Raw genomic sequence first — 144,179 nt, forward strand, 5'->3', positions numbered from 1 at the left:
AAAACCAAGCTGTGCCCTGACCACCTTGGGCACATGTCATGAGGGCCTCCTGAGGCTGTGTCATGGGCATGTCCTTAACCTTAGCAAAATAAGCTTTCTAAATTGATTAAGACTTGTCTCAGATGCTCTTGGTTTACAACTGCTTCATTCTTTCTTATTTATTTACTTATTTTGTCTGACTGTATTATTTCTAAAGACTTGGCTTCAAGTTCAGAAATTCTTTCTTCTGCTTAACTTAGTCTATTGTTGAAGCCATGATAGTATTTTTCATTTTATTTCTGAAATTATTTAGCCCAACTTTTTGGGTTTTGGGGGGATTTTGTGTTTGTCTTTTTGAGATGGAGTCTCACTGTATTGCCCAGGCTGAAGTGTGGTGGTATGATCTTGGCTCACTGCAACCTCTGCCTCCTAGGTTCAAGCAATTCTCCTACCTCAGCCTCCTGAGTTGCTAGGATTACAGGCACACACCACCACACCTGGCTATTTTTTGTGTTTTCAGTACAGACGGGGTTTCTCCATGTTGGCCAGGCCGGTCTCGAACTCCAGACCTCAAGTGATCTGCCCACCTCAGCTTCCCAAAGTGTTGGGATAAAATTAACTTTTTAGCTACAGTACTGGTTTGCTTGTGGGTTTGTTTATAATTTGTCCCAATAAACATTGTATATTAGAATATATTAATGTAAAATGTAAAGAAAACTAAATATTTAAATTCCCAACATTCACGTGTAATTGTAATATAACTTAGTTACAGTCATTCTTGTTTCCATTAAAAAGAAAGCCTTGGGCAATATTTTCAAAATAAAATAAACTATTAATAGCTGTCTCTAAAACCTTGATAAGTTTTTTAGGGACTCTATACAAGATGCACATTAGAAACAGATATAGAAATGTTACTTTCTTACTTCACCATTAAGAGGGTGAAATCAGCTGGTGCAGTAGCTCACGCTTGTAAACCCAGCACTTTGAGAGGCCAAGGGGGGTGGATCACCTGAAGTCAGAAGTTTGAGACCAGCCTGACCAATATGATGAAACCCCTTCTCTACTAAAACTACAAACATTAGCGGGATGTAGTGGCATGTGCCTGTAATCCCAGCTACTCGGAGGCTGAAACAGGAGAATCGCTTGAACCCGGGAGGCGGAGGTTGCAGTGAGCCGAGATTGCGCCATTGCACTCCAGCCTGGGCAACAAGAGCGAAACTCTGTCAGAAACTAAAAAAGGTGAAATCAAGGTGCTAAAAAGGCAGCACCCCCTCTAGAGTCTCTGGGAGAGAGCCTGATTATCTAAAACAGATGGCAATTCAAAGAAGCTGAATAGTTGGAAACAAACCTAAAAACACATGTGAATTATTTGACAGATTGTTTTCTTTAACTGATAATCATGTTATTGTAGAGTTTAAAGTATTCTGGTTTATATATTTAAAAGATTAAAATAATCAGGCTTTCTGGGTTAGCCTGAATAGTCATAAATTTTTGCCATTCCCTCCAAGTGGTTTGTTCCTTGGCTTCTATCTCATATTGCATTTATAGGTTCTCTTTAGGAATCTTTGCACCCCACCCCCCAACAATCCTGTTCCCAGAATTCTGGAAGGTAGGCAAATATTGTCTCTTCTGTGGGAAATTCCAAACATAAAGGACCTAAATATTCTGACATTGTGGATTCTCCACGTAAACCTCCCAGATGCCCTAAAATGTATCTAGCAGTGGATAAACACCATTTATGTGCTCAGAATGTCTAAAGCAGTCTTAGATGACCACCTGTATTAGTCAGCTCTCACACTACTAATAAAGACATACCTGAGACTGGGTAACTTATCACAGTTCAGAAAAAGAGGTTTCACAGTTCAGAAAAAGAGGTTTAATGGACTCACAGTTCCACCTGTCTGGGAGGCCTCACAATCATGGCGGAAGGCAAGTAGGAGAAAGGCACGTCTCACAAGGCAGCAGGCAAGAGAGAAATGAAAGCCAAGTGAAAGGGGAAACCCCTTATAAAACCATCAGATCTCAAGAGACTTATTCACTACCAGGAGAACAGTATGGGGGAAACTGCTCCCATGATTCAGTTATCTCCTACTAGGTCCCTTCCACAACATATGAAAATTATGAAAGCTAAAATTCAAGATGAGATGATAGGGACACAGCCAAACCCTATCACCATCTAACAATATGAAATGTGTTAGATAACAATCTAACACATTTCAAATATAATATGAAAATTTTATATATGTGAATACAGTTTATATATAAACATATAGTCTTTGTATATGTTACCTATAGACTATACACATATATATGCATTCAGAGAAGCAAGAAGATGTATTTTCATGAAACAAAACAGCAGGTTATTTCATGTAAAATGCAGACAACAAAGATAAGCTATTCACTATGATAAGAATTATAGCATAAATTAAAAACTCAACAGAAATGTTGGAAGAAAAATTCAGGAAATTTCCCAGAAAGTAGAGCAAAATGCAAGAGACGTAAAAAAGAGAAGGGGAAAAGCAAGAAAATTAAAAGTAGCAAATCAAGACATTCAATATCTAAGTAGTAGAAGTTCCAAAATCAATGAATAAATAAAGTAGGGTGGGAGGGGAAGGGAGGGAAGATCATTAATATGACAACTTAAGTAAATTTTTTAGAACTGAAAAAAGACAGTTTTCTTAAATCATGGAATGCCAATGAAATGGACAAAAATAGACACACTTAAAGCAGATCATTATAAAATTTCATATTACTAACGATATATATGTTGCAAGTTTCCAAAGGCAATAGGAGGACAAAGAGGAAAAGGGATAAAGGAAGAAGATAGGGCTGGAGAAATGTGGCCACAAGCCAAGGAATGCCAGCAGCCATAGGATCTGAAAGAGGCAAGGGACAGGCACTCTCCCAGAGCCTCTAGAAGGAGTGCTGCCCTGCCAACATCTTGATGTCAGCCCTTGATACTGATTTCAGACTTCTGGCCTCCAGAACTGTGAGAGAATAAACTTCCATTGTTTTAAGCCACATAGTTTGTAACAATTTGTTAGAGCAGTAACAGGAAACCAACAGAGCAGGTGTGCCCCAGATGTATAGCACACAGGATATATTGGCATAAGTCAATATTGAAATACAAGAAGGTTATAGAACGTCAAACAGATTTAACACAAGACTACCTCAAGGCATTTAATAATCAAACTCCCAAAGGTCAAGGATAAAGAAAGAATCCAAAAGCAGTGAGAAAAAAGAAACAAATAGCGTACAATATTGCTCAAATACGTTTGGCAGCAGACTTTTCAGTGCAAACAGGAGAGAGTGGTATGACACATTTAAAGTGCTGAAGAAAAAAACTTTTACCCTAGAATAATATATCCAACAAAAATATTCCTTAAGCAGGAACGAGAAATAAAGACCTTCCCAGACAACAAAAGCTGAGGGATTTCATCATGTAGGCCAGACCTGTCCTACAAGAAATACTAAAGGAAGTTTTTAAATCTGAAAGAAAAGGGTGTTAACAAGCAAGAAGAAATCATCTGAAAGTACAGAACTCACTGATAATAGTAAGCACACAGAAAAACACAGAATAACATAACACTGTAATTGTGGCATATAAACTCTTGACATAAGTAGAAAGACTAAATGATAAGCCTATCAAAAATAATAACTTCAACACATTTTCAAGACATAGTACAAGAAAGACATAAAGAGAAACATGAAAAATTGAAAAGTTTGGGACAAAATTAAAGTGTAGAGTTTCTATTAGTATTTTTGCATGTTTATTTGTTTATGCATCAGTGTTACGTTGTCATTAGTTTAAAATAAAGGGTTATAAGGCCGGGTGCAGTGGCTCATGCCTGTAATCCAGCACTTTGGGAGGCCAAGAAAGGTGGATCGTGAGGTCAGGAGTTCAAGACCAGCCTGGCCAAGATGCTGAAACCCCGTCTCTACTAAAAATACAAAAATTAGCCAGACGTGGTGGCATGCACCTGTAATCCCAGCTATTTGGGAGGCTGAGGCAGGAGAATCACTTGAACCCAAGTGGCAGAATTTGCAGTGAGCCGAGATCACACCGCTGCACTCCCACCTGGGCAACAGAACAAGACTCTGTCCTCAAAAAGAAAAAAGCATTATAAGATAGTATTTGCAAGTCTCATGGTGACTTTGAATTAAAAAAACACACAATGGTACATCAAAAATAAAAAGTAAAAAATTAAAGCATACCACCAGGAAAAAACACCTTAACTAAAAGGAAGACAGAAAGAAAGACCAGAAAACAAATAACAAAATGGTGAAGGAAGCCCTTACTTATCAATAATAACATTGAATGTGAGTAGAACAAACTCTCCAATGAAAAGACATAGAGTGGCTGAATGGATGAAAGAAACAAGACTCAATGACCTATTGCCTACAAAAAACACACTTTCCCTAGAAATATCCACAAAGACAGAAAATAATGAGATGGAAAAAGATATCCTATGCAAGTGGAAACCGAAGAAGAGCATCAGTAGCTATACTTATGAGACAAAATAGATTTCAAGACAAAAACTGTAAGAAGAGACAGAAAAGGTCATCATATATTGACAAAGGGGTCAATTCAGCAAGAGGGTATAACAATTGTAAATATATATGCACCCAACACTGGAGCAACCAGATATATAAAGCAAATATATGGAACCAAAGAGATAGACCCCAATACATTAGTAGCTGGAGACTCTAACACCCCACTTTCAGCATTGGACAAAACTCACAGACAGAAAACCAACAAAGGAACATCAGACTTATTCTGCACAATAGAACAAATGAACCTAATAGATAGTTACATAACATTTTATTCAATGGCTGCACAATATACATTTTTCTCTTTAGCACATGGATCATTCTCAAGGGTAGACCATATGTTAGGTCACAAAACAAATAAAAACTTTCAAAAAATTAAAATAATATTAAGCATCTTCTCTGCAACAATGAAATAAAACTGGAAATCAATAGCAAGAGAAATTTTAAAAACTATACAAATATATGGAAATTAAATAATATGCTCCTGAATGACCAGTATGTCAATAAAGAAATTAAGAAGGAAATTGAAAAATTTCTTGAAACAAATGATAATAGAAACACAACATACCAAAATCTATGGAATACAGTGAAAGAAGTAGAAGAAAAACTTCAAATAAATAACCTAATGATGCATCTTAAAGAACTATACAAGCAAGAGCAAGACAAACCCAAAATTAGTAGAAGAAAATAAATAATAAAGATCAAAGCATAAGAGTTTTAAATGAAGAAAACAATACATAAGATCAATGAAGCAAAAAGTTGATTTTTTGAAAAGGTAAACGAAATTGACAAATCTTTAGCCAGACTAAGAAAAAGCGAAAGAATACCCACATAAATAAAATCAGAGATGAAAAAAAGGACATTACTGCCAAGACCAGCTTGGTTGTGGAGACCTTAACACAGCAGTGCTAGAGGAATTAAAGACACACACACAAATATAGCATGTGGAGTGGGAAATCAGGGGACTCACAGCCTTCAGACCTGAAAGCCCCAAACAGAGTTTGATCCACATATTTATTAACAGCAAGCCAGTGATAAGCATTATTTCTATAGATTATAGATTAACTAAAAGTATTCCTTATGGGAAACAAAGGGAGGGCTCTGGCTAGTTATCTGCAGCAGGAGCATATCCTTAAGTCACAGATCGCTCATGCTGTTGTTTGTGGTTTAGGAACACCTTTAAGCAGTTTTCTGCCCTGCGTGGGCCAGGTGTTCCTTGCTTTTATTTTGGTAAACCCACAACCTTCAGCATGGGCATCATGGCCATCATGAACATGTCACAGTGCTGCAGAGATTTTGTTTATGGCCAGTTTAGGGACCAGTTTATGGCCAGATTTGGGGGCCTGTTCCCAACACATTACAACTGATACAACAGAAATTCAAAGGATCATTATTAGGTACCATATGTTGATAAACTGGAAAATATAGAAGGAATGGATAAATTCTTAGCAACAGACAACATGCCAAAATTGAACCATGAAGAAATCCAAAACCTGAACAGGTCAATAAAAAGTAATGAGATTGAAACCATAATAAAAGATCTCCCAGCAAAGAAGAGTCTGGGACCCAATGGCTTCACTGCTAAACTCTACCAAACATTTAAAGAACTAATACTAATCCTACTCAAATTGTTCCAAAACACAGAGGAGGAGGAAATACTTCCAAACTGATTCTATGAGGCTAGTATTACTCTAATACCAAAACCAGACAAAGGCATATTAAAATAAATAATTAAAAATTATAAGCTAACATCTCTGATGAATATTGATGCAAAAATCGTCAAGAAAATACTAGCAAGCGAAATTCAAAAATATATTACAAAGATCATTCATCATGACCAAGTGGGATTTATTCCAGGAATGCAAGAATGGTTCAGCATATGCAAATCAGTCGATGTGATACATCATATCAACAGAATGAGGGAAAAAAAACATATGATCATTTAAATGGATGCTGAAAACCCTTTTGATAAAGATCAACATCTTTCATGATTAAAAAAAAAAAACTCAGAAAACAGGGCATAAAAAGAGTGTATCTCAACATAATAAAAACCATATATGACAGACCCACAGCTGGTTTTATACCTTATGGGGAAAAACTGAAAACTTTTCCTCTTAAATCTGAAACATGACAAGGATGCTCACTTTCACCACTGTTATCCAACATAATACTGGAATTCTTAGCTAGAGCAATCAGGCAAGAGAAAGAAAGAGAAAGAAATAATGGGAATCCAAACTAAAAAAGAAGTCAATTATCCTGTTGGCAGATGATATAATCTTATATTTGAGAAAACCGAAAGACTCCACCAAAAAACTACTCAAACTGATAAACAAATTCGGTAGTTTTAGGATACAGAATCAATGTACAAAAATCAGTAACATTTCTATATATCAACAGTGAACAATCTGAAAAGGAAATCAAAAAAGTAATTCCATTTACAGCCACAACAAATAAAATTAAATACTTAGGTATTCATCAGAGAAGTCAAAAATCTTCACAATGAAAACTATAAAATGTCAATGTAAAAAAATGGAAGAGGACACAAAGAAATGGAAAGATATTCCATGTTCACGGATTGGAAGAATCAACATTATTAAAATGTCCATGCTACACAAAGCAATCTACAGAATCAATGCAATCCCTATCAATATACCAATGATATCCTTCACAGAAATAGAAAAAACAATCCTAAAATTAAATAGAATCACAAAAGATTCAGAATGGCCAAAACTGTCCTGAGAAAAAAGAATAAAGCTGTAAGAATCACATGATCTGATTTCAAAATATACTACAAAGCTATAGTAACCAAAACAGCATGACACTACCATAAAAACAGACACATAGACCAATAAAACAGCATAGAGAACCCAGAAACAAATCTTCATACCTACAGTAAACTCATTTTCAACAAAACCACCAAGAACATACACTGAAGAAAAAAAAGTCTTTTCAATAAATGGTGCTGGGAGAATTGAATATTCATAAGCAGAAGAATGAAACTTGACCCCTATCTCTCACTGTATACAAAAATCAAATCAAAATGAATTAAAGGCTTAAAATCTAAGCTTCAAATTATGAAACTACTACAAGAAAACATTGGGGAAGCCCTCCAAGACGTTGGTCTGGGCAAAAATTTCTTGAATAATACCTCACAAGCACAGGCAAACAAATCAAAAATGGACAAATGGGATCACATCATGTTAAAAAAAACTTCAGCATAGCAAAGGAAACAATGAACAAAGTGAAGAGACAACTCACAGAATGGAAGAAAATATTTGAAAAAAACCCATTTGATAAAGAATTAATAACCAGAATATATAAGGAGCTCAAACAACTCTATAGGGAAAAAAATCTAATAATTCAACTTTAAAATGGGCAAAATATTTGAATAGACATTTCTCATAAAAAGACAAACAAATGGCAAGCATGCATATGATGATGATCATTGATCATCAGAGAAATCCAAATCAAAACTACAATGAGATATCATCCTAGCCCCATTAAATTGGCTTGTTTTTTCCTGAGATGGAGTCTTGCTCTGTTGCCAGGCCAGAATGCAGTGGCATGGTCTCAGCTCACTGAAACCTCCACCTCTTGGGTTCAAGTGATTCCCCAACCTCAGCCTCCCAAGTAGGTGGGACTACAGGCATGCACCACCATGCCCAGCTAATTTTTTGTATGTTAGTAGAGATGGGGTTTCACCATGTTGGCCAGGATGGTCTCAATCTCCTGACCTCATGGTCTGCCTGCCTTGGCTTCCCAAAGTGCTGGGATTACAGGTGTGAGCACTGCACCCAGCCTAAAATGTCTTTTATCCAAAAGTCAGGCAATAACAAATGCTGGTGAGGATGTAGAGAAAAGGGAAACCTCATACACTGTTGGTAGGAATGGAAACCAGTACAACCACTATGGAGAACATTTTGGAGGTTCCTCAAAAAGCTAAAAATGGAGGTATTGTGTTATCCTGCAATATCACTTCTGGGTATATGCCCCAAAGAAGAAAATCAGGGTACTAAAGAGATATCTGCATTCCCATGTTTATTGCAGCACTGTTCACAACAGCGAAAATTTGGAAGGAACCCAAGTATCTATCAACAGATGAATGGATAAAGAAAATGTGCTACTTATACACAATGGAGTACTATTCTTCCATGAAAAAGAATGAGATCCTGTCACTTGCAGCAACATGGATGGAACTGGAGGTCATTATGTTAAATGAAATAAGCCAGGCAGAGAAAGACAAACATCACATGTTCTCACTTATTTGTGGGATCTGAAAATCAAAACAATTGAACTTGTGGAGAGAGAGAATAGAGGGATGGTTACCAGAAGCCAGCAAGGGTAGTGAGAGGGATGGAGGAAGGTGCGGATGGTTAATGAGTAAAAAAAAAAAGTTAGAATAAATAAGACCTGGTATTTGACAGCACAGCAGGGGGACTATAATCAATAATAATTATGCACTTTAAAATAACTAAAAGAGTATAATTAGATTGTACACAGAGGATAAATAGTTACGGAGATGGATACTCACTTTTCCACAATGTGATTTTTATGCATTGCATACCTATACCAAAATATCTCATGTACCCCATAAGTATATACACCTACTGGGTAGCCACAAAAATTAAAATTAAGACTATATTAGTGCAAAAAAAAAGAGTTGCTTACATTCCAAAATTCACAAAATACAAAATGAATAGAAATCATAGAACAAATTTCATAGCATTGTACAAATAAGTATATATGGCTGGGGATAACATTTTCAGTGACTATACTTTATAAGAATTCTAAAGGTACTACGTTTCAAACACCTTGGAAGTGCTCTGGAAAACTTCTACTTGAAAGCCAATGCAGGGTGTGTAGAAAATTGCAGAGCAGAGCTATGTCAAGTCTATAACAGAAGAGAGCAACTGGGGCCCATTAGTTAGCTCCACTGGCTTCCCCTTGGTTGACTATTCTGGATCTTTTCCTTTCTTTCCACATCCCTTAAACTAACTCACTCCAGTGCTTTCTATATTCGCAAATTATAATCATTACAAAGACATCAACTCAGATATGGAAAAAAAAAACAAAACACAGAAAAAGAAAGAATAAGAAAAAAGATAGAAACTAAATCTGTGTAAACACATGTTTACTTGAGGGTCTGCTTCTGGAACCACTGCTGGGCCAAGAACTATATCAACGTGTCCAGTTAGGAAAGAGAAAATTCTTTCAAACAAAGGCGATTTAATACAGAAAGTTGGTTATTGATGTGTTGGAAGGTGAAAAAATTACAAAGGGCAAATTGAGGTCACCCAAAACATTAAGAACATTAAGCTCCTGAGGGAGGACTAAAAAGAGGTGGTACAGTTACCAGAACTAAAACCTCAGAGGAAAGGGTATAGCCCAGTGGCTGCTCAGAAGGCAAAGCTCATACTTACACTTCCAAGAGAGTGTGGCCCAGCTGTGGCTGGTCCCTGTGAGAGTAAGGCAATGCTGGTGCCAAGAGGGCCTAAAACAGCTGATCCAACCGTGTGACATGGAGTGACACTAGTGGGAATTGGAAAGAAAGTCCCTTCTTCCCTCCACTGTTTTCAAATCCCTCCAGCACCTCTCATTGGCAGAACCATTAGAAAAGCCAGATGTCAAGGGAGACGGGAAATCAAATTTGGAGAGTCACAGCACTGGCAGCATAGAACAAATTATAAAAGGGTAAACTGTGTGAGACAATAGGTAAATAAACAACATTGCATGTTTGTTTACTTCAATTCCAACCTACACTCATCCTTGCTTACCTCCAAGGGCCACATATACGACATCTCCCTTTTAGAAAATGAAACTCCTCCTTGTGGTCCTTCCCAGCACTGTTTCAAGAGGTTCTTCTTTCTCCAGCATCTTCAGACACCCCTGATCTTTCCTGACTGAGAAACAATTCTAAGAGGTTTTCCCCAGAGTTCAAGTTCCTAACTAAGGAATAATAATGATGGTAATAAAAATAGCTAACAATTAAGTGGCACTTAATATATGCCAGGCACTGTTCCAAGTGCTTTATATTTACTAACTCATTTAATCCTCAGATCAATCCTATGATGTAGGTACTACTCTGATTCCTTTTCACAGGTAAGGAAACCATAGCTCAGAACCAGGGCCCCCAGATCTTTCCAGACTGCCATGATCTTGTGAAACAATAGGTAAATAAATAAACTGTGGGAGACAATAGGGTAAATAATCTTTCCAGACTGCCATGGTTCTTGCACAGACAACTAACTGCTGTGAAAGAAACTCCCACTTAATCTAATTTTCCCTCCAGTTGCTCTACTGTTTCCTTCCCTTGGATGACAAACTTCCTAAAGAATAACGTGCTCCCCTTTCTGACCCTTTCTGATTCCTCAGCCTTTGGCTGCAGGCCCACCCTCCCTCCACAGTCATGAAGGACCTCTGGGAACCAATTCCAAGGCTTCCTTTAGCTTCCTTCCTCTTGACTTCCTGCGGCAGAGTTATCTTCTTTTCATGACTCTGCCGTATGTAATTTTCACATTATTGTCCATCTCTTCACTTTTTTCTATCAACTTTCTCAAAGACCGTTCTTCCATCTAAATATCTCTCAAAACATTAATTCATATTGAGAGTTAGAAATTATCACCTCTCACATTATTGGTCTCAAATCCATGTATTGGGTCATTTTATATTGCATACAACATCCCCTTGCTACCCAGTACCCAGCTGGAATTTTCACTCAGCATATTTCAAAGTTACCTAAAATTTAACATGTTCAAATTAACTTTCTTTGTTAGTCAATAAAGCTACTTTCATCCTACTCCTTCAGGCAGGAATTTTTGGAGTTGTTTTGGAGTTATCACAAGTTCTTTGATTTTTTTCTTTAAAATGTATTTCTTCATTCCTCCCTTGCTATTTCTGCTAAGTCCTGGAACTAGAGCAGTGAGCAGATGAAAGTACAGACTTTGGAGGCAGACAGTCTGAGTTCTTACTCTGATTCAGCCACACCCCGGCTGGGGTCCCTGGTTCTGGGCTATGGTTTTCTTACCCACGCAAAGGAATCATATTACTACCTACATCATAGGATTGATCTGAGGATTAAATGAGTTAATAAACATAAAGCACTTAGAACACTGCCTGGCATATATTAAATGCCACTTAATTGTTAGCTATTGTTATTATCATCATTATTATTCCTTAGTTAGGAACTTGAACTCTGGGGAAAACCTCTTAGAATTGTCTCTCAGGAATTTGCTTAACCTCTTTTATCCTCAGTTTCTTTACAAAGTGTGACTTATGATACTATTTTCCTAAAGAGAATTAAGTTAAAAGATATAAGTAAAGCACTCAATAAAGTAATCACTCAATACATTTTGGCCATTGTTAGTAATATAATGTGATTATCAATGAAAATAATATGATTCTATGTGAAATCACTGTAGATTCTTCATCCTTAAAAAACTATTTTCAATTTATAGACAGTGTATTCATCTCTTCTGACACTATGAAGAAATACCCGAGACTGTGTAATTTATAAAGGAAAGAGGTTTAATTGACTCGCAGTTCTGCATTGCTGGTGAGGCCTCAGAAACTTACAGTCATGGGGGAAAGCAAAGGAGAAGCAGACACCTTCTAAAAGGGTGGCAGGACAGAGTGAGTGCAGCAGTGGAAATGCCAGATGCTTATAAAACCATCAGATCTCATAAGACTCATTCATCATGAGAACAGCATGGGGGGAAACCACCCCCATGATCCAATTACCTCCACCTGGTCCCACCCTTGACTCATGGGGATCATCGGGATTACAATTCAAGGTGAGATTTGGGTGGAGTCACAGAGTCAAAACAAATCAGATGGTGCCCTTCATTTGTATATATTCTTTTATTGTTGAAATTGTGGAATTCATGCCATTTTTTATTATTTTAAATTATTATATGATATTTTTGTTTCTCCATCACATTAAAATGATTATTGACGTAGCACTTTCTTATACCAATCTACAATATTTCACTAAACCATTTGCTGAACATTAAGATTTTTTGAGTTTGGTACTCAGAGGAAGCTGCCAGGAATATGTGTACAACTTTGTCTTTTGGCTTCTCTGAGATTATTTCCCAAAATCTTTCATAGGGAGAGATATGAACAAGCATTTCCAACATTCTATATATATGTGTTTTATGAGAGAATTAGGACCAAGTTGGAAAAATATTTTCTAATCCGAGGGTAGAGGAGATAACTTTAACTCTCTCACCAACTTTGGTTTCAATCTCAAAGTGAAATGAAGTGAATACTTGATTTGTGGTGTTGAATTTGGGTAGATTAAACATACAGCCTTAGAAGCTTAGACATTTTGCTCCTTAGTCTGCTTCAACCCCACAATATCTGAAATATGTTAGACTATGCATCTGTGAGAACAGTCCTATATTTTCCCTATCCAAATATGTTTAAATAAATATTAACCACATTGTTTTGCCAAGTCATTTGGCCAATAAAATGTGGAATTTGAACAGTATAACTTCTGAGCTCCTTGCCAGTTACAGTGTTTTTCCTCAAGCCTTGTGCAATGTGGAGCTATTATTCGGGGGGGATAGCTGACTGTCTTACTCTAACTCTGTTCTGCCCCACGCCTTTTTTTTAGTGGAAAGAATATGGGCATCAGACAGATGTGACTTGGGATTCTGCCTCTGCCATTTACTAGCTTTGTGACACCTTTGAAGATGATGTGGCTTTCTACACCTGCATAACCTCAACCCTCTGGTTTTCACTGATTGCTTCACAGCCAGACATCAGACCCAGGTTGGACCCCTGACTCAACTGTGTGATTGAGAGACTCTAGTTAAAACATAGAAGAATCAGGGCCAGAGTGTATTCAGAAAGAAAAAGAGAAAAAGAGAGAAGCAATGAGGAGAGACAGCCCCTGATGTCCAGTTGCTCAAGATGTACCACTCACTTCCTGTCCTTTGATGTTTCTGTGACTGTCTGTTACATTATACTATAAAACTCATTAACACCAGCCTGACTGCAGTTCTGTTTTTGAAGCCAACATCTCTGACTTAAAAAGCACATTCAGAGATCTATAACTTCTGAGTTTCTTTTACCTCATCTATAAAATGAGACTAAATAATAATAACACTTTCCTTGTAAGATTGCACTGAGGATTCTATGTAATAATGGATGGAAAACTGTGAGTTCTGAAAACATAGTAGGTGCTCAATAAATTATGGCCATTAACTTCCTGCAAATTTATGCCTCATAAATAAACCACCAATATATTAGGAATTCAAATTATTTCTGATTCCCTACCCATGTCTGTATATCACTCTGTAAACACACCAATCCAATGAGTCTTTTAAATTGGTTGCAACAAGTGAACTCCTTGATGCTATTCAGACGAAGTAGCTACACTCACTTCCTTTACACTGCTCTCCACAAAGTGGGTGAGCAGAGTAATGGCCATTTTCTACAAGTGATGCCTACTCAATCACCATAAGACCACAATGAGGCAATGAAAAACCTTTCTCACCTCTCTGCTAGGTGGAGTAGTGCAGCCCTAGTAGGACTCTCTACACCTGCATAATTGGTGTAACTAGAAACAGACAATAATGTTATTATCTTGACAATTCTAGAAAAATATAGTTTATGTATATATGTTGACAGACTACATCCAATTGAATAGTCAAATGCATTGTAGTCCTCAAGTCTTGGTAGAAGACTTGAGATTTATTTTTTTAAAAAATCAAACTCATATTCACTTATATTCATGGCATTGAACAAAGAACAATGGAGTGCCCAAGTGAGTTTTTTGGTCTGTTTGCCAAAGTGATCACTTTTGAGTTTCTAAATGTCTTCTCTCTACAAAGTCTTCTTCTTCTAAGTTCTTTGATCAGAATGCCCTGTCCCTGACACAGTACAACCCAGGTAGTCAGGCACGCCTACCTGTGTGCCTTTTTCCTCCCTAGATTGAGAGCTTCCATTTATGGATAATAATTGCAGCTAATATTTGTTGAAGATTCTCCTATCTGCCATAGATGCTTTACATGGATTATCTCATTTACTCACTAAACAATCTTTTAAAGAGGTGCTACTGTATCCAGAATGGGTTCCTTCTGGTGGGTTCTTGGTCTTGCTGATTTCAAGAAGGAAGCAGAGAACCCTCGCAGTGAGTGTTACAGTTCTTAAAGATGGTGTGTCCAGAGTTTGCTCCTTCAGATGTTCAGATGTGTCCAGAGTTCCTTCCTTATGGTGGGTTTGTGGTCTCGCTGACTTCAGGAGTGAAGCCGCAGACTTTCACAGTGAGTATTACGGCTCTTAAAGGTGGTGCATCTGGAGTTTTTTGTTCCTCCTGGTGGGTTCATGGTCTTGCTGGCTTCAGGAGTGAAGCTGCAGACCTTCGTGGTGAGTGTTACAGCTCATAAAGGTAGTGCGGACCCAAAGAGTGAGCAGCAGAAAGATTTATTGCAAAGAGCAAAACAATAACACTTCCACAGCAAGGAAGGGGACCCCAGCGGGTTGGTGCTGCTGGCTCGGGTGGCCAGCTTTTATTCCCTTATTTGGCCCCACCCACATCCTGCTGATTGGTCCATTTTATAGAGTGCTGATTGGTGTGTTTTTACAGAGTGCTGATTGGTGCATTTACAAACCTTTAGCTAGACACAGGGCGCTGATTGTTGCTTTTTTACAGAGCGCTGATTGGTGCGTTTACAAAGCTTTAGCTAGACACAGAGTGCTGATTGGTGTGTTCACAATCCTTTAGCTAGATAGAAAAGTTCTCCAAGTCCCCAACTGACCCAGAAGCCCAGCTGGCTTCACCTCTCAATCCCCCACTAAAGATGATACCCCAACTGCTGCTGGGAATTGGGTGATGACTGCTCTAGCTACTTCCTGCTGGATAGGGGCTAAGAAGGGGCCCTGCAGTTGTAGTGTCCTCCAGAGTGGAACTCTTTAGGCCAGTGAAAGGGCCAGTGGGTTGGTCCAGGAGTCCTCAGTAGAAGTTGTTAGTTGAGCTCATTTGGGGTTCCATTTGTAAGACCATCTGTAGCTTGGTGGCCTCGATTCTAGAGGAAACAAATTTGACAAGGAGGTTAAAAATACAGGGCCTGAAGGCGAGTAATAGCAAGATGGCTGCCATGGGAACTAGAAAGGGGAGAAGTCATGTTGCCCAACTCCAGAGGTTGGTATAAGAGTTTGAAAGGCAATATCTGATTTCAGAAACCTTTTCCTGTAAATGCTGGGAGACATCTCGTACTATCCCTGATTGGTTAGTATAAAAACGACACTCTTCACCGAAGAAGGTGGAGTCCTCCTTTCTCAGCAGTGAGGAGGTCTAAGCCTTGGTGGTTTTTGAGAGTCACTGCTGCCACAGAGTCTATTTGGGATTGTAGAGTAAGGATAGATTTTGTTCTTTCTTGTAAACAGTCTGAGAAATCCTTTGGGAGTGTGTGGTAGTAGGATAATACATGTTACACTGTTGACTTTTAGCAAACTTTACTTTTGTTGAAAAATTTGTAAGCTTGGGATTTCAATTATTCTTTGCTATTAATAAGACCTCATGCAGTCCATATTAACTTAGAATTGGTATAGAAGCCTCCTTCCTGATACTGTAAGTACTTTAAGGTTTGGCTGAGCACAAACAACTCGCAAGTTTGATACCCATTGTGTCTTTTTCCCTTAATCGCCTGCGAGGAACCATCTATCATCCTGTCCTGAAGGGAGTTCCTCCTAGATCTGGTCAGACCTTTGTATGGTAATTAATTAAGATTTAGATCCCCTGTTAGGAAACCTGTTGGGTTAAAGATTTTTGATAGGAAGGCAACGGGTTGTCAGTGGCCTCAGTGCTTTCAGGGTACACCCTTGTTTCCACTGACAACAAGGTGGTATTGGAGTGTTATAGGGTTACAGAGAAGACCTTCATTTATCAATTATAGGTTTTAAATTTACCCTGGCTTTTAAAGGAATAGGGTACACTGATTTTTCTTTACTACTTCTATCTCTCTTTCTCTTTGACTTCTTCTTTATCTCTCTCTTTCTGACTCCCTTTTTGTCTGTCTCTTCCTCCCTCTCTTTGACTTTGTCTCTTTCTTTCTTTCTCTCTGACTCCCTCTTTGTCTCTCCCTTCCTCTCTCTGTCTCTCTCTTTCTCTCTTTCTGACTCCCTTTTTGTCTCTGTCTCTTTCTCTCTCTCCTTGACTTTCTGTCTATTGAGAGGTGAAGCCAGCTGGGCTTCTGGGTCAGGTGGTGACTTGGAGAACTTTTCTGTTTAGTTAAAGGATTGTAAACACACCAATCAGTGTTCTGTGTCTAGCTAAAGTTTTATAAATGCACCAATCAGCACTCTGTAAAATGGACCAATCAGCAGGACGTGGGTGGGGCCAAATAAGGGAATAAAAGTGGGCCACCGGAGCCAGCAACAGCAACCCGCTGGCCTCCCCTTCCTTGCTGTGGAGGCTTTGTTCGTTTGTTCTTTGCAATAAATCTTGCTGCTGCTCACTCTTTGGGTCCGCACTACCTTTATGAGCTGTAACACTCACTGCAAAGGTCTGCGGCTTCACTCCTGAAGCCAGTGAGACCATGAACCCACCAGGAGGACAAACAACTCTGGATGCACCACCTTAAAGAGCTATAACACTCACTGCGAAGGTCCGTGGCTTCTCTCCTGAAGTTAGCAAGACCACGAACCCACCAGAAGGAATAAACTCTGGACACATCTGAACATCTGAAGGAACAAACTCCGGACACACCATCTTTAAGAACTGTAACACTCTGGGAGGGTCTGCACCTTCCTTCTTGAAATCAGCAAGACCAAGAACCCACCAGAAGGAACCCATTCTGGACACACTACTATTCATTCTCACCTTAAAGACAAGGAAACTAAGGCAAAGAACAGTCAACTAATAAGTCCAAGTATACAGAGCTAGTAAGGAATAGTCTGCCTGATCCCAAAGGCTATGTCATAACCACTTCCCTATACTGCCTGTCAGCAGAGGTAAAAGTCGCGTCTTATTCATCACGGCCACCCCACCAAACCCAGCTTAATGCCTGACACGGGGAGATGCTCAATCAATGCTGATTGTTATTGAGTGGAGTAGAAATGCAAGGCCCAGTGAGCCCCTTTGCTGTGACTGATGGGGTGTCTTGATTTTCTGCTGTAAAGAGAAGGAGAGTGTTGTATGAAACACACACCTCTGGCTCCTAGCTCTCTATGTTCCCCTTCGTTTATCCTGTTTCCCTACTCCTCCTCCTTCCTAACTGCACCATGTGGATTCAAAATTGCAGCTTAGTGCAGACAAAGGGAAAACAGAACTCTGAATGAGCCCAAAGGAAAAACAGTTCTCTGAATGACCCCTGTGAGTTTGAGAGAAGAGAAGCAGGAATTTGAGCAGGAAGAGAGTAAGGAAGAGAGAAAGTAATTAAAATTTATCATTTTAACTTAATATTTAACTGAGTGAAAGCCAAATCTCATCTGAAATTGGAAAGGTCAGGGTTTTGAGTGCTGGTTCAGTGCCCATTTCTTTATGATTTGATAGTCTGAGAAGAATATGATGGGTGCGGCTTAAAAACCTAGATCACATGTGGTGTTGGAATTGGGTGTTATACGAGCAAACAAAATAAATACTTGCGCAATATACCTGCTTTGTGCACTCAAGCAGAGAAGAGATCCACAAGTACTCACCAGTCTCCTGTTCTGCAAAGAAGACAGAATCAACATGAGCACTGCAGGAAAAGTAAGCAAAAAATATATTACTGTTGCTAATATATTCTCTTTAATATAACAAATAAAGGAATACAGTATCTGATGAATAATTTAAAATTCATATCTAAATTAGAAATGATACACTGAAATATGATATGCAATATATGCTATAATATATAATGTATACTGAACTACAGTGGAAATAAGCTATTCCTAAACACCTTCAAAAAGAATATATAGAATCTGTATCTATTAAGTCTTTATTTCCTACATTAAATAAATTTGCAGTAAAGTGATAGTTTATTCCAAGCTAACCATGACTGATTTGTAAATCTAAAGTTAGAAAAGTCTTTAATCAGAAGTTATCTTTATATTAAGAAACCATAATTTAAATGTGTTATTATTTGTATTCATATTTTTTGTGAACACAAGAAAGTTAAGTCTGACATAACTTTTATGAGAGGAATTTGATTCAGAAAATTTTGAAATATCCTTTTAACCTTACTATAAAATATCTTACAAAATACTCATTGATCTCACAGCATTAGAATCATCAAGGTTAAGCAAGACATCACATGCAAATTCCATTTAAAGGGGGCCCATTATGACACAATTCAGGCAATTTCCACAGAAATCTTATAGAACAGTGTCTCCCCTATATAAAAGTCAATATGATCTTACAGAAAAATAATAATACAATTTGAATCACTTATTAGCACTCAGAACACAAATATTTGGTTTTTTCTTCTATAAATTTATATTTATTTTTTCAATGTGTTTACAGGTGCACAGAAATGCATGTCATCATTCAATATAATCAACTGGTATTTTTAATTGCCTAATTAAAAAAAAAAAACCTGTGTAACTATTTTCAGCCGTTTGTTGTGTTAGGAGTGCATCACACAGTAAAATATCTCACTATGATAATTCAGTTTAAAGATTCTGAGGCTTATCTCTATGCTGTGCGACAAAACAGGCTCATATCAATAAGACTGGTTGGAAATCACATGAGTGGCCCATTGGTGCTGTTCTTACACCACTTCACTTTGCTTTATTTTCATTCATTATTGATTAATATTTACATTCCTCATAGAAAATAATTAGAGAAAAGAAAATTTAAATTTACCCTTTACCAAACTCGACTTAAAAGAAATAATGAGTTCATAGAGCAAAAGTATAAACCAATCATATTAATGAAAATTATAACTGATGAAATAGATAATCCTCCCCTCTTGAGTGCAACATCAATAACTTAGCTTTTTGACAGCATTGCATTTATGTTTATGTGTCCCGCATTTTATTTTCTTCAGATCCTAAATTGTGACAGTACTAATGTCTATTTCATAAGGTACTTCTGAGAATTCAATAAATTAATAGTGAAAAACACTTAGAATAGTACCTGGTAAATAAAAATAAGTCAATAAATATTAGCCACTATTATTATTGTTGCTATTTAACTTTTCGATGTTTACTATCATGGAGTACTGAAAATGTGAGGCTAGATTAATTTTTTTGTTTGTTTGTTTGGAGATGGAGTATCTTTCTATTGCCCAGGCTGGAGTGCAGTGGGGTGATCTCAGCTCATTGCAACCTCTGCCTCCCGGGTTCAAGTGATTTCTCCTGCCTCAGCCTCCCAAGTAGCTGGGACTACAGGCGCACGCCACCATGCTTGGCTAATTTTAGCATTTTTAGTAGAGACGGGGTTTCACCATGTTGGTCAGTCTGGTCTCCAACTCCTGACTTCAGGTGATCCACCCACCTCGGCCTGCCAAAGTGCTGGGATTAAAGGCGTGAGCAACCGCGCCCAGCCTGATCTTTATTCTCTGGACAACCAGCTTTGAGACTTTAGGAAAATTATTCAATCATTGAGTCAGTTGATCCTCAATTATTTCAGATGTAGTAAGACCAATAATTCAATAGTACTGTCCTGGTAACATCCTTTTTAGGTTTAAAAGTAATACACGTTGTTTATAACAGCACAATTTGCAATTGCAAAAATATAGAACCATCCTAAATGCCCATCAACTAACGAGTGTATAAAGAGAATGTGATATGTGTACACCAGGAGATACTACTCAGCCATAAAATGGAAAAAAATAATGGCCTTTGCAGCCACTTGGATGAAGCTGGAGACCATTATTTTAAGTGAAGTAACTCAGGAATGGAAAACCAAGTACCATATGGTCTCACTTATAAGTGGGAGCTAAGCTATGAGGAAGCAAAGGCATAAGAATGATATAGTGGACTTTGGTTAGGGATAAAAGACTACACATTGGGTACAGTGTACACTGCTTGGGTGACAGGTGCAGCAAATCTCAGAAATCACCACTAAAGAACTTATCCATGTAATCAAAAACCACCTGCACACCAAAAACTATTGAAATTAAAAATAAATAAATTTTAAAAATAAAAATAATGCATGTAACTCACTCAGCACAAGCCACAATGCACCTGTCACATCACAGGCACCTGACAATCAGGAACTCCTACTATTAGAACTTTATTTCCAAGTATTCTGATATTTATTTTGGCATGTACCACATTGAAAATCCTGCAAAGTTGAAGGATTTGACAAATGAATAACAAAAATGAATTGGCAGAAGATGAAATTTCAATTTTTATTATATTTGCAATTATGTTGATTCTATATAGAAAGAGATTTGTGAATTGTACATGCTTTACCACAACAAAGATGGGTTTTACAGTACACTGCTAAGCACTGGAAATATGTGATCAGCTTTTATTTTTAAGGACATCTGTGGATAAGCTTGCTAGCTAGAAACTCAAATACACAAGTTTCTCCAGTTTTTAAATATATATGTGTGGTCTGAATGCACACACACACACACACACACCACCAACTCTAACCTCTGTAATTTTGGGCTCAAATCTAAGCTGGAAGGAGTCTCTGCACATAAATTAGATGACAAAACAGGCTGCTAAAGCTAAGTTTCAAATGGGTGTTTGAGACAAGTTACATACAGAAGTGGAGAGAGAAAATTAAAAGAGGGCAATAGGCAAATAGAAAGAGAAAGACACATCATCCTAAGCAGGAAGTAAATGTATAACTGTTCTTATGGAGTCAGATCCTTTTGGCCTAAGCAGAAAATTGAGGAAGAAAGCAGTGTATTTTAGACAGACACTGACTCTGTCAGCAAAGTAAAGGTGACTTAGAACATGTACCAGCCAATAGTTGTGGGTAAACAGGTGTTTTCAGGACAGTATTAGAAAATAATCAGGATTAAACATCTTTGGAGAAAAAAAAAAAAAAGAATAGCCTAAATGAAGATATTCCATTTTATCTAAGTGCCTTGTTGTACTTAACTGTTTTTCTTTCCTTATGTTATTGCTTTTTAAAAAGATACTCTTACTCTCTTTATAAACCAGAGAACTTCATTTCTATGCAACACTTATTAGGTGCCAGACATGGGACTCAATGTTGCATGTACAAAGATGAAAAGACACAATTTCTGACTTCAAGAGTGGGAAAACACTGGTACCATCTCTCTGTTTGATTTTCTAGGTAATCAAATGCAAAGCAGCTGTGCTATGGGAGGTAAAGAAACCCTTTTCCATTGAGGAGGTGGAGGTTGCACCTCCTAAGGCTCATGAAGTTCGCATTAAGGTGAAATATTTTTTCCATTTGTATTTAATTTTAAGTTTAAAAAATTCAGAAAATATTAAAAATAGAAACATCCAAAATCCACTAAGAGATTTTTTTAAATAATTATCCAGAAAATAAAATTACATTTGTTGTCAAGGAAAGTAGAAATATAAATTGTTAAATTTTTTAAAGTGAGCAAACAGTATATGAAGTATAATTCCAGTAAAATACAAAAAAATTTATAGGTTTGTAAAGAAAAAAATGCAAAGGGATATATATCAAGACTTCACAATCAATTTGTGTTAGATATTTTCTTGGTGTTAATTTGCAATTTCTACTTCTTTTTCTTTTAACTATGCATTCTTCTATATTATACAAGACAAATATTTTAGGATCAATTATTTCACAGATTATTCTAAATTGTTAAATTCAAGGGAGAAAGATAGGGGAAGGTTTTAGGCTGGATAACCTTGGAGATAAACTGAATCTTTCATATTTGGGAATAGTAGGGATTATCAGTAAAACCCTTGAAAATATTTTAGAATAATAATTTTAGAAAATTGGGTTTGTTAAGTCCATCTGACAGTCATAATCTTTTCCGAATCTAAACATCTTCTCTTTATTCTGTAGATGGTGGCCGTAGGAATCTGTCGTTCAGATGACCATGTGGTTAGTGGTACCCTAGTGACCCCTCTTCCTGCGATTTTAGGCCACGAGGCAGCTGGCATCGTGGAGAGTGTTGGAGAAGGGGTGACTACAGTCAAACCAGGTACAGGATTCACACTCAGGAAACATGCCTTGGTTCACCATCACAAGATTAGTCAGCCTGGATGAGGAAACCGAGGCAATGAAAGACAAAAGGGCTTGCACAAGGTCACAGGGCAGCCGGGACTTCAGGAGTTTCCTCCTTCCCTCTCTGCTTGCCTGACTCAAGCAGGTATGACTTCAGGCATGCATGTATTCTAACCTTCAACCATTGTGTACTGACTATCTACTAGATGCCAGTCACTAGGTTAGAGCCTGGAGATATATGAGGATCAAAAGAGACAGTGCCTACCAATGTGGAATTCATAATCTAGTAACTTCTGTGTTAGTGTTGCTGAACACTGTCTTCTGTAAGGGCCCAAAAAACTAGAAATGGGAGGAGGGAAAAAAACATAAGTATGGACATTGCTCTGTGCTGAGTTCACCAAATGGAGGCTACATGGCTGCGGCTGAATAAATATGACCTTTTCTTAGGTGACCTATGTAGCCCCTTCACCAATTTCCTCTTCCAACGTGGTCTCTCTTCCTGAGCATGGAATCAATGAAACTGACTAGCTGAAAGGAAATCAAAGAAACATAGCAGGAGCCATCCATCATCAACAATGTCTGCCTTATTACCTTCAGCCATGCTTAAATGTGACAGGTTATAGATTACTAATTATTTTATCTTCAATACTTATTTTACAGTAATCTTATGTATTAATATAAATATTTCAGAGGTAAAGGATGAATAAGTAGGACATTTCCATACCATCATTTTCATATAAACTTTACCCATAAAATATTATGCACGAATCATTTTTCTTGGTCTTGTGAAATAGATAGCATAGGTGATTAAAAATAAAAATTATCTTTAAAGAATCACTTTAGCCAGTAGATGAGACCTGTCCCCTTACCAAATACTAATATAGACTGTGAACAGAAAATAATAAAATAAACTGTCCAATTTGAGTTTTAGCTCTTACTATTTCCTTTACTCAGAAATAGATTAATAACAAAATGACTCCTACTTCTTACCCCTCCTCCCCACACCATAACAGTAAAAAAGGATAATTCACAAATTATCAGCTAAAAACATTTGGAAGTCAATTCTTATCCTAAAAGAAAGTGCCTAACTTATTGTGGAGGGTTGAAATTTTCAGACGAATTTCTGTAATTCTTCTTTGTCCTATTTTTGTTTGTTTTCTTCCAAAAAAAAAAAACTAAGATATTTTTAAAAACATTCATTTTATAAGAAACATAAACCTAGTCAGTTTGAAAAGCCAAGACCTACTTTAAAAATCTCATTTTTGTTTTAAATCAAACTCTTACAAAATACCAGATCTTCCCAACATGTACTGGGACTAAAATAGATGACTTTCAATTAAAATTTATATACATAATTATAATAAGAATATTTAATTAAGATTTAATTAGACAAGGATTACATAAATTATATTTGCAAAGCCTCCAGGAGAAATTAGTGCACTGCATAAAAGTTTATTAATACGTTGGATGGAATTTTGTTAATCCATCTTGTTTCCGACACTTGCATTTTCTCTTTAGGATTCTTCAGGCACTTATAAACCCAACTAAAAAACAAGGCCTTGGCAGGCAATGACAAATGACATAGTTGTGGGAATGAGACCCTATTTCTTAGAAACTATTCAGACATATGATTCTGATCTATACATGTGAGCTTTAAGGTTTTGCTGTATTATTTCCTCTATAGAAATTTAAGAAGAATTTGTTTTATTCCTCTCCAGGTGATAAAGTCATCCCACTCTTTACTCCTCAGTGTGGAAAATGCAGAGTTTGTAAAAACCCAGAAAGCAACTACTGCTTCAAAAATGAGTGAGTTTCTGATGCTTTCTTTGCACAGACTTTGAGTTTGCAAATTAGTTATGCTCCTGTCTCATGCCTTTGTGTGTCTGTGTATTGCACTACCCAGTCTGAGCAATCCTCGGGGGACCCTGCAGGATGGCACCAGGAGGTTCACCTGCAGGGGGAAGCCCATCCACCACTTCCTCGGCATCAGCACCTTCTCCCAGTACACAGTGGTGGATGAGAATGCAGTGGCCAAAATTGATGCATCTTCACCCCTGGAGAAAGTCTGCCTCATTGGCTGTGGATTTTCGACTGGCTATGGGTCTGCAGTCAAAGTTGCCAAGGTAGGAATGACAATGGATGAGAAAACCGATTACACAAAGACTGTCAGGAACCAAAAGGGAAGCAATTTCTTGCAAGAATCAGAAATTAGTTTTATAGATTTGAAGTGTCGATGAAGAGTAGAAAAACAACCCAGAAAGAATTGAGAGCACAGTCTAGAAATTTCACCAATTTATTGCAGATAAAAAGTTGTTGAGTTAAGAAAATGTAAATATGTCATTTTCAATAATTTTTCTTCTGAATTTGCTATTTATGGGATCACAAAATTTTAGGTCTGAGAACTAACTCATGTAGTAATGCATTCAACAATTAGAGAGAACCTATACATGCCTCAGGCACCATAGGTTCTGCTAGGCTCTGACAGCAAAAGTAAATGAAATGAAGCGTTTGTCCTTGAGGAACATCTAAGAATTAGGAGCAACAGTAGAGTCCAAAACCTCACCTGATGCACTTCCACACCAAGGCTCACCCACTCTGTGGATTCTTAGAAGGAAAGTAATGAAGCTTCAGTGATGGGTAATTCACTCATTATGACATTTATCTTCCCTGACATGAACATACACATATATTTTAGAAGTGGTAAATTTCAAGCAGAAGTTCTTTAAAGTCTCCTCCTCTGAGTAGTATGAAAATCTAATAGCATACTTTATTTTATGAAACCTAAATTGAGAGATAAAAAGATATTTGCCCAAAAATTCACTTCTGCTTAATATGAGAGCTAATACTAAAATATCATTCTCAAATCTCCTGCTGAATCTTAAATCACAATCCATAATTATTTATTTATTTATTTATTTATTTATTTATATTATTATTATACTTTAAGTTCTAGGGTACATGTGCATAATGTGCAGGTTTATTACATATGTATACTTGTGCCATGTTGGTGTGCTGCACCCATCAACTCAGCACCCATCAACTTGTCACTTACATCAGGTATAACTCCCAATGCAATCCCTCCCCTCTCCTCTCTCCCCATGATAGGCCCCAGTGTGTGATGTTCCCCTTCCCGAGTCCAGGTGATCTCATTGTTCAGTTCCCACCTATGAGTGAGAACATGCGGTGTTTGGTTTTCTGTTCTTGCAATAGTTTGCTGAGAATGACGGTTCTCAGCTGCATCCATGTCCCTACAAAGGACACAAACTCATCCTTTTTGATGGCTGCATAGTATTCCATGGTGTATATGTGCCACATTTTCTTAATCCAATCTGTCACTGATGGACATTTGGGTTGATTCCCAGTCTTTGCTATTGTGAATAGTGCCGCAATAAACATACGTGTGCATGTGTCTTTATAGCAGCATGATTTATAATCCTTTGGGTATATCCCCAGTAATGGGATGGCTGGGTCATATGGTACTTCTAGTTCTAGATCCTTGAGGAATCGCCACTCTGTCTTCCACAATGGTTGAACTAGTTTACAATCCCACCAACAGTGTAAAAGTGTTCCTATTTCTCCACATCCTCTCCAGCACCTGTTGTTTCCTGACTTTTTAATGATTGCCATTCTAACTGGTGTGAGATGGTATCTCATTGTGGTTTTGATTTCCATTTCTCTGATGGCCAGTGATGATGAGCATTTTTTCATGTGTCTGTTGGCTATATGCATGTCTTCTTTTGAGAAATGTCTGTTCATATCCTTTGCCCACTTTTTGATGGGGTTGTTTGTTTTTTTCTTGTAAATTTGTTTGAGTTCTTTGTAGGTTCCGGATATTAGCCCTTTGTCTGATGAGTAGATTGCAAAACTTTTCTCCCATTCTGTAGGTTGCCTGTTCACTCTGATGGTAGTTTCTTTTGCTGTGCAGAAGCTTTTTAGTTTACTTAGATCCCATTTGTCAATTTTGGCTTTTGTTGCCATTGCTTTTGGTGTTTTAGATATGAAGTCCTTGCCCATGCCTATGTCCTGGATGGTATTACCTAGGTTTTCTTCTAGGATTTTTATGGTATTAGGTCTAACATTTAAGGCTCTAATCCATCTTGAATTAATTTTCGTATAAGGAGTAAGGAAAGGATCCAGTTTCAGCTTTCTACTTATGGCTAGCCAATTTTCCCAGCACCATTTATTAAATAGGGAATCCTTTCCCCATTTCTTGTTTCTGTCAGGTTTGTCAAAGATCAGATGGCTGTTGATGTGTGGTATTATTTCTGAGGACTCTGTTCTCTTCCATTGGTCTATATCTCTGTTTTGGTACCAGTATCATGCTGTTTTGGTTACTGTAGCCTTGTAGTATAGTTTGAAATCAGGTAGCGTGATGCCTCCAGCCTTGTTCTTTTGACTTAGGATGGTCTTGGCAATGCAGGATCTTTTTTGGTTCCATATGAACTTTAAAGCAGTTTTTTCCAATCCTGTGAAGAAAGCCATTGATAGCTTGATGGGAATCGCATTGAATCTACAAATTTCACGATATTGATTCTTCCTATCCATGAACATGGTATGTTCTTCCATTTGTTTGTGTCCTCTTTTATTTCACTGAGCAGTGGTTTGTAGTTCTCCTTGAAGAGGTCCTTCACATCCCTTGTAAGTTAGATTCCTAGGTATTTTATTCTCTTTGAAGCAATTGTGAATGGAAGTTCATTCATGATTTGGCTCTCTGTTTGTCTGTTACTGGTGTGTAAGAATGCTTGTGATTTTGTACATTAATTTTGTATCCTGAGACTTTGCTGAAGTTTCTTATCAACTTAAGGAGATTTTGGGCTGAGACAATAGGGTTTTCTAAATATACAATCATGTCATCTGCAAACAGGGAAAATTTGACTTCTTCTTTTCCTCACTGACTACCCTTGATTTCTTTCTCTTGCCTGATTGCCCTAGCCAGAACTTCCAACACTATGTTGAATAGGAGTGGTGAGAGAGGGCATCCCTGTCTTGTGCCAGTTTTCAAAGGGAATTTTTCCAGTTTTTGCCCATTCAGTATGATATTGGCTGTGGGTTTGTCATAAGGAGCTCTTATTATTTTGAGATACGTTCCATCAATACCGAATTTATTGAGAGTTTTTAGCATGAAGGGCTGTTGAATTTTGTCAAAGGTCTTTTCTGCATCTATTGAGATAATCATGTGGTTCTTGTCTTTGGTTCTGTTTATATGCTGGATTACATTTATTGATTTGCGTATGTTGAACCAGCCTTGCATCCCAGGGATGAAGCCCACTTGATCATGGTGGATAAGCTTTTTGATGTGTTGCTGGATCTGGTTTGCCAGTATTTTATTGAGGATTTTTGCATTGATGTTCATCATGGATATTGGTCTAAAATTCTCTTTTTTGTTGTGTCTCTGCCAGGCTTTGGTATCAGGATGATGTTGGGCTCATAAAATGAGTTAGGGAGGATTCCCTCTTTTCCTATTGATTAGAATAGTTTCAGAAGGAATGGTACCAACTCCTCCTTGTACCTCTGGTAGAATTCAGCTGTGAATCCATCTGGTCCTGGACTTTTTTTGGTTGGTAGGCTATTAATTATTACCTCAATTTCAGAGCCTGCTATTGGTCTATTCAGGGATTCAGCTTCTTATTGGTTTAGTCTTGGGAGAGTGTAAGTGTCCAGGAAATTATCCATTTCTTCTAGATTTTCTAGTTTATTTGTGTAGAGGTGTTTATAGTATTCTCTGATGGTAGTTTATATTTCTGTGGGGTTGGTGTCGATATCCCCTTTATCATTTTTTATTGCATCCTTTTGATTCTTCTCTATTTTCTTCTTTATTAGCCTTGCTAGCGGTCTATCAATTTTGTTGATCTTTTCAAAAAACCAACTCCTGGATTCATTGATTTTTTGGAGGGTTTTTTGTGTCTCTATCTCCTTCAGTTCTGCTCTGATCTTAGTTATTTCTTGCCTTCTGATAGCTTTTGAATGTGCTTGCTCTTGTTTCTCTAGTTCTTTTAATTGTGATGTTAGAGTGTCAATTTTAGATCTTTCCAGCTTTCTCTTGTGGGCATTTAGTGCTATAAATTTCCCTCTACACACTGCTTTAAATGTGTCCCAGAGATTCTGGTATGTTGTATCTTTGTTCTCATTGGTTTCAAAGAACATCTTTATTTCTGCCTTTATTTCATTATGTACCCAGTAGTCATTCAGGAGCAGGTTGTTCAGCTTCCATGTAGTAGAGCAGTTTTGATTGAGTTTCTTAGTCCTGAGTTCTAGTTTGATTGCACTGTGGTCTGAGAGACATTTTGTTGTGATTTCTGTTCTTGTTCATTTGCTGAGGAGTGCTTTATTTCCAATTATGTGGTCAGTTTTGGAATAAGTGTGATGTGGTGCTGAAAAGAATGTATATTCTGTTGATTTGGGGTGGAGAGTTCTGTAGATGTCTATTAGGTCTGCTTGCTGCAGAGATCAGTTCAATTCCTGGATATCCTTCTTAACTTTCTGTCTCGTTGATCTGTCTAATTTTGACAGTGGGGTGTTGAAGTCTCCCATTATTATTGTATGAGAGTCTAAGTCTCTTTGTAAGTCTCTAAGGACTTGCTTTATGAATCTGGGTGCTCCTGTATTGAGTGCATATATATTTAGGATAGTTAGCTCTTCCTGATGAATTGATCCCTTTACCATTATGTAATGGCCTTTTTTGTCTCTTTTGATCTTTGATGGTTTAAAGTCTGTTTTATCAGAGACTAGTATTGCAACCCCTGCTTTTTTTTGTTCTCCATTTGCTTGGTAGATCTTCCTCCATCCCTTTATTTTGAGCCTATGTATGTCTTTGCATATAAGACAGGTCTCCAAACACAGCAAACTGATGGGTGTTGACTCTTTATCCAGTTTGCCAGTCTATGTCTTTTAATGGGAATATTTAGTCCATTTACATTTAAGGTTAATATTGTTATGTGTGAACTTGTTCTTGCCATTATGTTATTAACTGGTTATTTTGCTCGTTAGTTGATGCAGTTTCTTCGTAGCATCGATGATCTTTACATTTTGGCATGTTTTTGCAATGACTGGTACCTGTTGTTCCTTTCCATGTTTAGTGCTTCCTTCAGGGTCTCTTGTAAGGCAGGCCTGGTGGTGACAAAATCTCTAAGCATTTGCTTATCTGTAAAGGATTTTGTTTCTCCTTCACTTATGAAACTTAGTTTGGCTGGATATGAAATTCTGGGTTTAAAATTCTTTTCTTTCAGAATGTTGAATATTGGCCCCCACTCTCTTCTGACTGTAGAGTTTCTGCCGAGAGATCTGCTGTTAGTCTGATGGGCTTCCCTTTGTGGGTAACCCGACCTTTCTCTCTTGCTGCCCTTAAGATTTTTTCCTTCATTTCAACTTTGGTGAATCTGGCAATTATGTGTCTTGGAGTTGCTCTTCTCGAGGAGTATCTTTGTGGCATTCTCTGTATTTCCTGAATATGAAATTTGGCCTGCCCTACTAGGTTGGGGAAGTTCTCCTGGATGATATCCTGAAGAGTCTTTTCCAACTTGGTTCCATTTTCCCCCTCACTTTCAGGCACCCCAATCAGACGTAGATTTGGTCTTTTTACATAATCCCATACTTCTTGCAGGCTTTGTTCATTTCTTTTTACTCTTTTTTCTTTAGATTTCTCTTCTCACTTCATTTCATTCATTTGATCCTCAATCGCTGACACTCTTTCTTCCAGTTGATCGAGTCGGTTACTGAAGCTTGTGCATTTGTCACGTATTTCTCGTGTCATGGTTTTCATCTCTGTCAGTTCGTTTATGGCCTTCTCTGCATTAATTATTCTAGTTATCTATTCTTCCACTCTTTTTTCAAGATTTTTAGTTTCTTTGCGATGGGCATGTAATTCCTCCTTTAGCTCTGAGAAGTTTGATGGACTGAAGCCTTCTTCTCTCATCTCGTCAAAGTCATTCTCTGTCCAGCTTTGATCCGTTGCTGGTGATGGGCTGCGTTCCTCAGTTTAAAATGCAGAAATCACCTGTCTTCTGTGTTGCTCGCACGGGGAGCTGGAGACTGGAGCTGTTCCTATTCAGTCATCTTGCTCCATCTGAATCCTCACAATCCATAATTGTTAGCACTTTTAAACCACAGTCACAATAAGCCTTGTATTTGTCTAAGTAAGGTAGAAAGTGGTGTTGTCCCTCATAGTATTGCATAACACCTGGTGAATGAATGAGTGAAATCGCCTTAAGGGAATATAAGAATGAGATTATTTGGAAAAGGAATAGCATGTTACCAAAACAAAGGCTGACTATGGGAGACTAGTTTTAATAAATAACTGCTAGCCAATTTAAACAATTTAGAGGACATCTTTTCCAAATTTCAGTGACTTTAGCACTTACTCCCTTGTTCAATTACCTCATCTATTTTAATGGGTAGTGTAAGTGAGCCTACCCAAGAAAAGAACCTGAGGATACTCATAACAATAGATTTTATTTGGGGGGGCATGCCCAAGATGGCCAAATAGGAACAGCTCCAGCCTCCAGCTCCCAGCATGAGTGACACAGAAGACAGGTGATTTCTGAATTTTCAACTGAGGTACTAGGTTCATCTCACTGGTGAGTGCTGGACAATCGGTGCTGGTCAGCTGGTGCAGCCCGACCAGTGAGAGCTGAAGCAGGGTGAGGCATTGCCTCACCTGGGAAGCACAAGGGGGAAGGGAATCCCTTTTCCTAGCCAAGGGAAACTGAGACACACAACACCTGGAAAATTGGTTAACTCCCACCCTAATACTGAGCTTTACCAAGGGTCTTAGCAAATGGCACACCAGGAGATTATATCCCACACCTGGCCCAGAGGGTCCCAGGCCCACAGAGCCTCCCTCATTGCTAGCACAGCAGTCTGAGATCTAACTGCAAGGCAGCAGCATGGCTGGGGGAGGGGCACCCGCCATTGCTGAGGCTTTAGTGGGTAAACAAAGCTGCCAGAAAGCTCGAATTGGGTGGAGCCCACTGCAGTTCAAGGAGGCCTGCCTGTCTCTGTAGACTCCTCCTCTGGGGACAGGGCATAGCTAAACAAAAAGCATAAGAAACCTTGACAGAGGTAAATGCCCCTGTCTGACAGCTTTGAAGAGAGCAGTGGATCTCCCAGCATGGAGGTTGAGATCTGAGAATGGATAGACTGCCTGCTCAAGTGGGTCCCTGACCCCTGAGTAGCCTAACTGGGAGACATCCCCCACTAGGTGCAGACTGGCACCTCACACCTCACACAGTGGGGTACACCCCTGAGACGAAGCTTCCAGAGCAAAAATCAGACAGCAGCACTCGCTGTTCAGCAATATTCTATCTTCTGCAGCCTCTGCTGCTGATACCCAGGCAAACAGCGTCTGTGGTGGACCTCAAGCAAACTCCAGCAGACCTACAGCTGAGGGTCCTGACTGTTAGAAGGAAAACTAACAAACAGAAAGGACACCCACACCAAAACCCCATCAGTATGTCACCATCATCAAAGACCAAAGGCAGATAAAACCACAAAGATGGGGAAAAAGCAGGGCAGAAAAGCTGGAAATTCAAAAAATAAGAGTGCATCTCCCCCTCCAAAGGAACGCAGCTCATCACCAGCAACGGAACAAAGCTGGACGGAGAATGACTTTGACAAGCTGAGAGAAGAAGGCTTCAGTCCATCAAACTTCTCAGAGCTAAAGGAGGAACTATGTAACCAGTGCAAAGTAACTAAAAACCTTGAAAAAAAAATGGATGAATGGATAACTAGAATAATCAATGCAGAGAAGACCTTAAAAGAACTGATAGAGATGAAAACTATAAGACAGAAATACATGACAAATGCACAAGCTTCAGTAACTGACTCCATCAACTGGAAGAAAGGGTATCAGTGATTGAAGATCAAGTGAATGAAATGAAGCGAGAAGAGAAGTGTGGAGAAAAAAGAGTAAAAAGAAAGGAACAAAGCCTCCAAGAAGTATGGGATTATGTGAAAAGACCAAAACTACGTCTGATTGGTGTGTCTGAAAGTGACAGGGAAAATGGAGCCAAGGAGGATATCATCCAGGAGAACTTCCCCAAGCTAGTAAGGCAGGCCAACATCCAAATTCAAGAAATATAGAGAACTCCACAAAGATACTCCTCAAGAAAAGCAACTCCAAGACACATAATTGTCAGATTCCCCAAAGCTGAAATGAAGGAAAAAATATTAAGGGCAGCAGAGAGAAAGGTTGGGTTATACACAAAGGGAAGTCCATTAGACTAACAGCAGATCTCTCAGCAGAAACTCTACAAGCCAGAAGAGAGTGGGGGCCAATATTCAACATTCTGAAAGAAAAGAATTTTAAACCCAGAATTTCATATCCAGCCAAACTAAGTTTCATAAGTGAAGGAGAAATAAAATCCTTTGCAGACAAGCAAATGCTTAGAGATTTTGTCACCACCAGGCCTGACCTACAAGAGATCCTGAAGGAAGCACTAAACATGGAAAGAAACAACAGGTACCAGTCATTGCAAAAACATGTCAAAATGTTAAGTCCATCAATGCTAGGAAGAAACTGCATCAACTAATGAGCAAAATAACCAGCTAACATCTTAATGACAGGATCAAGTTCACACATAACAATATTAACCTTAAATGTAAATGGACTAAATGTTCCAATTAAAAGACATAGACTGGCAAACTGGATAAAGAGTCAAGACCCATCAGTTTGCTGTATTCAGGAGACCCATCTCACATGCAGAGACATACATAGGTTCAAAATAAAGGGATGGAGGAAGATCTACCAAGCAAATGGAAAACAAAAAAAAGCAGGAGTTGCAATCCTAGTCTCTGATAAAACAAACTTTAAACCATCAAAGGTCAAAAGAGACAAAAAAGGCCATTACATAATGGTAAAGGGATCAATTCATCAGGAAGAGCTAACTATCCTAATTATACATGCACCCAATACAGGAGCACCCAGATTCATAAAGCAAGTCCTTAGAGACTTACAAAGAGACTCAGACTCCCATACAATAATAACGGGAGACTTTAACACCCCACTATCAGCATTAGACAGATCAACGAGACAGAAAGTTAACAAGGATATCTAGGAATTGAACTCATCTCTGCACCAAGCAGACCTAATAGACATCTACAGAACTCTCTACTCAAAATCAACAGAATATACATTCCTCTCAGCACCACATCACACTTATTCCAAAATTGACCACATAGTTGGAAGTAAAGCACTCCTCCGCAAATGTGCAAGAACAGAAATTACAACAATCTGTCTCTCAGACCACAGTGTAATTAAACTAGAATTCACGACTAAGAAACTCAATCAAAACCACACAACTACATGGAATCTGAACAACCTGCTCTTGAATGACTACTGGGTACATAACAAAATGAAGGCAGAAATAAAGATGTTCTTTGACACCAATGAGAACAAAGATACAACATACCAGAATCTCTGGGACACATTTAAAGCAGTGTGTAGAGGGAAATTTACAGCACTAAATGCCCACAAGAAGAAAGATCTAAAATTGACACTCTAACATCACAATTAAAAGAACTAGAGAAACAAGAGCAAACACATTCAAAAGCTATCAGAAGGCAAGAAATAACTAAGATCAGAGCAGAACTGAAGGAGATAGAGACACAAAAAACCCTCCAAAAAATCAATGAATCCAGGAGTTGGTTTTTTGAAAAGATTAACAAAATTGATAGGCCACTAGAAGACTAATAAAGAAGAAAAGGGAGAAGAATCAAATAGACACAATAAAAAATGATAAAGGGGATATCGACACCGACCCCACAGAAATATAAACAACCATCAGAGAATACTATAAACACCTCTACGCAAATAAACTAGAAAATCTAGAAGAAATGGGTAATTTCCTAGACACTTACAGTCTCCCAAGACTAAACCAGGAAGAAGTTGAATCCCTGAATAGACCAATAACAGGCTCTGAAATTGAGGTAATAATTAATAGCCTACCAACCAAAAAAGTCCAGGACCAGATGGATTCACGCCGAAAACTACCAGAGGTACAAGGAGGAGTTGGTACCATTCCTTCTGAAACTATTTCAATCAATAGAAAAAGAGGGAATCTTCCCTAACTCATTTTATGAGGCCAACATCATCCTGATACCAAAGCCTGGCAGAGACACAACAAAAAAGGAGAATTTTAGACCAATATCCATGATGAACATCAATGCAAAAATCCTCAATAAAATACCGGCAAACCAGATCCAGCAGCACATCAAAAAGCTTATCCACCATGATCAAGTGGGCTTCATCCCTGGGATGCAAGGCTGGTTCAACATATGCAAATCAATAAATGTAATCCAGCATATAAACAGAACCAAAGACAAAAACCACATGATTATCTCAATAGATGCAGAAAAGACCTTTGACAAAATTCAACAGCCCTTCATGCTAAAAACTCTCAATAAATTCGGTATTGATGGAACGTACCTCAAAATAATAAGAGCTCTTTATGACAAACCCACAGCCAATATCATACTGAATGGGCAAAAACTGGAAAAATTCCCTTTGAAAACTGGCACAAGACAGGGATGCCCTCTCTCACCACTCCTATTCAACATAGTGTTGGAAGTTCTGGCTAGGGCAATCAGGCAAGAGAAAGAAATCAAGGGTAGTCAGTGAGGAAAAGAAGAAGTCAAATTTTCCCTGTTTGCAGATGACATGATTGTATATTTAGAAAACCCTATTGTCTCAGCCCAAAATCTCCTTAAGCTGATAAGAAACTTCAGCAAAGTCTCAGGATACAAAATTAATGTACAAAAATCACAAGCATTCTTACACACCAGTAACAGACAAACAGAGAGCCAAATCATCAATTAACTCCCATTCACAATAACTTCAAAGAGAATAAAATACCTAGGAATCTAACTTACAAGGGATGTAAAGGACCTCTTCAAGGAGAACTACAAACCACTGCTCAGTGAAATAAAAGAGGACACAAACAAATGGAAGAACATACCATGTTCATGGATAGGAAGAATCAATATTGTGAAAATGGCCATACTGCCCAAGGTAATTTGTAGATTCAATCCCAACCCATTAAGCTACCAATGACTTTCGTCACAGAATTGGAAAAAACTGCTTTAAAGTTCATATGGAACCAAAAAAGACCCCACATTACCAAGACCATCCTAAATCAAAAGAACAAAGCTGGAGGCATCATGCTACCTGATTTCAAACTATACTGCAAGGCTACAGTAACCAAAGCAGCATGGTACTGGTATGAAAACAGAGATATAGACCACTGGAACAGAACAGAGCTCTCAGAAATAATACACATCTACAGCCATCTTATCTTTGACAAACCTGACAAAAACAAGAAATGGGGAAAGGATTCCCTATTTAATAAATGGTGCTGGGAAAATTGGCTAGCCATAAGTAGAAAGCTGAAACTGGATCCTTTCCTTACTCCTTATACGAAAATTAATTCAAGATGGGTTAGAGACTTAAATGAGAGGCTTAAAACCATAAAAATCCTAGAAGAAATCCTAGGTAATACCATCCAGGACATAGGCATGGGCAAGGACTTCATGTCTAAAATACCAAAAGCAACAGAAACAAAAGCCAAAATTGAGAAATGGGATCTAATTAAACTAAAGAGCTTCTGCACAGCAGAAGAAACTACCATAAGAGTGAACAGGCAATCTACAGAATGGGAGAAAAGTTTTGCAATCTACTCATCTGACAAAGGGCTAATATCAAAAACCTATAAAGAACTCAATCAAATTTATAAGAAAAATCAAACAACCCCATCAAAAAGGGGGCAAAGGATATGAACAGACACTTCACAAAAGAAGACATTCATACAGCCAACAGACACATGAAAAAATGCTCATCATCACTCGCCATCAGAGAAATGGAAATCAAAACCACAATGAGATACCATCTCACACCAGTTAGAATGGCAATCATTAAAAAATCAGGAAACAGCAGGTGCTGGAGAGGATGTGGAGAAATAGGAACACTTCTACACTGTTGGTTGGACTGTAAACTAGTTCAACCATTGTGGAAAACAGTATGGTGATTCCTCAAGGATCTAGAACTAGAAGTACCATATGACCCAGCCATCCCATTACTGGGGATATACCCAAAGGATTATAAATCATGCTGCTATAAAGACACATGCACACGTATGTTTATTGCACCACTATTTACAATAACAAAGACTTGGAATCAACCCAAATGTCCATCAGTGACAGACTGGATTAAGAAAATGTGGCACATATACACCATGGAATACTATGCAGCCATAAAAAAGGATGAGTTTGTGTCCTTTGTAGCGACATGGATGCAGCTGGAAGCCATCATTCTCAGCAAACTATCGCAAGAACAGAAAACCAAGTACCGCATGTTCTCACTCATAGGTGAGAATTGAACAATGAGATCACTTGGACACAGGAAGGGGAGCATCACACACCGGGTTCTATTGTGGGGAGGGGGAAGGGAGGAGGTACAGCATTAGGAGATATACCTAATGTAAATGACGAGTTAATGGGTGCAGCATACCAACATGGCACATGTATACATATGTAACAAACCTGCACGTTGTGCACATGTACCCTAGAACTTAATGTAAAATTAAAAAATAGATTTTATTTATTATTAAATATAGACTAATGTTTCATTGCTGTGTTGTTCACAAGTATATTTTTTAAAGCAGGGATATACTGGTCACGACTACTGAACAATAATGTACAAAAGAGTTAACTATTGAGAGTTTAAGTGGAATATTTTTCGGTCTCCTGGTGTAGCCTTTTCCACTTATTTTATTTTCCAAATATTGCCTTGGTGTATGTATGAGATACTGAAGCTGATTATTAAGGGATTTCAGCAATCGACAGTCCCTACAAGATTGTAATCACTGCCATCTGGATCTCAAAGATCATCCAGTCCTCCTGTTCCCAGCCTGACTCATTGGAGTCCCCTGGAGACTGAGTTCCACCTGCAGAGATTCTCATTTAATTGGCATGGTCTATGATCTGGACTGCGGGATATTTTTAAAGCTCCCCAGATGAATTTAATACGCAGCAGTTTCAGAAGCACTCAACTAGTTCATCCCCTTGAATTTAAACATGAAGCATCTCAAGCCAAAACAGATTTCGATAACATATTGGACAGAAGAGTCTGAGTAGCTCTTGTTAACACACAAGACATGGCACTTTATAAAGCTTAAGCAATTTCTAACAAACATAATTCATTTTTGCATTTTCTGAAAACATAGGTCACCCCAGGCTCTACCTGTGCTGTGTTTGGCCTGGGAGGGGTCGGCCTATCTGCTGTTATGGGCTGTAAAGCAGCTGGAGCAGCCAGAATCATTGCGGTGGATATCAACAAGGACAAATTTGCAAAGGCCAAAGAGTTGGGTGCCACTGAATGCATCAACCCTCAAGACTACAAGAAACCCATTCAGGAGGTGCTAAAGGAAATGACTGATGGAGGTGTGGATTTTTCATTTGAAGTCATCGGTCGGCTTGACACCATGGTATGTACCATGACATGCCCTGAGATTTCTGCCTCTGCAACCTGGAGGATGCATTTAGGCAGTAGAATATACGTATTATGTATAAAGGATATTGTTAATTATGAATGGAAATTTCCCATCATCTTTTTGTTACCCGGCTTATTTAATTTATTGTTATGAGAAATCTTCCATTCGATCAGCTAAGCAAACTTGTCTCAAGTCATATTTCATCTTGAGAAAAGATAAAGGGCTTTTCTTAACATAGTCACTACAGATATACTTTATTAATTTTTAGTTTAAAATGCAAACTTATATATAAATAATACAAATCCTCTTCTCAAATTAAAAGTTAAAAAGTTTTTTTTAATACTCTTAACAAAAATATTTTAACAATTTTGTATATGCTGTTAATGAATTACAAACTTTTTTACATAGTATTCTTCGGTCAAAAGAAATGAGCAATTTTAGACCAACTATTATCTTATTAACAGAAAATATGCCCTAAGGAAAGTCAATGCTTTAATGCATTGCTATATTTTATCACAGAAACTGGACAGTGCCTGGCACAAAACTAGTACCCAATACTACTTGGACTGAATACTTTAAAAAGTCAACAGATTTTACCACCTGCAAAAGTTAAGTGCTACGTATCTCATGGCATCTTTTATGAAACACATGAGACAATGCATGTAAAATACTTTGCACAGTACAACCCATCATGTGGTAAGCTCCCAATAAGTGTCAGCTGCCCCCCAACCCCCGCTTTTTTTTTTTTTTTTTTTTTTTTTTTGAGGCAGGGTGTCACTCTGTCACCCAGGCTGGAGTGCAGTGATATTTTCATAGCTCGCTGCAGCCCTAACCTCCTGGGCTTAAGCGAGTCACCTACCTCAGCCTCCAAAAATGCTGAGTATAGACATGAGCAACCATGCTGAGCCTCAGTTGGCATTATTGATATGAAATACTATTTCCAATCTTGCAGTGCTTACATCATCTTTGAATTATTATATTACTTTCAAACAGTTACAAATACCAACGGCAATGGGAAACACATTTCTAGCTATATTTTACCTACCCAGAATTATCTAGAATCCTACTCAAAAAGTCTCCAGAAACCAACAAGTTTCCATTGCTGAGGTTTTCTAGAAGGTTCAGCAGTGTGGGTAACAGGGAGCAGCACCCTGAGATCAAAGTTCCCACCAGCCTTGACCTGGAACAAATGCCACAGAGGAATAAAGTGTCAAGAGAATCCAGTGTTTTCCAGGTCTATAGCTTTTCTCCTTGTGCTCTTTTTCTATATCCCTCTCCATTTTCTCATGTGGAACTGGAGTGTACCTTATCTCAGGACACCAAATGTCTGACAGCCACATGTTCTGAGGATGTGTGGTCTCCCAAAGGTCAGAATCCAAAATCAAAGAACTAATCATTATATACCTAGAGGGATCCTAAACCATTTTCTAACTACAGAACATGTTCCAAAAGCTGACTGGAAAAGATATTCTGAACTATCTTTTGAGGTTCCCAAATAATCGATGTAATTTAATGTAAAACCAATATACATTTGGGGAGGTAAAAACATTGTTTAAAACATGTCCACTTGAGAAATGGACAGTAAAATAGGAATCTGTTAAAAAGGAAGTCTATCAAGTGGACAGGAGACTAATTTTGGTGATATACTCATTTATCTTGTTCGCCACCAAAATATCTGATTGAAAGTATTGGGTTCAAAATACCTATGAAATAAATCAATGAAAAATGAACCAACTCACAGATTGCCTAAGAATGATGTACACTTGTACAAGGAACAGGACTTAAAATGTTTGTAATGATGTTTACCTCTTTATTCCTTTATTAGGAAGAACTAAGTGCACACCAGTTTATTCATCCATGCTTTCATTCAAAAACCATTTTCTGGGTATTTCCTACATCCACAGCACTATCCTATACAAAGAAAGGGGGAATGAAGGAGCAAAGACATGATCTCTTCCCTCTACACAGTCACAATCCAGCTAAGCCTATTACATGATATTGTGCATTATGAGTAGGAACTATGTGACTCCACGTTAAGGATGCTAAATGTTCACTTTATTCCAGATGGCTTCCCTGTTATGTTGTCATGAGGCATGTGGCACAAGTGTCATCGTAGGGGTACCTCCTGATTCCCAGAACCTCTCAATAAACCCTGTGCTGCTACTGACCGGACGCACCTGGAAAGGAGCTATTTTTGGAGGTACGTAGTTAGGCTTCAGAGCCAAATTCTCATTAACCTAAGAATTTCTCTCCTTTTATGAGTGACAAGGCAAGGTTTTGAAAAGCAATGAAATTAAAAATAAATTAAAGTTTATTTTCTATCTATAGTCTCCAATAATGCAGAACTTTTCTTTTCTTTTTTTTTTTTTTTTTTTTTGAAGAGATGAGGTTTCACTATGCTGGCCACATTGGTCTCGAACTCTTGACCTCAAATGAGTTGCCCACCTTGGCCTCCCAATGTGCTCGTGCTGGGATTACAGGCATGAGCCACCATGCCCAGCCCCAAGATAGACTTTTCTGATGTCACTATCAACCAGGACTTTCATCTCCCCGCTTTTTGTACTTGTGACTGCATAAGGCAAGGACATTTCTAGTAGGCGGTGGAAATCTATAACGATAAATCATCTCTACACAGAAATCTAGACAACTAATAAATTTGCTCCTTAACCTTGGGCATAACATCTGTCCTATAATTTCTCTGTGAGAGAGAGAATAACTAAGGACCCTTGTTTATCTGTGATTTTTTTTTAAGTCAAAGCACTGTAAAAGCATATTGAAGTACTCTATCTCTTATTAACCTCAGTTATAGCAGTACCTTTTCTAAACTTGTATTTATTTGGAAAATCTTCTCTTCAGTTCTCCTACTTACCTTGGTTGACTCTAACAATGATATTTTCTTCTTTTCAGGCTTTAAGAGTAAAGAATCTGTCCCCAAGCTTGTGTCTGACTTTATGGCTAAGAAGTTTTCACTGGATGCATTAATAACAAATGTCTTACCTTTTGAAAAAATAAATGAAGGATTTGACCTGCTTCGCTCTGGAAAGAGGTAGATTTTAAGTTGTTTTTTGTTGCTGTTTTGCTTTGTATTCTACAGTAGTGGGGTGTCTAGCAGAGAATGTAAACGTGGAAGGATGAGAAAAAATTAGTGCCTTGGTTTTCCATTGCCAGTTCAATCTTTGCCTGGAGCACATGTAAGGTAATATGGTGAGAAGCTAAAAACAGTTACTTTACATTTCCTATTCTGCTGAAGTGAAATTATGTTGATTACCCCATATCTGAATGATCAGAGTCACTCAGCCTTCTTTAAAAAATAACACTCACCTTGGCCCCCACCCCCCAAAAAAATAAGTTTTAACAACCATAATTATAACATGGATTCACTGACACCTCTGCCTGTCATCTAAATAAGTGTGACATCTAATGGTTGTATATTAAAATTATTTTCAGGACATCCTCAGGATATTCATTATGGGAGTAGGTGGAACTACATTAGGATTGATTTCTAAGTAGATATTACTAGGTTTTCCTTTTTCTTTTCTTTTTTCTTTTTTTTTTTTTTTTTTGCAGTTTAGAAAAAAAATTTTACAAAGAAAAGTTGTTGTAAAAGGTACTAAACCCTATTTTAAATGTTTGTCTTACATTTTCTCCAAGTCTTAGAAAAATAAGCCAATTCTATTTCCTATCTCTAACATTTACACTTACAATCACCTAATATAATGAACTTTGTCACATGCATTTATATGAAGCATAACTGGAAACAGGCAGTTATATCTAACCTCTGTCTTCTAGCTCCAGAGTCTGAGATTTTTCTGCTATCCAACATTTATTTTCATGAGGTTTTCAACTTTAAATAGTGTTTCTTTGGCACTCACAAAACTATCATACTAGATACTTTATCCGACAAATATTCTTGAGTAAGGAAGGAAACTAGCACCCACAGAGCACCAGCTGTTCTACTAAGTGTCTTACCTGCATTTTCTCATGTGATTCGCAAACAATGCTCAGTGTCAGTCTCAATCTCACTATCTTAGAGAAGAGAAAACTAAGAAGCAGAGAAGGCATGACTTGGTCAAAAGCATCAGGTGGTAAGAAGAGGAGCCAGAATTCGAAGGAAGAGCTTGTTAGCAAATCTATTCACTTTCTATTTAACCACACTGCCCCTCAAGAGTGCATATATATATATATGGAAAACAGTATTCATCAAAGGTTAATTATCACTGTCATCATTATTATCATTGACATCACCATCGTCATCATAGAATTGATAAGATGATGGGAAATATAGATAACCAAAACCAGAGGACAGTGGTGAGCAACAAAAGAAGTCATGAAGCATGCCTAAATTCACTTTACAAGAATGTCATATAGTAATATGCATATGTAAATAAAATAAATCTTATCAGTTAGCAAAGATTGAAAACTGTGATAATCAATATTGGTAAGAGTAAGGTGACTTGGGCACTTTCATATACTTTCAATAGTAATTGATACATCCTTTTGGGAAAGCAATTTGGTAATTTGTATCAGAAACCTCCAAAAAAACCTAGATCCTTTGTCCCAGCAATACCATTTCTAGAGATCTATTCTATAGAAATAATAAACTCAAACATACATATATGTTCAAGCATGTTTACTTGTTAGCTGTAATATCAATATTTAGAAACATTCAAAAAGTACAACATTAAGAATATGATTTAATAAATTCCAACCAACTGTTAGACATGAATAAAAGACTTCATTGGAAAATTCTCATAATGTAATTTTAAACTCATAAAGTAAATCATATAAATTGTATTTATAAGATGATCCTGAATTTTCAAAAAAGACAGTAAAAAATGTATCTGTGTCTAGAAAATGTTGATAGAATTCCAGAAAACATTGACCATGATTACTCTGAGGTTGTAAGATTACAGATATTTTTACCAGCTTCTTCAGTCCTGTATTCTCTAAATTATGTGTATATATTTTTCTTATTATGTGTATATACGTACGCACACCACATACACACACACACTATATATATATATATAAATTCTCAGTCTCAAAGATCATCTTTTCTTAAATGTATTCAACAAAAGTTGGTTTATAGAAAGGGCATTAATTCTAATGTAAAGTGTACATTTCTAATATTCACAAGAATGAAGCATCTTAGAATTAATACAAATCAACTTTATTCTCTACTTGTAAGAATCCTTAAACATCTCTGATTCAAAGATCTATTAAATCTCCAACATAGTCCTAACTTTATTAAATTATCAGTTCTTTCAGGCAAGATATCTATCATCTTATAATTTGTGCAAATTTGTATTTGGGTTTGAATCCCAACACCCTATACTAGATGTGTGACCAGAGCAAGTGACAAATCTTTCTAAGTCTCAGTTTTTATAATCTCTAAGTGGAAATAATATGGAAACCAACTTCCTAGTGTCATTGTTTAGGTTGAGATTTAAGTGAAAAAAATGCATGAAGCATGTGACAAATAGCAAAAACTTATTGCATGTTATTATCTATTATTGCTTTATATTCCTTATTTTACCAGGAATGTAGGCAAGCAAAAATGAATTTTTGAAGATGCTAATGTAGAACTCAAATATAAATGACAGGCATATTCAGGAGGTTGTGAGTGAGCTTAAGATTGAGGAAAACACAAGAGAAAACCAAAAAACATGAACTTCCCTTTACTTGACTTGACCCAGATGCATAGGGATGGGAGTGGAGTGGCTGAGAACACAGAGAGATTTTCACTAAGACACCTCAAATGCTCCTTGGACTCTCACATGGAAGCATGTGGGTTGTGTAAATGTTAACACAATGTCTCTTCTTTCCTATTGCAGTATCCGTACCATCCTGATGTTTTGAAACAATACAGATGCCTTTCCTTGTAGCAGTTTTCAACCTCCTCTACCCTACATGATCTGGAGCAACAGCTGGGAAATCATTAATTCCTAGCAGAAATCATTAATTCTGCTCTTCAGAGATGTTAAAAATAAATTACACGTGGGAGCTTTCCAAAGAAATGGAAATTGATGTAAAATTATTTGTCAGGGAAATGTTTAAAATCCAAATGAGAACTAAATAAAGTGTTGAACATCAGCTGGGGAATTGAAGCCAATAAACCATCCTTCTTAACCATTCTACTGTGTCATCTTTGCCATTGAGGAAAAATATTTCCTGTGACTTCTTGCATTTTTGGTATCTTCATAATTTTCAGTCATTGAATCCGGTGGAGGGGAACCTTCACGTGCCCTGAACATACACCTACTGGTCCACTGTGCTTGAAGTCTTCTAACTCTGTCTCAGTTTTCACTGTCTGCATTTTCCTTTTTTTAATAAAATGTACCAAATCCCTAGGCTAAAAACTAAAGTATGGACACTTTTATTTTTTTTTAATTTTTTTATTATTATTATTATATGTTAAGTTCTAGGGTACATGTGCATAACGTGCAGATTTGTTACATATGTATACTTGTGCCATGTTGCTGTGCTGCACCCATCAACTCGTCAGCACCCATCAACTCGTCATTTACATCAGGTATAACTCCCAATGCAATCCCTCCCCCCTCCCCCCTCCCCATGATAGGCCCCGGTGTGTGATATTCCCCTTCCCAAGTCCAAGTGATCTCATTGTTCAGTTCCCAAGTGTCCAGAAAAAAAAAAAAAAAAGACTTTACTGATGATAAGAGAATAAAAAAAAAATTGTTCACTTTATAGTTATAAAGACTTGCTGTCTGCAAAAGAGTTAATTATCTCTTGAAATGGTGACTTATTGTCCTTGAGAAGACTGGGGCATAGTACTTCATAAGTGTGAGTGATAGAGTGGAACAGAGGCCGACCATAGTGGAGAATGCCATTCAAGTCTCGTGTTCTTTGTATACTACTTATGCTTAAGTTTCACTTGCAACAAATATAGTATCTGGAAATTTTTTTTTGTTAGTTCATCTGTAGAAGACTTCAAGTAGGTTTCCTAAGTTGATAAATGTTTTAGATCAGAACCAGAAATTTGCTTATACATTTTAGATACATTTACTGATTTTTAAAGTATTATGAATCTTCACCATCCTAGAAAGGGTAATACACACAGCACCATTTTGGCCACAACCTAAATGACTTCTATCTAAAAAAAGGATATAAACTGATCAAATGCTGCTTCTGTGGGGTGTGGTCTTCTTCCTGACCTTTTATCATTCTGAATATAAAGTTTTACCATTTAAAAAAAAAACAACACTAAAGTATGGTAAAGAATAGTCTCAAATTTACAAGTGAAGAAGATCCAGAAGTTCTAAATCCAGGATTTTCCTTAGTAACTCAAAGAAAATGCCACACATTTTCATACAATGAAGGGAAGTGTTTTTATTGCTTTTATGCTATTTGTTTACAGTGAAGATACAACTGACTTTTAAAAATACAAGCAGATTTTGTGCTTCATGTGATGAACTTAGGTTTGGACACTAAATGTGAAAACTGAACTATTCCTAGAATAATGCTCAAAAAATCTGCAATTTTTCCTCATGAAAGTGCTTCATTAGCTAAACAGTCTTAGTTTATTATTCCAATGGGCTGAAAATGAAGTATAGAGTAATTTAAAGTATTATGGTGGCTTTATGTGTAGATATTGGGTGGCAAATGCTGTGAACACAGAGTGTAAAATTGGTAACTAAGAAATGGCAAAAACACTTAAAGCAATATGCTTTCCAAGTAGACATATACACACACACACAAATGTATGTTTGCGCAAAATTGTTTTTAATCTAGAACGCTCCTATTAACTACCATGTCTTACATCAAGTCTACGATCCTAGAATTAGTTTAATATTTTGAATATGTAAAGGCCTGTAGTGCTCATTTGTTCATGCTTTTCCACTCTCAGGGAAAGATTTGCATTTTGAGCTTTATCTCTAAATGTGATGTGTAAATATTATTCCTGGTAAAGGAGTTACAGCTGTCTTCAAAAATGCTACTTGTTGCAGTACATACAATCTATTTTATATTGTGGAAGACCCTAGACATAAAGTAAAATAGTCTATCATTTGCTGTGTGACCTTCAGTAAGTCACTCAGTCTCTCTGAGCTTGTTCATCCTTTGTTTTGAAAAAAGTACTCAACCAGCCCATTACATCTTTACTGAGGCTAAATGTGATGATATTAATGAAAGAGTTTTGCTAACTGGGAAGGGTCTCCTAAATGTAGAGAACATGTGACTGTTTTTTCAAAAATGTTGAAGGAGATACTCAGGGTCAAGACACTTTTCAGAATCTCCCTAAGATAATATCATGGGACACTACCTGGTGCTGGATGCTCTGTGGCTTTTACACTGTTGCTGATGGTGTGAGATTCAGAAAAAGAAGAAGCAATTCTACATGCCCACCCCACAACAGGGTCATCAAATCTTGCCAGTGACACAGAGGCTGACATCTACCTCCCACCCTCCTTCCTCCCAGGCTAGGGGAGCAGGTAGAGTGGGGGGCATTAGGTGGGCACTGCCAGTGTTGTCATAGAGTGGCACAGTCCTCCATGGGGTGGGAGTGGCACGTGGGAGGCTTCTGCACCATGCACTGGCTCCTAGTTACATTGACATTGGTGGGTCTAAAGAGACAAGTCAAAATCAAAATATGAAAGTGGAACCCCAGAGTGGCTTGTGTCCTGGTGAACCTAAAGTGATGCACATGATCTGGGTGACTTGCAGCAAATTTTGACTCTAGAATCAAGGACTTCTATACATGCTGATCACCCCCTCCATAATATAACTCTGTGAATGTACATAGTTTGCACTCATTTTAGCTAGCAGCAAAAGGTTTTGTCAAAATAAAGAAACTTTTCAAACTTTTAAAGGAGAAAAGATTATGTTGACGGTTTAATTAATAACTATGTGAGGTGCACTGACTTAGCACCACCAGAAAGAGCATACAAACAAAACTCTGAATTAACTTTTTGCTACTTTAGAAATCATACATGCTGCTCTGGGATTAGAAAGAAAGTCATCTTGACAGAATTATTAGAAAATTGCTCAGATGTTGAAGTATAGTGAGAGCAAGTCTATATCTGATAAATACATGCTTAGACACCTGACTATTCATTTCTGTAACCAAATGATTATTACAAATAACCTCTAGTTAGGTGTTCCCTGAAAATGTTAAAGTAACTATTTTATTAAAGTACCTTAATAAAGATTAGCAGCTACTAACCCATTAAAATGGATAAAAACACTTGGAAGCTCTGTGATTTCAATGATGATTGTGTTTTCAATCTGTGTTGTTTGTATAGTCTGCAGAAGCAGATCCTAACTCCTGCAAGAAACAGCTCACCGTGACAAAGCTGCCTTTCCTTTTATCACTTTGCAAATCAAAGAAGGGGGACATGTTGGGAACAGGACCCCCAAAATCTGGCCATAAACGGGCCCCAAAACTGGCCATAAACAAAATCTCTGCAGCACTCTGACATGTTCATGATGGCCATGACACCCACGCTGGAAGGCTGTGGGTTCACTGGAATGAAGGCAAGGAACACGACCCACCCAAGGCAGAAAACCACTTAAAGGTGTTCTTAAACCACAAACAATAGCATGAGCAATCTGTGCCTTAAGGACGTGCTCCTGCTGCAGATAATTAGCCAAATCTATCCCTTTATTTTAGCCCATCCCTTTGTTTTCCATAAGGAATACTTTCAGTTATTCTGTAATCTATAGAAACAATGCTTATCACTGGCTTACTGTTAATAAATATGTGGGTAAATCTCTGTTTGAGGCTCTCAGCTCCAGAGGCTGTGAGACCCCTGATTTCCCACTCCACACCTCTATATGTTTGTGTGTATGTGTGTTTAATTCCTCTGGCACCACTCGGTTAGGGTCTCCCTGACCAAGCTGGTCTTGGCACCTGTCTCTACAAAAAAAAAAACACAAAAATTAGCCAGGCAGAGTGGCATGCAACTGTAGTCCCAGCTATTTGGGAGGCCAAGGTGGGACAAAGACTGGAGCCCAGAAGGCAGAGGTTGCATTGAGCCATGATCACACTGCTGCACTCCAGCTTGGGCAACAGAGCAAGTCCTAGTCTCAAAAAAATATTATATCTTAAAATCAAGAGGGATTAATATAATGCATCACTAAGTATAAAAAGCAAGGTACACAGTAATGTATATAAAATCCAATCTTTGTGAAAGACAGAACAAATTAAAATTTGTAAATACTATATATAGGTTTGTATGAGCATGGAGAAAGATACAGAAATGGACAGAACAGGCTGTTCATCTCAGAAACCAGGATCTGAAAAGAGTTGAAAAACTGAAGTTAACTTTTTAACCATAACTGTTTGGTGTTACTAGTTAGGATGAGATTTATAATTTTATTACTTTTTTAAGTTATAAAGAAACTGTAAAGAAAGACTCCAGCTGCCAACATGTACATGTAATTGTAAAATAAAGGTATTGTAATTGCAATTTTATTATTAAAAGGAAGTCTGACCAAATAATTGTCAAAATAATATAAACTCTCAGCCACTTCTAAAGCCTTAGGAAGATGTTACTCATCATGGACTAATAGAGTCAGAGAAATGTTTTCTTACTGGATCATTCAGGAAACTAAGATTATCAATGGCAGACATTTAAGTCTGGATATAAGAAAATTCTCACAGGCCTAAACAGAAAACTTCTAGAGCTATTAAAGATGAGATTATTATAAGGTCCAATAGATTTTTGGCTATAGTCTTGCAAGACTAATGCAAACAAGCTTTTGGAGTTACCTGGGTAGTCCTGGATTTTGCCTTTTTTCTCCGAAGTGGCTTATATTTGAATTTTCAATTGCCCTCTTGGGCCCCAGAGTGCTGGCAGCTGGTCATGTTTCTTCTACATGGAAACTTTGAAAATCATCCTTTGAAAAATCTGACCAGCCCAAGAGAAAATACCTACTCTTACTGACATTATATTCCCCAGCAGTTAAGCCCACCAGATAGTTCTGTAGTAAATCTCACATGACACAGATGCCACCCGTGTGTTCAGAGCTTCCCAATAGCTCATTAGGGCCCCATGCTGCAACAGAAGACAACCAAGATCATCAGACATGTGGAGTGATTCTAGCTTTGTAATAGGAAAGATAGAAACAAAGCAAAGAAAAAAGAAGTTGGAAGAAATAATCCATGAAATAAAAAAATACAAAATCTTTCTAAAAGCTGTTAATAATATTTGTAAAAAGATATTATACACAGGAAAGAAGAATATGATGCCATAAAAAATTCTTGAGAATTAAAACTCATCACAGCAGAGTAGAAATCCAATAGAAACAAAAGATTTCAATAAATTTACCCCTTGGTGTACCTTTTCCTCCAGAAGATAACTAATGAAGTGCCCCCAAACTGATAAATTAATTCAAAGAATGATGTGGTATCTGAGAAGCTGACGCTGTCACCCTGAGAAGAGGGAAGGGATTCCCCAGGATGAGGGTGGGGAGGCTCCAGGATGGCAGGCATGGCCAGATGCAAACCACCTCCTCCCAACATGGGAGTAAGTCAAAGACTCCAGGGAGATACATAGCTGGGAATAAAATTTCCAGGGACTATGGCATCATGCCATATCTCAAGCAATTTAAATGGAAATAAAATTGACATGTTCTGGGAAAATATGCTAAAAAACTCAAAAGTGTCTTTAAGGCTGATGAAGACATACAAAATACGTATTTTTAATGTGTTATATCATTTTGTATAAAATGGTAATAGTAGAATCTGCCTCATAGTGTTGTTGTGAGGTTTACATGATCTGTTAATTGTAAAGCATTTAGAACAGAAAGTGGCACATACTGAGAGTGACAAGGATATTAGCTATTTTATTGATTTTTAGGTTATTAAACTCTGGAGTTAGGCTTCCTGGGATCCTGGCTCCACCACTAGCTGTGTTACGTTAGGAAATCTATGCAATCTCTCTAAACCTCAATGTCTTCATCTGTAAAATGTGCATGACAATGGTATCTACCTGATAAGTTAATGCTAAACATTACTATAAGTGAGGCAATGTGTGCACAGAAATGAGCAAGGTCAGCACTCCATGAATGTTAGATATTGATAGTAATCTGTTGTATTTTTTACAAAAAAAAAAATACTTTTAAGTTTCAAAAGGAAAAAAATCTCCACTATTAAAGAACTCTTTAGCTTTTAGATATTTTTATATTGTGACAACCATATCATTTGTATTACTTTGTATTGTTTTAATAAACACTTGATATTCCCACATCATCTCAGTAAATATACTTTTAAGCATCTTCCAAGCACATCATCAGAATAACTTAAAATGCATCAATAACTCATTTAAAATACATTAGTAAATCATTCGTGGAACATTCAGATGATTTATAGTTTGGCTCTCACAGAGAAGACTGGATGGAACATCTTTGCTTTTGGATTGGGCTTCTTAGATTATTTCCCAACTCCTTCACGTAAGGAAAGTACACAAACATTTTGCTCTCTCACACATGCTCTTCATGGCAGAATTCCAGGCTCCACAGCCACAGCAAGTCCAGGAAGCATTTCAGCTCCCTCAACATCTTTGGCTTCAGTACCAAAATCAAAATGAAATGCTAATTGAGTAAGAATTCATGGCTTTGAATGTGGGTATTTTCAAAAATTCCTCTAGGAACTTAAAATTTATTCTATTTATTGTAATATTCTATAGATTATTTCTATAGCTATTTCATTCTCAAGTTCTATTTATTGCTACTAAAGTCCCTCTCCCACTCTTAATTTTGCACCCCATCCCCAAAAATGCTTTAAAGACTGTTATATATGCACATACATGAAATGTTACAATTTTTCTAGCAATCTTTACAATAATATTAGTCTTCCCATTTTGCCAAATGATTTAACCCCCAAAATGAACAATTTGTACTGAAGACACTTTCTGCCAGTTATAATATTATTTCTTAGATTGAGGTAAATTATTGGCCCATGGAGAAAAGGAGACAGTTGGATCTCTTACAGAGATGCTAGTCGGTCCTTCTCGAGGCTTTGGAGTGATATCTTCGCACTACTCATCATTACCTGTATAATTATATTAGAGATGCCAGTCCTTGCCTTCCACTAAGCTTCCAAGAGCACTTGTGGCAATTTGTTACATCAGTAACAGAAAATTAACACACTTCTGTAGCAAACATGGCCATCTACAATCTGTGGGTAGACACATCTCCCTCTTTGACCACAACCTGGAAACGCTCTCCAGTTTTAAGAAGTCATAAGATTAGATTAGGTTCACCTGGATAATCCAAGTTAATCTTCCCATCTCAAGACCTTTAACTGAATCACATCGACAAAATCCATTTTTTTCCATGTAAAGCAACATAATCCTAGATTCCAGGGTTAGGAGTGGACATCTTTGAGGGCCATTATTCTGCCTAGCACACAGGGGATTGCTGACCCAAACAGAACCAAGCATATCATCTCTCTGGATAAGCTGAATTTAGGATATAGTACTTGGTGGAAATGTAATATAGAATTGGGCTGGCTTACAGAGACACACACAGAGAAAGAAGCAGAGGAATGTGATGCCCTGTGACCCCTAGAGATTGACAGGGTTATCTTTGGACATTCCAGATGTTGCTCCAGGCCTGCCATGGCCCTCTGATACTAGACACTGACACTCAATCATGTGACAACTGCTCCTCCCCCCACAGCCATTTAAACTTTTAGAAGGTGGGGCAAAGAGTAAGCACAGAGTAGCTGCCAGATGGTATTAAGAAAGATCTCCTGGCTCTATGGAGTTTGTCCCAAAGTGCTTTTGGCAGTTCATGGAGCCATGTGTTCATGAAGCGATGGAAGCTCATAAGTGGATATCACATTTCCTAATCCATTAGGGCCTTGAAAACAAGGTGGTAGTGGCTATAATTCCTTGAAATGCTCTGTCTATAGGTGTGAGAGAGGATTAAATAGAAAAATGTATGAAAGGGGGTACTAGGGGAGAAAAATGTTTTCAAGATTATTTGTCCATATGTTGATTGGATCTATACCTCTCAATTGCAACTCATCTTTCTTAGTAAATCTTAATAAAATATCTTTCTTTCAAGGCTTCCTCACTCTCAAATTAGATGTCATTCATTTAATTTAGTCAACAAATATCTGAACGATCACCCTGTGCCATGCATTAAGTTAAGAGCTGAGAGTGCACAATGCAAAGACGAAGTAGGGTCTTCCTCTTTTGATTCCACATTTAACTTTCTCCTGGCACTGACCACTTCCTGCTTCACAGGAGGATTCTCTATCTTCTCTACCTGAACACAGCCAATCCCACTGCTAATATGTAATCCCTTAAAAAGGAGACACTGAATCTTCTCTATTATTGGACTGCTTATAGAACAGTGCCTGTCCTAACATAAAGGAGCACGAGAATTCAACAATCTTTCATTAAGCACCTATTCTACACATGAAACTAGGTACAGCTGATGATTTAAATGAAATTTAAAAACATCCCTAACTAGAAATTTCCAGTAGAATTTAGGAGACTTGTCTCTACACTAAATATAAATGGCAACAAAAGGGAATAGACCCTAAAACCACAGGAGGGATGCTAGTATGACAGGGATGGAGAGAAGTGAAGCACGACTGTGAGATGGAGTTAATATACCTCCACAAGGGCGACCTTGTTGGCTCTCAAGGTCGGCTCTCAAGAGACCTTGTGGCTCTGAAAGTTTGGGTAGGATTTGAATGGGCCAAAGAGACAGAGAGACAGAGAGAAGAGAAAGAGCATGATGAGTAAGAGCTTGAGTGAGGAATGGATTCCTCTTTGGAGGACCACAGAGATACAAGTTTCTAAAGAGCATGGGCCTTGTATTGGAGAATGGGGAGAAATAGTTGGATGAGAAGGCTAAAGCCAGGTTATCTGGGGCTATCTCCTTTCCCTTATACCTTTCCAAATGAGAAGCAACTGAAATCGTAGGACCTCCTTTGCTTTTCCATTGGGTGAATGTTTCTCGGTCTTGGTGTGAGTCTCAGTGCCTACATAATTAAAGCTTACTGAAGTGTTCCCTTGGCAATTTTAGAGAAATATGTCCTTTGTGCTAATATGTTCATATTGACAGACTAGATCTAATTAAATAGTTGCCTGTATAGTTTTATGATGCCTCCAAGTGTGGGTAAACTCCTATTCTTGGAAAGTCATGAGGATACTTGTTACACTGATCAAAGGGCAATGGAAATGATCCAGTGAGGATTTTGCTCCATTTCTCACAATTATTTAAAATCTACCTCAAATGTCTGTTCCTCTACAATGTCTCCCAAGTCCTTCATTCTGAATAGCAATTCTGTCTCTGTTCCCAAAGCACTAACTGACCCCTGTGATAGGGCACTTCCCAGTCAGGCTGATATGTAGACTTAGTTGCCTGTGTGTCTTTTCCCCATAAACCGTGAACTTCCTTTTATGAATAATAATTGCAGCTAACATTTTGGAGGGTACTCCTATCTGCCAAACTCCATGATTAGTGTTTTACATGGATTTTTCCTTTATTCACTAAACAGTCCTTTAAAATGATGCCATTATTCATCTTCATCTTACAGATAAGGAAACTAAGGCAAAAAAAATTCAGTGAAATAATAAGTCCAAGTACATAGAACAAGTAAGGAATAGGGTTGGCCTGGTCCCAAAAGCCATGCCATCACCGTTGCCCCATACTGTCTCTTGGCACAGGCAGAGGTCATGTCTTATTCATTACTGCTACTCCACTGGACCCAACTTAGTGCCTGACACAGGGAGGGGTTCAGTCCATACTTACTAGTTTTGAGTGGAGCAGAATTGCCAGGCACAGTGATCCCCTTTGCTGTGACTAATTGGGAGTCTGATTCTCTGCTGTAAAGACAACCAGGGTGCTCTCTCTGCCCTACTTCGTTTTTCCTGTTTCCTTACTCCTCTTCCTTGCTAGCCGCCCCATGTGGATTCAAAGTTGCAGCTTAGTGCAGACAAAGAGCATACAAGGCAAAACGACCAATGTGGGATTGAGAGAAGAGAAACAAGGAATTCCAGAGGCTGGGGGGAGAGTGAGGGAAAGAGAAAGTGATTACAATTTATCACTTTAACTTAATATTTAACCTAATGAAAACAAAATCTTATCTGGAATTTGGAAGTCAATATTTTGATGGCTGGTTCAGTACCCTTTTCTTTGTTTTGACAGTCTGAGAATAATCCAATGGGTGTGGCTTAAAGACATCGGTCACATGTGGAATTGGAATTGGATGTTACACAAGCAACAAAATAAATATCTGTGCAATATATCTGCTTCATGCACTCAAGCAGAGAAGAAATCCACAAAGACTCACCAGTCTCCTGGTCCGCAGAGAAGACAGAAACAACATGAGCACAGCAGGAAAAGTAAGCAAAAAATATATTACTGTTGGTAATATATTCTCATCAGTATAACAAAGAAAGGAATACAGTATTTGATGAATAATTTAAAATTATTATCTAAATTAGAAATAATACACTGAAATATGATATGCAATATACACCTCAATATGTAATGTGTACTGAACTGCAGTGGAAATAAGCTATTCTTAAATATTTCAACAGGAATGTATAAAACCTGTATCTATTAAGTCTTTATTTCCTACATTAAATAAATTTGCAAATATGATAGTTTATTCCAAACTAATGACTGATTTGTAAATCTAAAGTTAGAAAAGTCTTTAATCGCAAGTTATCTTTATAATAAGACACTATAATTCAAATGTGTTATTATTTGTATTCATATTTTTATGAACACAAGAAAGTTGTCTGACAGAAGTTTGATGAGAAGAATTTGATTCAGAAGACTGAAATATCCTTCAACCTTACTATAAAATATCTTACAAAATGCTCTTTGATCTCACAGCATTAGAATCATTAAGGTTAAGCAAGACATCAACATACAAATTCTGATTAAAAGGGGTCCATTATGATACAATTCCGGAAATTTCCACAAAAATCCTATGGAACAGCATCTTCCGCATATAAAAGTTAATATGGTTTCACAGAAAATTAATAATACAATTTGAATAATAATACAATTTGAATCACTTAGCACTAGGAATACAGATATTTGTTTTTTTCTTCTATAAATGTGCGCTTATTTGTTCAATAAGTTTACAGGTGCATGTGGTCATTCAATATAATCAATTGATATTTTTTAATTGTTTAATTACATAAACCTGTGCAACTATTTCCAGCCATTTGTTGTGTTAGGAGTGTACCACACAGTAAAATATCTCACCATGATAATTCAATTTAAAGGTTCTGAGGCTTCTCTCTACGTTGTGTGACAAACAGGCTCATATCAATAAGACCAGCTGGAAATCACAAATAGCCCATTGTTAGTGTTCTTAGTCCACCTCACTTTACTTCCATTTACTACTAATTAATATTTACATTCCTAATAAAAAATTACTAAAATAAAGAAAATTCAAATTTACCAAACTCAACTTAAAATAATGAGTTCATAGAGCAAAAGTATAAACCAACTATATTAATGAAAATAATAACTGATGAAATAGACAATCCTCCCCTCTTGGGTGCAACATCAGTAACTTAGCTTTTTGACAGCATTTCATTTGTGTTTACCCATCCTGCATTTTGTTTCCCTCAAATGCTAAATGGTGACAATACTAACATCTCTTTCATGAAGTAGTTTTGAGAATTAAATGAATACTGTAAAGCACTTAGAATCGTATCTGGTACATGATTAAATATTAGCCACTATTAAATATTAAAATTTAAATAAATATTAGCCACTATCATTATTATTGCTATTTAACTTTTTGCTAACTTTTTAACATCACAGAGTACTGAAAATGTGAGGCTAGATTAATTGTTATTCTCTATACAGCCAGCTTTGAGACTTCGGGAAAATTATTCAATCGCTGAGTCATTTGATTCTCAATTATTTCAGCTGTAAAATAAGCCAATAATTCAATAGTACTGTCCCGGTAGCAGCCTTGTCAGGTTTAAAAATAATGCTCATTGTTTATGGCAGCACAATTTGCAAATGCAAAAATATGGAATCAACCTAAATGCCCATCAACTAACAAGTGGATAAACAAAATGTGGTACATGTACACCACGGAATACTACTCAGCTGTAAAACAGACGAAATAACGGCCTTTGCAGCAACTTGGATGGAGCTGGAGGCCGTTATTCTAAGTGAAGTAACTCAGGAATGGAACACCAGATATCCAATGTTCTCACTTAAAAGTGGTAGCTAAACTGTGAGGACATAAAGGATAAGAATGATATAAGGAACTTTGGGGACTGAGGGAAAATGGCAGTAGGGGGAATGAGCGATAAAAGACTACATATTGGGTTCAGTCTACACTGCTCGGGTGAGGGGTGCACCAAAATCTCAGAAATCATCGCAAAAGAAATTATCCATGTAACCAAAAACCACCTGTACCCCAAAACCTATTGAAATTAAAAATCAATCAATGAATAAATTTTAAAATAAAAATAATGCATATAATTTACCCAGCACAAGCCACAATGCGCCTGTCACATCATAAGCACCTAATAATAAGAAACTTCCTACTATTAGTACCTTCTGTCTAAGTATTCTGATATTTATTTTGGCATTGACCATGTTGAACATCCGACAAAGTTGAAAAATTTGACAAATAAATAATGAAAATGAATTGGCAGAAAAATAAATCTCAATTGAATTTTTAATTATATTTGCAATTATGTTGATTCTTTCTAGAAAGGGCTCTGCAAACTAGACATGCTTTACCACAGTGAAGATGGTTTTTACAGTATACTGCCAAGCACTAGAAATATATGCTGAACTTTCTTTTTAAGAACATCTATGGATAACCTCTGCTAGACAGAAATTCAAACACACTGTTTCTCCAGTTTTAAAATATACATGTGTGGGTCTGAGTCTATACACACATACGTGCGCGCACACACACACATACCACCAACTCTAATCTTTATAATATTTGGCTCAAATCTAAGCTGGAAAGAGTCTCTACACATAAATTAGATTACAAAACAGGCTGCCAAAGATAAGTTTCAAATGAGTAGGAAACAAGTAGCACACAGAAGTGGTGGAGAGAGAAAATTAAAAGAGGACAATAAGCAAATAGGGAGAGAAAGAAACATCATCGTACTCAGGAAGGTAAACCCATATAACTGTTCTTATAGAGTCAGATCCTTTTGGCCTAAGCAGAAAATTGAGCAAGAAAGCAGTTTATGTTATGGAGACAGATACTGACTCTGTCAGCAAAATAAAGGTGACTTCTAACTTCATGTATCAGCCAACAGTTGTGGGTAAACAAGCATTTTCAGGACAGCATTAGGAAATATCAGGAATAAACACCTTCAGAGAAAAATACAACAGCATAAAAATGGCCTAAATAAATATATTCCGTTTTTCTCAATGTCTTATGATACTTTGTTTAGCTTTCCTTATGTTATTGCTTTTTAAAAAGATACTTTTATTCTCTTTATAAACCAGAGTACTTCATTTCCATAGAGCTCTTGTTAGGTACCAGACATGGGACCCAATACTACATGTACAAAGATGAAAAGACACAATTTCTAACTTCAAGAGTGGGAAAACACTGGCACCATCTCTCTGTTTGATTTTCTAGGTAATCAAATGCAAAGCAGCTGTGCTATGGGAGGTAAAGAAACCCTTTTCCATTGAGGATGTGGAGGTTGCACCTCCTAAGGCTTATGAAGTTCGCATTAAGGTGAAGTATTTTTCCATTTGTATTTCATTTTACATTTAAAAAACTCAGAGAATATTCAAATGGAAACATCAAAAAATCCGCTAAGAGGCATATCTTATATGATCATCCAGAAAATAAAATTACATTTGTTGTCAAGGAAAGGTATAAATATAAATTTTAAATGTTTAAAAAGTGATCAAAGAGTACATACAGTATAATTCCAGTAAAATACAAAAGAATTTATATGTTTGTACAGAAAAAAATTCCAAAGGATATTTATCAAGACTTCAAAATCAATTAACATTATTTTCCAAGTGTTACCTTGCTATTTCTACTTCTGTTTTTTAAAGCGTGCATTCTTGTATAAGACTTAAATATTTCAGATTCTTCTAAATTGTTTAATTCAAGAAGGGAAGGTAGAGACGGGTTTTAGACTGAATAACCTTGAGGATAAACCGAATCTTTCATATTTAGGATTAGTAGGGAGTATTAGCAAAACCCTTGAATATATTTTAGAAGCACAATTTCAGGAATTTGGGTATGTTAAATTTATCTAGTTACAATCTTTTCTGAATCTGAACATCTTCTCTTTATTCTGTAGATGGTGGCTGTAGGAATCTGTCGCACAGATGACCACGTGGTTAGTGGCAACCTGGTGAGCCCCCTTCCTGCGATTTTAGGCCATGAGGCAGCCGGCATCGTGGAAAGTGTTGGAGAAGGGGTGACTACAGTCAAACCAGGTACAGGATTCACACTCAGGGAACACGCTTGGTTGACCATCCCAGGATTTCCCAGCCTGGATGAGGAAACCGAGGCAACGAGAGACAGAAGGGCTTGCAGAAGGTCACGGCGCAGCCAGGACTTCAGGGGTTTCCTCTTTCCCTCTCTGCCTGCCTGACTCAAGCATGTATGTCTTCAGGCAGGCATGTATTCTACCCTTCAACCATTGTGTACTGAGCATCTACTAGACGCCAGGCATCAGGTTAGAGCCTGGATATACGTGAGGATCAAAAGGGACACAGTGCCTACCAGTGTGGCATTCATAATCTAGTAACTTCCGTGTTAGTGTTGCTGGACACTGTCTTCTGTCAGGGCCTAGACAGAAGTAGAAACGGGAGGAGGGAAAAAACTTAAATATAGAAACTGTTCAGTGCTGAGTTCACAAAATGGAGGCTGCGTGGTTATGGCTGAATAAACATGACCTTTTCTTAGGTGACCTATGCTGCTCCTTCACCAGTTTCCTTTTCCAACATGGTCTCTCTTCCTGAGCATGGAATCAATGAAACAGGCTAGGTGAAAGGAAATGAAAGAAACATAGAAGGAAACGTCCCGCCATCAACAATATCTGCCTTATTACCTTTAGCCATGCTTAAATGCAACTGGTTACAGATTACTAATTATTTTATCTTCAATATTTATTTTACCCTAATCTTACGTATTAATATAAATACTTTTAGAAGCAAAGGGTTAATAACTAGGACATTGCCATACTATCATTTTCACATAAACTTTACCTATAAAATGTTAATGCACCAACCATTTTTCTTGATCATGTGGAATGTATAGCATAGGTGATTGAAAATAAAAATTATATTTAATTTTTAAAAATCACTTTAGCCTGTAGATTCACCCTGCCCCCTTACCAAATACCAATTTAAACTGTGAACAGAAAATAATAAAATAAACTGTCCAAATTAGGTTTTAGCTCTATTTCTTTTAGCTAGAAATAAATTAACAACAAAATGACAGCCTTACTTTTTACCCCTACTCCCTCCACCACAACAGGAAAAGTAGATAATTCACAAATTATCAGCTAAAAATATTTGTAAGTCAATTCTTATCCTAAAAGAAAGTGCCTCACTTCTTGTGAAGGGCTGAAGCTTTCAGAGAAATTTCTGGAATTCTTCTTTGTCTCATTTTTGTTAGCTTTTCTGGAGGAAAAAAAAAAAAACCTAGAATTTTTTTAAAGCATTCATTTCATTAAAAAGATAAGCACAATCACTTTGAAAAGCCAAGAATTGGTTCAAAATTTTCGTATGTATTTTAAATCAATATTTTACAAAATACCAGATCTTCCCAATATCTACGGGCCCTATAATAGATGACTTTCAACTAAAATTTGTATTTATAGTAAGAATATTTAAGATTTAATTAGTTAAAGTTTAAATAAAATGATATTTGCAAAGCCTACAGGAGAAATCAGTACACTGCATAAAAGTTAACTATTAATACAGAGGAAGCAATTTTTTTAATCTGTGGGATCCCCCACATTTGTGTTTTCTCTTTAGGAATCCTCAGGCACTTATAACCCAAACTGAAAACAATGCTGTGGCAGGCATTGAAAAATGACATAATTATGATTGAACTCTAATCCTTAAAGACTGTTAAAGAAACATGCTTCTAATGAATACACCTGAGCTTTAAGTTTTTGCTGTATTAATTCCTGCATAGAAATTTAAGAAGAACTTGTTTTATTCCTCTCCAGGTGATAAAGTCATCCCGCTCTTTACTCCTCAGTGTGGAAAATGCAGAGTTTGTAAAAGCCCAGAAGGCAACTACTGTGTGAAAAATGAGTAGGTTTCTGATGCTCTCTTTACACAGACTTTGAGTTTGCACATTAGTTATAATCCTGTCTCAAGCCTTTGTGTGTCTGTATATTGCACTGCCCAGTCTGAGCAATCCTCGGGGGACCCTGCAGGATGGCACCAGGAGATTCACCTGCAGGGGGAAGCCCATTCACCACTTCGTTGGCACCAGCACCTTCTCCCAGTACACAGTGGTGGATGAGAGTGCAGTGGCCAAAATTGATGCAGCCTCGCCCCTGGAGAAAGTCTGCCTCATTGGCTGTGGATTTTCGACTGGTTATGGGTCTGCAGTTAATGTTGCCAAGGTGGGAATGACAATGGATAAGAAAACTGCTTACTTGCAGACTGTCAGGAAAAAAACTGAAGCAATTTCTTGCAAGAATCATAGATTATTTTTGTAGACTTGAAGTGTCGATTATGAGTACAAAAATGACCCAGAAAGAATTGAGAGCGCATGCTAGAAATTTCACCAATTTATTGCAGATAAAAAGTTGTTAAGAGTAAAGATATCGTTTACAATAATTTTTCCTCTGAATTTGCTGTTTATGGGAGCGTGAAATTTTAGGCCTGAGAACTCATGTAGTAATTCATTCAACAATTAGAGAGCACCTATACAAGCCTCAGGCACCAGGGTTTCTGCTAGGTTCTGAGATAGCAAAAGTAAATGAAATAAGCGTTTGCCCTTGAGGAGCATCTAGTCTGTGGATCCTCTACTCCCAGAATTAGGAGCAACAGTAGAGTCCAAAACCTTACCTGATGCACTTCCAAACCAAGGCTCACCCACTCTGGATTCTTAGACGGAAAGTAATGAAGCTTCAGTGATGCGTAATTCACTCATTATGGGATTTCACTGCTAAAACGAACTCCCCTGCCATGAACACACACATATATTTCAGAAGTGGTAAATTTCAAGCAGAAATTCTTTAAAGGCTCCTCATCTGAGTAGGCTGAAAATCTAGTAGTATGCTTTATTTTATGAAAGCAAGGTCCAGAGTTATAAAGATATATGCCCAAAGTCTCAGTGCTGAGACTAAAATATCTTTTTAATATGAGAGCTGAGATTAAGATATCTTTTTCAAATATCCTGCTGAATCTTAGCTCGCAATACGTAATTATTAGTGTTTTAAAATCACAGTCATAAGTCTTGTATTTTTCTAAGTAAAGTAGAAAATGGTGTTGTCCCCATAGTATGAATAACACTTGGGTGAATGAATGAGTGAATAGACACCCTTAAGGGAATATAAGGATGAGATTACTTGGGACAGGAAAGCATGTTACCCACAATGAAGACTGACTGTGGGAGACTAGGTTTAATATATAACCACTAGCCAACCAAAAAAAAAAAATTCAGAAGGCATCTTTTCTAAATTTCTGACTTTAGCACTTAGTATCTTGTTCAGTTGCCTCATCCGTGTTAGCAGGTGGTCAAAGAGAGCCTACCCAAGACAGAAGATGAGGCTACTCATAACAGTAGATTGTATTTATTATTGACATATAGACAAGTGTTTCATTGCTGTGTTGTTCGCTAGTGTATTTTTAAAGCAGGGATATACTGGTCACAACTACTGAACATAAATGAACCAAGGCGTTAATTACAGAGGGTTTAAGTGGAATATTTTTCAGTCTCCTGGAGTAGCCTTTTCCACTAATTTTATTTTCCAAATATTGCCTTGGTGTATGTATGAGATATTGAAGCTGACTATCATGGGATTTCAGCATCGAGAGTCCCTTCAAGATTGTAATCACTGCCATCTGGATCTCAAAGATCATCCAGTCCCCTGGTTCCCAGCCTGACCTTCCCATTGGAGTCACCTGGGAACTGAGTTCCACCTGCAGAGATTCTCATTTAATTGACATGGGCTGTGACCTGGACAGTGGGATAATTTGTAAAGCTCCCCAGAAGAATCTAATATGCATCAGTTTGACAACCACTCAACTAGTTCATCCCCTTGAATTTAAAAATAAAGCAACCGAAGTCAGAAGAGATTTTGATAAAAGGTTGGACAGAAGAGTCTGAGTAGCTCTTGATAAACACGTAGGCATGGCACTTTATAAAGCTTAAGCAATTTCTAACAAACATAATTCATTTTTGCATTTTCTGAAAACATAGGTCACCCCAGGCTCTGTCTGTGCTGTGTTTGGCCTGGGAGGGGTCGGCCTATCTGCTGTTATGGGCTGTAAAGCAGCTGGAGCAGCCAGAATCATTGCGGTGGACATCAACAAGGACAAATTTGCAAAGGCCAAAGAGTTGGGTGCCACTGAATGCATCAACCCTCAAGACTACAAGAAACCCATCCAGGAGGTGCTAAAGGAAATGACTGATGGAGGTGTGGATTTTTCGTTTGAAGTCATCGGTCGGCTTGATACCATGGTATGTACCATGATATGCCCTGAGATTTCTGTCTCTGCAACCTGGAAGATGCATTTAGGCAGCAAAATATATGTTCTATGTATAAAGGATATTTTTAATGATGAATGGAAATTTCCCATCATCTGTTACCTGACTTGTTTAATTTTTGTTATGGGAAATCTTTTCTTCCATCAACTATGCAAACCTGTCTCAAGTCATATTTCCTCTAGAGGAAAAGAAAAGGGCTTGTTTTTCTTAACTGAGCAATTACAGATTTACTTTATTAATTTTTAGTTTAAAACTGTAAGTTCAAGTAAACATAAATAATACAAATTCTGTTCTCAAATTGAAATGTTCTATTTTTCTCCCACATTCTTAAAAAAATGGCTCAATAATTTTGCATATGTTCTTAATAAATTCCAAATTTTTAACATGTTAGTATTTGGCCAAAAGAAATGAGCAATTTTAGGCCAACTGCTGTTTTATTAACAACAATATGCCCTAAGGAAATTGACTGCTTTGAGACATCACTGTATTTTATCACAGAAACGGGACAGTGCCTGGCACATAGCTAGTACCCAATACTAGTTGGACTGAATACTTTGAAAAGTCAACAGTCTCTACTAAAAATACAAAAATTAGCCAGGTATGGTGGTGTAGCACATACCTGCAATCCCAGCTACTCCGGAGGCTGAGGCAAGACAATCACTTGAACCCAGGAGGCGGAGGTTGCAGTGAGCCAAGATCGCACCATTGTTCTCCAGCCTGGATGACATAGTGAAACTCCGTCTCAAAAAAAAAAAAAAAAGGAAAGAAAATAGAAAAAAAGAAAAGTCAGTAGACTTTACCACCCCCCAAAGTTTAAAAGCTATGCATCTCATAGCATTGCTTATAGATTACATGAGACAACGCATGTGATATACTTAGCGCAGTGCTGCCTGTCATATGGTAAACTCCCGATAAATATCAGCTGTCTTTTTTTTTTTTTTTTTTTTTTTTGAGACAGGGTCTCACTCTGTCAGCTAGGCTGAAGTGCAGTGGCATAATTATAACTCGCTGCAGCCTCAACCCCCGGGACTCAAGCGATTCTCCTACCTCAGCCTCCAAAAGTGCTGAGAGTATAGGCACGAGCCACCACACCCAGCCTCAGTTGGCATTATTGATATGAAATACTATTTCCAATCTTGCAGTGCTTACATCATCTTTGGCTTATTACATGGTATTTCTTCCAAACAGTTACAAATATCAATTGCAATGGGAAACACATCTCTAGCTATATTTCACCTACCCAGAATTCTCTAGAATCCTACTCAAAAAGTCTCCAGAAACCAACAAATTTCCATTGCTGAGGTTTTCTAGAAGGTCCAGCAGTGTGGGTAACAGGGAGTGGCACCCTAAGATCAAAGCTCGCGGCAGCCATGACCTGGGACAGATGCCACAGAGGAATAAAATGTCAAAAGAATTCAATTTTTTCCAGGGCTACAGCTTTTCTCTTTATACTCTATTTCCATATTTTCATCCATTTTCTCATGTGGAACTCGAACGTACCTTATCTTTATCTCAAGATACCAAATGTCTGACAGCCACATGTTCTGAGGATGTGTGGTCTTCCAAAGGTCAGAATCCAAAATCAAAGAACTAATCATTATATACCTATGGGGATCCTAAACCATTTTCTAACTACAGAACGTGTTCCAAAAGCTGACTGGAAAACATTTTCTGAACTGTCTCTTGAGGTTTCCAAATAATCAGTGTATTTTAATGTAAAACCAGTATGTATTTGGGGAAGTAATAAAACAATATTTAAAACATGTCCATTTGAGAAATGGACAGTAGAATAGGAATCCACTTAAGAAGGAGACCATCAAATGGACAAGAGACAAATTTCAGTGATGTAATCATTTATCTTGTTCACCGTCAAAATATCTGGTTGAAAGTACTGGGTTCAAAATACCTATGTAATAAATCAATGAAAAATGATTTAACCAATTCACAGATCACCTGAGAACTATGTGATGATGAAATTTTATGCTTTATGTATGTTTATAATGATGTCTGCCTCCTTATTCCTTTATTAGGAAGAATTAAATGCACTCCAATTTATTCATCCATTCTTTCATTAAAAAAAAACCACTTTCTGGGCATTTCCTAAATCCAAAGCACTATCCTATTCAGAGAAGGGGAATTAAGGAGCAAAAGACATAATCTCTTTCCTCTACACACTCACAATCCAGTTAAGCCTATTACATGATATTGTGCATTATGAGTAAAAACTATGCAACTCCATGTTAAAGATGCCAAATATTCACTTTATTCCAGATGGCTTCCCTGTTATGTTGTCATGAGGCATGTGGCACAAGCGTCATCGTAGGGGTACCTCCTGATTCCCAGAACCTCTCAATAAACCCTATGCTGCTACTGACTGGACGCACCTGGAAGGGGGCTGTTTATGGTGGTATGTAGTTGGGCTCAAGTGCCAAATTCTCATTAACATCAATATATCTCCACCTCTACAACTGACAAGTCAAGGTTTTGAAAACAAATCAAAAATAAATTAAAATTCCTTTTCTATCTACAGTCTCCAAATCAACTAGATATGGAACTAATGCAGACAGAAGGTCCCAAATTAAACTTTTCTGTTGTCACCATAACCCAAAATCTTTCATCTCCATCTGTTTTTGTACTTGTGACTGTGTAAGGCATGGACATTTTTAGTAGAACATGGAAATCTACAACAATATTTCATATCTACACCCAAATTTAGACAACCGATAAATTTGTTCCTCAATTTTGGGCATAAACATCTGTACTATTATTTCTATGTGAGAGACAAAAGAACTAAGAAACTTTGTTTATCTGTGATTTGTTTTACGTCAAGGCACTGTAAAAGCATATTGAAGTACTCTATCTCTTCTTATCCTCAGTTATAGCAGTCTGGAATGCAGCACCTTTTCTAAACTTGCATTTATATGGAAAATTTCTTCAATTCTTCTACTGACCCTGGTCGAATTAACAATGATACTGTCTTCTTTTCAGGCTTTAAGAGTAGAGAAGGTATCCCAAAACTTGTGGCTGATTTTATGGCTAAGAAGTTTTCACTGGACGCATTAATAACCCATGTCTTACCTTTTGAAAAAATAAATGAAGGCTTTGACCTGCTTCGCTCTGGGAAAAGGTAGAGTTTAAGTTAGTTTTCTGTTTTGCTTTTTTTTCTACCACAGGGGATTGTCTAGCAGAGAATGAAAAAGGTGGAAGGATGAGAAAAAATAGTCTCTTGGTTCTCCATTACCTGTTCAGTCTTTGCATGGAGCACTTGTAGGATCATACTGTGAGAAGCTAAAACCAGTTGCTTTGCATTTCCTATTCTGCTGAAGTCAAATTATGTTGATTACTGCAAATCTGAATGATCTGAGCCACTCAGCCTTCCTTAAAAGAGAACACTCACATTTGCCAAAAAACAAAAACAAAAAAAAACCCACAAAAAATAAGTCTATTTAAACAGCCATAATTATAACATGGTGACTTTGAATCCTCATCCTTCTACCTATGTAAAGCTGACACTAAGTGTCTGCATATTTAAATAATTTTCAGGACGTCTTCGACAATTTCATTGCAGGAGTAGGTGGAAGTACATTGGGATTGTTTTCTAGGTAGATAATACTAGTTTTTCTCTTTTTCTTTTGTAGTTTAAGAAAACTTTTTTACCAATATAAGTTATCATAAAAGAGAAGAGTACTAAGCACTATTTTAAATGTTTGTCGTACATTTTCTCTGAAGCTTAGAAAAATAAGCCAATTCTATTTCCTATCTCGAACATTTAACAGTTACAACCAGCTAATAAAATGCATTTTGTCACCTGCATTTACATGAGGCACAACTGGAAACAGGCAGTTATATCTAACCTTTGTCTTCTAGTCCAGAGTCTGAGATTTTTCTGCTATCCCACACTTATTTTCATGAGATTTTCAACTCTAAATAGTATTTCTTTGGCATTCACACAATCATTATACTAGATACTTTAACTGACAACATTCTTGAGGAAGGAAGGAAACTAGCACTCACAGAGCACCAGCTGTTCTACTAAGTATCTTACCTGCATTATCTCATGTGATTTCCAAACAGTGCTCAGTGTCAGTCTCTATCTCACTATCTTAGGGAAGAGAAACTGAGACACGGAAAAGACATGACTTTGCCAAAATCATCAAGTGGTAGTAAGGAGAGCCAGGATTCAAAAGTAGATCTTGTTATCAGCAAATCTATTCACTTTCTATTGAACCACACTGTCCCTCAAAAGCGCGTGTACATATGGAAAACAGTAGTCATCTAAGGTTAGTTATCATTGTCAATATCATCATTGGGATCATCATCATAAGATTGAAAAGATGATGGCAAATATAGAGATGAACAAAACCAGAGGACAGTGTTGAGCAACATAAGAAGTCATGAAGCGGCCGGGTGCGGTGGCTCAAGCCTGTAATCCCAGCACTTTGGGAGGCTGAGGCGGGCGGATCACAAGGTCAGGAGATCGAGACCACAGTGAAACCCCGTCTCTACTAAAAATACAAAAAATTAGCCGGGCGCGGTGACGGGCGCCTGTAGTCCCAGCTACTCAGGAGGCTGAGGCAGGAGAATGGCGGGAACCCAGGAGGCGGAGCTTGCAGTGAGCCGAGATCGCGCCACTGCACTCCAGCCTGGGCAACAGCGTGAGACTCCGTCTCAAAAAAAAAAAAAAAAAAAAAAAAAAAAAAAAAAAAAAAAAGAAGTCATGAAGCATGCGTAAATTCATTTTATGAGAATGTCATATAGTAATATGCATATGTAAATATAATTAATCCTATCAATAAGCAAAGATTTAAAATTGTAATATTGAATATTGGAAAGAATAAGGTGAGTTGGGCACTTTCATGTACTTTCAGTAATAATTGATACATACTTCTGGAAAAGCAATTTGGTAATATGTATCAGAAACCCTTAAAAAAATAACTGAATCATTTGCCCCAGCAATTCCATTTCTAGAAATCTATTCTACAGAAATAATCAACTATTCAAATATACATATATGTTTACTCGTTACAACTTTAGAAACATTCTAAAGTTCAACACAAGGAAAATAAATTCATAAATTCCAGTCATCTATTAGAAATGAATGAAACCACCAAAAAGAAGTGACTTCATTGGGAAATTCTCATGATGTAATTTTAGTCTCATTTAATGAAGAATATAAATTGTATATATTGTATATGCAATGTCTCAAATTTTCATCAAAAACAGTAAAACATGCATATATTTCTAGAAAAAGTTCATAGAAATTCAGGAAAACATTGAGAATTATTATTTCTAGGTTGGGAAATTATGGATTAGTTTTACTTTCTTCTTTCTGCTGTCTTGCATTCTCTGAATTATGTGCATATATTTTTCTCATATATGCATATGCATATACATATATATGTTAAAAATTAAAGTTATTAAAGAGTCACAAAAACTACCATTTTCTAAAAATATTTATTCATGAGAAGTTGGTTTATAGAAAGGGCATTAGTTCTAGTGTAAATGTTCCATTTGTAATCTTCACAAGAATGAAGAATCTTAGAATTAATACAAATCGACTTTATTCTCTACTTCTAAGAATCCTTAAACATCTCTGTATCAAAGGTCTTTTAAATTTCCAGCATGGTCTTAACTTTGTTAAATTATCAGTTCTTTCAGGCAAGTTATCCATCATCTTATGATTTTTGCAAATTTGTATTTGGGTTTGAATCCCAACACTCCATACTAGATGTGCTACCAGAGCAAGTTATAAATCTTTCTAAGTCTCAGTTTTTATAATCTCTAAAACAGAAATAATATGGAAACCTACCTCCTAGTGTTGATGTTTAGGTTGAAGTTTAAGAAAATGCAGAAAGAAAGTGACAAATAGTAAGAACTTACTGCAAGTTATTATCTAGTGTTGTTTTATATTCCTTATTACACTAGGGACGTGGGCATGCAAAAATGATTTTTTGAAGATGCTAATGTAGAATTGAAGTCTAAATGACAGGCATATTCAGAATGTTGTGAGTGAGATTAAGATTAGAGAATAAATAAAAATAAAAAAATAAAAAACAAGAGAAAACCAAAAAGGATGAACTTCCTTTGACTGGAACCAAATGTATAAATAGTGTAGCTGGGATCACAGACAGATTTTCACTAAGACAACTCAGATGCTCCATGGACTCTCACGTGGAAGCATGTGGGTTGTCTAAATGTTAACAAGTCTCTTCTTTCCTATTGCAGTATCCGTACCGTCCTGACGTTTTGAGGCAATAGAGATGCCTTCCCTTGTAGCAGTCTTCATCCTCCTCTACCCTGCATGATCTGGAGCAACAGCTGGGAAATATCATAATTCTGCTCTTCAGAGATGTATTCAATAAATTACACATAGGGGCTTTCTAAAGAAATGGAAATTGATGGGAAATTATTTTTCAAGCAAAAATTTAAAATTCAAGTGAGAATTAAATAAAGTGTTGAACATCAGCTGGGAAATTGAAGCCAATAAACCGTCCTTCTTAACCATTCTACTGTGTCATCTTTGCCATTGAGGAAAAATATTTCCTGTGACTTCTTGCATTTTTGGTATCTTCATAATCTTTAGTCATTGAACCTAGTGGAAGGGAACCTTCACTTGCCCTGAACACACACCTGCTGGGCCACTGTGCTTGAAATCTCCTACTTCTATCTCAATTTTCACTGTCGGCATTTTCCTTTTTTAAATAAAATGTACCAAATCCCTAGGGTAAAAGCTATGGTAAGGTAAAGGATAGACTCATATTTACAAGTAGTGAAGGTCCACGAGTTCTAAATACAAGAAATTTCTTGGGAACTCATATAAAATGTCCCACATTTTACTGCAATAAAGGGTAGTGTTTTTATGGCTTTTATACTATTTCTTTATGGTTGATGTACAATTGATTTTTTAAAATAATGTCAGATTTCTTGCTTCATATGACAAAGGCTCAATTACTAATTGTAAAAACTGAACTATTCCTGGAATCATGTTCAAGAAATCTGTAATTTTTGCTCACGAAAGTACTTCCTTGACTAAATAGTATTAGTTTATGGCTATAAATGATTATTTAGATGATGACCAAAAATGCGTATAAAGTAATTAAAAGCTATATGGTGGCTTTAAGTGTAGAGATGGGGTGGCAAATGCTGTGAACTCAGAATGTAAAATTGGTAACTGAGAAATGGCACAAACACCTACATAAAATATGTATATATATTCCAGTGTAGAAATTATTGGCTAGGTCTGTAACCAAGTATGCACAGAAGTGCCTTCATAGGTGCTGAAACAGGATTATCAGAGTGACAGACACAGGAATGAAGAAGACAGGGAGAAAATGTGCATGGTTGTGAGAATATATTGCTTTGATTCTTTGACTTCTCATGATATATGAAAACAAATAAAGTTGGGGGTTGACTTCAATAATATCATGAACATATTTGAAATGAAATTCTGAGCATGGAGAAAAATTTAAATTCTGGTATTAAAAAATAATTTAAAAATATAGACAAGGAAAAAATGTTTTCTTATATATGACCAAAAAAAAGATATTTCCAAAATCCTGGTGCTTTTTCATTTAAAGATAGACAACCGAAGAGGAAAATGAACAGTGATGGAAATTCATGGAGGAGGAAATTAAAATGGCAAAATAGTATATTAAATGGCACTGAGCTTTGGAAGTGGTCAAAAAAAAATAAAGCAAAATGAGATATTACTGCTTACCTATTAGCTTACACGGTTGGTAGAAATGTGCATTGTCGTAGGTTTCTGACAAACAATTTGTGATTTTTATTAAAATTTTAAACATGCATAGTCCAAGCAATATCACACTTGAGAATCAACTCTGTAATTATACTTGTGTATAAGAATATAGAAACAAGGCCATTAGCTATAGCCTTACTTGCAGAAGAAACAAAAATTTTTAAACTGTCTGACTGATTGACAGAATAAGGAATGATGATAACTCCTTATTTTGAATGGTAAGTTGATCTTATAAAAAAAAAAAATAGGGGACTGGGCATGGTGGCTCATACCTGTAACCCCAGTGCTTTGGGAGGCCAAGGCAGGTGGATCACTTGAGCTCAAGAGTTCTAGACCAGCCTGGGCAACATGGCAAAAACCTGTCTCTACAAAAAAAACACAAAAATTAGCCAGGCATAGTGGCACACAACTGTAGTCCCAGCTACTTGGGAGGCTGAGGTGGGAGGATCGCTGGAGCCAGGAGACACAGGTTGCAGTGAGCCATGAAGGCACCATCGCACTACAGCTTGGGCAACAAAGCAAGTCCTCATTTCAAAAAAAAAAAACATTGTATCTAAAAATCTGGAAAAATTACTGTGATGCATCAGAAAGTATAAAAAGCAAGGTACAGAATAATGTGTTATTATATGATCCAATTTTTGTGGAAGACAAAACAAAACAAATTAAAATTCCTATTTATTAGTATATAGGTTCATATGAGCAGGGAGACATAGAAATGTGTGAAACAGGCTGTTCCCCTGAGAAACTGGATCTGAAGAGTTGAAGAACTAAAGTTAAGTTTTGAACCATAACTGTTTTGAACAAAATTATGTAATTTCTTTACATACTATTTTTGAAAGTCTTGAATAGAGGCAGGACAATCAACTTTCTTTAACAATTTCTTCAAGAATGTCAATCACATTCTTTAATCATTTGTAGGAGCTTCACATCAATATTGTCAGTTATGATGAGATTTATGATTGTATTACTTTTTTACCTTATGAAGAAACAGTAATGAAAGATTCTAGCTGCCAACATGTATATGTAATTGTGAAATAATTTAAAGGTATTGTAATGGAGATTTTAAATACTTAAAAATATTTCTGACCAAATAAACGTCAAAATAATATAAACTATCACAGCCACCTCTAAAGCCTTGGGATGATATTGCTCATAGAGTTATAGAAATGTTTTTCTTACTGGATCATTCAGGAACCTAGGATTATCAATGGCAAACATATAAGTCTGGATGTAAGAAAATTCTCATAGGCCTTAATAGAAAACTTTTAGAGCTATTAAACATGAAATTATTACAAGGTCAAATAGATTTTTGGCTATCAGACTTGCAACATTAATGCGAACAAGCTCTTAGAGTTACCTGGGTAGTCCTGGATTTTGCCTTTTATCTCCCAAGTGGCTTATAAATGGATATTTTCTTTTTCTTTTTTCTTTATTTATTCTATTTTATTTTATTTATTTTATTTTTTTCAGAAGGTGTCTCACTCTGTCCCCCAGGCTGGAGTGCAGTGGCGCGATCTCCGCTCACTGCAAGCTCCGCCTCCGCCATTTTCCCGCCTCAGCCTCCAGAGTAGCTGGGACTACAGGCGCCTGCCACCACTACAGGCTAATTTTTTTTTTTTTTTTTTTTTTTTTTTTTTTTTTTTTGTATTTTTAGTAGAGACGGGGTTTCACCATGTTAGCCGGGATGGTCTCGATCTCCTGACCTTGTGATCTGCTCACCTCGGCCTCCCAAAGTGCTGGGATTACAGGCGTGAGTCACCACACCCGGCCTCAATACTCAAGAGATTTTTATGATATTATAGTCTTCTTTCATGTATATCATATCTTTTCTCTTTGCAAATATTAATAGCTTTTAAAAAGATTTTGTATTTTTTTACTTCTTGGATTATTTCTTCCAACTTCTATTTTCTTTGCTATGTTTCTATCTTTCCTATTACAAAGCTAGAATCACTCCACATGTCTGATGATCTTGGTTGTCTTCTGTTGCAGGATGGGGCACTAATGAGCTATTGGGAAGCTCTGAAACATGGGTGGCATCTGTGTCATGTGAGACTCACTATAGAGCTATCTGGTGGGATTAACTGCTGGGGAATATAAAGTCAGTAAGGGTGGGTATTTTCTTTTGGGCTGGTCAGATTTTTCAAGAGATGATTTTGGAAGTTTCTGTTTAGAAGACACATGCCCAGCTGCCAACACTCCGGGGCCGAAGAGGGCAATTGAGAATTGAAAATCATCCCAGCAGAATAGAAATCCAATAGAAACATAAAAGAGCTCAATAAATGTATGCCTTGGTGTACCTTTTCTCCAGAAGATAACTAATGAAGTTCCCCCAAACTGATCATTAATTCAAAGAAAAATGTGATATCTGACAAGTTGACGCTCTCACCCTGGGGAGAGGGAAGGGATTCCCAGGATGAGGGTGAGGAGGCTCCAGGATGGCAGGTGTGTCCAGATGCAAAGCACCTCCTCCCCACATGGGAGTAAGTCAAAGACTCCAGGGAGATACACAGCTGGGAATAAAATTTCCAGTGACTATATAAACAATCATGCTGTGTCTCAAGCAATTTAAATGGAAATAAAGTTGACATGTTCTCAAAACATATGCTAAAAAACTCAAAAGCGGCTTTAAGGCTGACATACACATACAAAATATATCTCTATAAAATGAAAATAATATTAGAACATACCTCATAGAGTTATTCTGAGGTTTACATGAATACATAATTTGAACCATTTGGAACAGCAACTGGCACATGCTGAGAGTGACAAGGATATTAGTTATTGTTATTCTTTCGGTTGTTAAACTCCAGAGTTAGGCTTCCTGGAATCCTGGCCCCACTACTTGCTGTGTTACGTTGGGAAATTTATGCAATCTCTCTAAACCTCAGTGTCTTCATCTGTACAATGTGCACAGCAATGGTATTTACCTCATAAGTTAATGCTAAGCATTGCACTAAATGAGGCAATGTATGCTCAAAAGCTAGCATAGTCAGCACTCCATAAATGTTAGGTATAAATAGTAATCATTTGTGTTTTTTACAAAAATTTATGTTTTAACTTCAAAAAGGAAAAAACTCTCCACCATTAAAGAACTCTTTAGTTTTTAGATAGTTTTATATTGCGACAAGCATACTATTTGTACTACTCTGTATTGTTTTAATAAACACTTTGCATTTCTACATCATCTCAGTAATTACACGCTTAAGCATCTGCCAAGAACATTTTCAGGATAATTTAAAATATATCAATACATCAAAAAACACTTTTGGAACACTCAGATGGTTTATAGTTTGGCTCTCACAGAGAAGACTGGATGGAACATCTTTGCTTTTGGATTGGGCTTCTTAGATTATTTCCCAACTCCTTCACATAAGGAAAGTACACAAATATTTTGCTCTCTCACACATGCTCTTCATGGCAGAATTCCAGGCTCCACAGCCACAGCCAGTCCAGCAAGCATTTCAGCTCCTTCAACATCTTTGGCTTCAGTACCAAAATCAAAATGAAATGCTAATTGAGTAAGAATTCATGGCTTTGAATGTGGGTATTTTCAAAAATTCCTCTAGGAACTTAAAATTTATTCTATTTATTGTAATATTCTATAGATTATTTCTATAGCTATTTCATTCTCAAGTTCTATTTATTGCTACTAAAGTCCCTCTCCCACTCTTAATTTTGCACCCCATCCCCAAAAATGCTTTAAAGACTGTTATTTATGCACATACATGAAATGTTACAATTTTTCTAGCAACCTTTACAACAATATTAGTCTTCCCATTTTGCCAAATGATTATCCCCCAAAATGAAGAATTTGTACTGAAGATACTTTCTGCCAGTTATAATATTATTTCTTAGATTGAGGTAAATTATTGAATCATAGAGAAAAGGAGACAGTTGGATCTCTTAAAGAGATGCTAGTCTGTCCTTCTCGAGGCTTTGGAGTCACATCTTCGCACTACTCATCATTACCTGTATAATTATATTAGAGATGCCAGTCCTTGCCTTCCACTAACCTTCAAGAGCACTTGTGTTAATTTGTTACATCAGTAATAGAAAATTAACACACTTCTGTAGCAAACATGGCCGTCTACGGTCTGTGGGTAGACACATCTCCCTCTTTGACCACAACCTGGAAAAGCTCTCCAGTTTTAAGAAGTCATAAGATTAGATTAGGTTCACCTGGATAATCCAAGCTAACCTTCCCATCTCAAGACCTTTAACTGAATCACATCTAAAAAATCCATTTTTTTCCATGTAAAGCAACATAATCCTAGATTCCAGGGGTTAGGAGTGGACATCTTTGAGGGCCATTATTCTGCCTAGCACACAGGGGATTGCTGACCCAAACTGAATCGAGCATATCATCTCTCTGGATAAGCTGAATTTAGGATATAGTACTTGGTGGAAATGTAATATAGAATTGGGCTGGCTTACAGAGACACACACAGAGAAAGAAGCAGAGGAATGTGATGCCCTGTGACCCCTAGAGACTGACAGGGTTATCTTTGGACATTCCAGATGTTGTTCCAGGCCTGCCATGGCCCTCTGATACTAGACACTGACACTCAATCATGTGACAACTGCTCCTCCCCCCACAGCCATTTAAACTTTTAGAAGGTGGGCAAAGAGTAAGCACAGAGTAGCTGCCAGATGGTATTAAGAAAGATCTCCTGGCTCTATGGAGTTTGTCCCAAAGTGCTTTTGGCAGTTCATGGAGCCATGTGTTCATGAAGCGATAGACGCTCATAAGTGGATATCACATTTCCAAATCCATTAGGGCCTTGAAAACAAGGTGGTAGTGGCTATAATTCCTTCAAATGCTCTGTCTATAGGTGTGAGAGAGGATTAAGCAGAAAAATGTATAAAAGGGGGTACTAGGGGAGAAAAATGTTTTCAAGATTATTTGTCCATATGTTAATTGGATCTATAACTCTCAATTGCAACTCATCTTTCTTAGTAAATCTTAATAAAATATCTTTCTTTCAAGGCTTCCTCACTCTCAAATTAGATGTTATTCATTTAATTTAGTCAACAAATATCTGAGCACTCACCCTGTTCCACTCCTTGAGTTAAGAGCTGAGAGTGCACAATGCAAAGACGAAGTAGGGTCCTCCTCTTTTGATTCCACGTTTAACTTTCTCCTGGCACTGACCACTTCCTGCTTCACAGGAGGATTCTCTATCTTCTCTACCTGAACACAGCCAATCCCACTGCTAATATGTAATCCCTTAAAGAGAAGACACTGAATCTTCTCCATTATGGGACTGCTCATAGAACAGTGTCTGTCCTGACATAAAGGAGCACAAGATTTCAACAATCTTTAGTATGACAGGGATGGAGAGAAGTGAAGCATGACTGTGAGATGGAGTTATTACACCTCCACAAGGGCGACCTTGTCGTGGTTCTCAAAGTTTGTGTGGGATGTGAATGGGCCAGAGGGACAGAAAAGAAGAGAAAGAGCATGATGAGCAATGGATTCCTCTTTGGAGGACCACAGAGATACAAGCTTCTAAAGAGCATAGGCCTTGTATTGGAGAATGGGAGAAATAGTTGGATGAGAAGGCTAAAGCCAGGTTATCTGGGGCTATCTCCTTTCCCTTATACCTTTCCAAATGAGAAGCAACTGAAATCGTAGGACCTCCTTTGCTTTTCTATTGGGTGAATGTTTCTCGGTATGAGTCTCAGTGCCTACATAATTAAAGCTTACTGAAGTGTTCCCTTGGCAAATTTAGAGAAATATGTCCTTTGTGCTAACATGTTCATATTGACAGACTAGATCTAATTAAATAGTTGCCTGTATAGTTTTATGATGCCTCCAAGTGTGGATAAAAGAAAAATCAAACTCCTATCTTAGAAAGTCATGAGGATACGTGTTACACTAATCAAAGGGCAATGGAAATGATCCAGTGAGGATTTTGCTCCATTTCTCACAATTATTTAAAATCCACCTCAAATGTCTGTTCCTCTACAATGTCTCCCGAGTCCTTCATTCTGAATAGCAATTCTGTCTCTGTTCCCAAAGCACTAACTGACCCCTGTGATAGGGCACTTCCCAGTCAGGCTGATATGTAGACTTGGTTGCCTGTATGTCTTTTCCCCATAAACCGTGAACTTCCTTTTATGAATAATAATTGCAGCTAACATTTTGGAGGGTACTCCTATCTGCCAAACTCCATGATGAGTGTTTTACATGGATTTTTCCTTTATTCACTAAACAGTCCTTTAAAATGATGCCATTATTCATCTTCATCTTACAGATAAGGAAACTAAGGCAAAAAAAATTCAGTGAAATAATAAGTCCAAGCACACAGAACAAGTAAGGAATAGGGTTGGCCTGGTCCCAAAAGCCATGCCATCATCGTTGCCCCATACTGTCTCTTGGCACAGGCAGAGGTCATGTCTTATTCATCACTGCTACTCCACTGGACCCAACTTAGTGCCTGACACAGGGAGGGGTTCAGTCCATACTTACTAGTTTTGAGTGGAGCAGAATTGCCAGGCACAGTGATCCCCTTTGCTGTGACTAATTAGGGGTCTGATTCTCTGCTTTAAAGACAACCAGGGTGCTCTCTCTGCCCTACTTCGTTTTTCCTGTTTCCTTACTCCTCTTCCTTCCTAGCCGCCCCATGTGGATTCAGAGTTGCAGCTTAGTGCAGACAAAGAGCATACAAGGCAAAACGACCAATGTGGGATTGAGAGAAGAGAAACGAGGAATTCCAGAGGCTGGGGGAAGAGTGAGGAAAAGAGAAAGTGATTACAATTTATCACTTTAACTTAATATTTAACCTAATGAAAACAAAATCTTATCTGGAATTTGGAAGTCAATATTTTGATGGCTGGTTCAGTACCCTTTTCTTTGTTTTGACAGTCTGAGAATAATCCAATGGGTGTGGCTTAAAGACATCGGTCACATGTGGAATTGGAATTGGATGTTACACAGGCAACAAAATAAATGTTTGTGCAATACATCTGCTTCATGCACTCAAGCAGAGAAGAAATCCACAAAGACTCACCAGTCTCCTGGTCTGCAGAGAAGACAGAAACAACATGAGCACAGCAGGAAAAGTAAGCAAAAAATATATTACTGTTGGTAATATATTCTCATCAGTATAACAAAGAAAGGAATACAGTATTTGATGAATAATTTAAAATTAATATCTAAATTAGAAATGATACACTGAAATATGATGTGCAATATACACCTCAATATGTAATGTATACTGAACTGCAGTGGAAATAAGCTATTCTTAAATATCTTGCACCCGGCCCTCCGCCCCTGGGGCGGCTTCCAGCGCGGGCCGTGGGCCTCACCGCCTTCCAGGGCCGCTGCTCTGCGGGCACGTGGAAGGCAGGGGCCCCATTCAGGCTCCCGGAGCTCCCGCCGGCTTGCAGGACCCGGCAGGTACCTCTTGGCGGCGGCTCACCGTTTGCTTTCCCTCCATGAGAAAGAAGCCAGCTCTATCTGACGGCAGCAATCCTGATGGTAATTTCCTCCAGGAACACTGGCTGGTTGAGGACATGTTCATTTTTGAGAATGTAGGCTTCACCAAGGACGTGGGAAACATCAAGTTTCTGGTCTGCGCAGACTGTGAAATTGGACCAATTGGCTGGCATTGGCTAGATGACAAGAACAGTTTCTGTGTGGCCTTGGAACGAGTTTCCCATGAGTAACTGTGGGTAGAGGTACCCAGTCCACCTCCAAAGATAAACCTGCTCCCCACAAGAACTGGCCTTTAATGTGGTCTAACTGTTCTGCTGCCTTCTTCTCTGTGCTAATATAAATACTGAGTACCAGCATGTCCACTTGAACATGCAGAGAGTTAATCCTGCTTCCTAAAGTCTCACGAACATGCCTCCTGCTTAGTTCACTTCGCATCAGATTTCCTAAGCTCCTTTTTCCCCCAGTTTTGGGATACTGTGCTTACCTCCACAAATCTCATCTCTTTCCCGGCATTCTGCCTAGGCTTTGTTTTGCCCACGGGCTCCCTCTTTTTCTAGAAGAGCAGTATTCAACCTTTTAGCTATGACGACATGTAACAAAAGCTGCTTATGTACTAATAGTTGAAAGTCTGCCTTTTCAAATTCAATAAGGCATACAAATATCTGAGAGTGACTTTGTTGTATAGCTACCCTTGTGATCTACAGTAATTTAATCTTTCTAAAAGTAAAGCATTTACAAAATTCAGTATGTAAACCACTAACCAGAAACATTACTTGGGATGCATCTCTAATACTATGTTTGAGCGCCTCTGCTCTAGGTTGAGAATGACATTTTATTGTGAAGATGAGTGTGGTCCCTCTTCCCTTGAAATCTTGTGGTTTCTTTTTATATTAATTCCCCACTGCTACAGCCTAGAAGGTGAGAAGCAGATTTTTAACCCCATCTGGCAGCCACTCAAGGAAAACCCAGCCCTGGCTGTTTACCTAGGCTCTCTTGGAATGAGAGTGCAGGGTGTAGGTTATGAGGGTTAGGCCTTTGCCAGATTATACGCGAGTTTATATTTTCCTTCATCTGGACAGGTAACTTTCTTCCTTTGTTCATAGGCAAGAAGATCTTTAATGGATAGTATCTTTGACTGAACCTACTAGGCATGGTCCTCATGGAGTTTTTGTTCTACTGGAATCTCTGTGCCAACCCAGGATACAAACTTCCATCCAGATGCCTCTATTTCCATAGCTTCGGGGCTGCTCTAACAGTTTGATACCAGCAGACTTGTTTAAGCCTTCAACTTGATTTCCAATTATTCCATCATTTCTATTCTGAAATGACTCACCGTCATAGAAGGAAGTTTATTATATAATCAAGGTTTCAGATATCCTCCTGTAACCACCTCTACCATTCAGGAGGCCTAAAGTTGAAATAAGTACTAAATAGAAACCTCACCATCTGAAGTCCCTTCCGTTGTTTTCTAGTTGCTTCCTCCTTCCTTTACTCCCATTCTTTCTAAGGGCTCCCCCACTGCAGTGCAAACTGGCCTTGGGCACACTTTTGCAACCAACCTACTGCCCTGGAAAGGTGGCTTCCTTCTCCAATCAGCCTGAATGAGCTTCAGTAAGCAATTGAGAGAACTGTGTTTTTCCAACAAACGGTCACATGTCCATTGTTATGGCATCTAGAGAAAAACAGAGTTATCCAATCAAGTCAGGAGCATAACCCAAGTAGATGCCTCTAGGGGCACATGGCCCCTCACATCACAAGCCAGAACCTAAGCTAAGAATTTTTTAAAACGAGTTTGAGACTAGCCTGTGCAACACAGTGAGACTCCATCTCTATTTAAAAAATGAATAAAATTACCTGGGCATGGTGGTGTATACCTGTAGTCCCTGCTCCTTGGGATGCTAAAGTGGGAGGATCACTTGAGCCCCAGAGATGGTGGCTGCAGTAAGCCAAGATCACACCACTGGCACTCCAGCCTGGGCAACAGAGTGATACCCTGTCTCAAACAACAACAACAAATGCATATATATGTGTGTGTGTGTGTGTGTGTGTATATATATATATATATATAGCGACTTGAATAGGAAACCATAGTATTTCATTGTTTTCATTTGCATTTATTTTACTTCTAGTGAAACTTTTATGTACTTATCAGTCATTTCTGTTTCCTTTTTTGAAAACTGCCAAATGTTGCCCTAGTAGCCAAAAATATCAAGTTGCTATTCTGCCTTTTCAGTTTGATCTGAAAGAAAAAAAGGCATTTAAGCAATGGAAAAAAAAATATCTTTAACAGGAATGTATAAAACCTGTATCTATTAAGTCTTTATTTCCTACATTAATTTGCAAAAATGATAGTTTATTCCAAGCTAATCATGAATGATTTGTAAATCTAAAGTTAGAAAAGTCTTTAATCACAAGTTATCTTTATAATGACACCATAATTCAAATGTGTTATTATTTGTATTCATATTTTTATGAACACAAGAAAGTTGTCTGACAGAAGTTTGATGAGAGGGATTTGATTCAGAAGATTGAAATATCCTTCAACCTTACTATAAAATATCTTACAAAATGCTCTTTGATCTCACAGCATTAGAATCATCAAGGTTAAGCAAGACATCAGCATGCAAATTCTAATTAAAAGGGGTCCATTATGATACAATTCAGGGAATTTCCACAAAAATCCTTTGGAACAGTATCTTCCCCATTTAAAAGTTAATGTGGTTTCACAGAAAATTAATAATACAATTTGAATAATAATACAATTCGAATCACTTAGCACTAGGAATACAGATATTTGCTTTTTCTTCTATAAATTTGCGCTTATTTGTTCAATGTGTTTACAGGTGCATGTAGTCATTCAATATAATCAATTGATATTTTTTAATTGTTTAATTACATAAACCTGTGCAACTATTTCCAGCCATTTGTTGTGTTAGGAGTGTACCACACAGTAAAATATCTCACCATGATAATTCAATTTAAAGGTTCTGAGGCTTCTCTCTACGTTGTGTGACAAACAGGCTCATATCAATAAGACCGGTTGGAAATCACAAATAGCCCATTGTTACTGTTCTTATTCCACCTCACTTTACTTCCATTTATTACTAATTAATATTTACATTCCTAATAGAAAATTACTAAAATAAAGAAAATTCAAATTTACCAAACTCAACTTAAAATAATGAGTTCATAGAGCAAAAGTATAAACCAACTGTATTAATGAAAATAATAACTGATGAAATAGACAATCCTCCCCTCTTGGGTGCAACATCAATAGCTTAGCTTTTTGACAGCATTTCATTTGTGTTTACCCATCCTGCATTTTATTTCCCTCAAATGCTAAATGGTGACAATACTAACATCTCTTTCATGAAGTAGTTTTGAGAATTAAATGAATACTGTAAAGCACTTAGAATCATATCTGGTACATGATTAAATATTAGCCACTATTAAATATTAATATTTAAATAAATATTAGCCACTATCATTATTATTGCTATTTAACTTTTTGCTAACTTTTTAACATCACAGAGTACTGAAAATGTGAGTCTAGATTAATTGTTATTCTCTATACAGCCAGCTTTCAGACCTCGGAAAAATTATTCAATCACTGAGTCAATTGATTCTCAATTATTTCGGCTGTAAAATAAGCCAATAATTCAATAGTACTGTCCTGGTAGCAGCCTTGTCAGGTTTAAAAATAATGCTCATTGTTTATAGCAGCACAATTTGCAAATGCAAAAATATGGAATCACCCTAAATGCCCATCAACTAACAAGTGGATAAACAAAATGTGGTACATGTACACCACGGAATACTACTCAGCTGTAAAACAGACGAAATAACGGCCTTTGCAGCAACTTGGATGGAGCTGGAGGACATTATTCTAAGTGAAGTAACTCAGGAATGGAACACCAGATATCCAATGTTCTCACTTAAAAGTGGTAGCTAAACTGTGAGGACATAAAGGATAAGAATGATATAAGGAACTTTGGGGACTGAGGGAAAAGGGCAGTAGGGGGAATGAGCGATAAAAGATTACATATTGGGTTCAGTCTACACTGCTCGGGTAAGGGGTGCAAAATCTCGGAAATCACCGCTAAAGAACTTATCCATGTAACCAAAACCTATTGAAATTAAAAATTAATCAATGAATAAATTTTAAAATAAAAATAAAAATAATGCATCTAATTTACCCAGCACAGGCCACAATGTGCCTGTCACATCATAAGCACCTAATAATAAGAAACTTCCTACTATTAGTACCTTCTGTCTAAGTATTCTGATATTTATTTTGGCAATGACCATGTTGAACATTCTAAAGTTGAAAAATTTGACAAATAAATAATGAAAATGAATTGGCAGAAAAATAAATCTCAATTGAATTTTTTAATTATATTTGCAATTATGTTGATTCTTTCTGGAAAGGGCTCTGCAAACTATACATGCTTTACCACAATGAAGATGGTTTTTACAGTACACTTCCAAGCACTAGAAATATATGCTGAACTTTCTTTTTAAGAACATCTATGGATAACCTCTGCTAGACAGAAATTCAAACACACTGTTTCTCCAGTTTTAAAATATACATGTGTGGGTCTGAGTCTATACACACATACGTGCGCACACACACGCACATACCACCAAATCTAATCTCTATAATATTTGGCTCAAATCTAAGCTGGAAAGAGTCTCTACACATAAATTAGGTTACAAAACAGGCTGCCAAAGATAAGTTTCAAATGAGTAGGAAACAAGTAGCACACAGAAGTGGTGGAGAGAGAAAATTAAAAGAGGACAATAAGCAAATAGGGAGAGAAAGAAACATCATCGTACGCAGGAAGGTAAACCCGTATAACTGTTCTTATAGTCAGATCCTTTTGGCCTAAGCAGAAAATTGAGCAAGAAAGCAGTTTATTTTATGTGGACAGAAACTGACTCTGTCAGCAAAATAAAGGTGATTTCTAACTTCATGTGTCAGCCAACAGTTGTGGGTAAACAAGCATTTTCAGGACAGCATTAGGAAATATCAGGAATAAACACCTTCAGAGAAAAATACAACAGCACAAGAATGGCCTAAATAAATATATTCCATTTTTCTCAATGTCTTATTATACTTTGTTTATCTTTCCTTACGTTATTGTTTTTCAAAAAGATACTTTTATTCTCTTTATAAACCAGAGTACTTCATTTCCATAGAGCTCTTGTTAGGTGCCAGACATGGGACCCAATATTACATGTACAAAGATGAAAAGACACAATTTCTAACTTCAAGAGTGGGAAAACACTGGTACCATCTCTCTGTTTGATTTTCTAGGTAATCAAATGTAAAGCAGCTGTGCTATGGGAGGTAAAGAAACCCTTTTCCATTGAGGATGTGGAGGTTGCACCTCCTAAGGCTTATGAAGTTCGCATTAAGGTGAAGTATTTTGCCATTTGTATTTCATTTTACATTTAAAAAACTCAGAGAATATTAAAATGGAAACATCAAAAAATCCACTAAGAGGCATATCTTCTATGATCATCCAGAAAATACAATTACATTTGTTGTCAAGGAAAGGTATAAATATAAATTTTAAATGTTTAATAAGTGATCAAAGAGTACATACAGTATAATTCCGGTAAAATACAAAAGAATTTATATGCTTGTACAGAAAAAAATTCCAAAGGATACATATCAAGACTTCAAAATCAATTAACATTAGATATTTTCCATGTGCTACTTTGCTATTTCTACTTGTTTTTTAAAGCGTGCATTCTTGTATAAGACTTAAATATTTCAGAATCAGTTACTTCACAGATTCTTCTAAATTGTTTAATTCAAGAAGGGAAGGTAGAGAAGGGTTTTAGACTGATTAATCTTGAGGATAAACCGAATCTTTCATATTTAGGAATAGTAGGGAGTATAGCAAAACCCTGAATACATTTTAGAAGCACAATTTCAGGAATCTGGGTATCTTAAATTTATCTAGTTACAATCTTTTCTGAATCTGAACATCTTCTCTTTATTCTGTAGATGGTGACTGTAGGAATCTGTGGCACAGATGACCACGTGGTTAGTGGTACCATGGTGACCCCACTTCCTGTGATTTTAGGCCATGAGGCAGCCGGCATTGTGGAGAGTGTTGGAGAAGGGGTGACTACAGTCAAACCAGGTACAGGATTCACACTCAGGAAACATGCTCATTCACCAACCTAAGATTTCCCAGCCTGGATGAGGAAACCAGCAATGAGGGACCAAAGCGCTTGCAGAAGGTCACCGCGCAGCCAGGACTTCAGGGGTTTCCTCTTTCCCTCTCTGCCTGCCTGACTCAAGCATGTATGTCTTCAGGCAGGCATGTATTCTACCCTTCAACCATTATGTACTGAGTATCTGCTAGATGCCAGGCACCAGGTTGGAGCCTGGAGATATGTGAGGATCAAAAGGGACACAGTGCCTACCTGTGTGGCATTCATAATCTAATAACTTCATGTTAGTGTTGCTGAACACGGTCTTCTTCTATCAGGGCCCAGACAACTAGAAATGGGAGGAGGGAAAAAAATATAAGTATGGAAACTGTTCTGTGCTGAGTTCACAAGGTGGAGGCTACACGGCTACAACTGAATAAACATGACCTTTTCTTAGGTGACCTATGCAGCCATGTCACCAATCTCCTCTTCCAACATGGTCTCTCTTCCTGAGCATGGAATCAATGAAACTGACTAGGTGAAAGGAAATGAAAGAAACATAGAAGGAGCCATCCACCATCAACAATGTCTGCCTTATTATCTTCAGCCATGCTTCAATGTGACTGGTTACAGATTACTAATTATAAAGGGAGAATAACTAGGACATTTCCATACCATCATTTTCACATAAATTTTACCTACAAAATGTTATGGGGCAACTATTTTTCTTGGTCTTGTGGAATAGGTAGCATAAGTAATTAAAAATAAAAATTATGTTTAATTCTAAAAAATCACTTTCATTTTATTTTATTTTATTTTATTTTGTTTTGTTTATTTTGAGACGGAGTCTCACTCTGTCACCCAGGCTACAGTACAGTGGTGCAATCTCAGCTCACTGCAACTTCCACCTCCCAGGTTCCCGCCATTCTCCTGCCTCGGCCTACCGAGTAGCTGGGACCACAGGCGCCCACCACTACGCCTAGCTAATTTTTTGTATTTTTAGTAGAGACGGGGTTTCACCATATTAGCCAGGATGGTCTCAATCTCCTGACTTCGTGATCTGCCCGCCTCAGTCTCCCAAAGTGCTGGGATTACAGTCTAGAAAATCACTTTAGGCACTAGATTGGACCTGCCACTTCACCAAATACTTATTTGAACTGTGAACAGAAAAATAAAATGAACTGTCCAATTTGGGTTTCAGCTCCTACTAATTCCTTTAGTAGTAATAAATTAATAACTACTAAATAATAACTAATAACTGCTAAATTACTACTAAAAATAACTACTAAATAATACTAGTAATCACTAATTAGTTAGTAATAAGTTAATAACAAAATGACACCCTTACTTTTTACCTGTGCTCACTCCACTATAACAGGAAAAGTAGATAATTCACAAATTACCAGCTAAAAACATTTCAAAGTCAGTTCTTATCCTAAAAGTACCTAACTTATTGTGGAGGGTTGAAATTTCCAGAGGAATTTCTGGAATTGTTCTTTGTCCCATTTTTGATAGTTTTCCTCAAAAAAAGAACTAAGATCATTTTAAAAGCATTCATTTCATAATAAAGATGAATCTAGTCACTTTGAAAAGAAAAGAAGTAGTTCAAAATTCTCATTTTTATTGTAAATCAAACTATAACAAAAAACAGGTCTTATCAACATCTAGTGGCACTATTATACCCTACTTTCAACTAAAATTTATATTTATACTTACATTAAGATTTAAATAGTTAAGGATTAAATTAAACATTTGTAAAGCCTCCAGGAGAAATTGATACACTACATAAAAGTAACTATTAATACAGTGGAAGCAATTTTTCTAATCCATGTTTTCCCATATTTGCATTTCCTCTCTAGGAATCTTCAGGCACTTATAAACCCAAACTGGAAACAAGGCTGTGGCAGGCAGTGACAAATGACGTAGTTGTCATTGAACTGTATTTCTTGGAGACTTTTAAAGACACATGCTTCTAATATTTCAAAGACATGTGAGCTTTAAGTTTATGCTCTATTAATACTGGATAGAAATTGTAAAATAATTTGTTTTATCCCTCTCCAGGTGATAAAGTCATCCCACTCGCTCTTCCTCAGTGTGGAAAATGCAGAATTTGTAAAACCCCGGAAAGGAACTACTGCTTGAAAAACGAGTAGGTTTCTGATGCTCTCCCTGCACAGACATTGAGTTTGCACATTAGTTATGCTCCTGTCTCATTCCTTTGTGTGTCTGTGTATTGCACTGCCCAGTGTGAGCAATCCTCGGGGGACCCTGCAGGATGGCACCAGCAGGTTCACCTGCAGGGGGAAGCCCATCCACCACTTCCTCGGTGTCAGCACCTTCTCCCAATACACGGTGGTGGATGAGAATGCAGTAGCCAAAATTGACGCAGCCTCACCCATGGAGAAAGTCTGCCTTATTGGCTGTGGATTTTCAACTGGTTATGGGTCTGCAGTCAAAGTTGCCAAGGTAAGAATGACAACGGGTGATAAAAACAGTTACATGCAGACTGTCAGGAACCCAAATGGAAGCAATTTCTCCCAAGAATCAAAAGAATATTTTTGTAGATTTTGAATGTTGGCTAAGAATAGAAACACAATTCAGAAAGAATTGAGAGCACATGCTAGAAATTTCATGTGTTTATCAGATTAAAAAGTTGTTGAGAGTTAAGAAAATGTAAAGATTTCATTTTCAATAATTACTCTTCTGTATTTGCTCTTTATGAGATCATGAAATATTAGGCCTGAGAACTCATTTAGTAATTCATTCAACAATTGGAGAGCACCTATACATGCCTCAGGCACTAGAGTTTCTGCTAAGTTCTGAGATAGCAAAAGTAAATGAAATGAAGTGTTTGTCCTTGAGGAGCATCTAGTCTGCGGATCCTCTACTCCCAGAATTAGGAGCAACAGTAGAGTCCAAAACCTCACCTGATGCACTTCCACACCAAGGCTCACCCACTCTGTGGATTCTTAGACGGAAAGTAATGAAGCTTCAGTGATGCGTAATTCACTCATTATGGGATTTCACTGCTAAAACGAACTCCCCTGCCATGAACACACACATATATTTCAGAAGTGGTAAATTTCAAGCGAAAATTCTTTAAAGGCTCCTCGTCTGAGTAGGCTGAAAATCTAGTAGTATGCTTTATTTTATGAAAGCAAGGTCCAGAGTTATAAAGATATTTGACCACAGTCTCAGTGCTGAGACTAAAATATCTTTTTAATATGAGAACTGAGATTAAAATATGTTTTTCAAATCTCCTGCTGAATCTTAGCTCGCAATACATAATTATTAGTGTTTTAAAATCACAGTCACGAGTCTTATATTTTTCTAAGTAAGGTAGAAAATGCTGTTGTCCCCATAGTATGAATAACACTTGGTGAATGAATGAGTGAATAGACACCCTTAAGGGAATATAAGGATGAGATTACTTGGGACAGGAAAGCATGTCACCCACAATGAAGACTGACTGTGGGAGACTAGGTTTAATAAATAACCACTAGCCAACCAAAAAAAAAAAATTCAGAAGGCATCTTTTCCAAATTTCTGACTTTAGCACTTAGTATCTTGTTCAGTTGCCTCATCCGTGCTAGCAGGTGGTCAAAGTGAGCCTACCCAAGACAGAAGATGAGGCTACTCATAACAGTAGATTGTATTTATTATTGACATATAGACAAATGTTTCATTGCTATGTTGTTCACTAGTGTATTTTTAAAGCAGGGATATACTTGTCACAACTACTGAACATAAATGAACCAAGGCGTTAATTACAGAGGGTTTAAGTGGAATATTTTTCAGTCTCCTGGAGTAGAATTTTCCACTTATTTTATTTTCCAAATATTGCCTTGGTGTATGTATGAGATATTGAAGCTGACTATCATGGGATTTCAGCAATCGAGAGTCCCTTCAAGACTGTAATCACTGCCATCTGGATCTCAAAGATCATCCAGTCCCCTGGTTCCTAGCCTGACTTTCCCATTGGAGTCACCTGGGGAGTGAGTTCCACCTGCAGAGATTCTCATTTAATTGACATGAGCTGTGACCTGAACAGTGGGATAGTTTGTAAAGCTCCCCAGAAGAATCTAATATGCATCAGTTTGACAACCACTCAACTAGTTCATCCCCTTGAATTTAAAAATAAAGCAACCGAAGTCAGAAGAGATTTTGATAAAAGGTTGGACAGAAGAGTCTGAGTAGCTCTTGATAAACACGTAGGCATGGCACTTTATAAAGCTTAGGCACTTTCTAACAATCATTACTTAATCCATTTTTGCATTTTCTGAAAACATAGGTCACCCCAGGCTCTACCTGTGCTGTGTTTGGCCTAGGAGGGGTCGGCCTATCTGCTGTTATGGGCTGTAAAGCAGCTGGAGCAGCCAGAATCATTGCGGTGGACATCAACAAGGACAAATTTGCAAAGGCCAAAGAGTTGGGTGCCACTGAATGCATCAACCCTCAAGACTACAAGAAACCCATCCAGGAGGTGCTAAAGGAAATGACTGATGGAGGTGTGGATTTTTCGTTTGAAGTCATCGGTCGGCTTGATACCATGGTATGTACCATGACATGCCCTGAGATTTCTGCCTGTGCAACCTGGAAGATGCATTTAGGCAGCAAAATATATGTTCTATGTATAAAGGATATTTTTAATGATGAATGGAAATTTCCCATCATCTATTACCTGATTGTTTAATTTTTGTTATGGGAAATCTTTTCTTCCATCAACTATGCAAACCTGTCTCAAGTCATATTTCCTCTAGAGGAAAAGCAAAGGGCTTGTTTTTCTTAACTGAGCATTTACAGATTTACTTTATTAATTTTTAGTTTAAAACTGTAAGTTCAAGTAAACATAAATAATACAAATTCTGTTCTCAAATTGAAATGTTTTATTTTTCTCCCACATTCTTAAAAAAAAGGCTCAATAATTTTGCATATGTTCTTAATAAATTCCAAATTTTTAACATGTTAGTATTTGGCCAAAAGAAATGAGCAATTTTAGGCCAACTGCTGTTTTATTAACAACAATATGCCCTAAGGAAATTGACTGCTTTGAGACATCACTGTATTTTATCACATAAACGGGACAGTGCCTGGCACATAGCTAGTACCCAATACTAGTTGGACTGAATACTTTGAAAAGTCAACAGTCTCTACTAAAAATACAAAAATTAGCCAGGTATGGTGGTGTAGCGCATACCGGCAATCTCAGCTACTCGGGAGGCTGAGACAAGACAATCACTTGAACCCATGAGGCGGAGGTTGCAGTGAGCCAAGATCGCGCCATTGTACTCCAGCCTGGATAACATAGTGAAACTCCATCTCAAAAAAAAAAAAAGGAAAGAAAAAAGAAAAAAAAAAAGAAAAGTCCATTGACTTTACCATCCCCTAGAATTTAAAAGCTAAGCATCTCATAGCATTGCTTATAGATTATATGAGACAACGCATGTGATATAGTTAGCACAGTGCTGCCTGTCATATGGTAAGCTCCCAATAAATATCAGCTGTCTTTTTTTTTTTTTTTTTTTTTTTTTTTTTTTTTGAGACAGGGTCTCACTCTGTCACCTAGGCTGAAATGCAGTGGCATAATTATAACTTGCTGTAGCCTCCATCCCCTGGACTCAAGCAATTCTCCTACCTCAGCCTCCAAAGGTGCTGAGAGTATAGGCATGAGCCACCACACCCAGCCTCAGTTGGCTTATTGATATGAAATATTATTTCTAATCTTGCAGTGCTTACGTCGTCTTTGGCTTATTACATGGTATTTCTTCCAAACAGTTACAAATATCAATTGCAATGGGAAACACATCTCTAGCTATATTTCACCTACCCAGAATTCTCTAGAATCCTACTCAAAAAGTCTCCAGAAACCAACAAATTTCCATTGCTGAGGTTTTCTAGAAGGTCCAGCAGTGTGGGTAACAGGGAGTGGCACCCTAAGATCAAAGCACTCGGCAGCCTTGGCCTGGGACAGATGCCACAAAGGAATAAAATGTCAAAAGAATTCAACATTTTCCAGGGCTACAGCTTTTCACCTTATGCTCTTTTTCTATATTTTCATCCATTTTCTCATGTGGAACTCGAGTGTACCTTATCTCAAGATACCAAATGTCTGACAGCCACATGTTCTGAGGATGTGTGGTCTTCCAAAGGTCAGAATCCAAAATCAAAGAACTAATCATTATATACCTATGGGATCCTAAACCATTTTCTAACTACAGAATGTGTTCCAAAAGCTGACTGGAAAACATTTTCTGAAATGTCTCTTGAGGTTTCCAAATAATCAGTATATTTTAATGTAAAACCAATATGTATTTGGGGAGATAATAAAACAACATTTAAAACATGTCCATTTGAGAAATGGACAGTAGAGTAGGAACCCACTTAAGAGGGAGACTATCAGTGGACAAAAGACAAATTTCAGTGATATAATCATTTATCTTATTCACAATCAATATATCTGGTTGAAAGTACTGGCCTCAAAATACCTATGTAATATATCAATGAAAAATGAATTAACTAACTCACAGATCAACTGAGAATTACGTGATGATGAAATTTTACGCTTTATGTATGTTTATAATGATGTCTGCCTCCTTATTCCTTTTTTAGGAAGAATTAAGTGCACTCCAATTTATTCATCCATTCTTTCATTAAAAAAAAAAAAAAAAAAACACTTTCTGGGCATTTCCTAAATCCACAGCACTATCCTATGCAAAAAAGGGGAATGAAGGAGCAAACGACATAATCTATTTCCTCTACACACTCACAGTCCAGCTAAGCCTATTACATGATATTCTGCATTATGAGTAGAAACTATGCAACTCCACGTTAAAGATGCCAAATATTCACTTTATTCCAGATGGCTTCCCTGTTATGTTGTCATGAGGCATGTGGCACAAGCGTCATCATAGGGGTACCTCCTGATTCCCAGAACCTCTCAATAAACCCTATGCTGCTACTGACTGGACGCACCTGGAAGGGGGCTGTTTATGGTGGTATGTAGTTGGGCTCAAGTGCCAAATTCTCATTAACATCAATATATCTCCACTTCTACAACTGACAAGTCAAGGTTTTGAAAACAAATCAAAAATAAATTAAAATTCCTTTTCTATCTACAGTCTCCAAATCAACTAGATATGGAACTAATGCAGACAGAAGGTCCCAATATAAACTCTTCTGTTGTCACCATAACCCAGGATCTTTCATCTCCATCTGTTTTTGTACTTGTGACTGTGTAAGGCATGGACATTTTTAGTAGAACATGGAAATCTACAACAATATTTCATATCTATGCCCAAATTTAGACAACTGATAAATTTGCTCCTCTACTTTGGGCACAAATATCTATACTATTATTTCTATGTGAGAGACAAAAGAACTAAGAAACTTTGTTTATCTTTGTGTTTGTTTTTTTTTTAAGTCAAGGCACCGTAAAAGCATATTGAAGTACTCTATCTCTTCTTATCCTCAGTTATAGCAGTCTGGAATGAAGCACCTTTTCTAAATTTTCATTTATTTGGAAAATCTCTTCAATTCTTCTACTGACCCTGGTCAAATCCAACAATGATACTGTCTTCTTTTCAGGCTTTAAGAGTAAAGAAGATATCCCAAAACTTGTGGCTGATTTTATGGCTAAGAAGTTTTCACTGGATGCTTTAATAACCCATGTTTTACCTTTTGAAAAAATAAATGAAGGCTTTGACCTGCTTCGCTCTGGGAAAAGGTAGAGTTTAAGTTAGTTTTCTGTTTTGCTTTTTTTTTTTTCTACCACAGGGGATTGTCTAGCAGAGAATGAAAAAAGTGGAAGGATGAGAAAAAATAGTCTCTTGGTTTTCCATTACCTGTTTAGTCCTTGCATGCAGCGCTTGTAGGATCATACTGTGAAAGCTAAAACCAGTTGCTTTGCATTTCCTATTCTGCTGAAGTCAAATTATGTTGATTACTGCAAATCTGAATGATCTGAGCCACTCAGCCTTCCTTAAAAGAGAACACTCACATTTGCCAAAAAAAACAAAAAACAAAAAAAACCCACAAAAAAGCAAGTCTATTTAAACAACCATAATTATAACATGGTGACTTTGAATCCTCATCCTTCTACCTATATAAAGCTGACACTAAGTGTCTGCATATTTAAATAATTTTCAGGACATCCTCAACATTTTCATTGCAGGAGTAGGTGGAACTACATTGGGATTGTTTTCTAGGTAGATAATACTAGTTTTTCTCTTTTTCTTTTGTAGTTTAAGAAAACTTTTTTACCAATATAAGTTATCATAAAAGAGAAGAGTACTAAGCACTATTTTAAATGTTTGTCGTACATTTTCTCCGAAGCTTAGAAAAATAAGCCAATTCTTTTTCCTATCTCTAACATTTAACAGTTACAACCAGCTAGCAAAATGCATTTTGTCACCTGCATTTACATGAGGCACAACTGGAAACAGGCAGTTATATCTAACCTTTGTCTTCTAGTCCAGAGTCTGAGATTTTTCTGCTATCCCACACTTATTTTCATGAGATTTTCAACTCTAAATAGTATTTCTTTGGCATTCACACAATCATTATACTAGATACTTTAAATGACAACATTCTTGAGGAAGGAAAGAAACTAGCACTCACAGACCACCAGCTGTTCTACTAAGTATCTTACCTGCATTATCTCATGTGATTCCCAAAGGATGCTCAGTGTCAGTCTCTATCTCACTATCTTAGAGAAGAGAAACTGAGACACGGAGAAGACATGACTTTGCCAAAATCATCAAGTGGTAAGAAGGAGAGCCAGGATTCAAAAGTAGGTCTTGTTATTAGCAAATCTATTCACTTTCTACTGCCCCTCAAGAGTGCGTGTACATATGGAAAACAGTAGTCATCAAAGGTTAGTTATCATTGTCATTATTATTACCATTGACATCATCATTGGGATCATCATCATAAGATTGAAAAGATGATGGTAAATACAGAGATGAACAAAACCAGAGGACAGTGTTGAGCAACATAAGAAGTCATGAGGCATGCCTAAATTCATTTTATGAGAATGTCATGTAGTAATATGCATATGTAAATATAATTAATCCTATCAATAAGCAAAGATTTAAAATTGTAATATTGAATATTGGTAAGAATAAGGTGAGTTGGGCACTTTCATGTACTTTCAGTAGTAATTGATACATACTTCTGGAAAAGCAATTTGGTAATATGTATCAGAAACCCTTAAAAAAATAACTGAATCATTTGCCCCAACAATTCCATTTCTTTTTTTTTTCTTTTATTTATTTATTTATTTATTTTTTAATTATTATTATACTTTAAGTTCTAGGGTACATGTGCATAACGTGCAGGTTTGTTACATATGTATACTTGTGCCATGTTGCTGTGCTACACCCATCAACTCGTCAGCACCCATTAGAATGGCAATCATTAAAAAGTCAGGAAACAACAGGTGCTGGAGAGGATGTGGAGAAATAGGAACACTTTTACACTGTTGGTGGGATTGTAAACTAGTTCAACCATTATGGAGAACAGTATGGCGATTCCTCAAGGATCTAGAACTAGATGTACCATATGACCCAGCCATCCCATTACTGGGTATATACCCAAAGGATTATAAATCATGCTGCTATAAAGACACATGCACATATATGTTTATTGCGGCACTATTCACAATAGCAAAGACTTGGAATCAACCCAAGTGTCCATCAGTGACAGACTGGATTAAGAAACAATTCCATTTCTAGAAATCTATTCTACAGAAATAATCAACTATTCAAACATACATATATGTTTACTCGTTAGAACTTTAGAAATATTCTAAAGTTCAACACAAGGAAAATAAATTCATAAATTCCAGTCATCTATTAGAAATGAATGAAACCACCAAAAAGAAATGACTTCATTGGGAAATTCTCATGATGTAATTTCAGGCTCATTTAATGAAGAATATAAATTGTATATATTGTATATGCAATGTCTCAAATTTTCATCAAAAACAGTAAAACATGCACATATTTCTAGAAAAAGTTCATAGAAATTCAGGAAAATATTGAGAATTATTTCTAGGTTGGGGGATTATGGATTACTTTTACTTTCTTCTTCCTGCTGTCTTGCATTCTCTGAATTATGTGCATATATTTTTCTCATATATGCATATGCATATACATATATATGTTAAAAATTAAAGTTATTAAAGAGTCACAAAGACCATCATTTTCTAAAAATATTTACTCGTGAGAAGTTGGTTTATAGAAGAAGCATTAGTTCTAGTGTAAATGTTCCATTTGTAATCTTCACAAGAATGAAGAATCTTAGAATTAATACAAATCGACTTCATTCTCTACTTCTAAGAATCCTTAAACATCTCTGTATCAAAGGTCTTTTAAATTTCCAGCATGGTCTTTGTTAAATTATCAGTTCTTTCAGGCAAGTTATCCATCATCTTACGATTTTTGCAAATTTGTATTTGGGTTTGAATCCCAACACTCCATACAAGATGTGCTACCAGAACAAGTTACATATCTTTCTAAGTCTCAGTTTTTATAATCTCTAAAACAGAAATAATATGGAAACCTACCTCCTAGTGTTGATGTTTAGGTTGAAGTTTAAGAAAATGTGCAAAGAATGTGAAAAATAGTAAGAACTAACTGCAAGTTATTATCTAGTGTTGTTTTATATTCCTTATTATACTAGGGATGTGGGCATGCAAAAATGATTTTTTGAAGATGCTAATGTAGTATTGAAGTCTAAATGACAGGCATATTCAGGATGTTGTGAGTGAGATTAAGATTGGAGAAAAAAATAAAAATAAAAAATAAAAAGAAAGAGAACACCAAAAAAGATGAACTTCCTTTGACTTGAACCAAATGTATGGGGACGGAAATAGGGTAGCTGGGATCACAGACAGATTTTCACTAAGACAACTCAGATGCTCCTTGGACTCTCACATGGAAGCATGTGGGTTGTCTAAATGTTAACACAATGTCTCTTCTTTCCTATTGCAGTATCCGTACCATCCTGACCTTTTGAAACAATAGAGATGCCTTCCCTTGTAGCAGTCTTCAGCCTCCTCTACCCTACATGATCTGGAGCAACAGCTGGGAAATATCATAATTCTGCTCTTCAGAGATGTATTCAATAAATTACACATGGGGGCTTTCCAAAGAAATGGAAATTGATGGGAAATTATTTTTCAAGCAAAAATTTAAAATTCAAGTGAGAATTAAATAAAGTGTTGAACATCAGCTGGGGAATTGAAGCCAATAAACTGTTCTTCTCAACCATTCTACTGTGTCATCTTTGCCATTGAGGAAAAATATTTCCTGTGACTTCTTGCATTTTTGGTATCTTCATAATCTTTAGTCATTGAACCCAGTGGAGGGGAACCTTCACTTGCCCTGAACACACACCTGCTGGGCCACTGTGCTTGAAATCTCCTACCTCTATCTCAATTTTCACTGTCGGCATTCTCCTTTTTTAAATAAAATGTACCAAATTCCTAGGGTAAAAGCTATGGTAAGGTAAAGGATAGACTCACATTTACAAGTAGTGAAGGTCCAAGAGTTCTAAATGCAAGAAATTTCTTGGGAACTCATATAAAATGTCCCACATTTACTGCAGTAAAGGGTAGTGTTTTTATGGCTTTTATACTATTTCTTTATAGTTGATGTACAATTGATTTTTAAAAATAATAGCAGATTTCTTGCTTCATATGACAAAGGCTCAATTACCAATTGTAAAAAATGAACTATTTCCAGAATCATGTTCAAAAAATCTGTAATTTTTGCTCATGAAAGTGCTTCATTGACTAAATTGTATTAGTCTATGGCTATACATGATTATTTAGATGATGACTGAAAATGCATGTAAAATAATTAAAAGCTATATGGTGGCTTTAAGTGTAGATATGGGGTGGCAAATGCTGTGAATGCAGAAAAAAAGTTGATAACTGAGAAATGGCACAAACACCTTAAGCAATATTTTTCCCTAGTCGATATATACACACACATACATATATACACATATACAAACGTCTATTTTTGCAAAATTGTTTTCAGTCTATAACTTTTCTATTAACTACCATGTCTTAAAATCAATTCTATAATCCTAGCATTCGTTTAATATTCTGAATATGTAAGGACCTGTGGTGCCCATTCGTTAATGTTTTCCCACTCTCAGGGGAAGGATTTGCATTTTGAGCTTTATCTGTAAATGTGGCATGCAAAGATTATTCCTGGTAAAGGAGGTAGCTGTCTCCAAAAATGCTATTGTTGCAATATCTACATTCTATTTCATATTATGAAAGACCTTAGACATAAAGTAAAATAGTTTATCATTTACTGTGTGATCTTCAGTAAGTCCCTCAGGCTCTCTGAGCTTATTCATCCTTTGTTTTGAAAAAATTACTCAACCTACCCATTACAGCTTAACCAAGATTAAATGGGATGATGTTAATGAAAGAGCTTTGCCAACTAAGAAGGGCCATGTAATGTGAGTAACTTGATTTTTTTTGTCAAAAATGCTAAAGGTTGGGGGGCGCGGTGTCCCTGTAATCCCAACACTTTGGGAGGCCAAGACGGTTGATGACTTTAGGTCAGGAGTTCGAGACCAGCCTGGTCAACATAGTGAAACCCCATCTCTCCTAAAAATGCAAAAATTAGCCAGGCATGGTGGCGGGTGGCTGTAATCCCAGCTACTCCTGAGGCTGAGGCAGGAGAATCGCTGGAGCCCGGGAGGCGGAGGTTGCAGTGAGAAGAAATCGTGCCACTGCATTCCAGCGTAGGCGACAAGAGCAAAACTCTGTCATAAAAAAAAAAAAAAAGGAAAAGAAAAGAAGAAAAGAAAATGCTGAAGGAGTTACTCAGGGTCAAGATACTTTTCAGAATGTCCCTAAGATAACATCATCATGGTACACTACCTGTTGCTGGGTGCTCTGCGACTTTTACACTTATGCTGATGGTGTGAGATCCAGAAACAGAAAATGGATTTCTACATACCCATCTCACAGCAGGGTCATCAAATCCTGCTAGTGACACAGAAGGTGACATCCAGCTCCCACCCTCCTTCCTTCCAGGTTCGGGGAGCAGGTAGAGTGGGAGCCATTAGGTGGGCTCTGCCAGTGTTGTCATAGAGTGGCACAGTCCCCCATGGGATGGGAGTGGCATGTGGGAGCCTTCTGCATCATGCACTATGAAAAAAAAATTACTATGGGACAAGTGGTTCATATAGTTAAGTGATTTTATATATATATATATTCCAGTGTAGAAATTATTGGCTAGGTCTGTAATCAAGTATTGCACAGAAGTGCCTTCATAGGTGCTGAAACAGGATTATGAGAGTGACAGACACAGGAATGAGGAAGACAGGGAGAAAATGTGCATGGTTGTGAGAATATATTGCTTTGATTCTTTGACTTCTCATGATATATGAAAACAAATAAAGTCTGGGGTTGACTTCAAAAATATCATGAATGTATTTAAAATGAAATTCTGAGCTTGGAGAAAAATTTAAATTCTGGTATTAAAAAATAATTTAAAAATATAGACAAAGAAAAAATGTTTTCATGTATATGATTGACCCAAAAAAAAAGATATTTCTAAAATCCTGGTGCTTTTTCATTTAAACATAGACAACCGAAGAGGAAAATGAACAATGATGGAAATTCATGGAGGAGGAAATTAAAATGGCAAAATAGTATATTAACTGGCACTGAGCCTTGGTAGTGGTCAAAAAAATATAAATTAAAATGAGATATTACTGCCTACCTATTAGCTTACACGGTTGGTAGAAATGTGCATTGTCGTAGGTTTCTGACAATTTGTGATTTTTATTAAAATTTTAAACATGCATAGCCCAAGCAATATCACACTTGGGAATCGACTCTGTAATTATAATTGTGTATAAGAATATAGAAACAAGGCCATTAGCTGCAGCCTTACTTGCAGAAGAAACAAAAATTTTTAAAATGTCTGACTGATTGACAGAATAAGGAATGATGATAACTCCCTATTTTGAATGGTAAGTTGATCTTATAAAAAAAAAATAGGGGACTGGGCATGGTGGCTCATACCTGTAACCCCAGTGCTTTGGGAGGCCAAGGCAGGTGGATCACTTGAGCTCAGGAGTTCGAGACCAGCCTGGGCAACATGGCAAAAACCTGTCTCTACAAAAAAACACAAAAATTAGCCAGGCATAGTGGCACACAACTGTAGTCCCAGTTACTTGGGAGGCTGAGGTGGGAGGATCGCTGGAGCCAGGAGGCACAGGTTGCAGTGAGCCATGATGGCACCATCGCACTACAGCTTGGGCAACAAAGCAAGTCCTCATTTCAAAAAAAAAAAAAAAAAATTGTATCTAAAAATCTGGAGAAATTAATATGATGCATCAGAAAGTATAAAAAGCAAGGTACAGAATAATGTTTTATTATATGATCCAATTTTTGTGGAATACAAAACAAAACAAATTAAAATTCCTATTTATTAGTATATAGTTTCATATGAGCATGGAGAAAGACATAGAAATGTATAAAACAGGCTGTTCCCCTCAGAAACCTGGATCTGAAGAGTTGAAGAACTAAAGTTAAGTTTTGAACCATAACTGTTTTGAACTAATATTATGTAATTTCTTTACATACTATTTTTGAAAATCTTGAATAGAGGCAGGACAATCAACTTTCTTTAACAATTTCTTCAAGAATGTCAATCACATTCTTTACTCATTTGTAGGAGCTTCTCATCAATATTGTCAGTTATGATTAGATTTATGATTGTATTACTTTTTTACCTTATAAAGAAACAGTAATGAAAGATTCTAGCTGCCAACATGTATATGTAATTGTGAAATAATTTAAAGGTACTGTATTGAGATTTTAATTACTTAAAAATATTTCTGACCAAATACATGTCAAAATAATATAAACTATCACAGCCACCTCTAAAGCCTTGGGATGATATTGCTTATTGAGTCATAGAAGTATTTTTCTTACTGGATCATTCAGGAACCTAATATTAGCAATGGCAGACATATAAGTCTGGATATAAGAAAAGTCTGGATATAAGAAAATTCTAGTAGGCTTTAATAGAAAACTTTTAGCGCTATTAAACATGAAAGTATTATAAGGTCAAATAGATTTTTGGCTATCGGACTTGCAAGATTAAAGTGAACAAGCTTTTGGAGTTACCTGGGTAGTCCTGGATTTTGCCTTTTTTCTCCCAAGTGGCTTATAATTGGATTTTCTCTTTTCTTTTTTTTTTTCTTTTTGAGACGGAGTCTCGCTCTGTCGCCCAGGCTGGAGTGCAGTGGCGCGCTCTCGGCTCACTGCAAGCTCCGCCTCCTGGGTTCACGCCATTCTCCTGCCTCAGCCTCCCGAGTAGCTGGGACTACAGGCACCCGCCACCATGCCCGGCTAATTTTTTTTTGTATTTTTAGTAGAGACGGGGTTTCACCATGTTAGCCGGGATGGTCTCGGTCTCCTGACCTCGTGATCCTCTCGCCTCGGCCTCCCAAAGTGCTGGGATTACAGGCGTGAGTCACCACACCCGGCCTCAATTCTCAAGAGATTTTTATGATATCATAGTCTTCTTTCATGTATGTCATATCTTTTCTCTTTGCAGATATTAATAACAGCTATAAAAAGACTATTTTTTCACTTCATGGATTATTTCTTCTAACTTCTTTTTTCTCTGCTGTGTTTCTATCTTTCCTATTACAAAGCTAGAATCACTCCACATATCTGATAATCTTGGTTGTCTTCTGTTTCAGGATGGGGCGTTAATGAGCTATTGGGAAGCTCTGAAACATGGGTGGCATCTGTGTTATGTGAGATTTGCTATAGAACTATCCGGTGGGATTAATTGCTGAGGAACATAATGTCAGTAAGGGTGGGTATTTTCTCTTGGGCTGGTCAGATTTTTCAAAGGATGATTTAGGAAGTTACTGTTTAGAAGTCACTTGCCCAGTTGCCAACACTCCAGGGCCCAAGAGGGCAACTGAGAATTGAAAATCATCACAGCAGAGTAGAAATCCAACAGAAACATAAAAGATCTCAATAAATTTATGCCTGGCACATGCTGAGAGTGACAAGGATATTAGCTATTATTATTCTTTAGGTTATTAAAATCCAGAGTTAGGCTTCCTGGAATCCTGGCCCCACCACTAGCTGTGTTACATTGGGAAATTTATGCAATCTCTCTAAACCTCAATGTCTTCATCTGTACAATGTGCACGGCAATAGTATTTACCTCATAAGTTAATGCTGAACATTTCACTAAATGAGGCAATGTATGCTCAAAAACGAGCATAGTCAGCACTCCGTAAGTATTAAATATAAATAGTAATCCTTTGTGTTTTTTACAAAAAAATTTATGTTTTAACTTCAAAAAGGAAAAACTCTCCACCATTAAAGAACTCTTTTGTTTTTAGATACTTTTTTTTTTTTTTTTTTTTTTTTTTTTTGAGACGGAGTCTCGCTCTGTCGCCCAGGCTGGAGTGCAGTGGCCGAATCTCAGCTCACTGCAAGCTCCACCTCCCGGGTTTACGCCATTCTCCTGCCTCAGCCTCCCGAGTAGCTGGGACTACAGACACCCGCCACCTCGCCCGGCTAGTTTTGTATTTTTAGTAGAGACGGGGTTTCACCGTGTTAGCCAGGATGGTCTCAATCTCCTGACCTCGTGATCCGCCCATCTCGGCCTCTCAAAGTTCTGGGATTACAGGCTTGAGCCGCGGCGCCCGGCTCTTTAGATACTTTTATATTGCGACAACCATACCACTTGTATTACTCTGTATTGTTTTAATAAATACTTGGTATTTCTACATCATCTCAGTAATTACACACTTAAGCATCTGCCAAGAACATTTTCAGGATAATTTTAAATACATCAATACATCATCAAAACACTGTTGGAACATTCAGATTAAATGTTCCAGATTAAATTCAGATTAAACAGACAGATGGTTTGTAGTTTGGCTCTCACAGAGAAGACTGGATGGCACATTTTTGCTTTTGGATTGGGCTTCTTAGATTATTTCCCGACTCCTTTCACAGGAGGAATGTAAACAAACATTTTGCTCTCTCACACATGCTCTTCTTGGCAGGATTCCAGGCTCCACAGCCACTGCAAGACCAGCAATTATTTCCGCTCCCTGGACATCTTGGGCGTCAGTTCCAAAATCAAAATGAAACGCTAATTGAGTAGGAATTGATGGCTTTGAATGTGGGATTTTCAAAATTTTCTCTAGGAACTTAAAATTTATTCTATTTATTGCGATGTGCTATAGAGTATTTATGTATCTATTCTCAAATTCTGTTTACTGTTACTAAAGTCCCTCTCCCAATTTTCATTTCACAACTCATCCCAAAACACGCTTTAAGTTTATTTATGCACATACATGAAATGTTACAATTCTTTCTAGCAATCTTTATATTAATATTAATCTCATTATCTTACCAAGTTATTTAACCACCAAAATGAAGGATTTGAACTGACGATAATTTCTGCCAGTTACAATATTCTTTGTCAGGTCCATGTAAATTATGGACCTCTATGGAAAAGAAGACAGTTGGATCTCTTGCAGCGATGCTGGTCTGTCCTTCTCCAGGCTTTGGAGTCACATCTTCACACTGCTTATGATTACCTGTATAATTATATTAGAGATGCCAATCCTTGCCTTCCACTAACCTTCCAAGAGAGCTTGTGGTAATTTGTTACATCAGCAATAGAAAATTAACACACTCCTGTGGCAAACATGGCCATCTAAGGTCTGCGAGCAGACATATCTCCCTCTTTGATCTCAGCCTGGAAAAGCTCATCAATTTTAAGAAGCCATAAGATTAGATTAGGTTCACCTGGATAATCCAAGCTAATCTTCCCATCCCAAGACCTTTAACTGAATCACATCTACAAAATCCATTTTTGCTATGTAAAGCAACATATTTCCAGATTCCAGGGATTAGGAGCGGACTTCTTTGAGGGTCATTATTCTGCCTGCAAGGCAGAGGATAACTCCCCCAAACTGAATCAAGTATATCATCTCTCTGGATAAGCTGAATTTAGAATATGGTACTTTGTGAAGATGTAATGTAAAATCTGGCTGGCTTGCAGAGACATACATAGAGAGGGAAGCAGAGGAAAGTGACTCCCTGTGACCCTTAGAGATTGATAGGGTTACCTTTGGACATTCCAGATGTTGCTGCAGGCCTGCCATGGCCCTCTGATACTAGAACTCTGGCTGTCAATAATGTGACAACTGCTCTTCCCACCTGCCCATCTAAATGCTTAGAAGGTGGGGCAAAGGGTAAGCACAGAGTGGTTACCAGATGGTATTAAGAAAGATCTCCTGACTGTATGGAGTTCATCCCAAAGTGCTTTCAGTATTTCATGGAGCCATATGCTCAAAATGTGATGGAAGCTCATAAGTGGATACCACATTTCCAAAGTCATTAGGGCCTTGAAAACAAGGTGGTAGTGGCTATAATTCCCTTAAATGCTAGATCTCCATATGCAAGAGATGATTAAACAAAAAAAATGAATAAAAGGGTATATTAAAGGGAAAAAAAGGTATTCAATATTGTTTGTCCATACTGTTGATTGCATATATACCTTTCAATTCCATCTCATCTTTCTTGATAAATCTTTTTTGGGGGGTGACTGATAATTTTATTTTGGGATTGATAACAGGTTTTTTATTTTATTTATTTATTTTTTCTATTTCAATAGGTTTTGGGGGAACAAGTGGTGTTTGGTCACAAGAATAAGTCCTTTGGTGGTGATTTCTGAGATTTGGGTGCACCCATCACTTGAGCAATGTACACTGTACATAATGAGTAGATTTTTATCCCTGACTCCCTCCCACCTTTATCACTGAATCCTCAAAGTCCATTGTATCATTCTTTTGCTTTTGTGACCTCATAGCTCATCTCCTACTTATGAGTGAGAAAATATGATATTTGGTTTTTCATTCCTGAGTTACTTCACTTAGAATAATGGTCTCCAATTCCACCCATCTTGCTGCCAAGGCCATTATTTAGTTCCTTTTTATGGCTGAGTAGTATTCCATAGTGTTTGTGTGTGTATGATTTTCTTTATCTAGTCAATGATTGGTGGGCATTTGGGCTGGCACCATATTTTTGCAATTGTGAATTGTGCTACAAACATGCATGTGCAAGTATCTCTTTCTTATAAAGACTTCTTTTCCTCTGGGTAGATACCAAGTAATGGAATTGCTGGATCAAATAGTAGATCTTCTTTTAGTTCTTTAAGGAATCTCCTCACTTTTTTCCATAGTGGTTGTACTAGTTTACATTCCAACCAATAGTGTCAAAGTGTTCCCTGTTTACTGTATCCACACCAACAGGTATTATTTTTTGATTTTTTGATTATTGCTATTCTTGAAGTAGTAGGGAGACATCACATTGTGGTTTTGATTTGCATTTCCCTGATCATTAGGAATATTGAGCATTTTGCCATTTGTTTCTTTTCTTTTGAGAATCGCCTACTTATGTCCTTAGTCCACTTTTGAATGGGATTGTTTGTTTTTCTCTTGCTGATTTGTTTGAGTTCTTTGTAGATTCTGGATATGAGTCCTTTGTCAGATGTATAAATTGCCAAGATTTTCTCCCACTCCGTGGGTTGTCTGTTTAATCTGCTAATTATTTCTTTTGCTGTGCAGAAGTTTTTTAGTTTAATTAAGTCTCATCTATTTATCGTTGTTTTTGTTGCATTTGATTTTGGGTTTTTGGTCATGAAGTCCCTGCCTACACCAATGTCTAGAAGGCTTTTTCCAATGTTACCTTCTAGAATGTTTATGATTTCAGGTATTTGACTTAAGTCTTTGATCCAGCTTGAGTTGATTTTTGTATAAGTTGAGAGATGAGGATCCTTTTTCATTCCTCTACATGTGGCTTGCCAACTATCCCAGCACCATTTGTTGAATAGGGTGCCCTTTCCCCACTTTATGTTATTCTTTGCTTTGTCAAAGATCAGTTGGCTGTAAGTATCTGGGTTTATTTCTGAGTTCTCTATTCTGTTCCACTGGTCTACAAGCCTGTTTTTATACCAGTACCATGCTGTTTTGGTGACTATAGCATTATAGTATAATTTGAAGTTGGGTAATGTAATGCTTCTAGGTTTGTTCTTTTCCCTTAGTCTTACTTTTGCTATGTGAGGACTTTTTTGGTTCCATATGCATTTTATATTGCTTTTACTAGTTCTGTGAATAATTACAGTGCATTTTGATGGGAATTTCAATAAATTTATAGATTGCTTTTGGCAGTATGATCATTTTCACAATATTGATTCTACCCATTCATGAGCAGAAGTGTTTCCATTTGTTTGTGTCATCTATGATTTTTTTCAGCAGTGTTTTGTAGTTTTCCTTGTAGAGGTATTTCACCTCCTTTGTTATGAATATTCCAAAGTATTTAATTTTTTTGTAGCTATTGTAAAAGGGGTTGAGTTCTTGGTTTGATTCTCAGTTTGGTCACTGTTGGTATATAGCAGGGCTACTGATTAGTGAACATTACTTTTGTATCCTGAAACTTTGCTGAATTCATTTACCAGTTCTAGGAGCTTTTTGGATGAGTCTTTAGGGTTTTCTATGTATATGATCATGTCATCAGCAAACAGCAACAGTCTGACTTCCTCTTTACTGGTCTGGATGCCCTTTATTTCTTTCTCTTATCCGATTGCTCTAAGACTTGCAGTACTGTATCAAATAGAAGTGGTGAAAGTGGGCACCTTCGTCTTGTTCTAGTTCTCAGGGGAATGCTTTCAACTTTTCCCCGTTCAGTATTATGTGGGCTGCGGATTTGTCATCAATGGCTTTTATTACCGTAAGGTATATGCCTTTTATGCTGATTTTGCTGAGGGTTTTAATCATAAAGGATGCTAAATTTTGTCAAATCCTTTTTCTGCATCTATTGACATGATCATGTGATTTTTGTTTTTAATTCTGTTTATTACTTATATCACATTTATTGACTTGTATATGTTAAACCTTCCCTGCATTCCTGGTATGAAACCCACTTTCTATGGTGGATTATCTTTTGGATATACTGTTGGATTCAGGTCACTAGCATTTTGTTGAGAATTTTTGTATCTATGTTCATCAGAGATACTGGTCTGTAGTTTTCTTTTTTTGTTATATCCTTTCCTGGTTTTGGTATTAGGGTGACATTGGCTTCATAAAATGACTTAAGGAAGATTCCCTCTTTCTTTATCATTTGGAATAGTGTCAATAGGATTGGTACCAATTCTTCTTTGAATGTTTCATATAATTCAGCTGTGAATCCGTCTGGTCCAGGGCTGTTATTGGTCTGTTTAGAGTTTCCATTACTTCCTGGTTTAATCTAGGCCGGGTGTATCTTTCCAAGAATTTATCCATCTCCTCTAGGTTTCCTAGTTTATGCACAAAAACATGTTCATATTTTAAATATATGAAGTTAATTGATGTTAATTATATTTCAACAAAATTGTTTAAAGAGAGAAAAAAAACATATTCATAGTAGCCTTGAATGATCTTTTGTATTTTTGTGGTATTGGTTGTAATTTTTCCCATTTCATTTCTAATTGAGCTTATTTGGATCTCCCCTCTTCTTTTCATGGTTAACTTTGTCAATGGTCTATCAATATTATTTATCTTTTCAAAGAAATAGCTTTTTAAAATTTATCTTTCGTATTGTTTTTGTTTCAATTTCATTTAGTTCTGCTCTGATCTTGGTTATTTCTTTTCTGCTGGGTTTGGGTTTGGTTTGTTATTGTTTCTCTACCTCCTTGAGGTGTGACTTGAGATTGTCTATTTGTGTTCTTTCAGTCTTTTTGATGGGGACATTTAATGAATGCTATGTACTTTCCTCCTGGTATCACTTTGCTGTATCCTAGAGGTTTTGATAGGTTGTATCACTATTCTCATTCAGTTCAAATAACTTTTTAATTTCCATCTTGATTTCACTGTTGGCCCAATGACCATCCAGGAGCAGATAATTTAATTTTCATGTATTTGCTTATTTTTGAGGGTTCCTTTTGGAGTTGATTTCAAATTTTATTCCACTGTGGTCTGAGAGAGTATTTGCCATAATTGCGATTTTCTTAAATTTATTGAGACTTGTCTTTTCACCTATCATATGGTCTACCTTGGAGAATGTTCCATGTGCTGATGAATAGAATATATATTCTGCAGTTGTTGGGTAGAATGGTCTATACATATCTGGTAAGTCCATTTGTTGTAGGCTACAGTTTACATCCATTGTTTCTTTGTTGACTTTCTGTCTTGATGACGTGTCTAGTGCTGTCAGTGGAGTATTGAAGTCTCCTACTATTATTGTGTTGCTGTCTATCTCATTTCTTAGGTCTAGTAGTAATTGTTTTATAAATTTGGGACCTCCAGTGTTAGGTGCTTATATATTTAGGATTGTGAAATTTTCCTGTTGGAATAGTTCTTTCTTTTATCATTATATAATGTACTTCCTTGTCTTTTTTAACTTCTGTTGCTTTAAAGTTTGTTTTGTCTGATATAGGAATAGCTACTCTGCTTGCTTTTGGTTTTCATTTGCATGGAACATCTTTTTCCAACCCTTTACCTTAAGTTTATGTGAGTCCTTATGTGTCAGGTGAGTCTCGTGAAGACAGTAGATACTTTGTTGGTGAATTCTTATCCATTCTGCCATTCTATATATTTTGAGTGGAGCATTTAGGCCATTTACATTCAATGTTAGTGTTCAGATATGAGGTGCAATTCTATTCATCATGCCATTGTTACCTGTATACTTTTTTTTCCATTGTGTTGTTGTTTTATAGGTTCTGTAAGATTTATGCTTTAAAGAGGTTCTGTTTTAATGTGTTTCCAGGATTTGTTTCAAGATTTAGAGCTCCTTTTAGCAGTTCTTATAGTGCTGGCTTAGTAATGATGAATTCTCTCAGCATTTGTTTGTCTGAAAAGGACTGTATCTTTCCTTCATTTATGAAGCTTAGTTTTTCTGGATACAAAATTCTTGGCTGGTAATTGTTTTGTTTAAGTAGTCTAAAGAATGGACCCCAATCCCTTCTAGCTTGTAGGGTTTCTGCTGAGAAATCTGCTGTTATTCTGACAGGTTTTCCTTTATAGGTTACCTGCTGCTTTTGCCTCACAGCTCTTAAGATTCTTCCCTTTGTCTTGACTTTAGATAACCTGATGACTATGTGCCTGGGAGGTGATCTTTTTGTGATGAATTTCTCAGGTGTTCTTTCAGCTTCTTATATTTGTATATCTAGGTCTGTAGCAAGGCCAGGGAAGTTTCCCTTGTTTATTCCTTCAAATATGTTTTGCAACTTTTAGATTTCTCTTCTTGTCCAGGAACACCAGTTATTCTGAGGTTTGGTCATTTAACGTAATTGCAAATTTCTTGCAGGCTTTGTCCTTTTCTAAAAATTCTTTTTTTTTTTTTTTTTTTTTTTGTATTTGTTGAATTGTGTTAATTTAAAAGCCTTGTTTTTGAGAAGTTCTTTTTTCTACTTGTTTGATTCTATTGCTAGGACTTTCCAATGCATTTTGCAATTCTCTCTATCCTTCAACTTCAGAAGTGTTGATTGTTTTTCTCTTATGTTATCTATTTCACTAGATATTTTCCCATTCTTACCCTGTATTGTTTTTTTGATTACTATAAGTTGGACTTCACCTTTCTCTGGTGCCTCCTTGATTAGTCTAATAATCAACCTTCTGATTTCTTTTTATGGCAATTCAGAGATTTCATCTTGGTTTGCATCCATGACTGGTAATCTAGCAGGATCTTTTGGGGGTGTTGAAGAATCTTATTTTGTCATATTACCATAATTGCTTTTCTGGTTTCTTCTCATTTAGGTGGATTACATCAGAGGGAATATCTAGAACTCAAGGGCTGCTGTTCAAATTCTTTTGTCCTATAGGATGCTCCCTTGATGTAGTGTTCTCCCCTTTTCCCAAAGGATGGGGCTTCCTGAGACCTGAACTGTAGTGATTGCTTTTTCTCTTCTGGATCTAGCAAACCAGTGGAGCTACCTGGCTTTTGACTGGTCCTGGGGAGTGTATTCAAAGAGTCCTGTGATGTGATCCATCTTCAGGTCTCTTGGCCATAGATACCAGCACCTGCTCCAGTGGAGGTAGCAGGAGAATGAAGTGGATTCTGTGAGGGTCCTTGGATGTATTTTTGTTAATTGTGATGGTGTTGTGTTGGTTGGCCTCCAGCCAGGAGGTGATGATTTCAAGAGCACCTCAGCTACAGTAGTCTAGGGAGGATCAGGTGGGCAGGACAACGGTACCCCCTAACAGATTACATCCTTTTCTTCAGCTACCAGGCTGGGTAGAGAAAAACCATCAACTAGGGGCAGGGTTAGACATGTCTGAGCTTAGACTCTCCTTGGTCAGGGCTTGTTGTGGCTGCTTTGGGGGATGAGGATGTAGTTCCCAGGCCAATGTAGTTCCCAGGCCAACTAGTTCCCCCAGTTATGTTCCCAGGGGGATTATAGCTGTCTCTCCTCTGTCACACAGGTCATCAGGGGAGTGGGGGAAAGCTGGCAGCCACAGGCCTCACACAGCTCCCACACAGCCCACAGTCTGAAGGGCCGGTCTCACTCCCACCATGAACCCCCAACAAAAATGAGTTTATTTCCTTCCAGTCAACTGGTGAGCAGAGCTGAGAAATTGCCCCAGGCTATAAGCCCCCAACTGAGAAACCAAGCTGGCTCACAGTTCCTCTTTCCAATTCTAGAGGAAGCTTTGCTCACAGAGCCTGGAGCAGCAATTCACTTCCTTCAAAGGGTCTGAGGATTCTCTCTGCTTTCCTGGTATGTCCCTGCAGTAGTTCTTGGAGCAAAAGTTCACAATGAACAGTCCATGAACTGCTCTGTTCATCCGAGTAGCAGGTGCAAGTTAATCCTGCCTCCTATTCTCCTCCATTTTGTCTCCCGATGACCCATTTTTCTTGATACATCTTAATAAAATATCTTTCTTTCAAGGTTTCCTTGCTCTAAGAGTAGAAGTCATTTCTTTAATTTAATCAACAAATATCCAAGTACTCACTCTGTGCCAGGCATTGAGTTAAGAGCTAAGAATGCACAAAGAAAAGACGGAATAGGATCTTCCTCCTTTGAATTCCACGTCAAACTCTTCTCCTGGCATGACCACTTCCTGCTTCCCAGAAAGGAGGGTTCTCTGTCTTGTCTACCTGACCACAGCCAATCCCACTGCTAATCTGTAAACACTTAAAGAGGAGAGACCGGATCTTCTGGATTATGGGACTACTCATAGAACAGTGACTGTCCTAACACAAATGAGCATAAGAATTCAACAATCACTCATTAAACACCTACTGTATACATGGAGCTAGGTACAGTTCATTATATAAATGAAATTTAAGAACATCCCTGACTAGAAATTTCCAGTAGAAATTAGGAGACTGATCTCTACACTAAAAATAGAGGGTGACAAAAGGGAACAGACCCCAAACCACAGGAGGGATGTTAGTATGACAGGGATGCAGAGACATGAAGCGCGACAGTGAGATGGAGTTAATATACCTCCACGAGGGTGACCTTGTCCTGGGTCTCAAATTTTGGGTAGGATTTGAATGGGCCAGAGGGACAGAAAAGAAGAGAAAGGGCATGATGAGCAAGAGCTTGAATGTTAAATAGATTCCTCTTTGGGGGACCAAGGAGATACAAGCTTCTAAAGCACATAGGCCTTGTGTTGGAGAATGGGGAGGAGTAGGTGGATGAGGAGGTTGAAGCCAGGTTATGAAGCCTTGAATGCTGAATATCAGATCTGGGGCTATATTTGTACCTTGATACATTTCAGAAGCAACTGAAATCGTAGGACCTTCCTTGCTTCTCTATTGGGTGAAAGTTTCTCAGTCTTGGTGTGAGTCTCAGTGCCTATGTAGTTAAAGCTTACTGAAATGTTCCCTTTCCAATTCTAGAGAGATATGTCCTTTCTGTTGACATGTTCATGTTGACAGACTGCATCTGATTAAGTAGCTGCCGTGTAATGCCTCCAAGTGTGTATAAAAGAAAAATCAAACTCATACTCTTGGACAGCCATGCATAGACTAGTTACATTGATCAAAGGGCAATAGAAATGATCCAGTGAGGATTTGTCTCAATTTCCCACAATTATTTAAAATCTACCTCAAATACCTGTTCCTCTACAATGCCTCCCCTGAGTCCTTCATTCTGAATAGTACCTCTGTCTCTGCTCCCAAAGCACTAACTGATCCCTGTGATAGCGCACTTCCCCGCCAGGCTGATATGTAGACTTGGCTGCCTGTGTATCTTTTCTCCATTGACTGTGAGCTTCCTTTTAGGAATAATAATTGTAGCTAGCATTGAGTAGGGTGCTCCTACCTGCTAAACTCCATCATCAGTGCTTTACATAGATTATATCATTTATTCAATAAACAGTCCTTTAAAACAGTGCTATAGTCACTAAACAGTCCTTTAAAATAGTGCTATATTCACTAAACAGTCCTTTAAAATGGTGCTATATTCACTAAACAGTGATTTAAAATAGTGGAATTATTCTTCTTCATCTTACAGGTAAACAAACTAAGGCAAAAAAGAAAGTGAAATAATAAGTGCCAGTACGCAGAGCTAGTAAGGAATAGGGTCTGCCAAGTCCCAAAATGCATGCCATCACTGCTGCCCCAAACTGCCTGTGGCACAGATAGAGGTCATGTCTTATTCATCCCTGCCATCCACTGGACCCAGCTTAGTGCCTGACACACAGAGGGGCTCAGTCAATGCTGATTGGTTTGAGGTGCAGCAAAAGTGCCTAGCAGGGTGAGCACCTTTGCTGTGATTGAGTATCTGATTCTCTATGAAGAGAAGGGGAGTCCTGAGTCAAACACATTCTTCTGGCTCCTGACTCTCACCTTTATTTGCCCTGCTTCTTTGCTCCTCCTTCTTCCTAACTGCACCATTCGGATTCAAAGCTGGAGCTTAGTGCAGACAAAGGGAAAACAGAACTTTGAACGACCACTGTGGGATTATGAGAGGAGAAACAAGAAATTTGACAGCTGAGGAATAAAGTGAGGAGAAGAGAAAGTGATTAAGCTTTATCACTTTAACTTAAAATTTAACCTAATGAAAACAAAATCTTATCTGAAATTGGAAAAATCAATGTATTGATTGTTGGTTCATTGCCCTCTTCTTTATGATTTGACAGTCTGAGAATAATCTGATGGGTGTGGCTTAAAGATGTGGATCATGTGTGGAACTGGAATTGGGTGTTATTCAAGCAAAAAAAAAAAATAAATACCTGTACAATACACCTGCTTTATGCACTTGAGCAGGGAAGAAATCCACAGGGACTCACCTGTCTCCTGGTCTGCAGAGAAGACAGAATCAACATGAGCACAGCAGGAAAAGTAAGCAAAAACTATATTACTGTTGGAACTATATGCTCATCAATATAACAAAGAAAGGAATACAGTATTTGATTAACAATTTAAAATTCATACCTAAATTAGAAATGATACACTGAAATATGATATGCAATATATGCTACAATATGGAATGTATACTGAACTACAGTGAAAATAAGCTATTCCTAAATACCTTCAAAAAGAATGTATAGAATCTGTATCTATTGTTTATTTCCTACATTAAAGACATTTGCAATAAAGTCATAGATTATTCCAAGCTAATCATGATTAATTTGTAAAGCCAAAGTTAGAAATGTCTTTCATCAAGAAGTTTTCTTTATATTAAGGTACCATAATTTCAATGTATTATTATTTGTATTTATATTTTTTTGTGAACACGAGAAAGTCTGATGAAAGTTTTATGAGAGGATTTGATTTAGAAGACTTTGAAGTACCCTTTTAACCTTAACATAAAAAACTTTACAAAATGCTCATTGGTCTCACAGCATTAGAATCATGAAGGTTAAGCAAGACAACATCAACATTCAAATTCTGATTTAAAAGGGTCTAGCAGGACACAATTCTGGCAATTTCCAGAGTAATCCTATGGAACAGTATCTTCCCCATATAAAAATCAATATGGTCTTACAGAAAATTAATAATACAATTTGAATCACTTATCAGCACTAGGAACACAGATATTTGGTTTTGCCTTCCATAAATCTCTTAATTGTCCAATGTGTTTACAGGTGCACAAAAATGCATGTGGTAATACAATATAATCAATTGATATTTTAACTGTCTAATTACAAAAATTTGTGCAACAATTTCCAGTCCTTTTTTGTGTTAGCAGTGTATTGCACAGTAAAATATCTCACTATGATAACTCAATTTAAAGGCTCTGAGGCTTCTCTATACACTCTGTGACAAAACAGGCTCATATCAATAAGACTGGTTGGAAATCACATGAGTATCCCATTGGTACTGTTCTTATTCCACCTCACTTTCATTCATTACTGATTAATATATACATTCCACGTAGAAAATAATTAACAAAAAAATTAAATTTACCAAACTCAACTTAAAAAGAAATAATGAGTTCCTAGAGCAAAAGTATAAACCAATCATATTAATGGAAATAATAACTGATGAAATAGACAATTATTCCTCCCCTCTTGGGCACAACATCAATAACTCAGTTTGTTGTCAGCATTTCATTTATGTTTATCCATCCTGCATTATATTTTCCTCAAATGCTAAATGGTGACAATATTAACATCTATTTTGTAAAGTAGTTGTGTTGTGATAATTCAATAAATTAATACTATAAAGAACTTAAAATAGCATTTGGTATATAGAAATAAGTCAGTAAATATTAGCCACTATTATTATTGTTGCTATTTAACTTTTTGCTAACTTTTTACTGCCACCAAGTAGTGAAAACATAAGGTTAGATTCATCTTTATTCTCTGGAAAGCCAGCTTTGAGACTTTAGAGAAATTATTTAATCACTGAGTCAATGGATCCTCAATTATTTCAGCTGTAAAATAAAGCCAGTAATTCAATAGCACTGTCCTGGTAGCATCCTTATGAGATTTAAAAATAATGCATGTTGTTTACAGCAACACAATTTGCAATTACAAAAATACAGAACCAACCTAAATGCCCATCAACAAAAGAGTAGATAAAGAAAATATGGTGTGTGTATACCATGGAATACTACTCAGCCATTAAATAGAATATAATAAAATAATGGCCTTTGCAGCAACTTGGATGGAGCTGAAGACCATTATTCTAAGTAATTCAGAAATGGAAAACCAGACATCATATGTTCTCATGTATAAGAGGGAGTTAAGCTATGAGGATACAAAGGCATAAAAATGATATCATGAACTTTGGGAACTCGAGGGGGAAGATTGAAAGGGGAGGTGAAAGACAAAAGACTAAATATTGGGTTCAGTGTACACTGCTTGAGTGAAGGGTGCACCGAAATCTGAGAAATCACCACTAAAGAGCTTACCCAGGTAACCAGAAAATACCTGCACCCCCAAAACTATTGAAATTAAAGATAAATTTTATAAATAAATATAATGCATATAACTCACCCAGCACAGGCCACAATGTGCCTGTCGCATCATAGGCACCTGATAATCAGGAACTCCTACTATTAGTACCTTACTTCCAAGTATTCTGACATTTATTTTGCATTGATCATGTTGAACATTCTGCAAAGTTGAATAATTTGACAAATCATGACAATGAATTGTCAGAAGAATACATTTCAATTGAATTTTTATCATAATTGCAATTTTGTTGATTCTGGAAAGAGTTCTGTGAATTGTACATGCTTAACCACAATGACAGCAGATATTACAGTACACTACCAAGCACTGGAAATTATGTGTTCATCTTTTATTTTTAAGAACATCTATGGATAAGATCTGCTAGCTAGAAATTCAAACACACAGTGTCTCCAATTTTGAAATATGTATGTGTAGGTCTGAGTGTATACACACACACACACAAAACCAACTCCAACCTTTGTAATTTGGGGCTCAAGTCAAAGCTGGAAGGAGTCTCTACACATAGATCAGATAACAGTACAGGCTCTCAAAGCTAAGTTGCAAATGGGTGTTGGAAGAAGTAACACACAGAAGTGGTGGAGAAAGAAAATTAAAAGAGGAGAATAGGAAAAGAGAGAGAGAAAGAGATGCCATCCCAGGCAGGAAGATAAATGTATCCTTATAAAGTCAGATCCTTTTGGCCTAAGCAGAAAATTGAGCAAGAAAGCAGTGTATTTTTTTTTTTTTTTTTTTTTTTTTTTGAGACGGAGTCTCGCTTTGTCGCCCAGGCTGGAGTGCAGTGGCCGGATCTCAGCTCACTGCAAGCTCCGCCTCCCGGGTTCACGCCATTCTCCTGCCTCAGCCTCCCGAGTAGCTGGGACTACAGGCGCCCACCACCTCGCCCGGCTAGTTTTTTGTATTTTTTTTAGTAGAGACGGGGTTTCACCATATTAGCCAGGATGGTCTCGATCTCCTGACCTCGTGATCCGCCCGTCTCGGCCTCCCAAAGTGCTGGGATTACAGGCTTGAGCCACCGCGCCCGGCCGCGAAAGCAGTGTATTTTATTTGAACAGACACTGACTCTGTTAGCAAAATGAAGGTGACTTAGAATTTCATGTACCAGCCAATAATTGTGGGTGAAGAGATGTTTTCAGCACAGCATTAGGAAATGTCAGGATTAAACAACTTTGGAGAAAACAACAACAACAACATAAGGCTGGCCTTAATGAATATATTCCATTTTATCTCAGTGTGTTATTATAGTTAACTGTTTATCTTTCTTTATGTTATTCCTTTTTTAAAATATGTTTTTTTCTCTTTATAAATCAGAGGTGATCATTTCTATGGAGCACTTGTTAGGTACCAGACATGGGACTAGATGTTGCATGTACAAAGATTAAATGACACAATGTCTGACTGCAAGTGTGCGAACACACTGGTACCAACTCTCTGTTTGCTTTTCTAGGTAATCAAATGCAAAGCAGCTGTGCTATGGGAGTTAAAGAAACCCTTTTCCATTGAGGAGGTGGAGGTTGCCCCTCCCAAGGCCCATGAAGTTCGTATTAAGGTGAAATACATTTTTCCATTTGTATTTAAGTTTTAAAAATGCAGAAAAGTTAAAAAACGGAAACAAACAAAAATCCTGAGTCATTTTTATATAATCATCCAGAAAATACTTGTTTTCAAAGAAAGTTATAAATATAAATTATTAAATTTTTTAAAAGTGCATACAGTGTAATTCCAGTAAAATACAAAAGAATTTATGTGTTTGTACAGAAAAAAAATTCAAAGGGATATATATCAAGACTTCAGAATCAATTAGCATTAGATATTTTTATGTATTAATTTGCAATTTCTACTACTTTTTTTTTAAAGCATGCATTCTTGTATATTATTTAAGACTTCACTATTTCAAGATCAGTTACTTCACAGATTATTCTAAATTGTTTAATTCAAGAATGGAAGGTAGAGGAGGGTTTCAGCCTGGTTAACCTAGAGGATAAACTGAATCTTTCATATTTGGGAATAGTAGGGATTATTAGCAAAACCCTTGAAAACATTTTGGAAGCACAATTTCAGGAAACTGGGATTTTTAAATTCACCTGAGACTCATAATCTTTTGGGAATCTAAGCATCTTCTCTTCACTCTGTAGATGGCGGCTGTAGGAATCTGTAGCACTGATGACCACGTGGTTAGTGGTAACATGGTGACCCCACTTCCTGTGATTTTAGGCCATGAGGCAGCCGGCATCGTGGAGAGTGTTGGAGAAGGGGTGACTACAGTCGAACCAGGTACAGGATTCACACTCAGGAAACATGCTCGTTCACGATCCTAAGATTTTCCCGCCTGGATGAGGAAACCGGCAATGAGGGACCAAAGCGCTTGCAGAAGGTCACCGCGCAGCCAGGACTTCAGGGGTTTCCTCTTTCCCTCTCTGCCTGCCTGACTCAAGCATGTATGTCTTCAGGCAGGCATGTATTCTACCCTTCAACCATTGTGTACTGAGCATCTGCTAGATGCCAGGCACCAGGTTGGAGCCTGGAGATATGTGAGGATCAAAAGGGACACAGTGCCTACCAGTGTGGCATTCATAATCTAATAACTTCATGTTAATGTTGCTGAACACGGTCTTCTTCTATCAGAGCCCAGACAACTAGAAATGGGAGGAGGGAAAAAAACATAAGTATGGAAACTGTTCTGTGCTGAGTTCACAAGGTGGAGGCTACACGGCTACAACTGAATAAACATGACCTTTTCTTAGGTGACCTATGCAGCCACGTCACCAATTTCCTCTTCCAACACGGTCTCTCTTCCTGAACATGGAATCAATGAAACTGACTAGGTGAAAGGAAATGAAAGAAACATAGAAGGAGCCATCCACCATCAACAATGTCTGCCTTATTACCTTCAGCCATGCTTCAATGTGACTGGTTACAGATTACTAATTATAAAGGGAGAATAACTAGGACATTTCCATACCATCATTTTCACATAAATTTTACCTACAAAATGTTATGGGGCAACCATTTTTCTTGGACTTGTGGAATAGGTAGCATAGGTAATTAAAAATAAAAATTATGTTTAATTCTAAAAAATCACTTTCATTTTATTTCATTTTATTTTATTTTATTTTATTTTTATTTTTATTTATTTATTTATTTATTTATTTTTTGAGATGGAGTCTCACTCTGTCGCCCAGGCTGGAGTACAGTGGCGCAATCTCAGCTCACTGTAACTTCCACCTCCCGGGTTCACGCCATTCTCCTGCCTCAGCCTACCGAGTAGCTGGGACCACAGGCGCCCACCACCATGACCAGCTAATTTTTTGTATTTTTAGTAGAGACGGGGTTTCACCATATTAGTCAGGATGTTCTCAATCTCCTGACCTCATGATCTGCCCACCTCGGCCTCCCAAAATGCTGGGATTACGGTCTAGAAAATCACTTTAGGCACTAGATTGGACCTGCCACTTCACCAAATACTTATTTGAACTGTGAACAGAAAAATAAAATGAACTGTCCAATTTGGGTTTCAGCTCCTACTAATTTCTTTAGTAGTAATAAATTAATAACTACTAAATAATAACTAATAACTGCTAAACTACTACTAATAACTACTAAATAATACTAATAATCACTAACTAGTTAGTAATAAGTTAATAACAAAATGACACCCTTACTTTTTACCTGTGCTCACTCCACTGTAACAGGAAAAGTAGATTCACAAATTACCAACTAAAAACATTTCAAAGTCAGTTCTTATCCTAAAAGTCCCTAACTTATTGTGGAGGGTTGAAATTTCCAGAGGAATTTCTGGAATTGTTCTTTGTCCCATTTTTGATAGTTTTCCTCAAAAAAGGACTAAGATCATTTTAAAAGCATTCATTTCATAATAAAGATAAACCTAGTCACTTTGAAAAGAAAAGAAGTAGTTCAAAATTCTCATTTTTATTGTAAATCAAACTATAACAAAAAACAGGTCTTATCAACATCTAGTGGCACTATTATACCCTACTTTCAACTAAAATTTATATTTCTGCTTACATTAAGATTTAAATAGTTAAGGATTAAATTAAATGTTTGTAAAGCCTCCAGGAGAAATTGATACACTACATAAAAGTAACTATTAATACAGTGGAAGCAATTTTTCTAATCCATGTTGTTTCCCATATTTGCATTTCGTCTGTAAGAATCTTCAGGCACTTATAAACCCAAACTGGAAACAAGGCTGTGGCAGGAAACGACAAATGACATAGTTGTGATTGGACTGTATTTCTTGGAGACTTTTAAAGACACTGCTTCTAATGTTTCAAAGACATGTGAGCTTCCAGTTTATGCTCTATTAATACTGGATATAAATTGTAAAAGAATTTGTTTTATCTCTCTCCAGGTGATAAAGTCATCCCACTCGTTGTTCCTCAGTGTGGAAAATGCAGAATTTGTAAAACCCCGGAAAGGAACTACTGCTTGAAAAACGAGTAGGTTTCTGATGCTCTCCCTGCACAGACATTGAGTTTGCACATTAGTTATGCTCCTGTCTCATGCCTTTGTGTGTCTGTGTATTGCACTGCCCAGTGCGAGCAATCCTCGGGGGACCCTGCAGGATGGCACCAGCAGATTCACCTGCAGGGGGAAGCCCATCCACCACTTCCTCGGTGTCAGCAGCTTCTCTCAGTACACGGTGGTGGATGAGAATGCAGTAGCCAAAATTGACACAGCCTCACCCATGGAGAAAGTCTGTCTCATTGGCTGTGGATTTTCAACTGGTTATGGGTCTGCAATCAAAGTTGCCAAGGTAAGAATGACAACGGGTGATAAAAACAGTTACACGCAGACTGTCAGGAACCCAAAGGGAAGCAATTTCTCACAAGAATCAAAGATTATTTTTGTAGATTTTGAATGTTGGCTAAGAATAGAAACACAATCCAGAAAGAATTGAGAGCACATGCTAGAAATTTCATGTGTTTATCAGATTAAAAAGTTGTTGAGAGTTAAGAAAATGTAAAGATTTCATTTTCAATAATTACTCTTCTGTATTTGCTCTTTATGAGATCATGAAATATTAGGCCTCAGAACTCATTTAGTAATTCATTCAACAATTGGAAAGCACCTACACATGCCTCAGGCACCATAGGTTCTGCTAAGTTCTGAGATAGCAAAAATAAATAAAATGAAGCGTTTGCTTCATCTTTCTCAAATCTCCTGCTGAATCTTAGATCACGATACATAATTATTAGTACTTTTAAATCACAGTCACAAGCCTTGTATTTTTGTAAGTAAGATAGAAACTGGTGTTGTCCCCCATAGTATTGAATACTACTTGGAGAATGAATTATTGAATGAATGGACACCCTTAAGGGAATATAAGAGTGAGATTATTTGGAACAGGAAGAGGATGTTACCCAAAATGAAGGCAGACCCTGGGAGACTAGGTTTAATAAATAGCCCCTAGCCAACTAAGAAAAATTAGATGGCATCTTTTCCAAATTTCTATGACTTTAGCTCTTAGTCCCTTGTTCAATTGCCTCATCTATTATAACGGGTGATCTAAGTGAGCCTACCCAAGAACAGAAGCTGAGGATACTCATAACAATAGATTTTATTATTAAAATATAGACTAATATTTCATTGCTGTGTTATTCACTAGTGTATTTTTTAAAGCAGGAATATACTACTCACAACTACTGAACATAAATGAACCAAGGAGTTAATTACTGATGGTTTAAGTGGAATATTTTTCAGCCTCTTGGAGTAACCTTTTCCATTTACTTTATTTTTCAAATATTGCCTTTGTGTATGTATGAGATACTGAAGCTGGCTATCAAGGGATTTCAGCAATCGAGAGTCCCTTCAAGACTATAATCACTGCCATCTGGATCTCAAAGATCATCCAGTCCCCTGGTTCCCAGCCTGACTTTCCCATTGGAGTCACCTGGGGAGTGAGTTCCACCTGCAGAGATTCTCATTTAATTGACATGGGCTGTGACCTGGACTGTGGGATATTTTTAAACCTGCCCAGATGAATCTAATATGCATCAGTTTGAGAACCGCTCAACAATTTCAACTCCCTGAATTTAAAAATAAAGCAATTGAAACCAAAAGAGTTTTTGTTAACAGATTGAACAGAAGAGTTTGAGCAGCTCTTGATAAACACTAGCCATGGCACCTTATAAACCTTAGGCACTTTCAAACAACCGTTGCTTAATCTATTCTTGCATTTTCTGAAAATACAGGTAACCCCAGGCTCTACCTGTGCTGTGTTTGGCCTAGGAGGGGTCGGCCTATCTGCTGTTATGGGCTGTAAAGCAGCTGGAGCAGCCAGAATCATTGTGGTGGACATCAACAAGGACAAATTTGCAAAGGCCAAAGAGTTGGGTGCCACTGAATGCATCAACCCTCAAGACTACAAGAAACCCATCCAGGAGGTGCTAAAGGAAATGACTGATGGAGGTGTGGATTTTTCGTTTGAAGTCATCGGTCGGCTTGATACCATGGTATGTACCATGATATGCCCTGAGATTTCTGCCTCTGCAACCTAGAGGATGCATTTAGGCTGCAGAATATATGTTTTATGTATAAAGGATATTTTTAATGATGAATGGAAATTTCCCATCATCTGTTTGTTACCTGGCTTGTTTAATTTATTGTTATGAGAAATCTTTTATTCTATCAACTATGCAACCTGTCTCAAGTCGTATTTCCCCTAGAGGAAAAGCAAAGGGCTTGTTTTTCTTAACTGAGCGATTACAGATAACTTTGTTAATTTTTAATTAAAAATTATAAGTTCAAGTAAACATAAATAATACAAATTCTGTTCTCAAATTGGAATGTTTTATTTTTCTTCCACATTCTTAACAAAAATGATTTAATAATTTTGCATGTGTTCTTAATAAATTCCAATTTTTTTTTACATATTAGTATTTGGCCAAAAGAAATGAGCAATTTTAGGCCAACTATTGTTTTATTAACAAAAATATGCCCTAAGGAAAGTGACTGCTCAAATGCATCACTATATTTTATCACAGAAACTGGACAGTACCTGGTACAAAACTAGTACCCAATACTAGAAGGACTGAATACTTTCAAAAGTCAACAGATGTTTACCACCCCCCAAATTTCAAAGCTACATACTCATGGCATTGTTTATAGATTATATGAGACAATGCATGTAATGTACTTAGCACAGTGCCACGTGTCATATGGTAAGCTCCCAATAAATGTCGGCTGTCCTTTTCTCTTTTTCTTTGAGACAGGGTCTCACTCTGTCACTTAGGCTGAAGTGTGGTGGCATAATTATAACTCACTACAGCCTCAACCTCCTGAGCTCAAGTAATTCTCCTACCTTACCCTCCAAAAATGCTGAGAATATAGGAACAAGCTACCATGCCCAGCCTCAGTTGGCATTATTGATATGAAACACTATTTCCAATCTTGCAGTACTTACACCATCTTTGGCTTATTGCATGGTATTACTTTCAAACAGTTACAAATATCAAAGGCAACGGAAAACACATCTCTAGCTATATTTCACCTACCCAGAGTTCTCTAGAATCCTACTGAAAAAGTCTCCAGAGTCCAACACATTTCCATTGCTGAGATTTTCTAGAGGGTCCAGCAGTTGTGGGTAATGCGGAGCAGCACCCTGAGATCAATGTTCTCAGCAGCCTTGACCTCGAACAAATGCCACAGATGAATGAAGTGTCAAGAGATTACAACTTTTTCCAGGGCTATAGCTTTTCTCCTAATGTTCTTTTTCTATACCTTCCTCCATTTTCTCATGTGGAACTGGAGTGTACCTTATCTCAAGATACCAAATATCTCACAGCCACATGTTCTGAGGATGTCTGGTCTTCCAAAGGCCAGAATCCAAAATCAAAGAACTAATCATTATATATCTTGGGGCAATCCTAAACCATTTTCTAACTACAGAACATGTTCAGAAAGCTGATTGGAAAATACTTTCCGAACTGTCCTTTGAGGTTCCCTAATAATCCAGTGTATTTTAATGTAAAACCTATATATATTTGGGGAGATAAAAACAATGTTTAAAACATGTCCATTTTGAGAAATGGACAGTAGAATTGGAGTATGTTAAAAAAAAAAAAAAGGAGACCATCAAGTGGACAAGAGACAAATTTTGGTGATATAATCATTTATTTTGTTTCCCATTAAAATATGTGGTTGAAAGTAATGGGTTCAAAATACCTATATAATAAATCAATGAAAAGTGAATTAACCAACTCACAGATTGCCTAAGAATTATGTGATGATGAAATTCTATGCTTATATAAGGAACTGGACTTAATATATATTTGTGATGATGTCTATCTCTTTATTCCTTTATTAGGAAGAATTAAGTGCACTCCAATTTATTCATCCATTCTTTCATTAAAAAAACATTTTCTGGGCATTTCCTAAATCCACAGCACTATCCTATGCAAAAAAGGGGAATGAAGGAGCAAAAGACATGATCTCTTCCCTCTACACACTCAAAATCCAGCTAAGTCTATTACATGATATTGTGCATTATGAGTAGGAACTATGTGACTCCACGTTAAGGATGCTAAATGTTCACTTTATTCCAGATGGCTTCCCTGTTATGTTGTCATGAGGCATGTGGCACAAGTGTCATTTTAGGGGTACCTCCTGATTCCCAGAACCTCTCAATAAACCCTATGCTGCTACTGACTGGACGCACCTGGAAGGGAGCTATTTTTGGTGGTATGTGGTTAGGCTCGGAGCCAAATTCTCATTAACCTCAGCATATCTCCCCTTTTACAAGTGATAAGGAAAGGTTTTGAAGAGCAGATCAAAAATAAATTAAAATTCATTTTCTATCTATAGTCTCCAAATCAACTAGATATGGAACTAATGCAAGCAGAAGGTCCCAAAATAGACATTTCTGATGTCACCATTAACAAAGACCATTCATCTCCATCTGTTTTTGTACTTGGGACTGTGTAAGGCATGGGAATTTCTAGTAAGACACAGAAATCTACAACGATATTTCATATCTACACCCAAATTTAGACAACTGTTAAATATGTTCCTTTGGCCATAACATCAGTACCATGATTTCTCTGTGGGAGAGAGAATAACCAGGGACCCTTGTTTATCTGTGATTTTTTTTTAAGTCTGAGCTCTATAAAAGCTTACTGAAGTACTCTATCTCTTATTAACCTCAGTCATTGCAGTCTGGAAGCAGCACCTTTTCTAAACTTTCATTTATTTGGAAAATTTTCTCTTCAATTCTCCTACTTAACCTTGTTGAATCTAACTATGATACCGTCTTCTTTTCAGGCTATAAGAGTAAAGAATGTGTCCCAAAACTTGTGGCTGATTTTATGGCTAAGAAGTTTTCATTGGATGCATTAATAACCCATGTTTTACCTTTTGAAAAAATAAATGAAGGATTTGACCTACTTCACTCTGGGAAAAGGTAGATTTTAAGTTAGTTTTCTGTTTTGCTTTTTATCTACCATAGGGGATTGTCTAGCAGAAAATGAAAAGGTGGAAGGATGAGAAAAATTAGAGTGCCTTCATTTTTCCATTACCTGTTCAGTCTTTACATGGAGAGCATGTAAGAAAAGTTTAAAACTTCTGTGAGATGCTAAAAACAGCTGCTTTGCATTTCCTATTCTGCTGAAGCCAAATAATGTTGATTACTGCAAATCTGAATGATCAGAGCCACTAAGCCTTTTTTAAAAGAGAATAATCACCTTTGCTAAAAAAAAAAAAAAATTCTATTTAAACAACCATAATTATAACATGGTGTCATTGAAGCCTCTACCTGCCACCTATATAAAGCTGACATTAGGTGGCTGTATATTTAAATAATTTTCAGGACATCCTCAACATTTTCATTATTGGAGTATGTGAAACTACATTTGGTTTGTTTTCTAAGCAGATCTTACTAGTTTTTTCTTTTTCCTTTTTTTACTTTTATGGTTTACAAAAATTTTTTTTCAGTAAAATTTATTGTAAAAGAGAAGTATACTAAACACTATTGTAAATGTTTGGCTTACTTTTTGTCTGAAGCTTAGAAAACTAAGCCAATTCTATTTCCTGTCTCTAACACTTAACTCTTACAACCAGCTAATAAAATGAATTTTGTCACCTGCATTTACATGAGGCACAACTGGAAACAGGCAGTTATACCTAATCTCTGCCTTCTAGCTCCAGAGTCTGAGATTTTTCTGCTATCCCATTCTTATTTTCACAAGATTTTCAACTTTAAATAGTGTTTCTTTGGCACTCACAAAATTATTATAGTAGACACTTTAACCAACAACATTGTTGAGGAGGAAAAGAAACTAGCACCCACAGAGCGCCAGCTGTTCTACTAAGTGTCTTACCTGCACTATCTTATGTGATTCCCAGGCAATGCTCAGTGTCAGTCTCAATCTCACTATGTTAGAGAAGAGAAAACTGAGACTCGGAGAAGGCATGACTTGGTCATAAATCATCAGATGATAGGAAGGAGAGCCAGAATTCAAAGGTAGATCTTGTTGTTAGCAAATCTATTCACTTCTATTAAACCATACTGCCCCTCAAGAGTGCATGGATATATGGACAACAGTAGCCATCAAAGGTTAGTTATCTTTGATATCATCATTATTATCATTGACATCATCATCATGTTCATCATCATCATCATCATAGGATTGAAAAGATGATGGCAAATATAGAGATGAACAAAACCAGAGGACAGTGTTGAGCAACATTAGAAGTCATGAAGCATGCCTAAATTCACTTTATGAGAATGTCATATAGTAATACGCATATGTAAATATAATTAATCCTATCAATAAAATAAGATTAAAAATTGTAACATTCAATATTGGTAAGACTAAGGTGGCTAGGCACTTTCATGTACTTTCAGTAGTAATTGATACATCCTTTTGGGAAAGCAATTTGGTAATATGTGTCAGAAACCCTTAAAAAAAACTGGATCTTTTGTTCCAGCAATTCCATTTCTAGAAATCTATTCTACAGAAATAATCAACTATTCAAACATACATATGTGTTTCAGCATGTTTACTTGTTTCTGTAATATCAAACATTAGAAACATTCTAAATTTCAACATGAGGAAAATGGTTTAATAAATTCCAATCAGCTATTAGAAATGAATGAAGCCATCAAAAAGAAATGACATCATTGGGAGATTCTCATGATATAATTTAGGCTAATATAATAAAGAATATAAATTTTATATACAATATCTCAAATTTTCAACAAGAGCAGTAAAACTTGTACATATGTCTAGTAAAAAGTTGATAGAAATTCAAGAAAACATTGAGGATGACTATTTCTAGGTTAGGGCATTATGGATTACTTTTACTTTCTTCTTTCTGCCGTCTTGTATTCTCTGAATTATGTGCATATATTTTTCTTATATATGCATATGCATATACTCATATATTTTAAAAATTATTAAAAAGTCACAAAGACCATCATTTTCTAAAAATATTCATGAGAAGTTGGTTTGTAGAAAGGGCACTAATTCTAATGTAAATGTTACGTTTCTAATATTCACAAGAATGAAGTATCTTGGAATTAATACAAATCGACTTTATTCTCTACTTCTAAGAATCCTTAAACATCTCTGTATCAAAGGTCTTTTAAACTTCCGGCATGGTCTTAAATTTGTTAAATTATCAGTTCTTTCAGGCAAGTTATTTATCATCTTATAACGTGTGCAAATTTGTATTTGAGTTTTAATTCCAAAACTCTATACTAGGTGTGCGACCAGACAAAGTTACAAATCTTTCCAAGTCTCGGTGTTTATAATCTCTAAAATCAAAATAATATGAAAACCTACCTCCTAGTGTTGATGTTTAGGTTGAAGTTTAAGTGAGAAAATGCTTGAAGAATGCGACAAATAGCAAAAACTTATCACAAGTTATTATCCATTGTTGTATTTTATATTCCTTATTATACCAGGAACATGGGCACACAAGAATGATTTTTTGAAGATGCTAATGTGGTATTGAAGTCTAAACGACAGGCACACTCAGAATGTTGTGAGTGAGCTTAAAGTTGAGGAAAACACAAGAGAAAACCAAAAAAGATGAACTTTCCTTTGACTTGACTTGACCCAAATGCATGGGGGTGGGATTAGAGTGACTGAGAACAGACAGATTTTCACTTAGGCATTTCAAATGCTCCTTGGACTCTCACATGGAAGCACGTGGGTTGTCTAAATGTTAATACAGTGTCTCTTCTTTCCTACTGCAGTATCCGTACCATCCTAATGTTTTGAGACAATACAGATGTTTTCCATTGTGGCAGTCTTCAGCCTCCTATACTCTACCTGATCTGCAGCAACAGCTGGGAAATATCATTAATTCTGCTCTTCAGAGATGTTAAAAATAAATTACATGTGGGGAGCTTTCCAAAGAAATTGAAATTGATGTAAAATTATTTTTCAAGCAAATGTCTAAAATCCAAATGAGAACTAAATAAAGTGTTGAACATCAGCTGGGGAATTGAAGCCAATAAACCTTCCTTCTTAACCATTCTACTTGTGTTATCTTTGCCATTGAGAAAAGCTATCTCCTATGACTTCTTGCGTTTTTGGTATCTTCATAATCTTTAGTCATTGAATCCAGTGGAGGGGAACCTTCACTTGCCCTGAACACACATGTGCTGAGCCACTGTGCTTGAAGTCTCCTACCTCTTATCTCAATTTTGTGACTAATGCACAAGCTTCAGTAGCCAATTTGATCAAGTGGAAGAAAGGGTATCAGTGATTGAAGATCAAATGAATGAAATGAAGCAAGAAGAGAAGTTTAGAGAAAAAAAGAGTAAAAAAAACAAGCAAAGCCTCCAAGAAATATGGGACTATGGGAAAAAACTAAATCTACATCTGATTGGTGTGCCTGAAAGTGACGGGGAGAATGGAACCAAGTTGGAAAACACTCTGCAGGATACTATCCAGGAGAACTTCCCCAACCTAGCAAGGCAGGCCAACATTCAAATTCAGGAAATACAGAGAATGCCACAAAGATACTCCTCGAGTAGAGCAACTCCAAGACACAAAATTATAATATTCACCAAAGTTGAAATGAAGGAAAAAATGTTAAGGGCAGCCAGAGAGAAATGTCTGGTTACCCACAAAGGAAAGCCCATCAGACTAACAGCAGATCTCTCATCAGAAACCTTAAAAGCCAGAAGAGAGTGGGGACAATATTCAACATCTAAAAGAAAATAATTTTCAACCCAGAATTTCATATCAAGCCAAAGTAAGCTTCATAAGTAAAGGACAAATAAAATCCTTTACAGACAAACAAATGCTGAGAGATTTTCTCACCACCAGGCCTGCCTTACAAGAGCTCCTGAAGGAAGCACTAAACATGGAAATGAAAAACCAGTACCAGCCACAGCAAAAACATGCCAAATGCAAAGACAATTGATGCTAGGAAGAAACTGCATCAACTAATGAGCAAAATAATCAGCTAACATGATAATGACAGGATCAAATTCACACATAACAATATTAACCTTAAATGTAAATGGGCTAAATGCTCCAATTAAAAGACACAGACTGGCAAATTGGATAAAGAGTCAAGACCCATCAGTGTGCTGTAATCAGGAGACCCATCTCAGGTGCAGAGACACATATAGGCTCAAGATAAAGGGATAGAGGAAGATAGATCTACTAAGCAAATGGAAAACAAAAAAAGCAGGGGTTGCATTTCTAGTCTCTGATAAGACAGACTTTAAACCAACAAAAATCAAAAGAGACAAAGAAGACTATTACATAATGGTAAAGGGATCAATTCACCAAGAAGAGCTAACTATCCTAAATATATATGCACCCAATATAGGAGCACCCAGATTCATAAGGCACACCCCTAGAGTCCTACAAAGAGACTTAGACTCCCACACAATAATAATGGGAGACTTTAACACCCTACTGTCAACATTAGACAGATCCACAAGACAGAAAGTTAACAAGGATATCCAGGAATTGAACTCAACTCTGCACCAAGCAGACCTAATAGACATCTACAGAATTCTCCACCCCAAATCAACAGAATATACATTCTTCTCAGCACCACATCACACTTATTCCAAAATTGACCACATAGTTGGAAGTAAAGCACTCCTCAGCAAATGTAAAAGAACAGAAATTATAACAAACTGTGTCTCAGACCACAGTGCAATCAAACTAGAACTCATGATTAAGAAACTCACTCAAAACCGTTCAACTACATGGAAACTGAACAACCTGCTCCTGAATGACTACTGGGTACATAACAAAATGAAGGCAGAAATAAAGATATTATTTGAAACCAATGAGAACAAAGATACAACATACCAGAATCTCTGGGACACATTTAAAGCAGTGTGTAGAGGGAAATTTATACCACTAAATGCCCACAAGAGAAAGCAGGAAAGATCTACAATCGACACCCTATCATCACAATTAAAAGAACAAGAGAAGCAAGAGCAAACACATTCAAAACCTAGCAGAAGGCAAGAAATAACTAAGATCAGAGCAGAACTGAAGGAGATAGAGACACAAAAAACCCTTCAAAAAATCAATGAATCCAGGAACTGGTTTTTGGAAAACGTCAACAAAATTGGTAGACTGCTAGCAAGACTAATAAAGAAGAAAAGAGAGAAGAATCAAATAGACACAAAAAGAATGATAAAGGGGATATAACCACCAATCCCACAGAAATACACACTACCATCAGAGAATACTATAAACACCTCTACACAAATAAACTAGAAAAACTAGAAGAAACGGATAAGTTCCTGGACACATACACCCTCCCAAGACTAAACCGGGAAGAAGTTGAAACCTTGAAAAGACCAGTAACAGGCTCTGAAATTGAGGCAATAATTAATAGCCTACCAACAACAACAACAAAAAAATCCGGGGCCAGACGGATTCACAGCCAAATTCTACCAGAGGTCCAAAGAGGAGCTGGTACCATTGCTTCTGAAACTATTCCAATCAACAGAAAAAGAGGGAATCCTCCCTAACTCATTTTATGAGGCCAGCATCATCCTGATACCAAAGCCTGGCAGAGACACAACAAAAAAAGAGAATTTTAAACCAATATCCCTGAAGAACATCGATGCAAAAATCCTCAATAAAATACTGGAAAACCGAATCCAGCAGCACATCAAAAAGCTTATCCACAACGATCAAGTTGGCTTCATCCCTGGGATGTGAGGCTGGTTCAACATAGGCAAATCAACAAACGTAATCCATCATATAAACAGAATCGAAGACAAAAACCAAATGATTATCTTAATAGACGCAGAAAAGGCTTTTGACAAAATTCAACAGCCCTTCATGCTAAAAACTCTCAATAAACTAGGTATCGAACGAATGTATCTCAAAATAATAAGAGCTTTTTATGAAAAACCCACAGCCAATATCATACTGAATGGGCAAAAACTGGAAGCATTCCCTTTGAAAACTGGCACAAGGCAGGGATGCCCTCTCTCACCACTCCCATTTAACATAGTGTTGGAAGTTCTAGCCAGGGCAATCAGGCTGGAGAAAGAAATAAAGGGTACTCGATTAGGAAAAGAGGAAGTCAAATTGTCCCTGTTTGCAGATGACATGATTGTATATTTAGAAAACCCCATTGTCTCAGCCCAAAATCTCCTTAAGCTGATAAGCAACTTCAGCAAAGTCTCAGGATACAAAATCAATGTGCAAAAATCACAAGCATTCCTATACACCAACAACAGACAAACAGAGAGCCAAATCATAAATGAACTCCTCTTCACAATTGCTTCAAAGAGAATAAAATACCTAGGAATTCAACTTACAAGGGATGTGAAGGACCTCTTCAAGGAGAACTACAAGCCGCTGCTCATCGAAATAGCAGAGGATACAAAGAAATGGAAGAACATTCCATGCTCATGGATAAGAAGAATCAATATTGTGAAAATGGTCATACTGCCCAAGGTAATTGATAGATTCAATGCCATCCCCATCAAGCTAGCAATGACTTTCTTCACAGAATTGGAAAAAACTATCTTAAAGTTCATATGGAACCAAAAAATAGCCCACATTGCCAAGACAAACCTAAGCAAAAAGAACAAAACTGGAGGCATCATGCTGCCTGACTTCAAACTATACTACAAGGCTACAGTAACCAAAACAGCATGGTACTGGTACCAAAACAGATATATAGACCAACAGAACAGAACAGAGGCCTCAGAAATAATGTCACACATCTACAACCATCTGATCTTTGACAAACCTGACAAAAACAAGCAGTGGGAAGGGATTCCCTATTTAATAAATGCTGCTGAAAAAACTGGCTAGCCATATGCAGAAAACTGAAACTGGACCCCTTCGTTACACCTTATACAAAAATTAACTCAAGATGGATTAATGACTTAAACATAAAACCTAAAACCATCAAAACCTTAGAAGAAAACCTAGGCAATACCATTCAGGACATAGGCATGGGCAAAGACTTCATGACTAAAACACCAAAGCAATGGCAACAAAAGTCAAAATTGACAAATGGGATCTAATTAAACTAAAGAGCTTCTGCACAGCAAAAGAAACTACCATCAGAGTGAACAGGCAACCTACAGAATGGAAGAAAATTATTGCAATCTATCCATCTGACAAAGGGCTAAAATTCAGAATCTACAAAGAACTTAAACAAATTTACAGGAAAAAAGTCAAACAATCCCATCAAAAAGTGGGTGAAGGATATGAACAGACACTTCTCAAAACAAGACATTTATGCAGCCAACAGACACATGAAAAAATGTTCATCATCACTGGCCATCAGAGAAATGCAAATCAAAACCACAATGAGCTACCATCTCACACCAGTTAGAATGGCAATCATTAAAAAGTCAGGAAACAACACGTGCTGGAGAGAATGTGGAGAAATAGGAATGCTTTTACACTGTTCGTGGGACTGTAAACTAGTTCAACCATTGTGGAAGACAGTCTGGCGATTCCTCAAGGATCTAGAACTAGAAATACCATTTGACCCAGCCATCCCATAACTGGGTATATACCCCAAGGATTATAAATCATACTGCTATAAAGACACATGCACACATATGTTTATTGCAGCACTATTCACAATAACAAAGATTTGGAACCAACCCAAATGTCCATCAATGATAGACTGGATTAAGAAAATGTGGCACATATACACCATGGAACACTACGTAGTCATAAAAAAGGATGAGCTCATGTCCTTTGTAGGGACATGAATGAAGCTGGAAACCATCATTCTGAGCAAACTATCACAATAACAGAAAACCAAACACCGCACATTCTCACTTATAGGTGGGAATTGAACAGTGAGAACACCTGGACACAGGGCGGGAAATATCACACACCGGGGCCTGTCGTGGGGTGTGAGGAGGGGAGACGGATAGAATTAGGAGATAAACCTAATGTAAATGACGAGTTAATGGGTGCAGTACACCAACATGGCACACGGATACATATGTAACAAACCTGCATGTTGTGCACATGTACCCTAGAACTTAAAGTATAATAAAAAATAAATAAAATAAAAGTAAAAGTAAAAAAAAGAAAACTTCAGACCAAATAAAGTTCAAAATAATATAAACTATCTCATGTCAAAAGCCTTGGGAAGAAATTACTCATAGAGTCATAGAAATATTTTTCTTACTGGATCTTTTAGGAAGCTAAGATTATCAATGGCAGACATATAAGGCTAGATGTAAGAAAATTCTCATAGGACTAAATATAAAATTTTAGAGTTATTAAACATGAAATTATTATATAGTCCAATAGATTTTTGGCTACAGTCTTGCAAGATTAATGCAAACAAGCTTTTGAATTACCTAGGTAATCCTGGATTTTGCCTTTTTCTCCCAAATGACTTATAATTGGATTTTCAATTGCCCTCTTGGGCCCCAGAGTGTTGGCAGCTGGGCATGTGTCTTCTACACAGAAACTTCCAAATCATCCCTTGAAAAATCTGACCAGCCCAAGAGAAAATATCTACCCTTACTGACATTATATTCCCCAGCAATTAATCCCACCAGATAGTTCTACAGCGAATCTCACATGACACAGATGCCACCCATGTATTCAGAGCTTCCTGATAGCTCGTTAGTGCCCCATCCGTCCTACAACAGAAGACAACCAAGATCATCAGAAATGTGGAGTAATTCTAGCTTTGCAATCGGAAAGAAAGAAACAAAGCAAAGAAAAAAGAAGTCAGAAGAAGTAATCCATGAAGTGAAAAAATACAAAATCTTTTTTTTTTTTAATTATACTTTATGTTCTAGGGTACAAGTGCACAATGTGCAGATTTGTTACATATGTATACATTTGCCATGTTGGTGTGCTGCACCCATCAACTCGTCATTTGCAATTGGTATATCTCCTAATGCTATCCCTCCCCCATCCCCCAACCCCAAAATAGGCCCCAGTGTGTGATGTTCCCCACCCTGTGTCCAAGTGTTCTCATTGTTCAGTTCCCACCTATGAGTGAGAACATGCGGTGTTTGGCTTTCTGTTCTTGTGATAGTTTGCTGAGAATGATGGTCTCCAGCTGTATCCATGTCCCTACAAAGGACATGGACTCATCCTTTTGTATGGTTGCATAGTATTCCATGGTGTATATGTGCTACATTTTCTTAATCCAGTCTGTCAGCGGTAATTACTTGCAAAGAGAAAAGATATAATATGCATGGAAGAAGAATATGATACCATAAAAAATCTCTTGAGAATTAAAAATTTTCACAGCAGAGTAGAAATCCAATAGAAGCATAAAAGTTCTCAATAAATTTATCCCTCTGTGTGCCTTTTCTCCAGAAGATTACTAATGAAATGCCCCCAAACAGATAATTAATTCAGAAAGATGTGGTGTCTGACAAGCTGATGCTCTCACCCCGAGGAGAGGGAAGGGATTCCCCAGGACGAGGGTGAGGAGGCTCCAGGATGGCAGGTGGGGCCAGATGCGAAGCACCTCCTGCCCACATGGGAGTAAGTCAAAGACTCCAGAGAGATACACAACTGGGAATAAAATTTCCAGAGACTGTATCAACAATCATGCTATGTCTCAAGCAATTTAAATGGAAATAAAGTTGGCATGTTCCCGAAAAGTATGCTAAAAAACTCAGAAGTGGCTTTAAGGCTGACATAGACATACAAAATATGTGTCTATAAAACGGTAATAATAATAGAATCTGCCTCATAGAGTTATTCTGAGGTTTACGTGAGTGGGCAAATGTGAAGCATATGGAACAGCAATTGGCACATGCTGAGAGTGACAAGGATATTACCTATTATTATTCCTCAGGTTATTAAACTCTAGAGTTAGGATTGCTGGAATCCTGGCCCTACCACTAGCTGTGTTACATTGGGAAATTTATGCAATCTCTCTGAACCTCAATGTCTTCATGTGTACAATGCTCATGGCATGGTATCTACCTCATAAGTTAATGCTAAACATTGCACAAAATGAGGCAATATATGTGCAAAAGTGAGCAAAATCAGCACTTTATGAATATTAGACATAGATAGTAATCATTTATATTTTACAAAAATTTATACTTTTAATTTCAAAAATGAAAAATGTCTTCACCATTAAAGAGCTCTTTAGGAAGAGTTTTCAGGAAGTTTTATATTGTGACAACCATAGCATTTGTATTACTCTGTATTGTTTTAATAAACACTTGGTATTTCTACATCATCTCAGTAAATATACTTTTAAGCATCTGCCAAGCATATTATCACATAATTTAAAATACATCAATACATCATCAAAACACTTTTGGAACATTCAGATGGTTTGTAGTTTGGCTTTAACAGAAAAGTCTGGATGCAACATCTTTGCTTTTGGATTGGGCTTCTTAGATTATTTCCCAACTCCCTTCACAGGAGGAATGTAAACAAACATTTTGCTCTCTCACGCATGCTCTTTTTGGCAGTATTCCAGGCTCCACAGCTACTGGAAGACCAGCAATCATTTCAACTCCCTTGACATCTTGGGCTTCAGTTCCAAAATCAAAATGAAATGCTAATTGAGTAGAAATTGATGGCTTTGAATGTGAGATTTTCAAAAATTGCTCTAGGAACTTAAAATTTACTCAATTTAATGGAATATTCTATAGAGTATTTATTCCATTCTCAAGTTCTATTTATTGCTACTAAAGTCCCTCTACCACTCTTCATTTGGCACCTCATATCCAAATATGCTTTAAAGTTTACTATTTATGCACATACATGAAATGTTACATTTTTTCTAGCAATCTTTAAAATAATATTAATCTCACCATTTTGCCAAGTTATTTAACCCCAAAAATGAAGGATTTGAACTGAAGATACTTTCTGCCAGTTACAATATTCTTTCTTGGGTCCATGTGAATTATGGACCTCTTGGGGTAAAGGAGACAGTTGGATCTCTTGCAGAGATGCTGGTCTGTCCTTCTCCAGGCTTTGGATTCACATCCCTGCACTACTCATCATTACCGTATAATTACATTAGAGATGCCAGTCCTTGCCTTCCACTAACCTTCCAAGAGCACTTGTGGTAATTTGTTAAATCAGCAATAGAAAATTAACACACCCCTGTTGCAGACATGGCCATCTAAGGTTTGTGGGTAGACACATCTCCCTCTTTGACCACAACCTGGAAAAGCTCTCCAATTTTAAGAAGCCATAAGATTACATTAGGTCCACCTGGATAACTCAAGCTAATCTTCGAACCTCAAGACCTTTAACTGAATCACATCAACAAAATCTGTTGTTTGCCATGAAAAGCAACATAATCCTAGATTCCAGGGGTTAGGAGTAGGCATCTTTGGGGGTCATTATTCTACCTACAACACAGGAGATCACTGACCCAAATGGAACCAAATATATAATCTCTCTGGATAAGCTGAATTTAGAATACGGTACTTGGTGGAAATGGAATACAGAATTGGGCTGGCTTGCAAAGACATATACACAGAGAGAAGCAGAGGAAAGTGATGCCCTGTGACCCCTAGAGATTGATAGGGTTACCTTTGGATATTCCAGATGTTGCTTCAGGCTTGCCATAGTGCTCTGATACTAGAACATTGACATTCAATCATATGTCCCCTACTCTTCCCACTTGCTCATCTATATGTTTAAAAGGTGGGGCAAAGAGTAAGCACAGAGTAGTTGCCAGATGGTACTAAAGAAAGACAAACCCACAGCCAATATCATACAGAATGGGCAAAAGCTGGAAGCATTCCCCTTAAAAACCAGCACAAGACAAGAATGCCCTCTCTCACCACTCCTATTCAACATAGTGTTGGAAGTTCTGGCCAGGGCAATCAGGCAAGAGAAAGAAATAAAGGGAACTCGGTTAGGAAAACAGGAAGTCAAATTCTTCCTGCTTGCAGATGCCATGATTGTATATTTAGAAAACCCCATCATCGCAGCCCAAAATCTCCTTAAGCTGATAAGCAACTTCAACAAAGTCTCAGCAAACAAAATCAATGTGCAAAAGTCACAAGCATTCCTATACACCAATAACAGACAAACAGAGAGCCAAATAATAAGTGAACTCCCATTCACAATTGCTACAAAGAGAATAAAATACCGAGGAATACAACTCACAAGGGATGTGAAGGACCTCTTCAAAGAGAACTACAAACCACTGCTCAAGGAAATAAGAGGGAACACAAACAAATGGAATAACATTCCATGCTCATGCATAGGAAGAATCAATATAATGAAAACGACCATAGTCCCCAAAGTAACTTATAGATTCAATGCTATCACCATCAATCTACAATTGGCTTTCTTCACAGAATTAGAAAAAACTACCTTACATCTTATATGGAACCAAAAAACATCCCATATAGCCAAGAAAATCCTAAGCAAAAAGAACAAAACTGGAGGCATCACACAACCTGACTTCAAACTATACTACAAGGCTACAGATATATAGACCAATGGAACAGAACAGAGGCCTCAGAAATAATGCCACACATCTACAACCATCTGATCTTTGACAAACCTGACAAAAACAAGCAATGGGAAAGGATTCCCTATTTAATAAATGCTGTTGAAAAAACTGGCTAGCCATATGCAGAAAACTGAAACTGGACCCCTTCCTTACACCTTATATAAAGATTAACTCAAGATGAATTAAATACTTAAATGTAAGACCTAAAACCATAAAAACGCCAGAATAAAACCTAGGCAATACCATTCAGGACATAGGCATGGGCGAAGACTTCGTGACTAAAACACAAAAAGCAATGGCAACAAAAGCCAAAACGGACTAATGGGATCTAATTAAACTAAAGAGCTTCTGCACAGCAAAAGAAACTACCATCAGAGTGAACAGCCAGCCTACTGAATGGGAGAAAATTGTTGCAATCTATCCATCTGACAAAGGGCTAAAATCCAGAATCTATAAGGAACTTAAACAAATTCACAGGAAAAAAATAAAAAACTCCATCAAAAAGTGGGTGAAGGATATGAACAGACACTTCTCAAAATAAGACATTCATGCAGCCAGCAAACATATGAAAAAAAAAGCTCATCATCTCTGGTCATTAGAGAAATGCAAATCAAAACCACAATGAGATACCATCTCACGCCGGTTAGAGTGGTAATCATTAAAAAGTCAGGAAACAACAGATGCTGGAAAGGATGTAGAGAAATAGGAACACTTTTACACTGTTAATGGGAGTGTAAATTAGTTCAACCATTGTGGAAGACAGTGTGACAATTCCTCAAGGATATAGAACCAGAAATACCATTTGAGCCATCAATCCCATTACTGGGTATCTACCAAAGGATTATAAATCATTTTACTATAAAGACACATGCACATGTATGTTTATTGCAGCACTGTTTACAATAGCAAAGACTTGGAACCAAACCAAATGCCTATCAGTTTTAGACTGGATAAAGAAAATGTGGCACATATACAAGATGAAATACTATGCAGCCATAAAAAAAAAGGATGAGTTCATATCCTTTGCAGGGACATGGATGAAGCTGTAAACTATCATTCTCAGCAAACTAACACAAGAATAGAAAACCAAACACTACATGTTCTCACTCTTAAGTGAGAGTTGAACAATGAGAATGCATGGACACAGGGAGGGGAACATCACACACCGGGGCCTGTTGAGGGGTGGGGGTTAGGAGACAGATAGCAGATAGAAGATAGAAGATAGAGATAGAGACAGATAACAGATAGAAGAAATACCTAATGTACATGATGGGTTGATGGGTGCAGCAAACCACCATGTCTTGTGTATACCTATGTAACAAACCTGCATGTTCTGCACATGTATCCCAGAATTTAAAGAATAATTTAAAAAAGAAGAAGAAAGAAGAAGAAGAAGGAGGAGGAGGAGGAAGGAGATGATGAAGAAGAAGAGATGAGATGACAAAGAAGGAGGAGGAGGAGGAGAAAGAGGAGGAGGAGGAGGAAAAAAAACAAAGATCTCCTGACTCTATGGAGTTTATCCCGAAGTACTTTTGGCCATTGTGTTCACAAAGTGATAGAAGCTCGTAAGCAAATACCACATTTCCAAATTCATTTGGGCCTTGAAAACAAGGTGGTAGTGGCTACAATTCCCTTAAATGCTAAGTCTCCAGATGTGAGAGAGGATTAAACAGAAAAATGTATAAAAGGATGTATTAAAGGAAAAAAAGATAGTCAATATTATTTGTCTATACTGTTGATCGCATCTATACCTCTCAATTGCACCTCATCTTTCTTGATAAATCCTTTTTTGTGATTGATAATATTATTTTGGGATTGATAACAGATTTTTATTTATTTACTTTTTCTATTTTAATAGGTTTTCGGGGAACAGGTGGTGTTTGGTTACATGAATAGGTTCTTTAGTGGTGATTTCTGAGATTTTGGTGTATCCATCACTCAAGCAGTGTACACCATACCCAATGTGTAGTATTTTATCCCTGATCCCCCTCCCTCCTTCGTCACTGAGTCCCCAAAGTCCATTGTATCATACCTTTGCCTTAGCATCCTCATAGCTCAGCTCCCACTTGTGTGAAAACATATTTGGTTTCTCATTCCTGAGTTATTTCACTTAGAATAATGTTCTCCAATTCCACCCAGGTTGCTACCAATGCCACTATTTAGATCCTTTATATGGCTGAGTAGTGTTCCATTGTTTGTGTGTGTGTGTGTGTGTGTGTAAAATGAAAATATACATTTTCTTTATCTAGTCAATGATTGATGGGCATTTGGACTGGCTCTATATTTTTGCAATTGTGAATTGTGCTGCTATAAGAATGGTTGTGCAAGTATTTCTCTTTCATATAATGACTTCTTTTCCTCTGTGTAGATATCCAGTAGTGGGATTGCTGAATCAAATGGTAGATCTTCTTTTAGTTCTTTAAGGAATCTCCTCACTGTTTTCCAAGTGGTTGTACTAGTTTACATTCCCACCAACAGTGTACAAGTGTTCCCTGTTCACCATATCCACACCAACATCCATTATTTTGATTTTTTGATTACAGCCATTCTTGCAGGAGTAAGGTGGCATAATATTGTGGTTTTGATTTGCATTTCCATAATCAATAGTGATATTGAGCATTTTTTCATTTGTTTGTTGGTGATTTGCTTATTTTCTTTTGGGAATTGTCTACTAATATCCTTAGCCCTCTTTTGAATAGGATTGTTTGTTTTTTCTTGCTGATTTGTTTGAGTTCTTTGTAGATTCTGGATATGAGTCCTTGATCAGATGTATAGATTGCCAAGATTTTCTCCCACTCTGTGTGTTGTCTGTTCAATCTACTAATTATTTCTTTTGCTGTGCAGACACTTTTTAGCTTAATTAAGTCTTGTCTATTTACCATTGTGTTTGTTGCATTTGCTTTGGGTTTTTGATCATGAAATCTCTGCCAATGTCTAGAAGGGTTTTTCCAATGTTATCTTCTAGAATTTTTATGACTTAGGGTATTTGATTTAAGTCTTTGATCCATCTTGAGTTGATTTCTTTATAAAATGGGAGATGAAGATCCTGTTTCATTCTTCTACATATGGTTTGTCAACTATCCCAGCACCATTTGTTGAATAGAGTGTCCTTTCCCCACTTTATGTTTTCCTTTGCTTTATCAAAGATCAGTTGGCTATAAGTATTTGGGTTTATTTCTGGGTTCTCTGTTCTGTTCCATTGGTCTGCAAGCCTGTTTTTATACCAGTACCATTCTGTTTTGGTTACTATAGCCTTACAGAAAAAGTTTGAAGTCGGGTAACTCATTGTCTCCAGATTTGTTCTTTTTGCTTAGTCTTGCGGTGGCTATGTGGAGCCTTTTTTGGTTCCACATGAATTTTAGATTGTTTGTTCTAGCTCTGTGAAGAACGATGGTGGTATTTTGATGGGAATTGCATTGAATTTGTAGATTGCTTTTGGCAGTGTGGTCATTTTCACAATATTGATTCCACCATTCATGATCATGGGATGTATTTCCACTTGTTTGTGTCATCTATGTTTTTTTCAGTAGTGTTTTGTAGTTTTCCTTGTAGAGGTATTTCACCTCCTTGGATAAGTGTATTACTAAGTATTTAATTTTTTTGCAGCTATTGTAAAAGGGTTGAGTTCTTGATTTGATTCTCAGCTTGGCCACTGTTTGTATATAGCAAGGCTGTTGATTTATGTACATTACTTTTGTATCCTGAAACTTTGCTGAATTCATTTACCAGTTCTAGCAGCTTTTTGGATGAGTCTTTAGGATTTTCTAGGCATATGATCATATTATCAGCAAACAGCAACAGTTTGACTTCTTCTTTACTGATTCGGATGCCCTTTATTTCTTTCTCTTATCCGATTGCTCTATCTAGGACTTCCAGTATTATGTTGAATAGTAGTGGAGAAAGTAGACACCCTTGTCTTGTTCCAGTTCTCAAGGAAATGCTTTCAACTTTTCCCCATTCAGTATTATGTTGGCTGTGGGTTTGTCATAGATGGCCTTTATTACCTTAAGGTGTATCCCTTTTATGCCCATTTTGCTGAGGGTTTTAATCACATAGAATGCTGGATTTTATCAAATGCTTTTTCTGCATCTATTGACATGGTCATGTGATTTGTGTTTTTAATTCTGTTTATGTGGTGTATCACATTTATTGACTTGTATATGTTAAACCTTCCCTGCATCCCTGGTATAAAACCCACTCGATCATCATGGACTATCTTTTTGATATACTGTTGGATTCAGGTCACTAGTACTTTGTTGAGAATTTCTTCATCAGAGATATTGGTCTGTAGCTTTGTTTTTTTCTTGTGTCCTTTCCTCGTTTTGGTATTAGGGTGACACTGGCTTCATGGTTGACTTAAGGAAGATTCCCTCTTTCTCTATCATTTGAAATAGCGTCAATAGGATACATACCAATTCTTCTTTGAATGTCTGATAGAATTCAGCTGTGAATGCGTCTGGTCTAGGGCTTTTTTCTTTATTTGTTGCTAACTTTTTAATTATCATTTCAAATGCACTGCTTGTTATTGGCCTGTTAAGAGTATCTATTACCTACTGATTTAATCTAGATCAGTTATATCTCTCCAGGAATTTATCCATTTCCTCTAGGTTTTCTAGTATATGCACAAAAAGGTGTTCATAGTAGCCTTGAATGATTTTTTGTATTTCTGTGGTATTGGTTTTAATTTTTCCCATTTCATTTCTAATTGAATTTATTTGCATCTTCCCTCTTCTTTTTGTAGTTAATCTTGCCAATGGTCTATCAATTTTATTTATCTCTTCAAAGAACCAGCTTTTTAAAATTTATCTTTTGTATTTTTTTGTTTCAATTTCATTTAGTTCTGCTCTGATCTTGATTATTTCTTTTCTGCTGGGTTTGAGTTTGGTTTGCTATTGTTTCTCTATCTCCTTGAGGTGTGACTTGAGATTGTCTATTTGTGTTCTTTCTGTCTTTTTGATGGGGACATTTAATGAATGCTATGAACTTTCCTCCTGGTATCACTTTGCTGTATCCTAGAGGTTTTGACAGGTTGTGTCACTATTCTCATTCAGTTCAAATAACTTTTTAATTTCCATCTTGATTTCGTTGTTGACACAATGATCATTCAAGAGCAGGTAATTTAATTTTCATGTATTTGCATAGTTTTGAGGATTCCTTTTGGAGTTGATTTCAAATTTTATTTGACTACTTGCCATAATTTCAATTTTCTTAAATTTATTGAGACTTGTTTTGTCATCTATCATATGGTCTACCTTGGAGAATGTTCCATGTGCTGACGAATAGAATGTATATTCTGCAGTTGTTGGGTAGAATGGTCTATAAGTATCTGGTAAGTCAATTTGTTGTAGGCTATAGTTTAAGTCCATTGTTTCTTTGCTGACTTTCTGTCTTGATGACCTGTCTAGTGCTGTTAGTGGAATATTGAAATCTCCTACTATTATGTGTTGCTGTCTATCTCATTTCTTAGGTCTAGTAGTAATCATTTTGTAAATTTTGGAGCTCCAGTGTTAGGTGCTTATATATTTAGGATTGTGATATTTTTCTGTTGGACTGGTACTTTTATCATTATATAATATCCCTCTTTGTCTTTTTTAACTTCTGTTGCTTTAAAATTTGTTTTGTCTGACATAAGAATAGCTACTCTTGCTCACTTTTGGTTTCCATTTGCATGGAATATCTTTTTCCACCTCTTTACCTTAAGTTTATGTGAGTCCTTATGTGTCAGGTGAGTCTCTTGAAGACAGTGGATACTTTGTTGGTGAATTCTTATCCATTCTGCCATTCTATATATTTTAAGTGGAGCATTTAGGTCATTTACATTCAAAGTTAGTATTCAGATGTGAGGTGCTATTCTATTCATTGTGCCATTTGTTTCCTGTATACCTTGTTTTTTTTTTTTTTTTCTTTTTTTTTTTCATCATGTTGTTGTTTTATAGGTCCTGTCAGATTTATGTTTGAAAGAGGCTCTCTTTTAATGTGATTCCAGCATTTGTTTCAAGATTTGGAGCTCCTTTTAGCAGTTCCTGTAGTTCTGGCTTGGTAATGACTGGTTCTCTCAGCATTTGTTTATCTGAAAAAGACTGTATCTTTCCTTCATTTAGGAAGCTTAGTTTTTCTGGATACAAAATTCTTGGCTGATAATTGTTTTGTTTAAGGAGGTCAAAGGAAGGATCCCAATCTCTTCTAGCTTGTATGGTTTCTGCTGAGAAATCTGCTGTTAATCTGACAGGTTTTCCTTTATAGGTTACCTGACATTTCTGCCTCACAGCTCTTAAGATTCTTTCCTTCATCCTGATGAGTATGGGCCTAGGTGGTGACCTTTTTGTGAAGAGTTTCTCAGGGATTCTTTTGGCTTCACGTATTTGTATCTCTAGATCTCTCGCAAGGCCAGGGAAGTTTTCCCTGCTTATTCTCTCAAATGTTTTGCAAACCTTTAGATTTCTCTTCTTCCTCAAAAACACCAATTATTCTGATGTTTGGTTATTTAACATAATTCCCAACTAAAATAAAGTCAATAATTCAATAGTACTGTTCTGGTAACATCCTTGTGAGGCTTAAAAGTAATGCATGTTGTTTATAGCAGCACAATTTGTAATTACAAAAATATGGAACCAAACTAAATGCCCATCAACAAACATAGATAAAGAAAATATGGTATGTATACACCATGGACTACTACTCAGCCATTAAACAGAATAAAATAAAATAATAGCCTTTGCAGTAACCTGAATGGAGCTGGAGACCATTATTCTAAGTGAAGTAACTCAGAAATGGAAAACCAAACATCATATGTTCTCATTTACAAAAGGGAGCTAAGCTACGAAGATGCAAAGGCATAAGAATGATATAATGAACTTTGGGAACTCGAGGAGGAAGGTTGAGAGGGGAGGTGAGGGATATAAGACTACATATTGGGTGCAGTGTATACTGTTTGAGTAAAGGGTGCACAAAAATCTCAGAAATCACCACTAAAGAGCTTACCCAGGTAACCAAAAACCACTTGTATCCCAAAAACTATTTAAATTAAAAATAAATAAATTTCAAATATAAATATAATGTATATAACTCATCCAGCAGAGGCCACAATGTGCCTGTCACATCATAAGCACCTGATAATCAGGAACTCCTACTATTAGTACCTTACTTCCAAGTATTCTGATATTTATTTTGGCATTGACCATGTTGAACATCCTGCAAAGTTGAATAATTTGACAAATAAATAATGAAAATGAATTGTTGGAAGAATACATTTTAATTGAATTTTTAAAATAATATTTGCAATTTTGTTGATTCTGTCTAGAAAGAGTTCTGTGAATTTTACTTGCTTTACCACAATGAAGACAGATATTATAGTACACTGTCAAGCACTGGAAATATGTGTTCAACTTTTATTTTTAGAACATCTATGGATAAGATCTGTTAGCTAGAAATTCAAACACACAGTGACTCCAATTTTGAAATATGTATGTGTGGGTCTGAGTGTATACACACACACACACACACACACACACACACACACCACCAACTCTAACCTCTGTAATCTGGGGCTCAAACCAAAGCTAGAAAGAGTCTCTACACATAAATCAAATAACGGAACAGGCTGCGAAAGCTAAGTTGCAAATGGGTGTTGGAAACAAGTAACACACAGAAGTGGTGAAGAGAGAAAATTAAAAGAGGAGAATAGGCAAATACAAGGAGAAAGAGACGTCATCCCATGCAGGAAGGTAAATATATTATTATAGAGTCAGATCCTGTTGGCCTAAGCAGAAAATTGACCAAGAAAGCAGTGTATTTTGTGTGAACAGATACTAACTCTGTCAGCAAAATGAAGGTGACATGGAACTTCATGTACCAGTCAATAGTTGTAGGTAAACAAACGTTTTCAGCACAGCATTAGGAAATGTCAAGCAAGATTAAACATCTTTGGGAAAAAAAAGCAATAGCAACATAAGGATGGCCTTAATGAATGTATTCCATTTTATCTTAGTGTGTTATTATACTTAACTGTGTTTATCTATTTTTATATGTAATCACATATGTAATCACATTTTAATATGTAGCTCACTGCAATCTCCACCTCCAGGGTTTGAACGATTCTCCTGCCTCAGCCTCCCTAGTAGCTGGGACTACAGGCGCCCACCACCACACCCAGCTAATTTTTTTTTTTTTTTTTGTATTTTTAGTAGACACGGGGTTTCACCGTGTTGACCAGGCTGGTCTCCAACTCCTGACCTCGTGATACGCTGCCCCGGCCTCCCAAAGTGTTGTGATTACATGCTTTTTTAAAAGGTATTTTTATTCTCCTTATAAGCCAGAGGAGATCATTTCTATGGAGCACTTGTTAGGTACCAGACATAGGAGTAGATGTTGCATGTACAAAGATGAAATGACACAATTTCTGACTTCAAGAGTGGGAAAACACTGGTACCATCTCCCTGATTTTATAGGTAATCAAATGCAAAGCAGCTGTGCTATGGGAGTTAAAGAATCCCTTTTCTAGAGGTAAGGCCCATGAAGTTCGTATTAAGGTGAAACACATTTTTCCATTTGTATTTAAATTTTTAAAAACTCAGAAAAGGGACAAGTCGGAAGGCAGGGAGACGCCAAGGTGGACAAGATGGTGGCGGCAGCTGCCCAGGGCGGGAGAAGTGGTGGTAAGGGAGGCAGTAGTGGGGCTGGCGGTGGTTCCAGCTGCAAGACAGGCAGTGGCCCTAGCGGCTTGTTTGAAGATAGATGATAAGCCTGTAAAAATTGACAAGTAGGAT

The 144,179-nt window shown here is 37.1% G+C and overlaps 3 protein-coding genes across 5 annotated transcripts; all 3 read left to right on the forward strand.

Annotated features, from left to right (window-relative positions):
* Positions 1-17,983: 17,983 nt before the first annotated feature.
* Positions 17,984-96,398, forward strand: LOC126954775 (alcohol dehydrogenase 1A). Of its 3 annotated transcripts, XM_050790652.1 has the most exons (10): positions 18,120-18,226; positions 21,719-21,751; positions 83,255-83,323; positions 83,921-84,059; positions 86,134-86,221; positions 86,319-86,538; positions 88,364-88,624; positions 90,932-91,067; positions 91,657-91,795; positions 95,064-96,398. In XM_050790652.1, exons 1-10 carry the CDS (start codon positions 18,209-18,211, stop codon positions 95,086-95,088), a joined length of 1,128 nt encoding a protein of 375 aa, XP_050646609.1. In that variant the 5' UTR covers positions 18,120-18,208; the 3' UTR covers positions 95,089-96,398. The 3 variants fall into 3 exon arrangements, with proteins under 3 accessions (XP_050646610.1, XP_050646609.1, XP_050646608.1); XM_050790653.1 differs by lacking the exons at positions 83,255-83,323; positions 83,921-84,059; positions 86,134-86,221; ... (3 more) ...; positions 91,657-91,795; positions 95,064-96,398 and adding exons at positions 22,430-22,568; positions 24,310-24,397; positions 24,495-24,714; ... (2 more) ...; positions 40,978-41,116; positions 43,905-44,205 and having other exon boundaries at positions 17,984-18,226; positions 21,719-21,820; XM_050790651.1 differs by lacking the exons at positions 18,120-18,226; positions 21,719-21,751 and adding an exon at positions 77,413-77,528 and having other exon boundaries at positions 83,222-83,323.
* Positions 54,272-69,211, forward strand: LOC126954774 (all-trans-retinol dehydrogenase [NAD(+)] ADH1B). The gene is made up of 9 exons (XM_050790650.1): positions 54,272-54,395; positions 57,644-57,745; positions 58,326-58,464; positions 60,210-60,297; positions 60,395-60,614; positions 62,420-62,680; positions 64,979-65,114; positions 65,696-65,834; positions 68,933-69,211. Exons 1-9 carry the CDS (start codon positions 54,378-54,380, stop codon positions 68,955-68,957), a joined length of 1,128 nt encoding a protein of 375 aa, XP_050646607.1. The 5' UTR covers positions 54,272-54,377; the 3' UTR covers positions 68,958-69,211.
* A 14,903-nt stretch (positions 96,399-111,301) lies between the features above and the next one.
* Positions 111,302-126,006, forward strand: LOC126954776 (alcohol dehydrogenase 1A-like). The gene is made up of 9 exons (XM_050790654.1): positions 111,302-111,427; positions 114,953-115,054; positions 115,641-115,779; positions 117,878-117,965; positions 118,063-118,282; positions 119,721-119,981; positions 122,073-122,208; positions 122,788-122,926; positions 125,726-126,006. The coding sequence occupies exons 1-9, from the start codon at positions 111,410-111,412 to the stop codon at positions 125,748-125,750; spliced, it is 1,128 nt and encodes a 375-aa protein (XP_050646611.1). The 5' UTR covers positions 111,302-111,409; the 3' UTR covers positions 125,751-126,006.
* Positions 126,007-144,179: the final 18,173 nt, after the last annotated feature.

This window comes from Macaca thibetana, chromosome 5 (assembly GCF_024542745.1).
Source record: "Macaca thibetana thibetana isolate TM-01 chromosome 5, ASM2454274v1, whole genome shotgun sequence".
Classification (NCBI taxonomy): Eukaryota; Metazoa; Chordata; class Mammalia; order Primates; family Cercopithecidae; genus Macaca; species Macaca thibetana.

Bases quoted from the DNA above. Each gene is read 5' to 3' on its own strand.
- LOC126954775 (XM_050790653.1), top strand. The intron at 22,569-24,309 runs GTACAGGATTCA...ATTCCTCTCCAG, and splicing joins GGTGACTACAGTCAAACCAG to GTGATAAAGTCATCCCACTC. The intron at 40,271-40,977 runs GTACGTAGTTAG...TCTTCTTTTCAG, and splicing joins GAAAGGAGCTATTTTTGGAG to GCTTTAAGAGTAAAGAATCT.
- LOC126954774 (XM_050790650.1), top strand. The intron at 60,298-60,394 runs GTAGGTTTCTGA...TGCACTGCCCAG, and splicing joins AACTACTGTGTGAAAAATGA to TCTGAGCAATCCTCGGGGGA. The intron at 60,615-62,419 runs GTGGGAATGACA...CTGAAAACATAG, and splicing joins CTGCAGTTAATGTTGCCAAG to GTCACCCCAGGCTCTGTCTG.
- LOC126954776 (XM_050790654.1), top strand. The intron at 115,055-115,640 runs GTGAAATACATT...TTCACTCTGTAG, and splicing joins CCCATGAAGTTCGTATTAAG to ATGGCGGCTGTAGGAATCTG. The intron at 115,780-117,877 runs GTACAGGATTCA...ATCTCTCTCCAG, and splicing joins GGTGACTACAGTCGAACCAG to GTGATAAAGTCATCCCACTC.